Source organism: Hyperolius riggenbachi, chromosome 8 (genome assembly GCF_040937935.1).
Source record: "Hyperolius riggenbachi isolate aHypRig1 chromosome 8, aHypRig1.pri, whole genome shotgun sequence".
NCBI lineage: Eukaryota > Metazoa > Chordata > Amphibia > Anura > Hyperoliidae > Hyperolius > Hyperolius riggenbachi.
The window spans coordinates 259,264,208-259,408,386 of NC_090653.1; the positions used below are offsets into that span (position 1 = coordinate 259,264,208).

The 144,179-nt window shown below is 46.1% G+C and overlaps 3 protein-coding genes across 5 annotated transcripts in view; 1 reads left to right on the forward strand and 2 right to left on the reverse strand.

Moving 5' to 3' along the window:
- The first annotated feature begins 17,764 nt into the window (after positions 1-17,764).
- On the forward strand, positions 17,765-27,894 carry LOC137527802 (tubulin beta-4B chain-like). The gene is made up of 4 exons (XM_068248713.1): positions 17,765-17,965; positions 21,696-21,804; positions 21,885-21,995; positions 26,683-27,894. Exons 1-4 carry the CDS (start codon positions 17,909-17,911, stop codon positions 27,738-27,740), a joined length of 1,335 nt encoding a protein of 444 aa, XP_068104814.1. The 5' UTR covers positions 17,765-17,908; the 3' UTR covers positions 27,741-27,894.
- On the reverse strand, positions 26,682-83,190 carry CIMIP2A (ciliary microtubule inner protein 2A). 2 transcript variants are annotated; one of them, XM_068248714.1, is made up of 7 exons: positions 83,050-83,190; positions 77,749-77,990; positions 60,672-60,838; positions 49,916-50,024; positions 46,872-46,966; positions 35,910-36,027; positions 26,682-27,975 (listed from the first exon to the last, which is right to left on the reverse strand). In XM_068248714.1, the coding sequence occupies exons 1-7, from the start codon at positions 83,103-83,105 to the stop codon at positions 27,887-27,889; spliced, it is 876 nt and encodes a 291-aa protein (XP_068104815.1). In that variant the 5' UTR covers positions 83,106-83,190; the 3' UTR covers positions 26,682-27,886. The 2 variants fall into 2 exon arrangements, with proteins under 2 accessions (XP_068104815.1, XP_068104816.1); XM_068248715.1 differs by lacking the exons at positions 26,682-27,975; positions 35,910-36,027 and adding an exon at positions 45,836-45,963.
- Positions 83,191-95,408: 12,218 nt separating this feature from the next.
- The window catches only part of LOC137527804 (bcl-2-related ovarian killer protein-like), a 58,272-nt gene continuing 9,501 nt past the window's right edge, over positions 95,409-144,179 (reverse strand). The window contains exons 1-2 of one of the 2 annotated variants that reach the window (XM_068248717.1): positions 100,912-101,376; positions 95,409-95,699 (exon numbers count right to left, since the gene is read on the reverse strand). In XM_068248717.1, the coding sequence (XP_068104818.1) occupies positions 95,571-95,699; positions 100,912-101,370 (588 nt within the window). In that variant the 5' untranslated portion in view covers positions 101,371-101,376 and the 3' untranslated portion in view covers positions 95,409-95,570. Of the gene's footprint in view, positions 95,700-100,911; positions 101,377-136,617; positions 136,693-144,179 lie in introns of those variants that run through there. The other variant, XR_011023221.1, reaches the window with a different exon arrangement.

The following is a 144,179-nucleotide window of genomic DNA, read 5'->3' on the forward strand; positions in this document are numbered from 1 at the left end:
TCTAAGAACTGGATGCTATCCTTACTGGATTGCATAGTAAGGGAAATGCCCACATCATTGTCATTAAGGCTATTCAAATTCGTTCCCAGATGCTCCTCCCCACCCCCCCATACAAAGAACAAATCATCAATAAATCTACGCCATATTCTTACTGCCCCCCCCCCTCTCAAGTATCTCCTGTTCCCATTTTCCCATAAATAAATTTGCGAGACTAGGAGCATAGCTCGCCCCCATGGCGCATCCTTTAGTTTGATTATAATACTTTCCATCATGCCAGAAATAATTTCTTTCTAAGGCAAATTTAAGCAACCTGAGTATGTATATCCTTTGTTCATCTTGTATTTTTGCCTCTTTCTTAAAAAAGAAGTCGACTGCATCCAGCCCCAATCCATGTTTGATATTTGTATATAGGGACGAGACATCCATCGTAACCATAATTTCTTCCGCATTTAATTCCCCCCCTTCAATGATCTGAAGCATATGTTTAGTATCTTTAAGAATATTAGGTAGATTTGCTACCATAGGTTTGAGGAACTCATCCAAATACTGCCCCAACCGGTGGGTAACTGACCCTATCCCACTCACTATGGGGCGCCCTGGGGGCTCAGTTTTATTCTTATGCATTTTGGGGACTTGATATATGATGGGTATCCTAGGAACATCTGGTACAATATACTTGAACTCCTCATCAGTGATCAATCCCCTATCCATCCCCTCCCTAAGTATCTCCCTCAGTTCAGCCATATACTTACCCGTTGGGTCTCCCTTTAATGGAGTGTAGGCCTCTCTATCCCCTACCAGTCTGTCCAGTTCAGTTTTATATTGGGCCTTACTTAGAACCACTACCCCTCCCCCCTTATCTGCTGGTCTCACCACCAAATGTTTATCCTCCAACATCTCTTTAGCCAGTTCCCTAACCTGCCCATTTTTTTGCTCAGGAATTTTATTCATATCCTTAATGACCATATTCTTAAACACCTCAATAGCATTATAATTATTATCTTGTGGATTAAAAGTAGATTTAGTGCGTAAGTTTGTGTGCATGTAACCATCCTGATCCCTTCTCTTGGAATCTCGGATCAGACGTCCAGCAAAATACTTCTTTAAGTGAAGTTTCCGTGCAGATTTATTTATATCGATATAGGTGGTAAATTTGTCCATACCTTGCCTGGGTGCATGTTTCAAACCTTTATCCAATAGTGCCAGTTCCCTAACATTCAACGTAGTGCCACTAATATTAAATACTCCCTCCCCTATTACTGTCTCATCCTTTTTGTTCCCCTTCCCACCCCTTGTGCCTCGTCTTGCTCTCTTTTTCCATATTGATTCTGATAAGGTGCATATCCTGCCCCCTCCTGTCTCCATTCCCTCTCTCCATATCTCGGGGCAATCTCTAAAAAAGGCTCAAGTTGTTTCTGTTGTCTAATGGGGTCATATCGATTATAGGTTGGTACAGAGAGGAAATATATAGATGGCAGGTGAAAAAGAAAGAGGAAATTAAGGCAGCTGAAATGGCAGCAAAGATAGAAGCAAATAAGCAGCAAAATCAGAGGATACATGGGGAGGATCAGGGGGTGGTACAGAGACCGGTCCAAAAACCAATATATGTGCCTAACTCAGAGCAGGGAATAACACATGGCCACCAGGGGGGTGAGGGGAGAGGAGGATGGGTTAACGGGAATAGAGGATGGGGAACAAATAGGGGTGTAGCTAGAAGTCCATATGGGGTACCGGATAGAGGGCAGGGGAGGGGCTACAGAAATGATTCTTATGGACAGTACTCTGTACCAACCTATAATCGATATGACCCCATTAGACAACAGAAACAACTTGAGCCTTTTTTAGAGATTGCCCCGAGATATGGAGAGAGGGAATGGAGACAGGAGGGGGCAGGATATGCACCTTATCAGAATCAATATGGAAAAAGAGAGCAAGACGAGGCACAAGGGGTGGGAAGGGGAACAAAAAGGATGAGACAGTAATAGGGGAGGGAGTATTTAATATTAGTGGCACTACGTTGAATGTTAGGGAACTGGCACTATTGGCGGGTTCATAGAACAGGTATGCAGTGGCAGGTCCACTGAACAGAACAGGTATACAGTGGCAGGTTCACTGAACAGGTATGCAGTGGTGGGTTCACAGCACAGGTATGCAGTGGTGGGTTCAATGAACAGGTATACAGTGGCGGGTCCACTGAACAGAACAGGTATGCAGTGGCAGGTTCACTGAACAGGTATGCAGTGGTGGGTTCACAGCACAGGTATGCAGTGGTGGGTTCAATGAACAGGTATACAGTGGTGGGTCCACTGAACAGGTATGCAGTGGTGGGTTCACAGCACAGGTATGCAGTGGTGGGTTCACTGAACAGGTATGCAGTGGTGGGTTCACAGCACAGGTATGCAGTGGTGGGTTCACAGCACAGGTATGCAGTGGTGGGTTCACAGCACAGGTATGCAGCCAGACAGGAACAAGTTAAGCCTAACTAATCTTTCCCTGAGAGACAGTCTGCAGCAGCTCGCCCTACTCTCACTAACGCAGGCAGCACACGAGTGACCATAATGGCCGCCGCTGCCTGCCTTATATAAGGGGGGGTGGGGCTCCAGGGGCTAGTGTAGCCTAATTGGCTACACTGGGCCTGCTGACTGTGATGTAGAGGGTCAAAGTTGACCCTCCATGTGCATTATGGGGCGAACCGAACTTCCGCAAAGGTTCGCCTGCGGGACGCGAACGCGAACCACTGAAGTTCGCATGGAACCGTTCGCAGGCGAACCGTTCGGCCCAACTCTAGTCCTGAACAGTAGGTCGAAGTCTTTTAAGTGCTTTAAAGAATCTAATGACATATTCCTCTTCCGCCAATCTTCTGTCAAAAATCTGTACTTTTAACGTACTAATACTTAAAGGGACTCCGAGCAGTGCAGTAACTATGGAAAGATGCATACCATTTTGAAGCTCTCTTTCTCCTCTTTCCATTGATATATAAAACGCCACCCTACGCCTTTTAGTTTTCGCTATTTTCGCGATCGAAATCGCAGCCGCCATTTTGGATTCCTTATTCAGCATTGTATTATGCAGGATGACTCTTTCCCCAGCGTTGGCAGCTCCATTCAGTGCAATGCAATGAAATATAAGGAACCCAGGGGTATAAAATTACAAACATCATGCCGGTAGGTGTGAGGATATAATTAATTAGTTGTGGGTATGCTTAAAGGCCATACCCACAGGCACTGCTCGGAGTCCCTTTAAACCTTTCTGGAATCCACTCTGAAGAAATTCCAACACTGAATTAGATTGAAAAGTATCCCTGGAATTCTACTCACACCAGTAAGGCCTAGTCCACACTAGGTCTGGAAACGTATCCGTGGCTCCGTTTTTCAGCCCTGATGAAAAATGGAGTCCCGGATATTAATGTTAAAAATAGCAGCCGTCCTCACCCAAGAAAAAAAACGATCCGTCTGCGTTTGCAGGGACCCGTTTTCAAAACCTGAACGGAAGGTCCGGAATTGCTGCATTTTTACGGACCATGGATACACGGATGGGTAGTGAGAAGCAATGGGAAAACGCAACTCCATCTCCACATGCAAAAGAGCACCCAAAACGGATGAAAAAAAACGGATAGCCTGAACCTGAAATGATTATTGGCCCAAAAACTCCTCCCACTTCCTTCCTAATGGCCAAATTCCCATAAAAACGTTTTCTGTCCGTGTTTTGGGCTAAAAAACGGAACGGAAACAGATGCAAAACTGATGCACTTTTTTGGAAAAACGGATCAGTTTGCGGTCTGGTGGTACTTCCCCTAATCCCGGACTGCAGCTTCCGTCCTGCAACCGTGCCTAGTGTGGACCTAGCCTTACTGTAAACTCTCCATGCCTTATAGTAAATTTGACGTGTTACTTTTTTCCTGCTCTGTATAAGTGTCTCTGACAGCTTATTAGAGAAACCTTTCTTTTCAATATTCGCCATTCAGGCTCCATGCAGAAAGACGAAGCAGGCTCACATTAGGATGTACTGCTGGTCCCTGAGTCGTTAAGTAGCTAACCGTTGTAGCAGAGCAAACCACGGTCTTTTGGGCCAATATGGGACAATCAAAATTGCCTGGGCCTGATCTCGATATATTTTTTGTTCATTACTTTGGAAATCAAATGTAAGGGAGGAAAAATGTACATCTTGTGATGACTCCAGCTGATCGAGAAGGCATCTACCGCCCAGGGATTATCCTGGGGACATAGAGAGCAAAACAGAAGGCATTTTGCATTGTTTTTTCTGGCAAATGGGTGGAACAATTTAGTAGTTCTACGCAATTAAGCTTCGCAAACTATGGTTTTCGAAATCAGAAACTTCGCTACGTTTGCATTTCGTAGACTACGCGTTAAAATACGGAAGCTTCGCGTAGTGCGAAGCTTAGTGTAGGCGGACGCTTATGCCCTTATGCGGAAAAATTTCCGCAATAATCCGCTAAATATGCGCATGGGTGAACTAATATACCGTATGCGTACATTCCACCTTCCAATGCGGAATTGTATACGCATAGAAGGGCAATAATATTTCTGCGCATGCGCAATGATCCATATAGATGCAGTTACCGCACGTTGACTTCGCAGTACAGCCCGGCGGACGTCCGATGACGTCAGCGCGCCCGCGTGGGACGCAGAAGAGCATGTCCTTGGAGCGCATAAGAGCCCGACCTGGCAGCCGGCCTGGCCAGGTCGGGTCGGCCACCGAAGACGACCGGAAGCCTCTGGAGCGGCGGCGAGGGCACCTCCTGCCTGCCACGGGCTGGAGGAAGCCCCAGGTAAGTGGATATCGATTTTTATTTTTTGCAAGGTGTCCCTGAACCTTCCCTTTAAGACAGCTGTGTACCAGGATAAAGGAAACCTGAGGGTCTGATAACGTTTCATACATCTGATCAAGGAGAGATAAAGTCTTTTGCTCCGTAGTGATCCCCATAGCTTTATGCATAGCTTCTAATAACTTTCATAAAGTCCGTTGAAAAAGCAATCTTTTGACTTTTAGCACTCTTATCTGCAGATTTTCCAGTCTCTGAGGGAATCTCTTCCAGAGAGGAAATCTCTAACACTCCTTCCGACATATCCGACTCGTCATCCTTCCTCTTCCTTTTTTAAACTAGTATCTTCCATAGGGACTAGACCCGATGGACCCTGAATGTCTGAACCAGAAGGGACTGCAGAAGCTGCCACAGTTATAGAAGCAGTATCCAGACTTGCCACTGCTACCTCAGGGACTTTAATAGTTTGAACAGCAGAAGAAATCTCTGATCTAATCCATCCCTTTAATTCTTTCATCATTGTAGCGGTCTCCTCTCTGACCACTTTCTTTGTACAGTTTTGACATAATATTTTAGAAGAGGATGACATATGACTGCCAAAAACAGCACATTTTTTTCCCAGACTTATGTGTAGACTTTGAACCTGAATGTGGTACAACTTTATCAGGCTTGTCAGCTCTTTCCTGCCTTGTCCCAGATCTGGAGTCTGACTTTAGAATCCGACTTTTCCATTTTAGGCTGAAACAAAACACATCAATAACAGCCATTAGCCTGACCAAGCCTAACAACCCTCCTAAGTAGATATGAAAACAATTGCCGCAATGAAACATACCAGAGAGGGTACAGAACTTGACTCCACAGAGCCCTGGGAGGAAGATCCACTGGCAGCCTCCATAGTCATTACACAGACTGACTAGGACTCCAGCTTAAAGGATACCCGAACTGACATGTGACATGATGAGATAGACGTGTATGTACAGTGCCTAGCACACAAATAACTATGCTGTGTTCCTTTTTTTCTTTCTCCACCTGAAAGAGTTAAATATCAGGTATGCAAGTGGCTGACTCAGTTTTGACTCAGACAGGAAGTGACTATAGTGTGACCCTCACTGATAAGAAATTCCAACTATAAAACACTTTCCTAGCAGAAAATGGCTTCTGAGAGCAAGAAAGAGGTAAAAAAGGGGAATTTCTTATCAGTGAGGATCACACTTTAGTCACTTCCTTCTGAGTCAGGACTGAGTCAGCCAATTGCATACCTAATATTTAACTCTTTCAGGCAGAGAAAGAAAAAAAGGAACACAGCCTAGTTATTTGTGTGCTAGGGACTGTACATACACATGTCTATCTCATCATGTCACATGTCATTTCGGGTATCCTTTAAATAGCTGGTTTGCACATATTTAGTAAGCCCAACCCCCAGCATTATGCATAATGCTAAACTCATACCTTTATGTATGCAAAGGAAAGTGCTCCTCACCTGCAGCCACTTGCTTTGTCAGCCGATGCTGACATCCACGCTGCAAACAGCCGCTGGAATGCATGTCGGGCCAGGACGTTCTGGGGCTTCCGGTTACCTGAGGTGCCTGTCACGTGACCCGCGGGTGGGCGGAACTTCCGGATTCTGCTGCCGATCCTTCGCCGCTCACAAACACACTGGGGAGAGGCTGATGCGTGCAGCATGACCCCGCGTTGGAACAACTAGCCAACGCCAACAAAGGGGATCATACAAGCCGCAGCTCCTGTGGACTGTCATGGGTGGCCAGCCTTACCCCACATCTAGCATCCTGCTGGATAGGAAAACAACTGAGGGGGTAAGGACATGACGCTTTAAGCCTCATCTACACGCATAGATGAGGCTGCGATCCGGCGGCTCGATTAGCCGCCGGATCGCCTCTTCCGCGTACCCGGGCGTGCCCACCGCGTCCCCGCTCGCCGCGCGTGTGCCGCATTTGATTCCCCGCCGGCGCCGCTTATCTTCCGCTCGATTCCCTGCCATTGTCCCCTCGCGGGGAGCGAGCGGGGAATCGGCGGAAGCAAGATCCGTCCTGTTGGATCTTATCAATCGAGCCGCATCAGGAGCATCGCGGCCGCATCTACGTGTGTAGATGCAGCTTTATATATGTGTTCCCTGCCTAACCAATTATGCAAATCTTTTAATCTAGTTCCTGTCCAGGCATACATTTGAAATCGGCGCCGGTAGACTTGGGCACAGGACACAGCCGGTATATGGCTGATCCTGCTTCTGCACAAGTCCAGGCCGTGTAAAATACTATTCCCCCCCCAGGCCTCCATGGATGGTGGGGAAATTATATAATTCGGCTTCCAACAATTGCTTCTGACGGCGCCGATGTTACTCGTGATTCCCTTTATTGTCTATGGAGGCACCAGCCCAAATCTAGCAGTGCCGAAAAGCACTGCTCCGCCTGTCCAGTGAGTAGTGGATGGAGACAAGTCTCAGGGTTGCTGTCCTGAGACGTTCTAGGAAATACATGATAATAATATGGTAGGATTCGATTATGAACACCTCTGAGGACAGTCAGTGACATGACTATGTACTCTGTAATGTGCTGCAGGAGATGTCAGTGCTATATACAGTAAATGCATAATTACAATATGGTAGGACATTAGACCATAGGTGGCCACACACACAGTACAATAAAATGCTCCAATTTTACAGCAATTTGATAAAAAAAAACAATCGGTTGTACAGAAAAATCAAAAGCTTTTTTTCATGAGTTTGAGAAATGTGATCAAATTTTCATTTTTTATTTTATGGTGGAGAGGTGGATTTTTTCTGATCAACTTTTATGAAAATTCAACGGTGTAAGGTAGATTGTCAATTTCCTAAAGGGGAACTGAAGTAAGAGGTATACGGAGGCTGCCATATTTATTTCCTTTTAATCAATACCAGTTGGTCTATTTCTCTGCAGTAGTATCTGAATAACACCAGAAACAAGCATGCAGCTAGTCTTGTCAGATCTGACTTTAAAGTCAGAAACACCTGATCTGCTGCATGCTTGTTTCAGGGGCTATGGATAATAGTATTAGAGGCAGAGGATCAGCAGGGCTGCCAGGCAACTGGTATTGCTTAAAAGAAAATAAGCATGGCAACCTCCATATACCTCTCTCTTCAGTTGTCCTTTAATGTATAGAGCCAAACAACGGAAAATTGTATACTTACCTAACGGTAATTTTCCTTTCCCAATGCCTACATGTCAACACCTGTGGGTAGATGCCCCGCCCACTCTACCCCGGAGGACCAATCTATAAAAACTCTGAAATGAACCACCTCCCCAGTCTTGTGTGAACCTCGGACTCGCCGAAGTTGAAGGGAGGGAATCCCAGTATTGACATGTAGGCATCGGGAAAGGAAAATTACCGTTAGGTAAGTATACAATTTTCCGTTTTCCCAATGCCTCCATGTCAACACCTGTGGGATGTAACTAGCAATAAAGAAGGGAGGGACACTGTAGGCTTTTGTGCAAATAAAGAGAGTTTTTTAATCTAAGAAGGTTTTCCAGTTAATACAACTTTCCCAAAGTTAAGCGAAGAATTGGCCGCCATATCCACTCTGTAATGTTGCATAAATGTATTTATCGTCGTCCAACTTGCTGCTTGGCAGATGGTATCTGCTGAAACCCTGTTCATGGCTGCCCAGGAGGTAGAGATGCTTCTGGTCGAGTGCGCCGTAAGTTGTCCAGGAGGCTCCAGGTTGAGAGACTTGTAGCAATCCTGTATGATTCTAATAAGCCAGGAAGATATTGTTCTCGTGGTGGCGGCCTGCCCCATTCTGTATCCGAATGGAATTATCCATAGTCTCTCTGACTTGCGAATGTCCTTAGTCATATCAATGTATGCCCTAAATGTTTGGGCTACGTCCAATGGATGAATTGCATCTGATCCTGGTTCTGTTAAAGTGGGTAACGTCCAGTCCTGGTTCAAATGGTATGTAGAAGCGACCTTTGGTATGAATTGTTGTATTGTTCTTAATACTACCCTATCTGGGTAGAATGTCAGATAAGGTTCTGTTGAGCCTAGAGCCTGAAGTTCCGAGACTCTCCTGGCAGATGAGACTGCGACTAGAAATAGAGTCTTTAAAGAGGAACTGTAACATAAAAAGATCCCCTGGGGGGTACTCACCTCGGGTGGGGGAAGCCTCCGGATCCTAATGAGGCTTCCCAAGCCGTCCTCCATCCGTCAGGGGTCTCGCTGCAGCCCTCCGTGGAGTCCGGGCAGCGGTGACGTCAATATTTACCTTCCTGGCTCCTGCGCAGGCGCTCTGACGGCTGTCGGCTCCGAACTACACGGAAATACCCGATCGCCGTCGGGTCCGCTCTACTGCGCAGGCGCAAGTTTCCTGCACCTGCGCAGTAGAGCGGACCCGAATGAGATCGGGTATTTCCGTGTAGTTCGGAATGGAAAGCCGCCACAGCGCCCCCGCTGGAGCCAGCAAAGGTAAATATTGAAATGACAGTCGGCACAGTCGCCGGCTGTTCGGAGGGCTGCGGAGAGACCCCCGTGGGACAGAGGACGGCGTGGGAAGCCTCATTAGGATCCGGAGGCTTCCCCCACCCGAGGTGAGTACCCCCCAGGGGATCTTTTAAATGTTACAGAGTCTCTTTAACGTTAAGTTCCACAACGTGCAGTCCTGTAAAGGATGGTACGGTGCTCTAGATAATGCTTCCAGAACTAGAGAAAGGTCCCATTTAGGAAACAACGTCTTTTTAGGAGGTTTTAACTTTAAGACTCCCTTTATGAACTGCTTTATTACTGGGAATGAAGCCCAAGTTGTTCCTGTGAAGGCTGACAAAGCTGAAATCTGTCCTTTGATAGAGTAGTAGCTCAATCCTTTTTCTACTCCAGTTTGTAAAAAACCCCCAGTATGTGCTGCTGTTCTGGTTTTGAGAGGTCAAAATTGTGTTGTGTGGAGTACTCTATGAACCTCTGCCAAATATTGTTATATTTGGTGTTGGTGCTTTGCTTTCTTGCTTTCATAATTGTGTCGATCACAGCTTCTGAGCAACCCAATCCTCTTAGCCTTTGCCCTTCAACTTCCAGGCCATCAGCCTTAGACTGTGTGGATTGGGATGGAATATCACCCCCTGGTTCAGTAGGTCTGGTCTGTCCGGCAACGGTATTGGAGCTTGGGTCCTCATCTCCCAGAGTAATGGGAACCATGGACGTCGTGGCCAGTGGGGTATGATCGCTATTAGCGAAACCTTCTCCCTCAACAGTCTCAACAAGATGCGGTGAATCATAGGAGTTAGCGGGTATACATAGCCAAGTGTGAACTCCCAGTGGGCTGTAATTGCATCCACTGCCTCCGACTGTTGAAATCGGTACCTGGAAAAAAATCGGTTGCACTTCTTGTTGTGAGGTGTTGCCATCAGGTCTAGCACTGGTTTTCCCAACTTCCTGCAGATCATCTGGAACACTTCCTGATTCAGACTCCACTCGTTGTTGTTGATGATATGACGACTTAAATAATCTGCCTTGAGATTCAGATGACCCGGGATATAGGAGGCATTGATGTTCCATAGATTCTGTTCTGCAAACTGGAATATCTTCGAGACTTCCTGAAGCAAAGCAAGGCTCCTTGTGCCTCCCTGTCTTCTGACGTATGAGACTGCTGTCTTGTTGTCCATCATAAGTAAGACACTCTTCCCTTGAATGAGATGCTGGAAACTGAGTAATGCCATGTATGCTGCCCTGATCTCCAGGATGTTGGCGGGTGTATTGGCCTGTTCTGTGACCCAAATCCCTTGGGCTGTTAAATGTCCATAGTGGGCTCCCCACCCTGTGCAACTTGCATCCGTAGTTATGACCAGTGGATGATCTGGTTGAATCTGATGATGCCTCTGTAGATTGTCTGCATTGGTCCACCACTTCAGACTGTTCTTCATTAATACTGTCAGTTCTATCCACTGATGCATACTCACATTGTCCCATTGTCTGAGAAAGCCCCATTGGAAAGGCCTGGAGTGCCAGTGGGCCCATCTCACCATCAGAAAGGTTGAAGAAAACGTTCCCAACATGCTGAGACAATGTCTGGCTTGAAGATGAGTTACTGATTGAATCTGACGAACTCTGTAGATTAATGACTGTATCTTCTCGGTTGGGAGTCTTATTACATTGTCTGCTGTCTGGATCTGTGCTCCCAGATATATCAGGTCCTGAGTTGGAGTTAGCTTGCTCTTCTCTAGGTTTATTAACCACCCGAAGGTCTCCAGAGTAGAAATTAGAATCTGTCTGTGTTCCTCTAGAGTCTGTACACTCTCTGCTAGGAGCAGGAGGTCGTCTAGGTAATGGTATAACCTCAAGTTCTTCAGACGAAGTAACTCCACTATTGCAACTAACACCTTTGTGAAGGTTCTGGGTGCTGTTGAGATCCCGAAGGGTAGGCAAGTGAATTGAAGGTAAGTCTGGTCTATTGCAAAGCGTAGGTATCTCTGGAACCCTTTGTGTACTGGGACATGCAAATATGCGTCCTTTAGATCCAGGGAAAGCATATAGTCGAATTTCCTTATAGACTGTGTTAATGTTTGAAGGGTCTCCATCTTGAATCTTTGCGTCTTTATGGTGGTATTTAAGTTTCTTAAATCTAGGACCGGCCTCCAATCTCCTGTCTTCTTTAGAACAAAGAATAATGGGGAGTAGACCCCTCTTCCTCTGTCTCCCTGCGGTACTGGTATTATTGCTCTTTTCTGTAGAAGGGTATTCACATATTCGTATAGAATCTCCTTCTTCTCTGGGTTCTTGGGAACTCTTGCTTGTATAAAAAGATCTGGAGGTGGTCCGTTCTTGAATTTCCACCGGTGTCCTCGAGTCACAGTGTTGGCTATCCACTTGTTGTGAATGTGTTCCGTCCAAATTCGACTGAAAGCCTGGAGCCTTCCGCCAACTGGCCAAATCTGGGCGGACACTTCCACAAAAGGGTTTTTGTTGACTCGAGGAAGCATTAGAAGCCTTCTGTTTTGTAAGTCTCTGAAGATTGTTCTGAGAACTCTGCCAATTTCTTCTATAGTCACGGCCTGGTCTGTATGATTTGGCATTTTTGAACCGATTCTGTTGAAACTTCACATTCTGCTGAGGATTCGGTCTTCTGGATCTTCTTTCCTGGGGAATTAACCCCGATTTTCCGCCTGTGACTCTTTTTATAGCCGAATCCATTTCTTCACCAAAGAGATGTCTGCCATCAAAGGGTATTTTACACCAGTCTTGACGTGAGGCTAAGTCAGCTGCCCATCCTCTCAACCACAACGCTCTCTTGGCGACCACCGAAAACAATCATATTTCTTGCTGAACATCTAACAATGTCCACTGCGGCCTCCCCAATGAAGTCTGCCGTGATCTTGAAATCTTGTAGTGCTGAAAGAATAGCTTCTTTGTCTGTGCCTGCCAGTATGGCATCTTCTATGTTCAAAGTCCAGGCATGTAGAGCCTTAGCTACAGCTGTTAGAGCCACTGCCGGTCTGACTGAGCTTCCTGAAGTTGTGTAAATCTTCTTCAATTCGTTGTCCACTTTTCTCTCTAAAGGATCTTTAAAATTAGTAGAATTCTCTCTGGGAAGAGTCATATGGCGTGCCAATCTGACTACTGATGCGTCAACGGATGGGGAATTGTCTAGATCTTTCACTTCTTCCTCTCCTAGTGGATATAGTTTTGAAAATCTATTTCCTAGGGGGGGGTTTCTTTTCGACCTTCTCCCACTCCTTCTTGATTACGCCCTTAATCTCTTCCATAAATGGAAAAGGTGTCATCTTTTTCTTAAGGTGTGTATAATACTCTTTTCTTTTCTTCCCCTTATCCTCCATATGCTCTTCCTCATCTTCCCATTCTAGTGCTTCTCGCACTGCTCTCACATAAGGTTGAACCAGCGCGAAGTCAAATCCCACTGCCAATTGGTCTGGTTCAGGTTCAATTCTCTGTTGGGGCACTGTAGTGTCAGTGGATGTTCCTTCTCCAGGGGGAAGTGACTCTATATATTCTCTCATGGAGTCCTGAACCGCTTCTCTTATCATCTCAGAAACATCCATAGGTTGTTGCTGTGGCTCTGTTGGCATTTCACCGAAGCATGTCCTGCATACAAGTTTTCCCGGAATAACTTCCTTTCCACATGCCCAACACTTCTTAGGGATCTGATAAGAGGTCACATGCTCCTGTATCGGTGATCTGCTCCTCTCACGGCTCTGGCTGGTGGAGGGATGTTTCTTAGACTCCGATTTTACTTTGGATTTTTTCTTGTGTGATCTTCTGTGTCTGTAAATATAAAAACTGTAATTAATCTTCAGCTCCTTTGGTGCTAGAAAGAACCTACCTCTAATGCCCCTACCTCTCAACCTGTTGCTGGTCTATAGAAGGCGCTTGGGCATCCATAGGGCAGCCAAATAAGGCTGTAGGATGAAAAAGAAAGAAGAAAACAGTAAGAGAGTGTACCTGCCAGACAATCACTTGCACGATATCTGCAGCCCCTGATTAATGACCCCACTTACGTTGTAAGTATAAGGAACTGTTTCTGTCCAGGAGAAAAAACGTCTCCAGCCGGATGACAGGGAGCCACAGACGCGCGTGACTGACTGCAGCAGAGATCGGCACTGTTATGAACCACACGCCGTCTCTTGTAGGGAGATAGCTCCGCCCCCTCCTGGCGTCATCACTACCCAGCGTCCCCAGCGTCTGGAACGCAGCGTTCCGACAAAGCTTAAAGTGCTGAGGCGCACGCCAACAGCAAGCTGGAAGTGCACTGCATGCGGAGAACTCCGGGCCCTAGTACACGGAGGGGAGCGATAGGAAGGAAGGGATCCGGCGCACGAGACACACGCATTTAGCGTGAGGAACCTGGAGCTACAAGAGCGGTCGCCCGCAGAGCGCACCCTGATACCCCCAAGACCAGCAGAATGGGGTAAGAATATAGGTTAATTTATAACCTAAATAGCATCGCTAGGCGAGCCAACCTAGCGGGGGACTGGAAAAGCCAGCCGAGGTAGGGAAAAAAAAAATTCTGGCAGAAAGACTCAAACGGTCTTCCGAGGCGAGTACGAGGACGAAAAAAAGACTGGGGAGGTGGTTCATTTCAGAGTTTTTATAGATTGGTCCTCCGGGGTAGAGTGGGCGGGGCATCTACCCACAGGTGTTGACATGGAGGCATTGGGAATTTTTTTTTTCTGAGTTTTCAATCATTTTTTTCATAACTGGAAAAATTGAACTTGAATTGAAAAGAAATGTAAAAATTGTATGGTGTGTGGCCACCTATGGTAAGGATTAGATTGTGTGTTCATTTGAATAATTGCACAGAAACAGGAAACAAAAGGAGGAGGTCTCTGTCCCAGCAAGCTTACAATCTAGAGGCTAGTGGGGTGGAGACACTGGGTGAGTAGACAAAGGGGTTAGCATATGAGGCAGTGAGCTGAGCTTTAAAGGAGTCATCAGGGCGATTACAACGAAAATAAGTGCTACTTACTCGGGGTTTCGTCCAGCCCCAAGCTCCCAGCATGTCCCTCGCTGCAGCTCTGCCATCAGCCGTTCGTCGCTGCTGCATCCCGGTCCCTGGTGAGGTCGTCCTGTACTGCGCGAGCAGCGCTGTCAATCACTGCCACGTGGGTTTGAGCATACTGCGCAGTAGTTCTGCACCTGCACAGTATGCTCCGGTCCACGTGGCGGTGATTGACAGCTCCGCTTGCGCAGGCGCAGTACAGGACGACCTCCAGGTCGGCCTGACGTCATCACCGGGGACCGGGAAGCTTCACAGGCGAACAGCTCACCGCGGAGCTGCGGCGAGGGACATGCTGCGAGCTCGGGGGTGGACGCAGCCCCGGGTAAGTAGCCCTTGTTTTTCTCATATTCCCTGATGATTCCTTTAAATTGTAGCTATAGCAAATTACAAGCTTGTATGAATAGGTGTGTTTTGAGGGTACATTTGCACATTTCCAGGCTTGGAGCTTGAAAGACAGGCTAAGGGCCCATTTACACTAGAAGCGTTTTTCTAAACGTTTTGCGATTGATTAGTGGTTTTTAAAATCGCTCCCATACACTTTCATAAAAATCTCTGTAAAAATTGCGGCGATTTTGCATTCACGTACGCAAAAATCACATCGATTTTCCACGATTTTTATGAAAGTGAATGGGAGCGATTTAAAAAAAAACGAATCAATTGCAAAACGCGCAGAAAATTGATTCTAGTGTGAATGGGCCCTAAGAGAGATTTTCAAAGGAGAAGTGACGCTCTTGAGAATTCCTGGATGTGCGAGGAGGTGACCAAGCTGGGTGACAAGTGTCTCTTGGGAGGAGCGAAGGTTTCAGGAGGCATGAGATCAGGAGATTGATAAGGAATGTATGGAGGGGATAGCCTATGTAGAGCTTTGTGTGACAGTGTTAGGAGTTTGAACTGGATCCTTTGGGTGATTGGCAGCCAATGGAGGGATTGGTAGAGAGGGGCAGCATCAGAGCAGCAGTATGAGAGAGCCAGCAGAGTTCAGTAGGGACTGGAGAGGTGCCAGTCTGTTTTTTGGTAGGCCACAGAGTAGGGTGTTATAGCAGTCAAGACAGAAAATAATTAGAGCTTATAAATAAGCATTTTAGTAGCCTCTTGTGTAACTAAGGAAGGGACAAATTCTAGAGATATTTTTGAGATGGAAGTAGCAGGAGGTTGTTAAAGCAAACCCCCCAAAAAACATACTTACCAAAGGAGAGGGAAGGGTCCTATAGAGCAGTGTTTCTCAACATTGTATTGGTTTGTACCCCTTATAAAATCCTGTACTCACCAAGTACCCCCTAGCATAGTAACCATTATCACAAGTACCCCTTGACAAATATATATTTAATATATTTAATCGTAGTACATGATTATTGGTTCTAAACAATTTCCAAACATTTATTATTACTTTAAATTAGCTAAAAAGACTAATTTGAAGTTGGTTAAATAAGATTTATTATTTTCTACAACTCTAAATTTGTTATTCTTGGTTAAGTATATCAACCCTGAGTACCCCCTGGAACCATCAGAAGTACCCCCTGGGGTGCGCGTACCACACGTCGAGGACCTAGGCTATAGAGCATTCCTGTTCCTCTCACGATCCCCTTGTTGCAGCACTGTCACCCCATTTGTATCCCTGGCCGTGGGAGTGCTGCCGAAGATGGGCGGCTTTTTAGTGCCCATGTGCGAGAGAGCTTACTCGCACATGGGCACTATGGAGCCGCCCTTCTTCGGGAGCACTCAGGATCGCAAAGTCTCGAGTGGACGAAGAGAGCCGTCACCGATCCATCAGAGACTGGTAACGGGGTAGCCAGTGCTGGAACGAAGGGACTGTGAGAGGTGTGGGAAGGCTCTATAAGACCCAGAGCCTTAGGTAAGCATCCGTTTTATTTCAAATATGCTACAGGTTCACTTTAATGGGCTCTATTCATAAAACCTTACCGCAAGTTTTCCGCTCAAAACAGCGGACTTTCCCGACCATTTAGCAAAGTGGGCATTCATAAAAGCTGTTCCCGCATGAAAATCTACAATCCCCCAGCAGAGCAAGAAATTTCCACCTTCTCCAGTGTTTTTCTAGATTTATCTAGAAAAAAGTAACAAAATGGCCATTCATAAAGATTAGAGGAAGCGGTATGTGGACGGGAAATACCGCTTCCTCTGATTTTGCGGATTACATACAAGTGAAAGGGACAGACCTCCCAGAGAGAGCAGCGCACGGACGGACTCTGCTGGCTGAAGTGTTTCCGCATGCCTTCCGACAGCTTACCGCCAGCTTTCAGCGGGAGATCTCCGCACTTGCATCGCAGCTGGCAAGATTTTTTTGAATGACCACCCAGGGTGCTATTCATAAAACCTTACCGCAAGTTTTCCGCTCAAAACAGCGGATTTTCCCGTCCATTTAGCAAAGTGGGCATTCATAAAGGCTGTTCCCGCATGGAAATCTACAATCCCCCAGCAGAGCGAGAAATTTCCGTCTTCTCCAGTGTTTTTCTAGATTTATCTAGAAAAAAGTAACAAAATGGACGGGAAATACCGCTTCCTCTGATTTTGCGGATTACATACAAGTGAATGGGACAGACCTCCCAGAGAGAGCAGTGCACGGAGGGACTCTGCCGGCTGAAGTGTTTCCGCATGCCTTCCGACAGCTTACCGCCAGCCTTCAGCGAGAGATCTCCGCTCTTGCATCGCAGCTTTCAAGATTTTTTTGAATGACCACCCAGAAGTGTAAAATACCGCTGCGGTATTTTACCTCTACGAGTATTTACGCCACAAGTTTTTTATGAATAGAGCCCCCAGAAGTGTAAAATACCGCTGCAGTATTTTCCCTCCAGGAGTTTTTTTCGCCACAACTTTTTTATGAATAGAGCCCAATGTGTTAATATGTGATTGCAATGAGAGCTCAAAGTCCATATTTACTTCGTTTTGGATTTAGTGGTGGGTAGTAATAACAGCCAATCATGACAGGAGGCTCTGCCATGACAGATGCCCTTTTAAACCTGCTCCACATTGCCCTATTGGAAACCATGGCCACTACTTGTGTTGAGGAATGTGTTCCATTCATTGGCTGATAGGAGGCAGCTTGCCCGAACATGTCATGTAACCAGGATAAACACAGCAGCCAGATCTGAGTCACTGCTGGAAACCACACGGCTCCCCCTACAGCAAAAGGAAACTCGGGGCGCCTAGTAACCGGCCAATGCGTAGGCCGGGGGTGATGGGTAAAGAGCTACGCTCATACGCTGGATACAGGCGCAGAGACGTCTGTGAATAGCCGCTGCCCGCTGACTCAGCTCACGGCGCCCGCAGCGCATTGCGGCGGTTACTAAGACGCTGACATGACCCCGCCCCTCGCAGAGCGTTGCCAATCACGAAAAGCCATCAATCCTTTTAAACTGAACCAATCCCTGCGCGCCTGTGACAGCCAGCAGCGCGTGACAAGACAGCCAATAGCGGCGTCTGACAGACCAGAGCGGCGACCAATCACTGTCGTCCACGCCGACCCGCCCACTCCTTGCGCGCCAATAGCATCGCGGGGAGGAGGTGTCTCGCTGCCTGTCTATAAAATGCTCTGAGGGACGCGTCTAAAGCCAGTTGGTCGCGCAGCTTTCAGGAGACTCAGCACGAAGTGACAACGCACACGCACCGGAAGCATGAGGGAGATCGTACATCTGCAGGCTGGCCAATGCGGCAACCAGATAGGCGCCAAGGTGAGTTGAGCGGCGTCGGTCGCGCTTCAGCGCGGGGTTGTTGCCGCTTCCTGTCCCGCCGGCGTTGCTCGGTGACGCGGCCTCTGGCAGATTTTTCCTTCTCATTGCGGCCCTGGCTATGCGTCCTCTCGGTGTCTGACGGGGCTTAACGCGCCGGCTGCTAACGGCCTTTCCCGCCCCTGACAGACCGGCCTGTCACACGCGGGCCTCCTGCCAGGGTGGGGCCACAAGCTGCTGACGGTTGGTGCAATGGGCGTGGCCCTTCAACCTGTTGCGTCACGTGCGCCTCAGGTTCAAAATTTCGAATGTAGGACTTGGCGGGAGGGAAGGTGTCCTCTGATCATCACGTGATCACCTGCCGCGTGCTGGAAGGGGAGCGGCACTATGGAGGTGTTGCTAGGGGAGACGGTGACAACTTGTGGAGCCTGCTTGGCAACTGCTTCACATTTTGTCAGTGCTGAAAATTAAAATCTCTCAATTCTAAATGGCCGTGTTCGAAGCTGCTCCATATCGGTTACGAAGTCTTGATCTGAAGACCACATGTGATCCTTTTGATGCACTTTTTACGATTGAGCTATGCAGAAAACTGCAGTGTGGCAAAAATCAATGTAAAATGATTCTGGTTGACTATATTTTCTGTTCTGTTTTTTAAAATTTTAATTTTAGGATCGCATCTGAACAGGAAATGCCTGGGCATGTTTTACTGGAGTAATTGATTACCTTCTGATTACTTAGGACTGTAAAAAGTACATCTAAAGATCACATCTGTTATAAAAAAAAAAAAATTTGAGTATATGGAAAAGTCTGTTATGAATGAGATCTTGTATTCAGTGCACACACAATTTTTTTTTTTTTTTTAAACTTGATAGAAAGTTTGAGTCTAGGTGAGGTAGTAATGTGTTAGCCACTGCAAATGGGTTGATGCAGGCTAGTCAAATTTTTAGTATGAAAATTCGCGTAGTTTAATGAGAATCTGAACTGAACATTAATAGTCAAAATAAGCATACACAAGTCCTACTTGCCTTCCATGTAGTCTACTACTCAGTGTCTTTCTCCTGTCCTGCGTCCTGTCTGTTCACTGTGATCAAGGGAATTTTCTGTCCTCCATTTTGAAAATGGCCATTACCCATAACAGCTTTCTGGTCACACAGTTAAACTGTAACATAGCCTGCTTGAGCTATAGGGAAACATGGACATTACCTTGTACATCTAAAGAAATTCAGCTCCGCAGTATGAGACTCCTTGACTCAGACTCCACAGCCCTGTTTTTACTAACTGAAAGTAATTTATTTCCAAGTGGCTTATGCCTCAATTTGTATTTTAATGAACACTTCTATTGGTGACCTGTGTATGGCTAGCTTTGTTAATGTTTGAAATGTTGTCCTTTTTAAGATGTGTTGATGGAAGCTTATTTCACATGTGGCAAATCAATTAGCTCTGCCTCGGGGTTATTTAAGGTCCTTTCTGGAGGAAATGGGTCACTGATTTAACATGTTGTGGTTTGCTGATCCATTAATAATGGGCATTTGATATGCTGCAAATGGACGTTTCTTGAACACTTGCTGGCACAGTTTGGGAAATCATTGCCACTTGCTGTGTTCTGCTAGTCTGCCTTGTATTGCCTGATTTATTTTATTTATTTTTTTTGTACCTAAAGCAGTTTAGCTGAAACTGGTCTTTATTTCCTGAATGGTTTCACAGGCCTGTGTTTGCAGCAGTTTATAAAGCGGCGGCTCATCCAGCCAACCATTGTCTTGTACAAAACTGTAGTTTGAAATATTTCTGCATGAGGGCTGTCAGAGGAGGTAGCATTCCTGATGCAATGTACCCTGGCCTGCTTCAGGCGCTGACAATGAGGGGTGGGAACATGCCATATCCTTGGAATGTAATGCATTCACTAATGCTGTTGTGGTATTGCAACACACTATAAAGTTTCCTCTTGCTAGCATTTGGAGAATGCTGCAGGGTGTTTTGTTTTGTTTAAGCACTAACTTATTAGGCAGTCAAACTTTCTCTTTAATGCGTAATGGACTGTATGCCTACTCTGTTGTGCAGACCTGGATCTATTTTACTCCTTTTGTACCATGGGTGTGTTTCCTCTGGCTTCCAGGTGGTGCTGTTGAGTAGGAAGCAGTGGCCTGTGTCAACCTTAGTGGTGGGTTGGTTTACTGTTTAAAGCACACCCTATTTTAGTGCTTATCTTTTGGCAATCAACTGCATGCTAGCTCAGTTACTTCCTGAATTGAAGATGTCAATAGTAGTGATTGTAAACTCCATACTGCTGTCTGCCTTTAGATTCACTTATATTTATCTGTACTTGCTGACATACATGTTTGTACTGCAGTAGTGCTGTTGCCCTAGACTGCCTGAGTGGTAAGAATCAGTTTAGGTGACATGAGGCTGTCTTTAAAAAAAAAAAAAATAGAATTAAAGAGTAAGGCAGGGAACACACTTGCAGGGCAGTTTTCCCCTGCGTTTCCCAGGTTTCCGTCGGGTTTTGCGGTCGCGTCTAACACATGCGTTTTTCCGCGTGCGTTTCTGCGTTTGCATGGCATGTAGTGTCATGCAATGTGCGGAAAAAAGCAGAAAACTGTGCGGCTACAAAACGCGGAGAAGAACGCAAATGCGCACAAACGCATGCGGCGCAGCGTTTCCCGAGCTAGGCTATTTATTTCAATAGCCTCTAAAATCGTGCGCGTTTTGCCGTTCGCGGCAAAACGCGCAGAAACGCATGTAGTGTGTTCCCTGCCTAACAGTCAGGCTACAAAAGCTAATTTAAACCTCTATTCTCCTGTGTTAAACAGTTTAGAAGGAAGCCAAAAAGGCATTACTGAAGATAAAAATCTTACATTTGATGTGTGCTTATCAGCAAAGCTGTTATTCCCAAGCTCTTAAGACGCAAGCCGCATACCATACTGCAAAGCATTCTGGGGCTCTCCCCTCGGCTGCTAATGAGAGAAGTTACAGGGTCAAGTAACAATAGCATGTAATTCAGTCCAGTGCACAGCACTGATAAATCTCCTGGCAGAGTACACTGCAGGAGTCCGCTATTGTTCCTAGCCACATGGCTAATTAATATTCACTGCACACTAGTGGTGGTCAGTATGAGCTTTTCTGTGATCAGGAAGCAGGGAGGACATGACGACACATTTGGCTTCATAGGAGACAGACAAACATGGACCCTGCCATGAGCTGTCAGGAGCATCATTCTCTGCATATACTATATAAAAAGGTCTGTGAAATCCAAACGTGGACAGTGAAATGCATATGTAATGTAAGTACAGCCTGTATTTAGCTACTGATATGTGTTCAGTGTTCTCCCCAGAATTTTTTCCCAGCCGGGTGGCATGAAATAGTAGCCGGGTGGCATGAAAAAGCAGCCGGGTGGGGCGAGTTGAAAATGCAGGGCAACTGTGCTTACAGCATAGGAGGAGGTAAGGAGGTGAGCCGATGACAGCCGGGTGGTCACCAAATCTAGCCGGGTGGAGCACCCGCCTAAAAGAGCCTGGGGAGAACACTGTGTGTTTATTTTCTCTGAGACTTATACCTAACAGCTCCTCTTTAACAGACTTCCATTAATCCTCCTCAGCCCCTCTGAACCCATTGCACAAGGGCTTGTCTATTAAGCTTTTTAGGCCAAATTGTGCCCAATGTTGGCAGCTCAGTAATGTAGCTCACATTACTATAGCCCTAAGATTCTCTAAAGAAAGTGCTATATTTTTTTTTCTAGTTCTGGGAAGTGATCAGCGATGAGCATGGCATTGACCCGACTGGTACCTACCACGGTGACAGTGACCTCCAGCTGGAAAGAATAAATGTGTACTACAACGAAGCCTCAGGTGAATTATTACTTCTAAATGTGGGATCTGTAGGAAACTGATGGCTGTGCCACCACTAATATCCTGCCCTCTGCTTGCAGGTGGTAAATATGTCCCTCGTGCAGTTCTAGTGGACCTGGAGCCCGGCACAATGGACTCTGTGCGCTCAGGACCCTTTGGACAGATCTTCAGGCCTGACAACTTTGTGTTTGGTAAGTAGTTTGAAGAGAAGTGGCTATTGTGTTGGCTGGAATACATGCATCTTAAAGGGAACCAGAGACTAAGCACCCTTGTGTATTTTACCATATATATCAGTAAGAACCTTAGAAACTGCCTACCCTGCTCTGTTTCATCCTCACTGCTAAAAGTGTCTGTTATCAGCTGTGATAAGAATCCCAGACTGAGCATTCAGTCTGGCTTTGCAGGGAATAATTATAGCTGAGTCATTATAGCAGAGCCACAAGGGGGCAGGCTTGGGCTTGAAAAGACACCAGAGAAGACAGACTCGGCTATAATCTTTCCGTAGCAAAGCTAGTGCTCAGTCGGGGATTCTTATCAGAGGTGGTAACATTCAGATTAAACAGAGAACAATGAAACAAAGAGCAGATTAGGTGTTTGCAGTAATGTTCCCACTGAAAGGTACAATACAAGAGGGTGCTTAATCTCTGGTTCTCAAGGGAGCAGATACAATTATATAATTTTGAAGATTGTTATGCTAGATTACTGTACATCTTTTTTCAGTCTAAACTGGCCAAGTGGCATGTGCTATAATGGCTGACCCATCTGTCCAACTCTGATTACAGAATGGGAGGAGGTGAGCTGATGACAGCCGGGTGCTCAGCAAAACTAGCTGGGTGGAGCTGCTGGCTAAAAGCTTGAGGAGAACACTGGTGCTATGCCTGCTCTCCCTGGTGCTTCACCTATGCTGCCTCGATATTTATAACTGGAGGCACCTACCTAGCTAACCTGTACTGGAGCAACTATACTGGCTACCTATACTGGGGGTACCTATACCTGTTACCTACACAGTCCAAATGGGGCGGTGGTGCTGCTGCCCCATGTCTCCCTCCTTCTCCCCCCAGTCCCTGGGCTGTAAAAGGTTGGGGAATCCTGCCTTATGCACGGTTAGTCTTTGACATTTTCCAGAGGTTCTCAACCTGGGTGCAGCAGCTGCCCTGAATTGTGTCCCTATTCAGTTTCTCCTGCCAATCGCGTTTCTCATCTGATCTTAGAGCATCCATAGCAATGAGTGACTTCTCTCCCTCACTGCTGGCTCCCAGGGTCAGGTGAGGTGTGATCGCTTCCAGTGGGAGGGTATGGGACAAACAGGCATAAAGGAGAACAGATGACACAAAGGGTGAAGTAGGGCTTGGGACAAACTGACACAAAGGGTATGGGGGACAGAAGATAATACATGAAATGAGCATGCACTTTGGTACAGTAATTGTTTTTGTCAAGGGGTCCCTTGGGAAAAAATTCAGTTATCAAGAGTGACTTGATGCTGAACATTCTGAGAACTCATGACAGTCAAGAACAGGAAGAGGCTGAGCTCTTTACTTTGTCCCACCCATCTCAGGCTCCTGCATAATCCTGGCTCTTGGGGAAAATGTGCAAAGTGTGTATGCTGTATTGCCACAAGTTCCATGTTTGTGGGCCCCATTGGGAAAATTAAAAGTTGAAATCAAGGAACTTGTATAAACAGGTGCAGGGGGGGGGGGGGGGGGGGGCACTAGAGGTACAGGGTGCAAAGATGGCAGTGTTCTGACTTGAAAACAGATTCAGGTTAAGAATGAACCTACAGTCCCTATCTCGTTTAACTGTGGACTACCTGTAGTATATAAGTGGACCCAAAGTCTTTCACAGTATGAAGCCTTCACTGAACATGTAGCAGGTTAAACACTGCTACTTTTTAATTGTCTGTCAGCAGCTGTGACTGCCAGGATCTGACTGTCTCCTACATAAACAATACATTTTAACCCTTTCAGTGCCCCAGCAAAGTGACTCCAGATTGAATCTTCAAGTTTTTTTGTAGTTCCATAAATTGTAATTGTCCCATAAAGGTTCTCATGCCATGGCCAATTCTTTAGAGCAGAGGGGAAGTTCTGCGTTTAGAATTACTTTCCCTGGATCCAGCACAGTAGCAGCTTCTGATCAGTCTCTGGTAGACAAAGCCAAGCCTGATCAGGTCCTCTGTACTGCACAGGCAGTAAAGCAGACCTGTTTGGGCTTTCTGCCGGAGCCAGATTGGAAAGCTGCTACTGTGCTGGAGTTGGGGGAAGGCAAATGTAGGGCTGCTGTAATACTTGTTGGCTGTTATTTTGGGAGGGCCAGTGCTGGGAAGCCTCATTAGGATCTCCTGAGTACCCTCCAGGGTTTATTAGCCCCTTTAATCACAGCAGCTGATGTTTATACTCTAGGTTTGTGGCTGTAAAATGACATGAGACAGCCATAAAATAGGCATGGGGAAAAGGCAGTCTTCACATCCCTTGCTACAGTGACCCTTATGGCCCATACACACGGGCTACAATTGTTGCTGGAAACACATGGCGCGCGCATGTTGCGGCAACAGGTCCCCCATGTGTATGAGGCGCGCGCAAGCAACTGTTGCGAATCAGAGCTGTCCCCAGACGATTGACTTGTTCAATCACCGGCAACAGCTGTTGCAGCAACCGTCCCTAGTCTCAAGTCGGTGCAGTCGTGTGTATGCTAGTCTCTAGCAACTCTTGTGAGTCCGACAGTTCATTGAACCTGCGACAGAAGTTGCTGAGCAACAGCTTCCGCTATGTTGCAGACAGGTTGTTGCCGCGTGTATACAATCGTCGCTTGTATACAACTGTCGTTGCTGGAGACTTTCAACTGTTGCTTGTCTCCATGCAACTGCAGACATCTGTGCCTCGTGTATGTAGCTTTAAGGAGAAAAATCAGAGTCCCTTTTAAGGTCCATTAAGGCCCATACACACGGGCTACAACTGTTGCTGGAAACACATGGCGCGCGCATGTTGCGGCAACAGTCCATGTGTATGAGGCGCGCGCAAGCAACTGTTGCTAATCAGAGCTGTCTCCAGGCAATTGACTTGTTCAATCCCCGGCAACAGCTGTTGCAGCAACCGTCCCTAGTCTCAAATCGGTGTAGTCGTGTGTATGCTAGTCTCTAGCAACTCTTGTGAGTCCGACAGTTCATTGAAGCTGCGACAGAAGTTGCTGAGCAACAGTTTCTGCTATGTTGCAGACAGGTTGTTGCCGCGTGTATACAATCGTTGCTTGTATACAACTGTCGTTGCTGGAGACTTTCAACTGTTGCTTGTCTCCATGCAACTGCAGACATCCGTGCCTCATGTGTATGTAGCTTTAAGGCCCATACTCACGGACGGCCGTCGCCGCAACCGCGTGGCACGCGCGTGTTGCGGCGACAGTTCCCCCGTGTGTATGATGCGCGCGCCCCGAACCGTCGCCCGTCGGAGCTGTCGCCAGGCGATTGACCTGTTCAATCGCCGGCTACAGTCGTTGCCGCAACCTCGCCGGAACTGTTGCTAGCCCCGCATGTGTATGCGGGCTAGCGACAGCTACCCACACACACCACACGGAGCTTCCGGCGGGGGGGAGGAAACTCGGCGACAGCTTCCGCCGCATCGCTAATCCCTCTGCTGCCGTGTGGATGCAGAGGGATTTGGCGACAGCTACAATTGTACCCCCGTGGGTACTTAGCTTAAGATGCTTGATGTGTCCCACATTGATGGGGGGTGGGGGGGGGGTGGACAACTTAACTAAAGTTAGTTTTCAGGTAGACCACTGACAATGTTAGTGCATATATTTTTTTTTTTTTTTTTTCTGTCCAAACGGTGGCTTTTGTCTATGTTCAAATCAGATGTCAATGTTTATCAATGTGTCATAGGAAATTGACTCAGTGGTGATACCTGCCAGGAGAGGGTGGTACCTATAGATTAGATTGCTAAACTTGTTAGTCATGTCATCTCCAAATTGGGAGATGAATTCAATTGCCATGACTTGAGAAACACTCAGTGAGCAGAGGTTTTGTTAGGCGTTTTGCTGACTTTCTTCACTGGGCAGAAGGCAGCTCTACCTTTTTGTGGTCTAAAAAGGGTAGAGTACCACACGGATATTGTAATGGCCAGGGAATTTTTTTTTATCACTTTCCTTTTTTAAAACTTTCACAATACTGAGTCTCTGGCAACTCTGGAGCAGTCCTAAAGGTGGCCCCACACTTTATTTTCTGTTTGCAATTTTTGCTTGGTTGGTGGTGTCAAGCATGTTGCTATCGGTGCTTCAATTTGGCGATGACATAGGTGACATGAGGTGTTCAAAGCAAGGCTCACCTTTCCCGCCAGTGTATGTCATCCAATGGCTTTTCTCCATGCTGCAAGGCTCCTCCCTGTGCTTTCGCTTCCTGTCATGTGACAAAGCTGTAGTTGAAATGCTACAGCCCTGTAGCATGGAGAGGAGCCACCAGAGGACACTTGCAGGCAGGACAGGTGATGCAGACAGGTTAACATTAGTTGCATTTAGTCAAATTTTAGTCTTCAACTTGGAAAAATTTCTCGGCTCTAGTTACTAATTGTTGCAGAAAGGGATCAGTAGGGTCTTCCCATGCTAACCATATCACTTGAGTGCGAAGAGGGCAGCATCTGGGATTGGCATGCTGTAACTGGTGCAGATGTAACTGGTTATCAGCTTGAATTCTAGATTTTATATTTGCTTTTAGATACAGGTTTTAGAACTGTTGTGTATAAAAACTGTTTATAAATGAAAGCACTAAATTAAGCATTGCCAGATATTCAGGGTTTTTGTCTTTCTCTTCAGATCAGCTATTGGACTCGGTCTCATTCCTGCTAGGGCACATATGGTATTGTTTACTACATACTAATTGTGTTTACATTGCAGGTCAGAGCGGTGCCGGCAACAACTGGGCAAAGGGTCACTACACAGAAGGAGCAGAACTGGTTGACTCAGTGTTGGACGTAGTAAGGAAGGAAGCAGAAAGCTGTGACTGTCTCCAGGGCTTCCAGCTCACACACTCTCTGGGTGGTGGGACTGGCTCTGGTATGGGAACCCTCCTAATCAGCAAGATCAGAGAAGAGTACCCAGACAGGATCATGAACACTTTCAGCGTTGTGCCCTCCCCCAAAGTATCTGACACTGTAGTAGAGCCATACAATGCCACCCTATCTGTGCACCAGCTTGTAGAGAACACAGATGAGACCTACTGCATAGACAATGAAGCCCTGTATGACATCTGCTTCAGAACCCTGAAACTCACCACCCCCACCTATGGTGACCTGAACCATCTGGTATCAGCCACCATGAGTGGTGTCACCACCTGCCTGCGCTTCCCTGGCCAGCTGAACGCTGACCTGCGTAAACTGGCCGTCAACATGGTACCCTTCCCCCGTCTGCACTTCTTCATGCCTGGCTTTGCCCCACTCACCAGCCGAGGCAGCCAGCAGTACCGTGCCTTAACAGTCCCTGAGCTGACTCAGCAGATGTTTGATGCCAAGAACATGATGGCCGCCTGCGACCCACGCCACGGCCGTTATCTTACTGTAGCAGCTGTCTTCAGGGGCCGCATGTCCATGAAGGAGGTGGATGAGCAGATGCTGAATGTCCAGAACAAGAACAGCAGCTATTTTGTAGAATGGATCCCCAACAACGTGAAGACTGCAGTCTGTGACATTCCACCACGTGGCCTGAAGATGTCTGCTACCTTCATCGGTAACAGCACAGCCATCCAGGAGCTGTTCAAGCGCATCTCTGAGCAGTTCACAGCCATGTTCCGTAGGAAGGCCTTCTTGCATTGGTACACTGGGGAGGGCATGGATGAGATGGAGTTCACTGAGGCAGAGAGCAACATGAACGACTTGGTGTCAGAGTACCAGCAGTACCAAGATGCTACAGCAGAGGAAGAGGGAGAATTTGAGGAAGAGGAGGAGGAAGCTTCATAAACCTGACCTGTTGTAACTCTTGTAAGTTATGTGCGTTACTCTGTTCTGTTTATAAACTGTTCTAATGTTCATGTTACTTTATTTGTCATTTTCACCTGTTCCTAATTAAAAGTTGTACAGAAGGCTTGAACCATTAAAAGCATTTTTCATAAGACCTTGTCTTGCTTTAATGAGTACTGGCTACACACTTCTCTGCTGCAGGTCCCAAAGGTGGATCCAAAGCTGTTCCTGAAGCCTGGTGGGCCAAAAACAGACCAGGTTAATTAGTTATGCAATATTTTAACAAGGTTATCCAGTATTCTCCCCAGGCTCTTTTAGCCGGGTGCTCCACCCAGCTAGTTTTGAAGAGCACCCGGCTGTCATCAGCTCACCTCCTATGCTGTAAGCAGAGTTGTGCAGAGACACACTGGCCCTGCACTCTCTCATATTGCTCCACCCGGCTACTTGTTCATGCCACCCGGCTACTTGTTCATGCCACCCGGCTACTTGTTCATGCCACCCGGCTACTTGTTCATGCCACCCGGCTGGAAAAAATTTCTGGGGAGAACACTGGTTATCGATGGTTAGGCGAGGATACAGTAGTATCCCTTTACAGTAAACTCTGAAGGAACCAGGAAAAGTTTACTATATCAGAATTGGTCACACATTGTATATTTTTATACAGATGCTTTTGCTGGCACCTGAGGAAATAGGCCTTTAACACTTGCACGCCTTATGACCTGTGGCATGTCAGTTGCGGTGAGACTTTGATCAGCATTTTTAATTCACCCAATGGGAAGACGGCTGGATGTTAAAAAGCTCTCAGATGCTTTACGACGTAATGCTCTGGAACGCTTTTTCTAATGTGAACAGTAACCTAAGTCATACTATCATGTTGCCTTTCTAAACGCAATCTGGGTGCGATCTGTCAAAATGCACAAATCGGCTCCTCGTGTGAGAAAGCCCTGAGTTCACTATATCCAGAGGTTTACTATAACACGATTCTACTACACTAATTCTGGGTTTTACACAAATTGCATGCAATGTAGAATTGGGCCAATTGAATGCACTTGCTGCTGGTTTGGGGAGGCCCAGTTCAAATTTGCATACCAGACAGAATTAGTATCTCATTGGATCCCCAATTATAAATACATTAAATGTGGTCTAAAAGTTATGCAAAGGTATCTGCTCTGGCAATCGGTTTTAATTTGACTTTTACCTCCTCCACACCTTAATTGTCCTCTATGCCCTGTTTACATAGTTAGTTCTGTCAGGGTGTAGATTTCTATCATCCCTGCTGCAGTTAATGTTGCTGTACCTGCTTGCTCTGTCACACCGACCGCTTCTACATATAGGTTGAGAGCTGATTGCATTGGCTCCTGATTTTGAATGCTGCGGTGCTAAAAAGGCATGGACTGCTCCTAAAGCGGCTATAGCAGTCTGGAAGGCTAAAGCGAGCAAAATAAAAAATACTTCAAGAATTGAATGTTTAATATCAATAGTTCATAGAAGCTACCTGTATACTTAAAGGGGAACTTCAGCCTAAACATACTGTTAAGTTATATTAGTTATGTTAATTAGAATAGATAGCTAATCTTTTACCCACCCTGTTTTAAAAGAACAGGCAAATGTTTGTGATTCATGGTGGCTGCCATCTTTGTCATGGGGGCAGCCATCTTTTTGGTTGAAAGGAGGTGAAAGGAAGCATGAGACAGTTCCAACTGTCCTGTCCTGATAACCCCTCCCAGCTGCACACACTAGGCTTCAAATGTCAAATTCAAAATGTAAAAAAATTGCACCAAAACAGCAGAATGAGAATAGCAGAAATCCCATCATGCTTTGCACAGCATAAGGTGAAAACTGCCCAGGCAGTTTTTCTGTGCAGCTAAAAATGAGGCTTGTATAAGAGTTCGGATGCTGTGAAACTGTTAAAAAAACACCAGGCCTTTTCAGTGCTGCTGAGTCTATTTTTAGTCTGGAGGTTCACTTTAAGGGGTTCAAACTGAAGGCTGGACAAAGCCATTTCAGTATGACTTCTGGTTCATTCAGCTGCCCACAAATGAACATGTTGGGCTCATTTCCACTATAGCTGAATATGTTGCCCTGCATACAAGAGGGGTGGGGTAACATCTAAAGGCTTGCATAAAACTGCAGCATGCTGTCCAGTTTCACTCCAGTGTGATCTAGATCACATGCTGCCGTTATATCCAGCATGCAGCCAAATCCCTTAGGCTAGAAACACTAGGCAGAATCGCATAATGCATTTTCCACTATGTGCTATGGAAAACGCATGTGACCCTCAGTGTCTGCTCACCCAGATAAAAGTAATCTTAGGGCCTTTTTCCACTACCCTGTGATTTGATTTTGATTGCAAGGTACATTAAACGAATGGAAACGGCTGGAGCAATTTCCATTATTGCGATGCAATTTTGGTAAAAGCGCAGTAGTCCTGCCATGTTTTGGATGCCATTGAGCTCAACTATACTGAGTATAGTAGCTCAATCCCATGGTGGAAATTGAAATACAATTGCAATCACAATAGCATTTCGTAGTGGAAAAGGGCCCTACTGGTCAGGGCTACTGCTGGCTGCATTGAACTTGCTGTTTGCTTTCACATGTAATAGTGCTTTGCTAAATCCCTCTGATTGGACTTGTAGTGGGCTTAATTTCTTCCACACAGTACTTGCAGCTGGTAATCTTGATGCATGATTGAGCTCTGCAGCATTGCACTCTGCAGGCCCATCAGATAACCTATGATGGAATTTGGCCCCATAGTAGGTCCGTTCCAATCAGACATGTTACACAATAGATTCCTGCTCTGAATCTGCTGTTAACTAGACTTTAAAGGAAGCATGTGTCCAGCGGTGGAGTGATCCTTGGCCAGTGGAAGAGCAAGCATTGTTTGCAACCAGATTGGTGCCCACTAGTCTTGTATCATTTCACCGGAGGCTTGTACAGTTGACATCAATAACATACCAATTCTGGGTTCCATGCAAATCATATGCAGCTTGACAGTGGGTCAGTCAAATTCAACAAGAGCATTTTGTTCCATTCAAACTTGATTGCAGTTTGCATCTCACTTGACTAACTCTTGACAGTTTGCCATTGTGAGAGGATCAGGCCATTGAACCAGCCTCTTCCTAACTCCAAACATTGGGCAAGTTAAGTCTCTTAAAATCCTCAGACATGTCTTCCAAGATACCAGGTCTACTCTTGAGAGGTTACATGCAGGGCACATTTGCATAATGGCAGGTAAGCCCCAGCTGCAATCTAGCCAAATGGCTAAAAAGCCACATGCAGCTCTAGAGCCTCAGATTCAGACTCATGGTCTGACAGTGGTCCCCCAACCCTGTCCTCAAGGCCCACCAATGGTGCATGTTTTGTGGAAATCCAGAGGTGGTTAATAAGCTCTGCTAATTACCCCACCTGAGATTGTGTGGTTTTCTGCAAAACATGTACTTTTGGTGAGCCTTGAGGACAGGGTTGGAACTCTGGTCCGAGATGCAAATGCATGTAATACAGGCCAATACCTTACACTTTCACCGAAAGTAGGGCACCCCCTTAAAATAAGACCTATCCCATATGAGTATGCTAAAATAAGCCCTAGTGGCTGTGGATGTCCCATCCGTCTGCACCCCTTTCCCCAACCGCCACTTTAACTGCTGCTGACCCCGACTCCTTCAGAAAGAGGCATCCCTGTTCTTCACTGCCTGCCGACATACTGGTAATCCACTGCTGCTTTATTTCCTGCTGGCCCCATTCATTGCCCGCCATTATAATTCAAACCGCTGATCAGCCGTAAACTGCGGTGAAGGCAGCTAGTTACACTGTAACAGCACTTGTGTACAGGAAGTGACAACTCTTTACTTCCTATTCACAGAAGCGCTGGTACAGTGTAACTAGCTGCCTTCACTGCAGTTTACCGCTCAGCGGCTTGAATTATGATAGCGGCCAATGGATAACGGGGCCAACAGGAAATAAAGCAGCGGTGGGGGAATCGCCAGTTTACTGCTGTCCTGCAGTTTGAATTACTGGTATCTCGGGTAGTGGAGTGTGGGGGTGTGTCTTTATGGAGGAGGGAGTCATTGGGAGGTAAAGTGGCAGTGGGTGAATGGGGATCTTGCTACCCTAACAATATAAAAGATCTACCCAAAAAGACCTGGCACATCTTTTGAAGGAAAAAATAGTCTTTCGGGGAAACACAGTAGCAGCTGCATTGGATTCATCTGGTTTCATGCTGCATGCATTTGCTTAACATAAGCATATAATTTGCATCAGCTCAGAATTATTTGCATCTAAAAGTGGGTACACACATCAGATAAAAGTCTTTGGAAAATGAAAAATCACAGACCAATTTTACCCCCTTCCATGTAGTATGAGCCATACCTACAGTCTATTCTATTGTGCTGAACTCCCCATCAGATAAATCTTTGCAAGATCAGTATCTGCAAAAGATCAGTTCCTGCAAAATGCATTCATAGGCTATCTGCAGATCTCATTCACGCCTTGTTTAACGGACATTCATCTGCAGATCAATTATCTGAAGATCCATCCTGGTGGATCTGAGCTGCAGATTGTCAAAGGAGTTATCAGGCAAAAAAAATGAGTTTCACTTACCTGGGGCGTCTACCAGCCCCATGCAGCAATCTTGTGCCCTCGTAGTCACTCACTGCTGCTCCAGCCCCCCTCCATCAGCTAGTTTAGTTTTTTGCCGACATTGGGGTTGGCGGGCTACATTGCATACATTTTTACGCATTCCTGTTGGTGCAGGAACATACAATTTTATGCGTTAGTGTTTTACTGCGTAAACATTTACGCATTGAAACACTAATGCATACTTTTTTTTTTAATCTGGCGAGTTCAGGTCAATGGAATAGACTGTAGAGTATGCTCATACTACATGAAAGGGGGTAAAATTGGTCTGATATCTTTCATTTTCCAAAGACCTATCTGATGTGTGTACCCACCTTTATGGACCACTAGTGACCTTAGCCCGTTTAAAAAAAAAAACTGGCTAGGTCTGTCACTGTTCATCCGCTACGTGCATGCTGGCCCTGTCCTCCCTTGCAAGCCGTGTCATTTCCCAGCTCTCCTTAGTGTCTGTCCCTCCCTGCACATGCGCACCACAAAAAAACGCACAATGGGACGCAGAGACGCATGCCAATTATTGGGTAGGATCCCTTACAATGGGGTGGGCTATCAAGTGGTTTTAATACTATGGTTGATGGGACTCCTGATACTTTGTAAGGCCTGGTGCAGTTTTTGAAGCGTTTCGCAAACCGCTTCCACCTGTGAAAATGCTTGGCTAATGTATCTCAGTGAGCTGGTGCACACCAGTGGTTTGAGGTTTTAGCAAACCGTAAATGTGGGTCCTGCAGTGCTTTTGTGGTTTGCAGAAGCGTTTCTGCCTCAATGTAAGTACAGGGAAAGCACAAACAGCTCGAAACGCTAGATCAGTGGGTTTCCAGGTTTTTGTTACAGTAGCTGTTCAGTAACAGCTTTACTGTAACAATATATGAAATCTGCTCCAGAAAACGTTAGGCATGTTTAGGAAACCTCTTTAACCATTTCAGCCGCCAGACATGAAGCTCACGTCCAGGCGGCTGCTCTCCTGCGCTTTGGCGCGCCCCCGTTGTGTCCCCCGGTAGCCCTGGGATCAGTGAAAGGGAACATGGTTCCTGGTCACCGATCCCTTTTCCCCGCAGAAAAACCAAAGCACTCACCTGTGAGGCTTCAGTTCTTCTGCCCGGAACAATTTCCGCATCCCCATTGTACCCCGGCTTAGCGAGAAGTACAAGGACGGAAACCAAAAACGAAGGTGGCCAAATAGTAAAACTACATCTGCACATTTTTTACATTACAATTTACACACATTACAACATTAAACATGGTTTATGTCCCACACCAAAATATTACCCAAATTAAATTTTTATTGGTAAAAAAATAAAAATTACAATTGTAAAAAAAGACATAAATGGTTACCTAAGGGTCTGAACTTTTTAAATATGCATTTGAAGTGGGTATACTACAAACATTTTTAAATTATAAGCTTGTAAATAGTGATGGCCGCAAAACGGAAACAATGCACCTTTATTTCCAAATAAAATATTGGCGCCATACATTGTGATAGGGACAACATTTAAATGGTATAACCGAGACATACGGGCAAATAAAATAGGTTTTAATTATGGTAGCGTGGATTATTTTATAGCTATAATGGCTGAAAACTGAGAAATTAATTTTTCCTTTTTTTACCTTATTAATCCTGTTAAAATGCATTTACAGTAGTGGTTCTTAGTAAAATGCAGTCAAGAAAGCCTAATTAGTGGTGGGAAAAACAAGATGTAGATCAATAAATTGTGATAAGTAGTGATAAAGTTATTAGTGGATGAATGGGAGGTGAAAATTGCTCTGATGCAGAAGGTGAAAAATCCCCGCGGGCTGAAATGGTTAAAGGAACCAGAGATGGGGGACATGAAATAGATGTTATACATACATGGGGCTTCCTCCAGCCCCATAAGCTCTGATCGATCTCACGCTGCTGTCCTCTGGTGCCTGCATCTACGAGAACCGGGTCTCGTCACTGACGTCATCGGAGCCAGCTATGCAGGAGAAGTGCGCCCTCTACATTTCCAGCGGCTGCTGCAGAGATGCGCAAACAGCGCACTTCCCTAACGCTCAGACTGGCTCCGACTGACGGCAGAGCAGGGTCCTGGTTCTCCTAGCTGCGGGCAGCGGAGGATGGCGGCGTGGGATCGATCAGAGCGTATGGGGCTGGAGGAAGCCCCAGGTATGTAGAAGATCTTCCTGTTCATCTATTGTTCCCTTTAAACATGCCTAGAATCGCTCTGAAAATCTGCTTAAAAACCTCTAGCGTTTTGCGGATTTGCTAGCGGTTTTGGTGTGCACTGGGCCTCCGGGACTTTTGACCATGTTCACATATCTAGACACTATTATAGTGTCAATGTGATGCAAGTTTCTCCTGGCATTCAAATTTCATGTAATTGGCCCTGCTGATCTATTTTGCTGCAGTAGTCAGAATAACACCAGAAACGCGCATGCAGCTAATCTTGTCAGATCTGACAATAATGTCAAACACCCGATATGCTGCATGTTTGTTAAAGGATACCTGAACTGAAATGTGACATTAATGGCCTCAATTCACGGAGCATTATCAAACGTTTATCAAACACTTTATCAAACGTTTGATAATTTACCTCATGGGTAAAATCTCATTTTAAATTCACTAAGGTGTTATATAATTATCGAATGTTTTACCGATAAAACGTTCAACAAATATAACACCTTAGTGAATTCAAAATGAGATTTTACCCATGAGTTAAATTATCAAACGTTTGATAAAGTGTTTGATAAACGTTTGATAATGCTCTGTGAATTGAGGCCATAATGAGATAGACGTGTATGTACAGTGCCTAGCACACAAATAACTATGCTGTGTTCCTTTTTTTTCTTTTTCTGTCTGAAATAGTTAAATATCAGGTATGTAAGTGGCTGACTCAGACAGGAAGTGACTACAGTGTGACCCTCACTGATAAGAAATTCCTCTTTATCTTTCTTGCTCTCAGAAGCCATTTTCTGCTAGGAAAGTGTTTTATAGTTGGAATTTCTTATCAGGGAGTGTCACACTGTAGTCACTTCCTGCCTGAGTCAGCCACTTACATACCTGATATTTAACTCTTTCAGGCACAGAAGGAAAAAAGGAACACAGCATAGTTATTTGTGTGCTTAGCACTGTACATACACATGTCTATCTCATCATGTCACGTCAGTTGAGGTATCCTTTAGGGCTACAGGTATTAGAGACAGATGATTTACAGGACAGCCAGGAAACTGGTATTGCTTACAAGGAAATATGGCATCCTCCATATCCCTCTCACTTCCTCTGTCCTTTAAACTCCCCCCCCCCCCCCCCCCCTCCCAAAAAAACCCCCCAAAAATGACAGGAAGTTATTCTGATTGGTCTAATGAAAATGAATGCCAGGGGAAACAATTTGAGCATCCCTAGACATGAATAGATAGATGAGTCTCCTAGCTATGCTAATCTGCTCCGCTATGTTTTCTACCATGGAGTATGCATGGGGATAGCTACTGATATGGAAGGCAAAGGGTGGCTGACAAAATGGGTTCTTGGTCTTATGACAATTCCTTGTGGAACATGCCTATACTCACCAGGGATGAAGCCCGAGTAGTTGGGTATAAGACCAGTGGGACTGTAGATCCTAGCAGTAGGCCGGTATGTCTGCTTCAGTCTTCTTTCTGCGCTGCTCACTGGATGTCTGATAAGAATCTGAAAGAGGTTGTGCAGTCAGGCCTAAAGCTATGTATGGACTCTTAATAGGTCATCTTTGTGATATTGCACACAATGCCCATGCATGGCTATGCTCAGTGACAAGCTAATAATTCCCAGAGAACCTAGGAATGGCTATCAACCCCAAACTGAAAGTGTTTCAATGAAGCTGTAGAACAAGTCATCTGGGTAAATGGGTACCTTGCGGAACTCCTGATAAGCTGAGAAGTGGAAGAGATCAAACCAGAGGGAGGGGTGAAAGGGACAGTAAAACCCATCTAGCTTTATGTCCAGGTAATTTTCACAAAATCATTTAGATGCTAACAAGGGTACTTGCATGCAAAGAGGGGAGTCTCTGGATCCTCCAGGCTTCCCAAGTCCTCGTCCACTGCAGATGCCCGCGACGCTCTTGAAGATTGCAACCACGCTCCTCTGTGCATGAGCGCTGCCATGCTGCATCTGCGCAAGTAAGTGGACAAGTGGCTCCAGCTTACTGTGCTGTGCGCTTGTGCAAGAAGAGCGTAGCCACATAACATATCTGATAAGCTCCTTGTGTGTGTGTGTACGCAAGAGCACGTGGGAAGTCTGCAGAATCCAGAGGCTTCCCTCTTAGGGAAGTTTTTTTTTTGTTGTAAATATTGCCTCGGGTACACTTTACACAGAAGGTAGGGAGCTGTGTCCCTCCAAGGAAAACATAATCGGTACAGTAGGAAGATTTGGCACACCATATCTGCAACAATGAATATTACCCCTTAGAGTATTACATGAACATGCCCTATCAGCCTCCCCCACCAGCTCCACATTGAACCAAAATACACTTGGTAAAGAAATCCATTGCTGAAATGCCTGGTGCTGAGAATGCTGGCCATACACTTAACGATTTACACTTCATGACTGTTCCCCTTGGTGTATGGCAGGTGCTGAAATCTATTGAAAATCTGTGCCTAGTGGCCCATATGTAATTCACTTTTTCTCCTAGGTGATCATTTTTCAACTTCCCTTTAAAATAATTTTCTGGCTTGCTGGGGGGTTTAAAAGGCATTTTAGTGACATCAGCTTAGAGAAAACCAAGAAGAAAAAGTGAATGGAGTATGGGCCAATGTGTGAAAGAATTTGATCTGAGAGGGAGCTGATGGTCAAATCTGGTGTACATTAGTGTATGGACTCCACCTTTAGAGCGTACTAAAATATATACAGACCCAGCTGAAATTACGTGATTAAGTCCCCATTATCCAGAAGTCTCAACTAACCGGCATGCTTGAGGGGATTACAGGAACGTTGTATTGGGGGGTTTTGTGGGTGTTTGAAATACTCACCGAGCCTCCAGCGACATCTTATTCTTGCATCTAGCTGCTTCCGGCGTACATGCACGGCTTGCTGTTCAGGTGACCTGTTGGCTTCCATGCACGGAGCTGCTAGGAGAAACCGGAAGGCTGCAAGACGTCTCTGGAGGCTAGGTGAGTATTTAGGGGGGAGATTTGTGCTTTTTCGGCAAGTTGCTCATGCAACTGGCAAGCACATCAGGTGATCCCTGCTGGTGCCGGATACTAGGGACTTTGGTGCTGAGGTAGGTTTGGCATGCCGCAACAATCTGCACCGGAACTGCTCAACACCGAATCCTCTTGATTCAGGGTTCGGTAGCATACGGAGTTTCAGTATTTTACTAAGACTTTGCTTGCAGCCGCCATCTGTGCTGCACTCTTCTCCATAGGATGTGACCTCTTTTGGTAGGCACCCTTACGACGTTCTATGGGGCGTAAGGAGGACCAAAATTATACATGTGGCATGCAAATATCAAAGTTTGTTTTAAGTTGGGATTTATTGTTTTATAATGCTGTATACTTTGCATTATACAAATGTTCCTAGAAAATAGAGTACTCCCTATATAATTTAGTACAGGAACCGGCTACGTATGAGTTAGCTGCCTCTAGCCGTTGGATTGACAACAGATGACATGAACATTTATTTTCAGCTCTAAGCATTACTGTGCAGTTCTTTAAAAGTAAATGAAGTTGTACAGTAATGCCTGCAGACTCCTGGCCTAGTATTACCGAATAGCTGGAGAGGTTTATTGCTGCTGGGATGTATAGGTTGTAGTCTAAGTATTAATAATAGCTGTATTTATAGAGAGCACAGGAGGGCTGGCTCACAGACGCCCGCAGTGACTAAGGCGGTCCCACCTAGGAAATGATTCACAAGTAAAGGAGTAAACATTCCGACTGGATCAAATTAGGCCTCGGCTATGCTCTGTGCTGCTACTCCCCAGTCCCCCATGTAATCTTTTCTTGCCAGGTACTGTTCTGTGCCAAGATAAAAGGCTTCATCCCACCTTAAAGAGAACTCCAGTGAAAATAATGTAATAAAAAAAGTGCTTCATTTTTACAATAATTATGTGTAAATGATTTAGTCAGTGTTTGCCCATTGTAAAATCTTTTAAATCCCTGATTTACATTCTGACATTTATTACATGGTGACATTTTTACTGTTGGCAGATGATGTAGCAGCTGCATGTTTTTTTCAGGGCTGTGGAGTCGGAGTCGAGGAGTCGGAGTCGGGGCAATTTTGGGCACCCGGAGTCGGAGTTGGAGTCAGAGTCGTTGATTTCATAAACTGAGGAGTCGGATTCAGGAGTCGGGTGATTTTTGTACAAATTCCACAGCCCTGTTAAGTATTAGACTAAGGAGTCGGAGTCGGGGCCATTTTGGGTACCCGGAGTCGAGTTGGAGTCGGAGTCGTGGTTTAACCTCCTGAGCGATAATCCCGAGCTGAGCTCGGGGTATGTCGCGCAGGAGGATTTCTCCAGGCCCCGCTGGGCCGATTTGCATAATTTTTTTTTTGTTACACGCAGCTAGCACTTTGCTAGCTGCGTGTAACTTCCGATCGCCGCCGCTCGCCGCCGATCCGCCGCTACCCCGCCGTTCCGCGCAGCCCCCCCCCTCCCCAACCCCTTGCGCAGCCTGGCCAATCAGTGCAGGCAGCGCTGAGGGGTGGATCGGAACTCCCTATGACGTCATGACGTCGGTGACGTCATCCCGCCCCGTCGCCATGGCGACCAGGGAAGCCCAGCAGGAAATCCCGTTCTGAACGGGATTTCCTGCTTACTCTGATCGCCGAAGGCGATCGGAGTGGGTGGGGGGATGCCGCTGCGCTGCGGCTATCATGTAGCGAGCCCTGGGCTCGCTACATGATTTAAAAAATTAAAAAATAGTGCTGCGCCACCTCTTGGGCGATATAATTGTATCGCCCAGAGGGTTAATAAACTAAGGAGTCGGAGTTGGAGTCGGAAGATTTTTGTACCGACTCCACAGCCCTGTTTTTTTTGGCAGTTGGAAACAGCTGTAAACAGCCATTTCCCACAATGCAGCAAGGTTCACAGACAGGAAACTGCCAAGAGTAAGTACTCAGAATTTTTTGTGGGAGGGGGTTTCACCACAATATCAGCCATACAGCGCCCCCTCATGGTCTGTTTGTGAAAAGGAATAGATTTCTCATGTAAAAGGGGGTATCAGCTACTGATTGGGATAAAGTTCAATTCTTGGTCGGAGTTTCTCTTTAAAGGACCACTATTGCAAGTAATTGTAAAATTTAAAATACCGGTACATGTAAACACATACAAATAAGTATGTTTCTTCCAGAGTTAAATGAGCTATACATTACTTTTCTCCTATGTTGCTGTCACTTACAGTAATTGGAAAAAATGTGACAGAATTCACAGGTTTTTAACTATTGCATCTCTTCCAGGGGGATTCTCAGTATTTCATATATTCCTTACAAAAGCCCTCCCTGGAAAGCATCTATACAAAGATGCAGGTCACCCCCACCCCTCCACTATGCACATGATTCTGGCAGTTGGACTGAGTACTGAGCAAATGCTGTTCATGAAGTGCTTTTGAAAATAAATAAAACCCTGAGAATCCCCTACAAAGAAATGAGCTAGTCCAAAACCTGTCGCATCTGTCAGATTTCTACAACCTACTGTAAGTGACAGCAATACAGGAGAAAGGTCATTTATGGCGTATTACTCTGGAGAAAAATGTACTTTTATTTATGTTTTCATGTATTTTAAATTGTAGTGATAGTGGTCCTTTAACCTCTTGAGGACCACAGTGTTAAACCCCCTAAACACCAGGCCATTTTTCAATAAATTGGCCACTGCAGCTTTTAAGGCCTCGCTGCAGGGCCGCACAACACAGCACACAAGTGATTCTTCCCCCCACCCCCCCCCCCACCCCCCTTTTCTCCCCAACAACATAGCTCTGCTGGTGGAGTCTGAAAACTAATCCAATGTTTGTTTGTTTTTTATATATAAATATTTGTTTGCTTATTTTTATATTATTTTTCCTATTTATTTTTTTATTATTTTAGTAATCCCCCCGCAAGCCAATCACAGTGATCGTATGTCATAGTTTTCAGCCTATGACAGCGGACCACCCCCGAGCCTCTGGAGGGGACAGCCGTGTCACATGGCTGTCCCCAGTACAGCGCTGCTGTGGATCGCAGCACCGTACAAGCTAATTAGGCAGCAATTTCGCCATCTCACAGTCTCCTAGCAGAGATCACTGCTGCCAATTCCCCTATGAAGAGATGGACTAGTCCAAAACCTGTTGCTTCTGTCAGATTTCTACTACCTATTGTAAGTGACAGCAACATAGGAGAAAAGTAATTTATGACTCACGCTACTCTAGAAAAAAACTTACTTCTTATTTGTATGTTTGTACATATTTTACAATTTTGTGCCATAGTGCCCCTTTTAAAGTAAATGGGAACCGCATTTAGAAAAATGAGACAGATACTTACCCAAGGAGAGGGAAGGCTCTGGGTCCTATAGAGCCTTCCCGCTCCTCTCCTGGTCCCGTTGTTCCAGTGCTGGCTCGCCCGGTAGCAGTATTTGACTAAATTAGTTAAATACTGCTTTACCCGGCCGAAGGTTCCTCAGAAGTCTTCAGGGAGCCCGAGTGCTCCTGAAGAAGGGCGGCCCTGTACTGCGCCTGCACAAGCACGCTCTCTTGCACGCTCACGCCTGTGCAGTATGGAGCTGCACGTCTTCGGGAGGACACGGCTCCCGAAGACTTCCAAATACCCCTTTGGTGGGGGATTGAAACGGGGGGGGGGGGGGGGGGAGGGAAGCCAGCACAGGATAGAGGGCACCGAGAGAGGAGACGGAATTTTTAAATGCGGTTCCCATTCACTTTAAGATGGCCATGCACTAAAGGAATCTGAAGGGAGTGGGATCTGTTGCTGGTCCACACACTATATACCGATTTTCAATAGATTTCAGGATGAGGTTCAGGGATGCTTTAACCTCTTCGCTACAGTCAGTAAAAGCATTGAGCATTTTTTTGCCTTTGGGAGTGTTACACTTTTCCAGCTTATGGTTCGGCTGTACTATGTCCCACATTGACTAGGATTCACCAACTCTCTACAATAAGTGTCTTCTCTCCATGGGGCCCATATGCAATTCACTTTCTCACCTAACTCTTCTCCTAGGAGATAATTTTTCAACTTCTTTTAAAATAACTTTTCAGCATTTTATAATAAATAAAAAGTACCAAAAAGTAGGTAAAAAAGTACTATGAAAAATATTTTGAGTATTTTCTTGCTTGCTGGTGGCTTAAAAGGCAGTTTAACCACTTGATGACCACAGTGCTAAACCCCCCTAACGACCAGCCTTTTTGTGCAGTGCTGGGCTGTGCAGGCTTTTCAGCCTCCTGCACAGCCCAGCTATAGAGCCCAGCGATCGGACTCGCCTCCTTTTTTGTCCCTAAGGGGACAGGCTGCCAGAGGTGTCTGAAGGAAAAAAAAAGGAAAAACTGCTGCAGTGATCAGCCTCTGTGGCTCTCCCTCCCTCCCCCTCTCCCCTCCGGTGTCTGAATTGGAACAGGACAGTGATCCAAGGATGTCTCAGAGGATGAGAGGACGGCGCTCCCTAGCCAATCAGAGGCCGGGGATCACCGATCTCGTACAGCACTGCGGCCCCCGGCAGCGCTGTACGCTTGTAAACAGGGGATTTCTTTCCCCTTTCGTTTACAAACAGCCTGCTAGCCGCGATCGGCGGCTAGCAGGCTACTCACGGAAGGCAGGGAACGATCGCGCATGCGCGCGGCCGTTCCCTGTGAAGCTGCAGCCCCAGGGCTTGACGCCAATTGGCGTTAGGCGGTCCTGGGGCTGCCGCCGCGTTCATGCCCATTGGCGTGAGGCGGTCTTCAAGTAGTTAATGGCAAGGTGTGAAAATATCACCTAGGAAAAAACTCAGGAGAAATAGTGAATTGCATATGGCCCATGTCTCTCGGCAGGGCAGAACAGGAACTAACGATCCACAACAGTATTGATAATTTTATGCAGTAACAAAGTAGGAGAGTGACATCTACAGGCCAGATGTATGGACACCACACCAGTGTTCCCCTCTGTGCCACCATTGAACCTGTGACTCCAGTGTCCCTTTACTGTCCCCCTTTGCCCCCTGTACTTTCATGCCCTCTCTGTGCATCCTCTTGTGTCCCCCCCCCCCCCCCCCCCCCCCCCGGGCCTCTGCCTTCTCCTGTCACCCTTAGCTCCCTCTTTACCTTCTGTCTTCCTATCTCCCCTCTTTGCCGCCTTCTCTCCCACTACTGTCCATCTCCGCCTTCTCCTGTCCCCCATCCTGCCGCTATTAACATTCTTCCTTGTGCCACCAGAACCAACTCTCACATGTGACAATGTCCCGCGCCACTCTTGGAAGCTCTCTACGCTCCCCAGAGCGGCAGAGGTGACATCATCACACCCACGTTGTGTTCGTAACGGTGGGTCACTCAGTGCATGTTGACCATTTGAAAACTGGAGACTACCTGTAATTCTCCTGTTTTGGTGACAGCTGGCAAAGATGACATTTCCTCTTTCTTCTGAAAGTGTCCTCAAATTTCCTGTTCCATGCTTCAGACAGGATGCGGCAAAACCTCTCCAATAGGATCACAGACGGACATAAAAGCGGTCAGAAGTTTTATTCCTTTACCGCTCACCAAAACAAATACTCTTTTTTTTTCTATTGCTTTCTATTTTAAGAAAACAGAGGCGCAGACACCAGATTACTTTGGGTGAGTTAATTTCCATAACCGCAGCCCCTCCCTGCTTCACTCACTGAGATGTCATTGTTAATAGGCTGTATTTAAAGGGTTAGCGTACTGCTCAGTAAGTGTGATTAAAATGAGGCCTCAATCAACGGGGCAACAAATGCACTGGCATGGCTGATTTTAGCACCGGTTTATAATACTGACATATTATTATTACATGAAACAAAACAACAGGGTTCCTGGTGACCGACTTAAAGAAGTTGGATCATAATTATACGTGCAGAATATAATATTAAAGCACAACTAGGCAAATTCTTACAGCTCAGCTGTCAGATTGTGAAGTGGCTATAAGCAGTTTATAGATGCAACGCGGTGGGCGGAGTAACTATTTTGTGAGTCAGGTGTGCTTATCTAGATGCAGTGCAGCTTGCTTCCTGCGCTCTGTAGATTCAGCTGGTGGGCGGGGTAGTCAGCGGTCCTCGCTCCTGCCACTGCTTGCCAGGACCCTCCTTAACATCGTGGCCACGTTCCTTTTCTGGCAGCAGTGCTGCTTGGCAGAAAATCGAGTCATGTAAAAGCAACTTTACTCTGAGACCACCAAGGTTGACGACTTTAATTAGAGGGCCTTTAATGCAAATTTGATTGGAAAAGAGGGACTGCCCCTCCGAAAAAGAGACACAAGCAGACCCTATTACTGGTCATGTGTGTCGTTTGTACTATGGCATGCTCAGTACTAATGCACTTAGTTACCGTCCCATCTGTCTGCAGCGCTAACCAGGGGGGGTAGGGGGGGGGGAACGATAGGCTTAAAGTGGATCCAAGATAAATTTTTACTCATTGAGTAATTGTGTTCCTTTCATATAGTTTATAGATAATTCCTCAAGCCAAAAACTTTTTTTGATTTGTTTTAATACTCTAATTCCCTATAAACTAAACAAGCCTCGCCCACAGCTTCTCCAGAGAGCCTTGGCACTCTCAGCCTTAGTAGCAAGGGCTTATGGGAGCTCAGTCTGGGCAGGAGGAGGAGAAGGTTACTAGCTAGAGATTTCAGAGGCAGAGGAGAGGGGAGTGGAGTTTTCACAGGCTGAGGGCTGGAGATACAGAGCAGCTTGCCTGTGTGTAATGATCACAAGCAAAATATGGCTGCTCTCAGATCACAGGAAACAAATAACCATATACTGTTGAAGCTGTTTGCAGCTAGATTTGCTGTGTAAACTATCTAAACTTTAGATAAGATGTTACTTGCTGTAGTTAGTCTTTCAATTCCGCTTTAACCTACAAAAACCTGCACGTAAAGTTTTGTAAGAGACATAAGAGATGTAATTTCGAGTGCTAGCTTTTTTTTTTGGGGGGGGGGGGGGGGGAGGGGTAATAAAATGTTGGAGTAAACTGGTGGTAGTGCCTGTGCACGAGCAAATCTGAACTGGGCATGTGCGAGTTCTGAACTGTGCATGCCCAGTATAAAGAAAGAGAAGATGTGCAGAAGCATTTCCTTGGAGCATGTGCATGCCCAGTTGAGAATCGCTTGTTCACCACTCCGTCAATATCCAGGAGTCTGTGGGGGAGAAACAACATTGAACAGGGAACGGGTGTACGGTGCAATTGTGTTTGCGAAGTGCGAGGAAAGAAATTGGGTGGGAAAATATTTTTAATTGCTGGATCGTGAACAAAGAAATCACATACTGGTGCGATTGGTACATGATGTTCATGTGCTTCTATACTGTGTATAGCAGCTCAGGCACACACTAAATACAGCAAGATGATGACTCCACAATTTGATTCATGACGTTATTTTCAGTACAGCAGAGTTCCTATGGAACGAGTGTGAGCACTGATTTTTGGAGTCCGGGTGATTGGGCTTACTGAACACAGGTCACACACACAATACTTGTCAGTGTTGGTGAGACGCTTGTTGTGGGTGACCTCATAACCTCTCACTGGTTAATTACTTGTAAGTCTGAGTCATTGAGAAAGTAAAAATAAGCAGATAAGATAACAGGAAGTGCGTGTTCCGCCCTGGGCCTGTCCCAGCACGGGCCTCACAGTCCCTGGTTCTTATAGGTGCGTACAAATGCACTACAAAAGGCAACGATGGGTCCGCCGGACCCTTCCACTGGGCTGTCTTTTAGCCGACAGTAGTGCGTGTGTACTGAGCGGATCATTCAGAAACAGCCTTATCAGTCCGCCGACAGCGTGTACACACGTGCTACTGTCAGCGAAAGGACCGCCCAGCAGGAGAGTCCGGCGGACACATCATTGCCTTTTGTAGTGCGTGTGTACCTTCACCACCTTCAGGAAATTCATTTATTTCCTGAGGACGCTATTTGCAGTCTAAACGAAACGTCAAATGGAACTTCTGGCAAAACTTTATTTGTATATAGCGGGAGCAGGATCCTGTGTGTGCCTTCATAGCACAGATTTCCCATAAACCCCTGTCAGCCTCAGGCTGACGACGGGTCTGTCGCTATGGAGGGGGCGGAAGGCTGACGTCAACGACATTGTGCGACAGATCAGCTTCCGGGGGATGATGAAGCAGTGAGTACAATGGCGTTGTGCAGTGCTGGGGTGTCGGATCCTTACTGATCCTCATGTGACCGCTGTACACACGCTGGTCTTACGTCCGATTCTTGGCCACTGTGGTCGTTATCGCCCCCTAGATTGAGTTTAGACCAGTGCGAGTATGAGCAAACCTAAACTGAAAATTAAAAGTCAAAATAAACATACACACGTCATACTTACCTCCTGTGAAGTCTTTTCATCAATCTCTTTCTCCTCTCCTGCATCCTGTTTGTCCACTGTGATGGAATTCTCTGTCCTTAATTCTGAAAATGGCCATAAACCACATGGCAGCTTCCTGGTCAGCAGACTGTTAAACTGTAATATTGCCCACCTGAGCCATAGAGAAACATGAACATTACCTTGTTCTTCTGTTGTCCTTTCAGTTATAAATAATAGCAACTGATATATTTCAGCTTTGACAAAATCTTGTCAGAACTGGAAGGGATCATTGTTAGAAGAAAAGGGTAAGATTCTGAGAGGAACTGACGGCGAGGTAAGTATGTAATATTCATTTACAGGTACAGCATGCGTTTATTTTAAATAATTTTACTTGGTTCAGGTTCCCTTTAAAGAGACTCTGAAGCGAGAATAAATCTCGCTTCAGAGCTCATAGTTAGCAGGGGCATGTGTGCCCCTGCTAAAATGCTGCTATCCCGTGGCTAAACGGGGGTCCCTTCACCCCTAACACCCCCCCCTGCAAAATCAAGGACCAACTTGGTCGTAAATTTTGCTCTTCCTGGAGGCAGGGCTAACGGCTGCAGCCCTGCCTCTCAGCGCGTCTATCAGACGCGCATCGCCGCCTCTCCCCCGCCCCTCTCAGTGAAGGAAGACTGAGAGGGGCGGGGGAGTGGCGGAGGTACGCGTCTGATAGACGCGCGGGAGGCAGGGCTGTGGCGATTAGCCCTGCCCCGATGCGGAAGCGCTCCCCCGCTGCACGGAGGGGATTTGGGGGATCCCCCGTTAAGCCGCGGGATAGCGGCGTTTTAGCAGGGGCACACAGGCCCCTGCTATCTATGAGGTCTGAAGCGAGATTTATTCTTGCTTCAGACTCTCTTTAAGCAGAATGTGATGATATGAGCATATGACCTGCAGGATAAGCAATATCATTCTGTCACAGTGCATTATGGGAGGCAATGTGGTTGATTTAAAAGACAGAGAAACCCTCTCAAGCCTAAACTACAAATAAAATACAGCATTTTTTAAAAAAATTATAAAAGTGGTGAATGAAAAAAACTTTACCTGGTGGCGGTCAAACTCGTCCATACAAGCATTGACAGACACTGAAAATCTGGAGCCCATGCTGCAGTGACTCTGGGGGATAAAGCCGGCATAACCTTGCGGTATAACAAAATAATTTAATTTACTGGTGAGAGCTCTTCAGTCATAGAAACGTTGCCATTTACAAAAAACATTTTCCTGCATTCAATAGGCAAAGTAAACTTAAAGTGGACCTGAACTCTTGCACGGGACAGAAGGAAAACATACAGAAATGCTCCCAGTATGTATTTAGGAAGTTTAACCTGCCTTAGTCCTTCCTCTCACGTCTCCCTCCAGACCACCGATCCAGTGCTGGGAGCCTCTGGAACTTTGCATCCACGATCCCGCCCATGAATGAGCACGGACGAATGCCTGCGCAGTAGCATGGAGTCACTCAGCAGAAAAAGCTAAACCTGCGCCTGTGCAGTGTGGACGCACTCGTTCACGGACGGGACAAGTCCTTGTTGAAGAGGTTGGGGGGGCGCAGTGCTGGATCAATGGAGACAAGGGGGGCTGGGAAAGCCTTTTGCCGTAGTGCGATCTGGACGGCAAGCCACTCCATAGATATGCAGATTCGGCAGCAGAGCCGTTTCTTGGGCAGGGAGACCGCCCTGGGCGCAGACCGGCAAGTAGAACAAGAGAGGAGCAGGCAGAAGGACATAACCGCTAGGGAGCTGGTGACGCGCGGTTCAGCCAAATGGAAGAAGAAAGACTACCAGCGCAATCACCTTCCTTGACTCTTCCTGGGCTGCCTGCGTCCGACATCAAGTCATCAACTCGTCACCACCGCATGATGACACCTGATGTCTTGTAGCGGTACTGCAGGCTGTGAGTGCGCAGCCCCCATGGAGGAGTCAGCTTTTCAGGCTCTCTTCACCTGTGTGTTTTCCTGCTTCCTCCTGGATAAGCGGCTGGTCACTAGTAAGTAGGCAGATGTACTTGTGACCTGTTGCTGTGTGACTGCCCCTATAGAGTAAGGGTTTGCAAGTCCACGGGGGTGGGGGAGGGGGGCGCAATTTTTACACCCTCGCCCTGGGTGCTATTTAGCCTAGAAACTTCCCTGTTCAGCAGATTCAGCTCAGATTCGGGTCCGTTGGAAATAGGCAGAAAAAGCTGCAGACTGCCCTTAAATGACATATGGTGGAACAAGTAACATTTCACATGTCTTCGAGGTGCTGTGGCTCTTAGCTTACCGGACATCTATGTAACAGGTGTCTGGCTGGGGAGAGCTATGGCCCTGGCCACTGCAGCAGCCCCCTCCATTATGTAATCCAGCACAATGTCAGCCAATTCTGTGGAGGACATGTGAGAAGGGAATGGCAAAAATCTCACCCCAAACATAAGGCCACAGCTGCCTGTAAACTGTAAAACCATGGCGCCACCTAGTGGTGACCATAATAACTGCATACTATGAGGCTTATGAAAAAAGTGACAATTTGGAAACAGTTCCTGAGTTTTGAATACTGGTCAGAATGTCTATGTGGTGATCGGAAGTATTGTCTTTCCCTTAAAGTGTACGTGAGACGAAAGAAGTCTCAGGTTGCCTAGCTGTCCTGCTCATATCTCCCAACTTTTTGAGATGAGAAAGAAGGGACTATTCATAAGAAAAATTGTTTTATAATTTAAACCACACTGGTCCTTTGTATCCTGGTTCATTTTCCTTTATATTAACATTTTAAAATTAGTAATATATCAATTTAAAGGATGGTAATAAAGTTTAGAGTCGAACACATTTTTTTGTAGAAAAAAAAATATGTATTTACATAGAAAGAGGGGCAAAGTCCTGAAAGAGGGACAAATTAGGAGGAAAGAGGGACAGGGCTCCCAAAGAGGGACAGTCCCTCCAAAAGAGAGCCAGTTGGGAGCTTTTGTCCTGCTGATCCTCTGCCTCTAAAGGCAGCCATACACTGGTCGATTGCCATCAGATCGACCAACAGATAGACCTCTCTCTGATCGAATCTGATCAGAGAGGGATCTAATGGTTGCCCATACACTGCAAACAGATTTTGAATCGATTTCGGCATGCTCGCCGCCCCTGCTCCCCTGGCCAGCCGCAATACATTACCTGTCTGCCGGCGCAAACCCTGGGACATCACAATCTCATTTCTTCCAGCGTACTTCTCCATCTTCGCTTCACTTCCTGTCCCATCGTGTTACAAGCAGAAAGTTCAAACAGTAGAGCGCACTTTACTGTTTGAACTTTGCTTTCTCTCAGGACGGGACAGGAAGTGAAGAGAAGACGCCAGAAGACTCGCAGAACCCTTGTGCAGAAATCCGTATAATTCCAAAGGGTTCACATACCTTTTACTGCTGCTGTAATCTAAGACACAAGTTTCCCCTTGTGTGCGAATGGTAGTTACCTAAGGTTGTGCCAGCTATAACCATGTGAGTAGCACCATACACCTTGCAGGGCCGACCCTAGACTTTTTGCCGCCTGAGGCAAAATTTAAAAAAATCGCCACCCCCCCCCCCCCCTCCCTCGCCTGGGTCCCCCGATCTGCGCTCCCCTCCAGCTGTAAATAGTTAAGTCCCAGCGGCAGCGTATAGATTAAGAGGCAACGGGCGGGGATCACTCACCTTTTCCGCGTTCCAGCGAGTGCTCCACTGACGCCACTTCCTGCAACGCCGCCCAGTAAGTGGGCGGCGTTGCGGAAAAGGTGAGTGATCCCCGCCCGTTGCCTCTTAATCTATACGCTGCCGCTGGTACTTAACTATTTATAGCTGGAGGGGAGCACAGATCGGGGGACCCAGGCAAGGGAGGGGGGTGGGTCCGACCCCCCTCCCCACCGCTAGGCCCAATACCACCTTTCTGCCCGCTACTTCTCCAGCTCAGCGGGCGGCCCCCCACCCACAGACAGTGCTGCCCCCCCAGATGTGCCGCCTGAGGCAAATGTTTCACCCCGCCTCATGAACGGGCCGGCCCTGACACCTTGCATAACATAAGGACAGACTCTGCATTCTACGTCTTCCCAGCTCCACCCCCTTCTTTTTAGCTGTATACTATGCAGGTATGCTTGCTACCTTACCCTTTATAGCTCTGCGTTGTAATGATCCCGGTAATTCTATCTTGGGAAGCCTAGCGGCTCTGATAGGGGAAGTGTCATATTCCCTTGTGGGATGCTGCCAAGTAGCTTCCTGTAAGGACAGACACACAGGTTTTGAAGAGTTAAAGTAGTATGAAACTCAGCATTTCTTCTTTGCTCTAAAAGATTATTTACAGCATAAAACATACTGGCACTGAAAAAAAGTTGGCAGAACAGCATTCAAACAGTTAAACACGGCACTTTATTTCTTCAGTGGACAGCTTCTGGCCACATCATCCAAAGTGGTGATAACATTATCTTTTTTTTTACATTCCTTTGTCTGCTACAATTAGTATACAGCCAGCAGCACACTGACACTAAGCTTCACTCATTGTAGAAGCAGAAAGAGCTGAGAAGTGGCCACTGGATACATTATAATAGATAAATACAGCAGCTATGCGGTAAAATGCAATGGCAGCTTTCCTTTCGTTTCCATGGCAGCATTACTACGGGTTAGTCCCGCCCCCTAACCCCTACAGGACTTGTAACTATAAATTCTAAGACCTGCCCCTTAGCAAGTGCTTTTTTTTTCCGTCCTCCCTACAGGACTGTCAGGCTGTAGCAGTGCAGCTTGAATCGTTTTTTTCTTTGTTTCTTTTTTTTTTTCCCCTATTATTGTTTTTGCCCTACCTGCTGTTGTCTTGACAGCCGGCCACACTTGCCTCGGTGTGAAGCCCCGCCGTTTGGTCTTAAACAGACTTAGGGCCCGTTTCCACTAGTGCGACGCGATTTCGCCGGCATTCCGACGCTTGTAAAAACGCATGCGGGTGCGTTTCCGCATGCGTTTTACCCGCGATTTCGCGTGCGATTTCTTCGCATGGCAGGGTGCCATGCGAAATTAACCATGACACTGCCAGGACCAAATAACATTGGGAAGGGTGCGAAATCGCACGCGAAATCGCGGGTAAAAACGCATGTACCAAACGCATGCGTTTTTACTATTAAATACATTAGCGGCGATTCGCACGGATTCCCGACGCAGACGAAAACTGTGGGTCCCGCCGTGCAGATTTGGCCCGCTGCCAAATCGCTCCCGCACGCCGCACAGGTGGAAACAGCCCCATCCACTAACATTAGCTATGCGAATCCGCATGCAGTGCCCGCATGCGGATTCGCCCTAGTGGAAATGAGCCCTTAGGCCTCTGGTGCCCCATCTTTCTGCTGGTCTTTCTGGGGGCCTCTCTCTCTCTCTCTCCCGCATTAGGCGCTGTAAAGCAGCGCGATCTTTGATTGGGCAGCAGGGAGTTCCCTCTGGCGTTCCGCTCTGGAACGCAGGAAGCGCCGGAGGTGATGTCGTTGGAGGACTTCCGCTTGGAGGCGGAACAGTTGAAGAGTCGGTACTGCCGACCGCAGCCCAACGCTGGCATAACGTGGAGAGCTACAGAGGAGAAAGCAGTTCACTTAGCCTCAGGAGGAAGCAAGGTATGTCTCTGCCGAGTCGCTGGAATGGGACAGGATCAGCTAGAGTCTTTACTAATAAACTACGCACTATTGCTTGTGTTGCAGGTTCGTGCTACATTTGGGGGGCTCTGTCTCTTGGCGGTGCAGGATCAGACTGCGCAACCACAAGGTATAATCTGAAGCTGTTGTTCAAAATGGCAGAGATATCGCACCAGTGCAGGCATTATATATTTTTTCTTTTCTGCTGTTGATATACAGGCTATACTGCCGCAATGGAGGATAGGGATACTCCCCTGGCTGCCCAGCAAACAGACCAGCAAAACTCTAGGTAGGGCACGGTTTTGTTTTTTTGCTATCAGTTAGCTATACCATGAGGCTGTCTTTTGTTTTTAGACTGTAACAGAGGGTTTCTGTTCTTCTTTCTTTCAGCCTGTCACAAGGCGAAGCTAACCCCTCCACATCTAAACCTAGATCTTCCTCGAGGTCAAGCAAGTCTCAATCCCACAGGGGGTCACAGAGCCATACACACACTAGTAAAGACAAGACATGTTGGGCATGTGGCCAAAAGACTATGCCAGGGAAATTAGTCGGCACAGACTGTTTTTATTCTATACCTATGGAAGAGGAGCCTGAGCAGGACCTAACTTCCTTAGTAAGGGAAATAGCGCAGCAATCATTGGCGGAGCAAGCGACATCATCTACAGCAGCTCCGCGAAGAGACGAACCTGCTAATTTCTCGGATTTAGAACAGCAGGAGGAGGAAGATGACCTAGCAGTAGGATTTGACTTCTCCCTGGTGACATCATTTGTAAGATCTGTACGGGAGGCCATCCAGTGGGAAGATACGGAAGAACCTGTGGCTAAAAAACAAAGGTTTTTTTCCACATCTTAAGAAGAAGCCACTTACCTTCCCGGTAATGGAAGAAATCACGGAGCTTATCCAGGACGAGTGGTCCAAGCCAGAAAGGAAGGTGGTCATGAATAATCGCCTGTCAAAACTATATCCATTGGAAGGCGAAATAATATCACAGCTAGACACACCTCCCACAGTGGACGCCTCAGTGTTACACCTAGCTAAACACGTAACACTTCCCCTAGAAGATGCGGTGTCTTTCAAAGAACCGCTAGAGAGGAAGGTTGATGCAGACCTGAGAAGGGCATACTGTGCCATGGGAGCAGCCTCCAAACCTGCTATAGCTCTCACCTCAGTATCCCGAGCGCTGAAAGCATGGACGGATAACCTTGAGGGAGCAATCCAGGCTAATGTGGATCCTAAGACCCTACTGCTAGCCCTGGAGGAGTTTCGGCTAGCGTCCGACTTCATAAGCGAGGCAGCGATAGATATTATAAGGTGCGCTACAAGGGCCATTCTAAATACTGTTACGGCGAAACGGGCCCTGTGGCTTAGGCCATGGTCCGCAGATGTCAATTCTAAAACTTCATGGTGTAAAATTCCTTACGACGGTACAAACCTCTTTGGCTCAAAAATGGACACGGCCATATCCAGGGTGACAGGTGGTAGGTCTGGATTGCTCCCTCAGGACAGAAGACAAAGGAGACCAAGAATGGGGGAAAGAAGACCCTACCAAAATAAGACGAAAGATTATCGAGCAACCAGGCCCAACCAGTCCTTTCGGAGAGGATGGCAGGGAACTCAAGCGAGTCTATCGAGGTTCAACAAACAGCGAGGTTCCAACGGGGGATCACAGCCCGCTAAGACCTTCTGAGGAGACGCCCGCCCATCTGGAGGCGGTGGGGGGACGCCTCCAGAAATATGTGAAGGTTTGGGCGGAAGAAATAAGAGACCCCTGGGTCATAAATACGCTACGGTGGGGACACTCCTGGAGGTTCAGAGAACCTCCCCCGTCAGCACACTTCATACCCACAACAATCCCGAAATCACAACAGAAAGTAGAGATCCTGGACAAATACATACAGGAACTACGTCTGAAGAATGCCATTATAGAAGTGGAAACTATGGAAAGATTCACAGGTCTGTACTCCCCGTTATTTTTTGTAACAAAAAAATCGGGCCAGTTAAGGCCTGTCCTCGATCTACGTTTTTTAAACGAATTCATCATAGAAGACAAGTTCAAGATGGAATCGTTACAAACAATAACCCCTACCATCCAACTGAACGATTGGCTACTATCAGTGGACCTAGCCGATGCATACTTGCACGTGCCGATTCACAAGGCGTTTCAGAGATATCTGAGGTTCGCTGTAGGGGATGTTCATTACCAATTCCAGGTGTTGCCCTTTGGCATCTGTACTGCTCCCAGGACATTCACGAAAATCCTGGTCACAGTGGTAGCATTGTTTCGGAAACAACAATTACATCTGCATCATTATCTGGACGACATGCTACTGGTAGCAGAATCGCAGGAAGCTTTACTAAAGAACAAAAGGATACTCCTACAGACTCTCCAGAGATACGGTTGGATAGTGAACTGGGAGAAAAGCAAGCTACAGCCAACGCAAAGGTTGATATTTCTGGGGGCAGAGATAGATACAGTCAACAACGCGATCAGACTGCCGGCAGAAAAGGTGGAGACGATTATAACAAAAGTCTCGATGGTGCAAAAGAACGCATCCTTAACAGCAAGGGAATGTCTGGCTGTGATAGGTACCCTCGCAGCTGCTATTCCGATGGTGAGATGGGCAAAATGGAGAATGCGCATTTTCCAAAACGCTTTCTTAGAGCAATGGAATGGCACAGATTATCAGCAGAACATCAGAGTTCTTCCCAGGATGAAGGAAGGGTTGAACTGGTGGAGAGACAGAGGGAACCTCCTCAGACACCACAGGTTATGTTGGGAAGACCCAGTTGTCATAACAACAGACGCAAGCCAATGGGGCTGGGGTGCGCATATGGGTCAAGTTTATGCCCAGGGCAAATGGAGCCCCGAGGAGATAAAGCAACAGTCCAATATATTGGAGATGCGTGCAGCCTTCAGAGCGCTCAGACGCTTCGCCCCGAAGATCTTGAACAAGGGAGTATTACTGAAGATGGACAACTCCACGGCAGTGGCGTACCTACAAAATCAGAGGGGGACGCACAGTCGGTCCCTTCTACCAGAGGTAGAGCCAATTATGAACTGGGCACAAGCAAATCTAATATACCTTCGAGCAGTACACATTCCGGGAGCGAAGAACTCTGTCGCGGACTCACTCAGTCGAGGCTGGGTGGACAGCAAGGAATGGAGCCTGAACCTGCAGATATTCCAGATGATCTGCAAGAAGTGGGGGAGACCTCACATAGATTTGATGGCAACACCCAAGAACAACAAGTGTCCTCGTTTCTTTTCGAGGTTCAGGTACCCGCAGGCGGCGGGTTGGGACGCCCTATCAATACCATGGGAGTTCGAACTGGCATATATCTTTCCCCCAGTACCACTAATTCACAGGGTTCTCAAGAAGATACAGCAGGCGAGAGGAGTGATAATAGTTGTCCTCCCCCATTGGCCGCGCAGGCCATGGTACCCACTATTGCAGAAACTGGCAACAGCACCTCCGTTTCCCTTACCCTGCCAGAGGGATCTTCTGGAGCAGAATGGAATTCTACACCCATATCCTCAGCTACTGAATTTAGCGGCGTGGAGACTGAAAGGAACAGGCTCGCAGCGCTAGGTTGTGCACCAGATGTAGTGGAAACCTTACTGAAGGCCAGAAAAGCCTCAACAAATCTCACATACCATAGAACATGGAATCGGTTTCTATCATTTCTGGAGCAGAAAGGAATCCAACTGAGTTCCCTTCAGGTTTATGCTGTATTAGAATTCCTACAGAGAGGAGTCGATTTAGGCCTCAGCCTTAGCACCCTTAAAACACAGGTGTCAACAATTACGGCGCTAACGCACAAGAAATGAGCACTGGAGCCGCTGGTGGTCCAATTCATGCAGGCAATAACCAAACTAAGACCGCCTAGGAGAAGTTGGTACCCGCAATGGGACTTACCCCGTAGCAGGTGAACCATTCGAGCCATTAGCGGACTGCAATCTAGTCAACCTTACGTTGAAAACAGTATTTTTGACGGCAATAACATCAGCCAGAAGAATTTCAGAGCTACAGGCTTTAAGCTGCGAAGCACCCCACACTCAGTTTTTTGCAGATAGGGTAGCTCTGAGGCCAGTCGACCAATTTATTCCGAAGGTGGCAACTAGATATCACTTTAGTCAGGAGTGGAGTCTCCCTGCTTTCGAGGATACCACACTGGAAACGCCTCAGACACTTAGTGTCCCACGTATACTAAAAACGTATATAGATCGTACAAAAGACATTAGGAAAACTAGAAGATTATTTATAATCCCGATGGGATATAGGAAGGGAGAAGCAGCCACGACTAAAACAATAGCTACGTGGCTAGTAAGAACAATTAAGATGGCATACAAAATGGTGAATAAAACACCACCGGACGAAGTTTCAGCCCACTCCACACGATCCATTGCGTCATCTTGGGCAGCCTGGGCTAAGGTGTCGCCTGAGATGATCTGCAAAGCGGCAAACTGGGTATCAGTAAATACCTTTATAGAGCATTACAAGGTTGACCCAGCAGCGTTGTCTACAATGCAGTTTGGCAAAGAGGTCCTTTCTGCAGTAAAGGCTACCATGTCATAGCATGAATTATGTTATTGTTTCATTTGTGAGTGACATAACTCATTTAAATAATTTCTCTGTTTTATGCTGAGTACTAACCTGAATTAAATTTGAGTCTGAAAGCAGAATTTGTCCCTCCCTTTATTTTTATCTACTCAATCCCCGTAGTAATGCTGCCATGGAAACGAAAGGAAAACGGAAAATTGTATACTTACCTGCCGGTAATTTTCCTTTCGATGTCCATGGCAGCATACGGAGCGCCCACCCGGTTAGGAGCAGTCAGAGAAGGTAGGACTACAAAAGAAAGCACTTGCTAAGGGGCAGGTCTTAGAATTTATAGTTACAAGTCCTGTAGGGGTTAGGGGGCGGGACTAACCCGTAGTAATGCTGCCATGGACATCGAAAGGAAAGGAAAATTACCGGCAGGTAAGTATACAATTTTCCGTTTTCAGAGCAGAGAAACTGTACTTAGGGAACTTGTTAGTTATAAATGGACAAAAATACCTGTGCACAAAAGATAATATGATAACGGTATGGCTAATCAAAAGTAGGAAAATATAGCTTAGAGTGTAATCCTTCTTAAAAGGACACATCTGAGGACTTCATAAATAAATAAAAAAATCCACTTACCTGGGGGTTCCTCCAGCCCCTGTCAGCCGTCCTGTGTCCACGCTGCAGCTCCACTCTGCGCTGGTGTTATGGGGTCCCCGTTGCTACAGGGTCTCTTTAAGCCTAAACTGTCAAACTCAAATAGGAAATGGGCCGAAATTGTACACTGGGTCCTAGTCGCGGGCCAACCTCAATGTCTACTGGCCACCTTTCTCCCTTATAAAGTTCCCAGGCGTCTAATGGCCCCCCTCCAACTCCTATACAGTTCCTTGGTGTCCACTGGTCCTCTTTCCTCTATACACGTTCCTGGTGTCTAGAGGCCCCCACCGTCCTCTATACAGTTCTCTAGCGTGCTTTCTCCCTACCTCCCCCATATGGCTTCCCTGGTGTTCTAGGGCTTCATCTCCAATGTAGCTTCCCTGGTGGTAAAAAAATGTTTGGAATCATGTATGATTTCCGTTCCACTTCTCATGTGTACACCACTTTGTGTTGGTCTTTCACGTGGAATTCCAATAAAATTGATGCATGTTTGTGGCAGTAATATGACAAAATGTGGAAAACTTCAAGGGGGCCAAATACTTTAGCAAGCCACTGTATGCATCTATAACGCCCCGATATCACAAGTTGATTCACCTTTCATAGACTCATAACATTTATATTGCGCTTTTCTCCTGCCGGACTCAAAGCACTTGAGCTACAGCTACTAGGGTCATGCTCAATAGGCAGTAGGAGTTTTAGGGTGTCTAGCCCAAGGACTCCTTACTAAATAGGTGCTGGCTTCCTGAACAGGAAGAGCTGAGATTCGAACCCAGGTCATCTGTGTCAGAGGCAGTAGAACAATTTGTATCATTAAAATGTTCCTCAGAGGGGCTCACAATCTTGTGTCTCCACCACAGTTTAAAGCCAACTTGGCAAAAGATATCAAGTCTACCAGTATGTTTTTGGGTTGTGGGAGTAAACAGAGCGCCCAGAAGACTCCATAGAAACAAGAGGATAATATACAACTCCACATAGAGACAGTCCTGGCCAGGATTCAAACCTGGGACTTCAGAACTTCAAGATTAGAATAAAGGCCCTTTCACACGGGCAGCTGACAAGCGGTGAAGTCAGTGAAGTCACCACCTGTCAGCTGCTCTCTTGCTCGGGCCGAGCTCTTTTTAGTGCTAGATACAGGCGTTGTACAGGCGGCCCTCCACGGCCCGGCCACGCTCAGACTCGACATGTCACATTCCTCCGCCGCCCAGTAACCCCATTGCCTGTCAAAGCTTGACACGCGTGGTGTTACAACCGCTGCAATTCCGCTGCATTTAAATTGTACCCGAATTGCACTGGCGAGCGACAGACAGGAGATTGAACTGCTCAGCAAATGCGCAGTTTAGTCGCCCATCTGAAAGGAGCCTAACAATTTCACAGTGTCTGCAACAGTTTATATGGCTTACCCAGGGCCAGGCAGAGGCGAGAGAGGCTCCAGCCTCAGGGCGCAGTGCAGTGGCGTAGCTAATGAGCTCTGGGCCCCAATGTAAGTTGTACAATGGGGCACCCCAAGCGCTCTATACATAATTGATACGGCGCACCAAAACTTGCCAGTGGTACTACAGCGTCAGAGGTGCAAGAAGGGGATGGGGAACAGTTTGTTAATGATTACCACTATTCAAAGTATCTATAGAAGTGATTATTATGAGCACAGGGCCAATAGAGAGCTAGTACTTTAGTTGAGGGAGGGCCCTTCGGGGCCCCTCTGGCCCAAGGGCCCCGATGTGGTGGCTACCTCTGCACCCCCTATTGTCACGCCCCTGGCGAAGTGTAGGAGGGTGCACACAACTCACTCAGCTATCATTCCTCTATTATGTTTGAAGCAGAGAGAAATAAGAAAAGGAGATACATGGCAGTGACTGCAAGCCAGATAACTAGAGATTAAGGTAGGGTGACCAGGCGTCCTCTTTTTCCCGGACAGGTCCTCTTTTTCTGACCTGGCTGGGGCATCCGGCCGGTTTTTTGAAATGTCCGGGTAGCGGCTGAGCCAGCCTGGAGTCCTCCTCTCTCTGTCCCTCTCCTCTTCCATCCAATCATCTATAGCCTTTTTGGAGTGGCATCTCTCTCCAACAAATGAGGAGAGAGACAGCCGATCCAGCCCCCCCCCCCCCCAACGCGCATCATCCGAGGCAATGAAGGAGAAGTCTGGGAAGAAGCATCTATGCAGGGAACTAATGCTGAGCCTGAACACCATGTGGTGAGTAGTGATGGGTCGTTCGCGAACGAGCCGGCTCTAAGAGCCGGCTCTTTACTGCGAACGACAAGAGCCGGTTCTCAGTTTCAAAAGAGCCGATGCCTCAGCCGCCCCACACAGCTCTGGTTTGCTGTGTAATAAAGGGCGCTAAGGCATGCTGGGAGATGTAGTCCTCCTCGTGCAGCTTGTAGGAGTGTATGGGGCAGAGCAGAGCAGTAGCAGGAGGAATTGCCCGAGCGAGAGAAGCAGCCTGGAGTTGTCATGGAGATGGGGGCGGGGCTTTTACTCCGATTCTGAGTGGCGTCTAGTGATATTTAATGAAGAGCCGATTGAGAGCCGTAAGAGCCGGCTCTTTAATGGGAGCCGATTCAGAAGAGCCGATTCTCCAAGAAGAGCCGGAATTCCCATCACTAGTGGTGAGAGACTCCAGGGGCTGCTGGACACTTTCGCTGGGTCATCCTGTGTTCTCCCCCAGCCTTTCTCTGTCCAGCGTGTCACACAGCACTGCAGCAGCCAGCTGAGCCAGGTAAAGTGTGTGGCTCAGCCTCGCCCTCCCTCCGTCACTCAGAACAGCCGCTGCTCTCTGAAGTTATAGAATGTGAGTGATAAAGTGCTGGAAGGGTCAGTCAGGGATGGAATGTGTGCTGCGGCCATTTACTATATTCTCCTTCAGGGCCGGGCCGAGGCATAGGCTGGAGAGGCTCCAGCCTCAGGGCGCAGTGTAGGAGGGGCGCACAATTCATTCAGCTGTCATTCCTAATTGTGTTTGAAGCAGAAAGAAATAAGAAAAAGGGATACATGGTAGTGACTGCAAGCCAGATAACTAGATATTAAGGTGTTGGGGAGGTTGTGGGCCCTGTGGCTTCTTAGTCTAATAGCAATCAGTGTGTGACGGCTGGGGTGGCAGGGATGGGGGGGCGCACTTTGGTGTCTCAGCCTTGGGTGCTGGAGGACCTTGTCCCAGCTCTGTTCTCCTTGTCTCCACCCAGCAGCCTGGTAACCTAATCCATTAGTTTAGCAGCCAGAATGTAAACACTAGCTGCCAGTCCAGGAATGATGGAGGCAAAAGGGAGAAATAGAGCAGGAGTCACACAGTGTACTTTTTTCACAGGGAGGGGGGAGCAGGCAAGCAGTGCACACAATGCTGCTTCTGTACAGGCTGTATTATTTGCTCAAGCAGGTAGTGACAGGTTGGCACTGTAGTATACTCACGAGCGTGGTGAGCTGTGCACTAATAGCGTATCGCTGTATCCTAGATTCCTGGTTTTCAGCTTCACTTGCATGCTCAAGTAACCAGCAGAATGCATAAAGTAGATAGAAGAGATCGTAGAAGCGCAGCAGTGCGCAAAACAGCCGCCAGGCACCTGTAGCCAGCACCCACCCACCATCACTTTACCTCCTCTCATGACTGGTATGTGTAAAACCATTTTGTGATTGTTGCAAGACTGCACTTGTGCATTTAATACTTTTGTACTCATTGCATTTGTTTGGAAATGTGCTGCCAATCTCATAGCATTTGTGGCGAAATCTTCTGCGAATCTGATCGCATTTTGTGGTCGGCCGGCTGGCCCTCCACCATGTGGTCTGGAAAAAAAACGACCCGCCTCCATGCCTGCGAAGTTGGACAGCACACTGCCAAGGTCTTGTATATTTGGCCCCACCCATGACCACGCCCACATGCTGTTGTGATCGTCCTCTTTTTTGGAAATCAAAATATGGTCACCCTAGATTAAGGTATTGGGGGTTGGGGTGCCTCTTAGTCTAATAGCAATCAGTGTGTGACGGCTGGGGTGGGAGGGATGGAGGGGCGCACTTTGGTGTCTCAGCCTTGGGTGCTGGAGGACCTTGTCCCTGCTCTGGGCTTACCTTTATAGTCTTGTCTGGGTAGCTCTTTTCAAAGGGGCTAGATTTCTTCTTCAACAGGATTGCCTGGGCCTCCTGGGCTTTGTCCCTTGCTGGGGCCGGGATGTGTCCCTCAATGTGTTTCCTACTACAGGAAGCATTGTGCTGTTTCTGTAGGGTAGGTAGATGGTCTGTTGAGAATATTCATATCGTTATTTCACATTTCTGAAGTCTCACCATATTTTCCAAGAGAACATTTAGAGAGAAACTGTAAAAACATAGAGCAGAATATGGTAAATTATTCAGGATACCACCTTTTACATGAAATATCCTGGTTTCGGCAATCAGAAACACCTTCTAAATTGCTGTATATTGGGGTGTAGCCCCACCAGGGACGGATCTAGGGGGAGGCAAACGGGTCTCTTGCCTCAGGCGCAGTTTGTTGAATTCTTAAAAAGGCGGCAAAATTTGGATGGGGAATGTCAGTTTAGGAGCCAAAACCTGACCTTTAGGCGCCAAAACCTGACCTTGCCCCAGGCGCAACTTGGTCTAGATCCATCCCTGAGCCCCACCCTCTCACAGAGGCTTAGCCTAGGCTGTTAATTATGCAGAATCCCCCCCCCCCCCCTTCAGGCATTCTGTGAAACTAGGAGATCTTTTCTACTGGCTTCAGAACTCTCAGTAAATGAACAAGAGGCACTGCAGTGACATATAGTAGATAGAAGTAAATTATTCAGGATACCCACTTTTAAGGTAATTTTCCTGGTTTCAACATCAGAAACCCTTACGATATCTACATACAGTATTGCTTTACCATTGCTTTATGTTGGTATGTAGCCCCACCCCCAGTGATGCTTAGCCTAGGCTGTTTAACTACAGTATGTGGATTTCTCTTCCGACTGTTATTAAGTTGCCTCCTCCGCCATCTCCATATTCCCCAATGTTGGAAGCCATGTGGATGGGTATTGACTCAAGGGAGGGCACCTATGCACTCACTGTCTCCTCCTCCCTGGGCACCCGACCTACATAACTGGATACAAGTTTTACTCTTCTTTTTACACACTGCGTTTGCGCACAAAGCACAGACTGTTGCCAGGCATCGCACTGCAGGGCCACAGCACAATTTTGAAATAAACAAGGTGACCTGCCTGTAGTGCAATACCTGGCAGTGTACAGAGGAATGTACCAGAGAAGTAGCTATGGGTGTGCAAGGGGAGACACATGTCCTGGGCGCAGCACTGTGAGGGCGCTCAGCACAGCCGTAGCACCCCCACGTGAATGAGAGGCGGCTCGCTGGCTGCCCGAAGTGCCCCTGCTTCTCTCCCTCCCTCTGCAGAAGCGTTAACGGCAGCAGAATACGGCAATCTAAAGGGGGCACATCTAGCTACCTAAACAGGGTGAAGGAGGACACATCTGGCTATCTAAAGGGACACACATTTGGCTATTTGAGGGGGGGGGGGGCACATCTGGCTATCTGAATGGGGTAAGGGAGCACATATAGCTATCTAAATAACTTTTGTCTCCACCCATGACCATGACAACATTCCGATGTGTGGCCACGCCCATTTTGTCCAGTGGGACACTGTACACACACACACATATACACACACACAACACACACACTGTACATACACACACACACTGCACACACACACACTGCACACACACACAACACACACTGCACACACACACACTGCACACACACAACACACACTGCACACACACACAACACACACTGCACACACACACACAACACACACTGCACACACACACACTGCACACACACAACACACACTGTACACACACACAAACACCTGCACACGCACACACACACACACTGTACACACACACACCTGCACACGCACACACACACACTACACACACACACACACGCACACACACACACACACTGTACACACACACACCTGCACACGCACACACACACACACACACACACACACACACACACACACACACACACACACACACACACACACACACACACACACACACACACACACACACACACACACACTGCACACACACACACACACACACTGTACACACACCCACCTGCACACGCACACACACACACACACACCTGATGCCACACAGGGATAACGGTGGAGGAGACCTGGAGTCCCAGGAGCGGGACAGGTGAGATTTTACACTGCACATACATGATTCCAAACATTCTTTACAAATAAATAACTGCCAAGTGGGGTGTGCGTAATTATTCAGCCCCCTGAGTCAATACTTTATAGAACCACCCTTTGCTGCAGTTACAGCTGCCAGTCTTTTAGGGTATGTCTCTACCAGCTTTGCACATCTACAGACTGAAATCCTTGCCCATTCTTCTTTGCAAAACAGCTCCAGCTCAGTCAGATTAGATGGACAGCATTTTTGAACATCAGTTTCCAGATCTTGTCACAGATTCTCGATTGGATTTAGATCTGGACTTTGACTGGGCCATTCTAAAACATGGATACGTTTTGTTTTAAACCATTCCAGTGTTGCCCTGGCTTTATGTTTAGGGTCATTGTCCTGCTGGAAGGTGAACCTCCGCCCCAGTCTCAATTATTTTGCAGACTCCAAGAGGTTTTCTTCCAAGATTGTCCTGTATTTGGCTCCATCCATCTTCCCATCAACTCTGACCAGCTTCCCTGTCCCTGCTGAAGAGAAGCAACCCCAGAGCATGATGCTGCCACCACCATATATGACAGTGGGAATGGTGTGTTCTGAGTGATGTGCAGTGTTAGTTTTCTGCCACACATAGCGTTTTGCATTTTGGCCAAAAAGTTCAATTTTGGTCTCATCTGACCAGAGCACCTTCTTCCACATGGTTGCTGTGTCCCCCACATGGCTTGTGGCAAACTGCAAACGGGACTTCTTATGCTTTTCTGTTAACAGTGGCTTTTTTCTTGCCACTCTTCTATAAAGGCCAACTTTGTACAGTGCATGACTAATAGTTGTCCTATGGACAGTCTCCCACCTGAGCTGTAGATCTCTGCAGCTCGTCCAGAGTCACCATGGGCCTCTTGACTGCATTTCTGATCAGCGCTCTCCTTGTTCGGCCTGTGAGTTTAGGTGGACGGCCTTGTCTTGGTAGGTTTACAGTTGTGCCATACTCCTTCCATTTCTGAATGATCGCTTGAACAGTGCTCTGTGGGATGTTCAAGGCTTTGGAAATCTTTTTGTAGCCTAAGCCTGCTTTAAATTTCTCAATAATTTTATCCCTGACCTGTCTTGTGTGTTCTTTGGACTTCACGGTGTTGTTGCTCCCAATATTCTCTTAGACCACCTCTGAGGCCGTCACTGAGCAGCTGTATTTGTACTGACATTAGATTGCACACAGGTGCACTCTATTTAGTCATTAGCACTCATCAGGCAATGTCTATGGACAACTGACTGCACTCAGACCAAAGGGCTTGGAAGAACAAAGAGAAATCGAGAGCCCGATATGGTGTAGTATTGTTAAGTTAGTTGTGGTTAAAAGCAAAATATTTAGATATACTCACAAACATGGGTTACCCATAGGCAACCACTTCAAGTGCAGGTGGGGAGTATTAGAACCTGACCCCACTCAGGTTTTTAAGATGTCGCTCTCTGTAGATAGGAAACGGGGTAGCACCCCTCCACCGAGGGTGGACTCAAGATTTCAGCAAGGCTTGGTGTACAGAGGCGCCAGAGTAGAATAAAAACGTTTAAAAACCGTCTAAAAGAGGGGGATGTTCAGGTGGACTTACCTCCCTCAAAAATATAAAACTCAATTGAGTCACAATATATCAATACAAAAATATTTTATTGAACTCCACTTAGTGCAACGCGTTTCGCAGGTGTGGTCCTGCTTCATCAGGCAAACAGGAGTATAACTATAAAACAAACAGAAATATATACAAACATAATGACCCATAGAAATAGCTTAAAATAAAGGCGCAGTTTAAAAACATAAGAAGACATGATAAAATTGTAACATTTTTGGTCGCAGTGTAGTAAAAACTCGCTCTGTCTAAAAATTGCATCTAATTGATCATAAAATATGCAAAAGAATCCAAAGTGTACACAAAAGTTAATAAATATCCATAGTTGTCAATTGATATACTAAAGTTCATCAGCTTACAGATTAAAGGATAGTCAGTTTAGTAAGTATAACATATAGTACTATTTTATGGCCCTAGAGCTTACTTGCAAGAAGAATTACTAACAGTCTAAACTGATATAATAAAATTCAGCACCTCAGCAAGAGTGACTTACCTCAATGGGTCTAGATGCAGAAGTGAGCGCCTCTGTGTAGATGTGCGAGGGGGCTCTGCTTATATAGGGAGTGTGGTTGCACTAATTGATCCTAATGCACCAATCAAAATCTGCCATGTCAGCAAGGCGTGCCAATTTGGGTGCACCTGAAAGTGGTCATGAGGCTGGAACGCACACATAAACATCAAGGCAGCATGGTGGTATAGTGGTTAGCACTCTCGCCTTGCAAGTGCTGGGTACCTGGTTCGAATCCCAGCCAAGTCAACATCTGCAAGCTTTTTTTATATATATTATATTAAGTCTCATTAATTATAGTAGTAGATGAACTCTGCGAGTGGGCAGTATCTATGTAAGGACTAGTCACTGGTATTCGTTGTAAAAAAAAATATAAAAAAAAAAAAAAAAAAAATTACATATATATATATATATATATATATATATATATATATATATATATATATATATATATATACATATTGAATGAAAAAAGATGTCATATTGCATTGTTTGTGAAACTGCTAGTAAACCAATAGATCAGAAAAGACTATATATTGTTAACACCAATTTTTGTGGTGATCAGATAACAGTGTCACCATCTAGTGGTGAAAGTATATATGATAGCCCAGGTTATGTACAATGCTGGATAAAAATGATACTAAAAGCTCTGAATTTTATACAAGCAACATAAGAATCAAACACAAGTTAAAATGGCAATTATAAAATTATATAAAATATTATTAAACAGATTAAATGGGAGAAGATAAGATCATAAAGTAAAAGAGAGGACCATTAAAATAGTATAAAATTGTGAGTACTAAAAATCAGGTATTTTATAGAATTAGATGGGGGGTTGGATCAGAAGATTTTCTCAAGCACCTCATTTAACCCCATGGGTACTAAGGTCTTCAGAATTTGGATCCAGTACATCTCCCTATGCCGCAATATCTCAAAAGCATTGGTGGTATTAGTGGGTAGGGCTTCTATTAGGGTGATCGTGAACAAGTGGGGGTTTTTGAGGTGATGGGTACCAAAGTGGCGAGACACGCTGTGCAGTGCATAGTTGTTGATTATATTTCTCTTGTGTTGCCCAATGCGGCTCCTGGTGGTCTGGGTAGTACGTCCGATATATTGTAACTTACACGGGCATGAAATTAAATAAATTACATTCCTTGTTTCGCATGTTATAGTCTGTTTTATTGTGTACTGGGTATTGGTTGTGAATGATTGGAAAGTGTCTGTTTGTGTAATGAAAGTGCAAGCTTGGCAACGGGGCTTTTTGCAGGTATAAGATCCTGGGCGTGAGGGATTGGTAGATTGTCCTGGGGTGTTGGAAGGAGGGTTCTTTAATCTACTTGGGGCTAGTAGGTTTCGGAGATTGGGGGCTCTCCTAAAAGTTAATGTGGGATTCTTGGGGATAGTTTTCACTAGATAAGGGTCCTGTAGCAGTATTTCCCATCTAGATTTGAGTATGGTTCTGATGGTCTTATGTTGGGAGCTGAATTTTGTAATGAATCTTGGAAAGAGGGCGGAGGAGGTGGTTGTTTGAGTAGGTTGTGATGTGGGTGGTGGGTTGGGGATGGTGGCTCTGTGTTTGGCATCTCTGATTAGTTTACGTGGATATTGGCGTTCTCTGAATTTTTCTGTGAGTGTTTTTGATTGTTCATTGTAATCTTTCCTATCTGTGCAGTTGCGAAATATTCGTCTGTATTGGCTATATGGAGTGTTGGTGGTCCAGGGGCGGTGGTGATGACTGTCAAAATGAATGTAATTATTAGCGTCGACTTTCTTGAAGTGTGTTTTGGTCTTGATGATATTTGAATCGGTAAACAGGATGAGATCGAGGTATTCTATGGAAGTGTGGCTGTATTGGGAGGTGAATTGTAGTCCTGCTGGGTTTATATTCAAAAATTCTACAAACTGGGTTATGAGTGATGGATCGCCTTGCCAAATGAATATCAGGTCATCAATGTATCGACGGTAGAAGATTATATTGGAGGAGAAGGGGTTGTTATGGGTGAATTTTAAATACTCTAAATAGCCCATTGCTAGGTTGGCATAGGAGGGTGCGAAAGAACTTCCCATAGCTGTACCTGTTTGTTGATGATAAAATGTATCTGAAAAAGCAAAAGTATTGTGCTTCAATATGAACTCAGCACAACCTATCAAAAAAGCTTGTTGTGCTGTTGGCATGTTGGGGTTGCTCCTTAAAAAGAATTCTAGTGCTGTAAGTCCAAAGGGGTGCGGTATGTTGGTATATAATGAGGTTACATCGCAAGTCAACCATATGTAGTCTGATTGCCAGTTTATATCTTTCAGTAGATGGATAAGATGTTGTGAATCTTTTAAGTATGAGGGAAGGGTCTGTACGTGGGTTTGTAGGTGTTTGTCTAGGAACTGAGATAAATTACTGGTGACTGATTCTATTCCGGAGATGATCGGTCGACCTGGTGGTTTGTTGAGTGTTTTGTGGATTTTAGGTAAGTAATAGAAAAACGGTATCTTGGGGTGTTGGTTTATGATAAATGCTCTTTCGTTTTTGGTTAAAATGCCGTTGAGGTATGCTGTATTGATGAAAGTTTTTAGTTTGTTGTTATATTCCAGGGTAGGGTCATGGTCGAGGGGTGTGTAATGGTCGGTATTGTTGAGTAGTCTAAATGATTCTTCTAGGTAATCAGATTTATTGAGCAGGACCACTCCTCCGCCCTTGTCTGCTGGTTTGATGATTATGTCATGATTGTTTTGGAGGGTTTTAAGGGCTCTGTTTTCTGAGCGATTAAGGTTGGAAGTATGGATTGGTGTTTCAAGGTCCAGTTTTTGTAGATCCTCAAGTACCAGAGAATAAAATGTAGAGATGAAGTTGCCTTTGGATGCTGTGGGATAAAATCTAGACTTTCCTTTCAGTTGAGTAGTGATATATTTCTCTAGGGCTAGTTCACCTGGGACTAGGGTACAGGTAGGTATGTTCTCATTGTTGGTGATGATAAGGGCTGTATCGGGATCAAGAACAGGTTGTTTTTTTATAGCAAAATGCCGCTTTAATGTCAGTTTCCGTATATAGGCATTCAAGTCTGAAAAAAGTTCTGACATGCTTGAATTGTTGGTGGGACAGAAAGACAAACCCTTCTGGAGTAGTTCAGTTTCATGTGAGGTGAGAATGTGGGTAGACAGATTGAATATAGATTTCATATTATTGGCTGGGTTATCTGGGTTCAGAATCTGTTTCTCTTTTCTCCTTTTTCCTCTGCGTCCTCTCTTTCTGGGCTTGGGGGGGGGCGTTTCAGGGTAAACCTTGGTTTCAAGAGGACCCTGTTGCCTGTGGGGCTGGGCATGGGGAGCAGTAGGGAGTTCTGGGAGAGGGTAGAGGGAAGGTCTAAAAAAGAGGCCGTGGCTGTGATGGTTGTATCAAGATTCCCGTCCCCCCCGGAGGTGTTACTGGTCTCATGAATTGCATTGAGCTGATTGTTGGTGATGTCAGCCCTAAGATGTGTATCCACTACAGGAGTGTTGGGGCCAAGAACAACTGGTGGGGGAGGGGACATATTGTCCTGGGCTTGTGTTTGTGAATCGTAAATGCTCAGTTGGGAGGCTCTTAAATCATCTGGGGGCTCTGAATGTGGGACTTGAGGAGTGTTGCAGGTTTCTGCTCCACCGGTAGGTTTGTGACCTTGGGAGAGAGAATCTGGGGGGGCGCCATTGAGAAATTTGTACATAGGGAGTTCATTGATTTTGAAAATAGTTTTTGTGGGCTTTAGGCCCGATGTTTTTTTACTTTTGGTTTTGGTGTTCCTTGGAGGTTTGGCTTTGGCCACAAGTGGGTTGGTTGGGGGTGGAGTCTGATCTTGAATTGAGATAGTTGGAGCCGCAGAGGGCAAAATATTATTGATGGACAGTGTGGGGACGTCTACCATAGGCGCTTTTTTGAAAAGCGTTTTTTCCAACATAGTGGTGTGGGCAAAACTAAACCTAGGGGGATTGTAAGAGGGTGGGGGCGGAATTGGTGTGGTTGGTGCCTGTGTGGGTGGTGGGAATGTGGGTGGTGGTACTGGATGTGGAGGTGGGTAGGGTGGGAAAATCCGTGATTGGGGTACCGGGACTGAAAGACTCATAAGAGGTGGCGGACGTGAAGGTGCAGGGGGTGCTGGTGAAGGTGTCGGATAGGCTGGAGGGAACCTGGATTTTCTTTCCCTTTCTCTATGCTCGGCATAGGCCAGCCTATCTCGATTCAATTTCTTAAGTTTTGTGTCTATTGTTTCAATTTCAAATTTTTTTATTTTGGATACAAGGTTGGACATGAGTGCTGGGTATTGCTTGCTTTTTGAGTGAAGGGCAATAGTAAGTTTGAGGCTATTGATGGTAGGCTGTAAGCCAGCAACAATGGTCTTTCTTTTAGCAATAATTCTCTCCATCATCCCCCCTGTGCACACCTCTAAGTAAATGTACCACTCGTCACTGTACACAAGGTCTTTGGGAAAGGTGGAGAGAGTTTTGATTCTGATGCCATCCGGTGATATTTTTTCTTCAATATATGTCTGTTGCATGGCAATGTCGGCCAAGTTAAAGAATTCGTCTTTTAGAGCAGTTTCTAGTTCTTTAAATAAAGGTTTTAAGTCGATATCAGGGATTGCTGGGTTGTTGTCCGGTTCAGCAGGGGTATCGGTAGTATCAACAGATGTGTGTGTTTTGAATTGTGCCAGAAGGCAGTTTCTGTGTGTGGCTCGGTCTTCTATAAACTCCATATTGGGACTGCAATCGATCTGTCGCTCTAACGTGACCCAAGTGTGACGTAGAGGAAGGAATATGCTTGGAAGAACAAAGAGAAATCGAGAGCCCGATATGGTGTAGTATTGTTAAGTTAGTTGTGGTTAAAAGCAAAATATTTAGATATACTCACAAACATGGGTTACCCATAGGCAACCACTTCAAGTGCAGGTGGGGAGTATTAGAACCTGACCCCACTCAGGTTTTTAAGATGTCGCTCTCTGTAGATAGGAAACGGGGTAGCACCCCTCCACCGAGGGTGGACTCAAGATTTCAGCAAGGCTTGGTGTACAGAGGCGCCAGAGTAGAATAAAAACGTTTAAAAACCGTCTAAAAGAGGGGGATGTTCAGGTGGACTTACCTCCCTCAAAAATATAAAACTCAATTGAGTCACAATATATCAATACAAAAATATTTTATTGAACTCCACTTAGTGCAACGCGTTTCGCAGGTGTGGTCCTGCTTCATCAGGCAAACAGGAGTATAACTATAAAACAAACAGAAATATATACAAACATAATGACCCATAGAAATAGCTTAAAATAAAGGCGCAGTTTAAAAACATAAGAAGACATGATAAAATTGTAACATTTTTGGTCGCAGTGTAGTAAAAACTCGCTCTGTCTAAAAATTGCATCTAATTGATCATAAAATATGCAAAAGAATCCAAAGTGTACACAAAAGTTAATAAATATCCATAGTTGTCAATTGATATACTAAAGTTCATCAGCTTACAGATTAAAGGATAGTCAGTTTAGTAAGTATAACATATAGTACTATTTTATGGCCCTAGAGCTTACTTGCAAGAAGAATTACTAACAGTCTAAACTGATATAATAAAATTCAGCACCTCAGCAAGAGTGACTTACCTCAATGGGTCTAGATGCAGAAGTGAGCGCCTCTGTGTAGATGTGCGAGGGGGCTCTGCTTATATAGGGAGTGTGGTTGCACTAATTGATCCTAATGCACCAATCAAAATCTGCCATGTCAGCAAGGCGTGCCAATTTGGGTGCACCTGAAAGTGGTCATGAGGCTGGAACGCACACATAAACATCAAGGCAGCATGGTGGTATAGTGGTTAGCACTCTCGCCTTGCAAGTGCTGGGTACCTGGTTCGAATCCCAGCCAAGTCAACATCTGCAAGCTTTTTTTATATATATTATATTAAGTCTCATTAATTATAGTAGTAGATGAACTCTGCGAGTGGGCAGTATCTATGTAAGGACTAGTCACTGGTATTCGTTGTAAAAAAAAATATATAAAAAAAAAAAAAAAAAAATTACATATATATATATATATATATATATATATATATATATATATATATATATATACATATTGAATGAAAAAAGATGTCATATTGCATTGTTTGTGAAACTGCTAGTAAACCAATAGATCAGAAAAGACTATATATTGTTAACACCAATTTTTGTGGTGATCAGATAACAGTGTCACCATCTAGTGGTGAAAGTATATATGATAGCCCAGGTTATGTACAATGCTGGATAAAAATGATACTAAAAGCTCTGAATTTTATACAAGCAACATAAGAATCAAACACAAGTTAAAATGGCAATTATAAAATTATATAAAATATTATTAAACAGATTAAATGGGAGAAGATAAGATCATAAAGTAAAAGAGAGGACCATTAAAATAGTATAAAATTGTGAGTACTAAAAATCAGGTATTTTATAGAATTAGATGGGGGGTTGGATCAGAAGATTTTCTCAAGCACCTCATTTAACCCCATGGGTACTAAGGTCTTCAGAATTTGGATCCAGTACATCTCCCTATGCCGCAATATCTCAAAAGCATTGGTGGTATTAGTGGGTAGGGCTTCTATTAGGGTGATCGTGAACAAGTGGGGGTTTTTGAGGTGATGGGTACCAAAGTGGCGAGACACGCTGTGCAGTGCATAGTTGTTGATTATATTTCTCTTGTGTTGCCCAATGCGGCTCCTGGTGGTCTGGGTAGTACGTCCGATATATTGTAACTTACACGGGCATGAAATTAAATAAATTACATTCCTTGTTTCGCATGTTATAGTCTGTTTTATTGTGTACTGGGTATTGGTTGTGAATGATTGGAAAGTGTCTGTTTGTGTAATGAAAGTGCAAGCTTGGCAACGGGGCTTTTTGCAGGTATAAGATCCTGGGCGTGAGGGATTGGTAGATTGTCCTGGGGTGTTGGAAGGAGGGTTCTTTAATCTACTTGGGGCTAGTAGGTTTCGGAGATTGGGGGCTCTCCTAAAAGTTAATGTGGGATTCTTGGGGATAGTTTTCACTAGATAAGGGTCCTGTAGCAGTATTTCCCATCTAGATTTGAGTATGGTTCTGATGGTCTTATGTTGGGAGCTGAATTTTGTAATGAATCTTGGAAAGAGGGCGGAGGAGGTGGTTGTTTGAGTAGGTTGTGATGTGGGTGGTGGGTTGGGGATGGTGGCTCTGTGTTTGGCATCTCTGATTAGTTTACGTGGATATTGGCGTTCTCTGAATTTTTCTGTGAGTGTTTTTGATTGTTCATTGTAATCTTTCCTATCTGTGCAGTTGCGAAATATTCGTCTGTATTGGCTATATGGAGTGTTGGTGGTCCAGGGGCGGTGGTGATGACTGTCAAAATGAATGTAATTATTAGCGTCGACTTTCTTGAAGTGTGTTTTGGTCTTGATGATATTTGAATCGGTAAACAGGATGAGATCGAGGTATTCTATGGAAGTGTGGCTGTATTGGGAGGTGAATTGTAGTCCTGCTGGGTTTATATTCAAAAATTCTACAAACTGGGTTATGAGTGATGGATCGCCTTGCCAAATGAATATCAGGTCATCAATGTATCGACGGTAGAAGATTATATTGGAGGAGAAGGGGTTGTTATGGGTGAATTTTAAATACTCTAAATAGCCCATTGCTAGGTTGGCATAGGAGGGTGCGAAAGAACTTCCCATAGCTGTACCTGTTTGTTGATGATAAAATGTATCTGAAAAAGCAAAAGTATTGTGCTTCAATATGAACTCAGCACAACCTATCAAAAAAGCTTGTTGTGCTGTTGGCATGTTGGGGTTGCTCCTTAAAAAGAATTCTAGTGCTGTAAGTCCAAAGGGGTGCGGTATGTTGGTATATAATGAGGTTACATCGCAAGTCAACCATATGTAGTCTGATTGCCAGTTTATATCTTTCAGTAGATGGATAAGATGTTGTGAATCTTTTAAGTATGAGGGAAGGGTCTGTACGTGGGTTTGTAGGTGTTTGTCTAGGAACTGAGATAAATTACTGGTGACTGATTCTATTCCGGAGATGATCGGTCGACCTGGTGGTTTGTTGAGTGTTTTGTGGATTTTAGGTAAGTAATAGAAAAACGGTATCTTGGGGTGTTGGTTTATGATAAATGCTCTTTCGTTTTTGGTTAAAATGCCGTTGAGGTATGCTGTATTGATGAAAGTTTTTAGTTTGTTGTTATATTCCAGGGTAGGGTCATGGTCGAGGGGTGTGTAATGGTCGGTATTGTTGAGTAGTCTAAATGATTCTTCTAGGTAATCAGATTTATTGAGCAGGACCACTCCTCCGCCCTTGTCTGCTGGTTTGATGATTATGTCATGATTGTTTTGGAGGGTTTTAAGGGCTCTGTTTTCTGAGCGATTAAGGTTGGAAGTATGGATTGGTGTTTCAAGGTCCAGTTTTTGTAGATCCTCAAGTACCAGAGAATAAAATGTAGAGATGAAGTTGCCTTTGGATGCTGTGGGATAAAATCTAGACTTTCCTTTCAGTTGAGTAGTGATATATTTCTCTAGGGCTAGTTCACCTGGGACTAGGGTACAGGTAGGTATGTTCTCATTGTTGGTGATGATAAGGGCTGTATCGGGATCAAGAACAGGTTGTTTTTTTATAGCAAAATGCCGCTTTAATGTCAGTTTCCGTATATAGGCATTCAAGTCTGAAAAAAGTTCTGACATGCTTGAATTGTTGGTGGGACAGAAAGACAAACCCTTCTGGAGTAGTTCAGTTTCATGTGAGGTGAGAATGTGGGTAGACAGATTGAATATAGATTTCATATTATTGGCTGGGTTATCTGGGTTCAGAATCTGTTTCTCTTTTCTCCTTTTTCCTCTGCGTCCTCTCTTTCTGGGCTTGGGGGGGGGCGTTTCAGGGTAAACCTTGGTTTCAAGAGGACCCTGTTGCCTGTGGGGCTGGGCATGGGGAGCAGTAGGGAGTTCTGGGAGAGGGTAGAGGGAAGGTCTAAAAAAGAGGCCGTGGCTGTGATGGTTGTATCAAGATTCCCGTCCCCCCCGGAGGTGTTACTGGTCTCATGAATTGCATTGAGCTGATTGTTGGTGATGTCAGCCCTAAGATGTGTATCCACTACAGGAGTGTTGGGGCCAAGAACAACTGGTGGGGGAGGGGACATATTGTCCTGGGCTTGTGTTTGTGAATCGTAAATGCTCAGTTGGGAGGCTCTTAAATCATCTGGGGGCTCTGAATGTGGGACTTGAGGAGTGTTGCAGGTTTCTGCTCCACCGGTAGGTTTGTGACCTTGGGAGAGAGAATCTGGGGGGGCGCCATTGAGAAATTTGTACATAGGGAGTTCATTGATTTTGAAAATAGTTTTTGTGGGCTTTAGGCCCGATGTTTTTTTACTTTTGGTTTTGGTGTTCCTTGGAGGTTTGGCTTTGGCCACAAGTGGGTTGGTTGGGGGTGGAGTCTGATCTTGAATTGAGATAGTTGGAGCCGCAGAGGGCAAAATATTATTGATGGACAGTGTGGGGACATCTACCATAGGCGCTTTTTTGAAAAGCGTTTTTTCCAACATAGTGGTGTGGGCAAAACTAAACCTAGGGGGATTGTAAGAGGGTGGGGGCGGAATTGGTGTGGTTGGTGCCTGTGTGGGTGGTGGGAATGTGGGTGGTGGTACTGGATGTGGAGGTGGGTAGGGTGGGAAAATCCGTGATTGGGGTACCGGGACTGAAAGACTCATAAGAGGTGGCGGACGTGAAGGTGCAGGGGGTGCTGGTGAAGGTGTCGGATAGGCTGGAGGGAACCTGGATTTTCTTTCCCTTTCTCTATGCTCGGCATAGGCCAGCCTATCTCGATTCAATTTCTTAAGTTTTGTGTCTATTGTTTCAATTTCAAATTTTTTTATTTTGGATACAAGGTTGGACATGAGTGCTGGGTATTGCTTGCTTTTTGAGTGAAGGGCAATAGTAAGTTTGAGGCTATTGATGGTAGGCTGTAAGCCAGCAACAATGGTCTTTCTTTTAGCAATAATTCTCTCCATCATCCCCCCTGTGCACACCTCTAAGTAAATGTACCACTCGTCACTGTACACAAGGTCTTTGGGAAAGGTGGAGAGAGTTTTGATTCTGATGCCATCCGGTGATATTTTTTCTTCAATATATGTCTGTTGCATGGCAATGTCGGCCAAGTTAAAGAATTCGTCTTTTAGAGCAGTTTCTAGTTCTTTAAATAAAGGTTTTAAGTCGATATCAGGGATTGCTGGGTTGTTGTCCGGTTCAGCAGGGGTATCGGTAGTATCAACAGATGTGTGTGTTTTGAATTGTGCCAGAAGGCAGTTTCTGTGTGTGGCTCGGTCTTCTATAAACTCCATATTGGGACTGCAATCGATCTGTCGCTCTAACGTGACCCAAGTGTGACGTAGAGGAAGGAATATGCTTGGAAGAACAAAGAGAAATCGAGAGCCCGATATGGTGTAGTATTGTTAAGTTAGTTGTGGTTAAAAGCAAAATATTTAGATATACTCACAAACATGGGTTACCCATAGGCAACCACTTCAAGTGCAGGTGGGGAGTATTAGAACCTGACCCCACTCAGGTTTTTAAGATGTCGCTCTCTGTAGATAGGAAACGGGGTAGCACCCCTCCACCGAGGGTGGACTCAAGATTTCAGCAAGGCTTGGTGTACAGAGGCGCCAGAGTAGAATAAAAACGTTTAAAAACCGTCTAAAAGAGGGGGATGTTCAGGTGGACTTACCTCCCTCAAAAATATAAAACTCAATTGAGTCACAATATATCAATACAAAAATATTTTATTGAACTCCACTTAGTGCAACGCGTTTCGCAGGTGTGGTCCTGCTTCATCAGGCAAACAGGAGTATAACTATAAAACAAACAGAAATATATACAAACATAATGACCCATAGAAATAGCTTAAAATAAAGGCGCAGTTTAAAAACATAAGAAGACATGATAAAATTGTAACATTTTTGGTCGCAGTGTAGTAAAAACTCGCTCTGTCTAAAAATTGCATCTAATTGATCATAAAATATGCAAAAGAATCCAAAGTGTACACAAAAGTTAATAAATATCCATAGTTGTCAATTGATATACTAAAGTTCATCAGCTTACAGATTAAAGGATAGTCAGTTTAGTAAGTATAACATATAGTACTATTTTATGGCCCTAGAGCTTACTTGCAAGAAGAATTACTAACAGTCTAAACTGATATAATAAAATTCAGCACCTCAGCAAGAGTGACTTACCTCAATGGGTCTAGATGCAGAAGTGAGCGCCTCTGTGTAGATGTGCGAGGGGGCTCTGCTTATATAGGGAGTGTGGTTGCACTAATTGATCCTAATGCACCAATCAAAATCTGCCATGTCAGCAAGGCGTGCCAATTTGGGTGCACCTGAAAGTGGTCATGAGGCTGGAACGCACACATAAACATCAAGGCAGCATGGTGGTATAGTGGTTAGCACTCTCGCCTTGCAAGTGCTGGGTACCTGGTTCGAATCCCAGCCAAGTCAACATCTGCAAGCTTTTTTTATATATATTATATTAAGTCTCATTAATTATAGTAGTAGATGAACTCTGCGAGTGGGCAGTATCTATGTAAGGACTAGTCACTGGTATTCGTTGTAAAAAAAAATATAAAAAAAAAAAAAAAAAATTACATATATATATATATATATATATATATATATATATATATATATATATATATATATATATATACATATTGAATGAAAAAAGATGTCATATTGCATTGTTTGTGAAACTGCTAGTAAACCAATAGATCAGAAAAGACTATATATTGTTAACACCAATTTTTGTGGTGATCAGATAACAGTGTCACCATCTAGTGGTGAAAGTATATATGATAGCCCAGGTTATGTACAATGCTGGATAAAAATGATACTAAAAGCTCTGAATTTTATACAAGCAACATAAGAATCAAACACAAGTTAAAATGGCAATTATAAAATTATATAAAATATTATTAAACAGATTAAATGGGAGAAGATAAGATCATAAAGTAAAAGAGAGGACCATTAAAATAGTATAAAATTGTGAGTACTAAAAATCAGGTATTTTATAGAATTAGATGGGGGGTTGGATCAGAAGATTTTCTCAAGCACCTCATTTAACCCCATGGGTACTAAGGTCTTCAGAATTTGGATCCAGTACATCTCCCTATGCCGCAATATCTCAAAAGCATTGGTGGTATTAGTGGGTAGGGCTTCTATTAGGGTGATCGTGAACAAGTGGGGGTTTTTGAGGTGATGGGTACCAAAGTGGCGAGACACGCTGTGCAGTGCATAGTTGTTGATTATATTTCTCTTGTGTTGCCCAATGCGGCTCCTGGTGGTCTGGGTAGTACGTCCGATATATTGTAACTTACACGGGCATGAAATTAAATAAATTACATTCCTTGTTTCGCATGTTATAGTCTGTTTTATTGTGTACTGGGTATTGGTTGTGAATGATTGGAAAGTGTCTGTTTGTGTAATGAAAGTGCAAGCTTGGCAACGGGGCTTTTTGCAGGTATAAGATCCTGGGCGTCCAGGGTTCAGACCAAAGGGGGCTGAATAATTACGCAAACCCCACTTTGCAGTTTTTTAAAAAAATGTTTGGAATCATGTATGATTTTCGTTCCACTTCTCACGTGTACAACACTTTGTATTGGTTTTTCACGTGGAATTCCAATAAAATTGATACATGTTTGTGGCAGCAATATAAAACGATGTGGAAAACTTCAAGGGGGCTGAATACTTTTGCAAACCACTGTATATGGCCACCTTAGGCTGTAAAATCCTAATCTGCGGTGCTTGGACTCAGTAAATGAGGGCGTGCGTCTCTTACCTGTATACTGAGCTTCTTTGTAGGCTTTTTGGGTGTCTGTTAAGTTTGCTGGTGGGAAACTGCTGACGTCATAACGCTGCAATTTGTGTTGCTCGTCTCTTCCTCCATCCGGGGGCTGCTTGATGGGTGACAGTACGGAACGGGGGCTTTTTGCTACAGTGGGGTCTGCAAGGATATGGCTTGTGGTGCTGCCATAGCTGTTTCCAACCTGATAACGGAGCTGGGGGCAAAATCCAGCGTATCTGCAAAACAACACGGCTGCCGTTACGCTACTGTACTCGCAATCAAAAAGTGGGCGTAAAAGGACGTAAAGGAGTGGGCTGGAGCCAGTCAGTGCCTGGAGATTGAGGGGGACTAGAAAGGTGCCTCAGATGTACAGAGGAAGTGTCAGATCTGGCAAGAGATCCAGGCACAGACTTTACCCTTTATTTGGCCTACTCTCAAAGGCGTATCTAGGGAAACCAGCAAACATTGAAATCCCCCCCCCCCCCACGAGGAGGGGCGCCCCTCCGAACATTTTAACGTGTAGTCTCAGTTGAATTGGTTGTGTTGAAGTGAAGCATGGCCTATAACAATAGAGTATTGCAATAGGTCAGCCTATACATATCCCCAAATAACAGGCATCTTGTGCCCCCAAATGAGTTAACCAGGCGGCAGAATGTTTCCCAGAAAAAAACAAGAATTTGTATGGAGAACACCAGGGTACAGAGCAGTGCCCCCAGTAAGAGGAGCCCATGGCACATGCCATACCTTCATCCCTGTGCCTACTCTTTGGTTTTCCCCCAAACAGAGGCGTATCTACAGGGGTGCAGGTATGGAACTTGCCACGGGCGCCTCTTATTTTAAAGAACTGTTCCCCCTAGAGATTCCTCCTCTGACCCCCACAGCATTATGACAAGAGGGCTGTCTGTTACTGGGGTGCTTGTTTTTTAAGGTGTCCATACATCAATCAATATTGTGGCCTGATCAACCTTTCGATTCAATAATTATATTGCATCAAAAGAGAATCCAAGCCGCAACATAGCCGTCCAAATGATCAACGGGATCGATTGGAAATTCTCGGTCACAAGGGTTTGATCGGGTGTGTGTCTGAAACAGCGTTTGACATCTCGATGAAAGACAGACTCGTGGCCGATGTCCCCTCAAATGTAAAAGTTCCCCCTGTAACCGAGATCGGTTTCGGGAAGGGGGGATGAGAAGTGGAGGTTAGTGATGAGGAGTCTGTCATGGGAATCAGTAACTAAGGGGGGTGGGGGAAGCCAACTGTTAGGGCTCACTCGCACCTAGGGCGGTTTGCGTATTTTTTCAGCGCCGGCAATTTCAAAAATCGTCCTAAAACCGTTTGTGCAATGAATACCTATGGGATAGTTCATATCAGCGCGATTTGTCGCATTGTGTGGCTATTGCGTTTTTTGCGCTTTTAAGAATAAATATTTATTCTTTTCTGGGTCAAATAGTTAATTTCCTGACTTGCATGAGGAAGTAAAAAAACAAATCGCTCTGCAAAAGCGCTTTGAAAAGCGATGTACACAAAATCGTAGCGCGCAGGTAAGCACTGGAGGGGGGAAAAAATAACTCACAAAATCGCAAAACGCTGGCGTCAGCGATTACGATTTTAGATGTGAACAAAGCCTAAAAGCCAAACCTGTGACTTGAAAAAGAAATCCATGCTAATGTAGAGGGAAGGCTTTCCATGTTCTCCTCGACCCCAACGCTGCTGGCCGGGACCCTCCTGTAGTTTACGGCTGCACACCCCTATGTGTATGCGCACGGACATACTGCGTATACGCACAGTAGGCGGAACTCGCTTGTGAATGAGCAGCTTGGGCTTACTGCGTAGGTGCAGCCTTATGTTCAGAGGGATCCTGTTTGGCAGCGGTGGGCACCAAGATGGAAAGGGAAGCCAAGATGGAAAAAGCATAGCACATTTTGTTATTATACTGCCCAGTTTTATTTGGAGGACATTGCGCTACAACTTGTCACACAACCTTAAAGAGGAACTTCAGCCTAAATAAACATACAGTCATTAAGTTACATTAGTTATGTTAATTAACATAGGTAATACAATCTCTTAGGGCTCTTTCACACTAGAGGCAGTGGTAGAAAAGGCTAAAACGCTGCCTTTTGTCTGTCAGAGTTTTGGTGCGTTTTAAATCCAATACATGACTATCAATTATAATGAGAAACGCAGCGGTCGGCCCTGAAAAAGCGCCGGGGAGCTTCAAAACGCAGCGTTAAGTGTGAAAGGTAAAATTAAAGTCTATGGACTTTCATTTTACCATGGAAAACGCTAACTATGGCCGTGGTGGTAATATGTCGAAAAAGGCCTCTAGTGTGAAAGAGCACTTACCCACCCTGTTTTAAAAGAACAGGCAAATGTTTGTGATTTAATGGGGGCAGCCATCTTTTTGGTTAAAAGGAGGTGACAGGGAGCATGAGACACAGTTCAAACTGTCCGGTGTCCTGATCACCCCTCCCAGTTGCTAAGCAACGAGAACAGCATCATCAGAAATCCCATCATGCTTTGCACAGCATCAGGGGAAAATGCCCGGGCAGTTTTCCTTCATAGGGTGGAGCTTAGCTTCTGTGCAGCTTAAAATGAGGCTTTGGTAAGAAAAACAAAGTTCTGATGCTATGAAACTGTTAGGCCCCATTCACACTTAGAAACGCAAAATGCCGGAGAATTTTTCGGCGTTTTGCAGGAGTGATTTTTGTGCGATTTCACGTGGAAAAATCACTGAACACTGCGCCCACTTTGCCGCGATTGCGTTTAGCGCTTCTATAGCACAGAAATGCAATCACTGGGAAATCGCCTGAAAATGGTGCAGGCGACGCGTTTGCGTTTTTAGCCGTTTTTGTGCGATTTGCGGCGATTAGCGCAAATCGCCCAAGTAAGAACGTACCCATAGGGTTTCATTACACTAGCGCTTTTAAAAAGCGCTTGCGTTTTGCCAAAATCACGGCAAAACGCTCTAGTGTGAATGGGCCCTTGAAGAAACACCAAGCCTTTTCAGTGCTGCTGAGCAGATTTTTAGTCTGCAGGTTCACTTTACGTTGAAACTGCACCTTAAAATATTTTTGAAGGATTCCCCCCTCTTCCCACCAAGAGCTTTTTTTTTTTTTTTTTTTTTAAATATACTTTATTATACTTACCAGGTGTCCCGATGTCTGGCTTCCGTCCGTAGCCCCGCCCCTAATGGAATAGGTCATAGGTGCTATTCTAGGACAAAATTAGAGAAGTGCCAGAAAAGTTTTTAAAAACGCTAGCGCTTTGAAAAGCGCTTGGCTAATGTATTTAAATGGGAGGGAGTACACCAGAGTGCTTTTTTCCCAAACCCAATCGCGGGTCCTGCATCTTTTCTGCGCTTTTCTGAAGCGATTCAGCCTCAATGTTAAGTACAGGAAAGTGGAAAGTCGCTCTGAAAGGTGCTAGATCAGAGAGATTTTCCAAGCGTTTTTGTTACAGAAGCTGCTCAGTAACAGCTCTACTGTAACAAAATATAAAAAACGCTACACCAAAATGCTCCAAAAATCGATAGACATGCTTAGAAAATCACTAGGCAACATTCACAGTGCGGCAGGTGTGGTTTACCGCAGTGCGTTATCGTAAAATGCACGCAATAACAGTGACCGTGAAGCATACTTTTCATTGACTGCATGCTTCACTGTATGCACCACAACATGTGTATAATGTGCTGCTCTGCTTTCCTTTTCCATTGTGTTGTGCTTTTACAGGGATCACTGTAAGGGCTTGTTCACACTAAGGGCGTTTTCGCCTTATTCTAAGTGCCGTCGATTTTCAAAATCGCCCTAAAAGCGCTGATTCCATATGAGGGTGCTCACCAGGGATGTTCAAATTCGGATTCGGAAGATACCCGGATAGTTGCAATCCAGTTATCTCCCAGTAATGCTGTGCGGGCTGGGCGGGGGGGTCAAGCTTACCTCTCTGACGTCTTCTTCGCTCGTCCCTCGGCGCCTCCCATGATGCGGTCCACGTGGCGGTCACGTCACTACAAACACTTCCTCCTTCCGGGTTGAAGGAGGAAGCGTTTGTAATCACGTGATGCGCGTGGACCGCATCGTGGGAGGCGCCGAGGGACGAGCGAAGAAGACGTCAGAGAGGTAAGCTTGACCCCCCCGCCCCCCCCCGCCCAGCCCGCACAGCATTACTGGGAGATAACTGGATTGCAACTATCCGGGTATCTTCCGAATCCGAATTTGAGCATCCCTAGTGCTCACATCTGTGCGGTTCGATTCCGATCCGCTCACCAAAGCGCTGCATGTACCATTTTTGGAGCGATTTGACTCAATGGAAGGTATAGGGAAATTGCAAAGCGCTTGAAAAAGTGCTTCGTATAGCAATTTCCCCAGAGGTTTCATGAATAAATACATTGTATTTATTCATTACCGGGTGAAAGAGTTCACTTCCTGACTTATGTCAGGAAGTGAAAAAACAGAATTGCTCTGCAAAAGCGCTTAGAAAAGTGCTTTATGCAAAAATGTCCAAACGCTTGACCCCCCCCCCCCCCCCAATCAATTTTGCAGTGCTTCTATACAAAGTATTGAGTGCCCAAAATACTGCATGTCCTGCGATTGCAATTAACCTTAATCGCAATTGCATTAGTAGGTTCCCCGCCATTTAGATACATTTTTTGGAATCACCGGTGATTGTCGGCGATCCAAAAACGCTGCCAGAACCACCCTAGTGGGTCCCAGCCCTGAAACATGGCAAATAGTGCACAGGGCCGGCGCTACCATAGAGGCAGCAATTGCTCCAGGGCCTCAGAGCCTATAGGGGCCCCCAAGGTGTCTCCCCACCAACTTAACTGTGTTCTCCTGCCACATCTTTGGCAAAGTAGCATTTCACCTGTCCTAGCGGGCGTGGGTGACAGCGGAGCATGCCCGCTGGGACAGGTGAGTTGCTACTTTGTCGAAGACATTGTGGGGCCCTGAGGACCACAGTTAAGTTGGGGTGAGTGGGGAGGGGGCACAGCCAGCTTAGTGGCTCTGTGAGAAATATGGCTGCAACAAAAGGGCCCTAATGCTGCTTTATGGTTGGGGGGAAGAGGGGCGTCTGTCAGGGGGGCCCCTGGGTTCATTTTCACTGATAGTGCAGGGACAGAGGATATGATAAGAAGTAGCTCCTCCCTCTTTTTGGTTGGACATCTCTAGAATGGCCTGGAGAAGGATATGCAGAATAATGGCAGGTAAGGTTCTCTACAAGTTTAGAAAATCCTATTAATATCTGTAAAGGCTTGTTTTAAATTTAAAAAATAGATACATAGTCATGTCTCCACTCACCCTGGGATGTAATAAGGATCCGGATTGAACAGCCTTTGAGCTGGATGCTGGGACATTATTGCACCACAGCCCCCCAGCTGCTGCTGGTCGCTGTAGGACACAACATTAGGTAGAAAAACTGTTGTTTGGGATGATGTAACTGTTGCCAGGCAACCCCTTAGTAACAAACCAGCTGTGATCCTACAGGAGCAGAGATGGCCAATAAGGTGCAAATATATCCAACTTGCATGCAAATCATATGCAGCTTGGCATTGGGCTAATCCAAATGAGCAGAATTTGCATCCGACTGGCCCAGTTTCTAAATATGAACAGATTACTCTGAATCTGCATGCAAGCTGGAATAAATTAGCATTTTATTGACTATTTTTGTCCAGGGGTTATCATTCACCAGCCCTATGCGGGGCCAGGCTAACCATTAGCCACACTAGGCCTCTGCTTAGGGCTGACTTTACAATTAAGGGCTTGTTCACACTATGAAATCACAAAATGCTAGCGATTACCCGCTAGCGTTTTGCAGGAGTGATTGTTCCGCATTAAATGCGGAAAAATCACTGGACGAAGTAGTGTTTTGGGAGCGATCGCGATTAGCAATTCTATACATGCTAATGGCGATCACTCCAGAATTGCCGGCAAACCGCTGCAATTAACGAGTTTGCGATTAGCGATGATAGCAAAATGCCCACGATTGCAGCAGTGAGAGCACTGCCATAGGGTAGAATAGGAGTAGCGTTTTGTAAAAATGCTACCGGTTTGCGGTTAGCGGGAATCGCACGATTCCCGCTTAGATGTGAACGGGGCCTAAAGGCTACCTCCAGTATAAAAATAGTCTGTGATGGCAGGCTCTGTCTTAGGTCTCTTTTCCACGGACTGTGGAACTGTGTGCTCAGCAAGCAGTTGCCAGGCTGCAGTGAGCAGTTGTGTGAGAGTATGAGAGGCATTTCCACAGTCCGAGGAAAAGAGGCCTTAATCCTGCAGGATCAGGGAGGTCACAGGATTAAATACTTACCTGATCCAGCCATGTTTCTGAAGTCTGCAGAAGTTCGGAAACCACCCCTAGCTCGTGGCAGCCACCTATTAGGCCACGGATGCAGAGCTGGGGGCCGGGCCATGGCAACACAGATGGGGGTGGCTAGAGCCTTGACCAAAATCTGGAAAAAACTCACCACAGACACAATTCACAGGCGGCAGAGTAATCACCTGCCTGGAAGAATTAATTAGCGATTTCCCTAAATGCTCAGCTAATGTTAATGGATGCGCCAAATTCCACTGGAGCGGTTGCGATTACCAAAATCGCAAATGCAGGACATAATGCAGGCAGCATTTTTAGCATTAGTGTTTCTGCAATGTAAAGTATATAAACACTGGCGTAATCGCTCGTCAAAACCTACATTGATTTTGCTAGCGTTTTTAAATTACTGCACACTGTAAAAAAATTTAAATTAATTGAAAGGACCAATCATAATTAAAAAAGGTAATCGCTACACAATCGCTGGCAAAACGCTTACTCTTTTTAAAATCGCTACCAAAATCGCCAGAAAACGCTCATGAAATCGCTTACAAAATTAAAAACGCTAGCAATTGCGATTAGCGATACTGTTTTGTAGTGGGTTCCAGGCCTAAGGCCTCTTTTCCACAGACTGTTGATAGGCAGTGAAGTGCCTCTCAAACTCTCACAGCTGCTCACTGCTGCCTGGCAACTGCTCACTGCTGCCTGGCAACTGCTCACTGCTGCCTGAGGGCTGCCTGGTAACTGCTCACTGCTGTCTGGCAACTGCTCATTGCTGCCTGGTAACTGCTCATTGCTGCCTGGTAACTGCTTGCTGAGCACACAGTTCAACAGTCCATGGAAAAGAGGCCTAAAACAGAGCCTGGTAAAAAAGGCTGTGGCTAGGTTCACAGTGGGGCGTTATTGTCCTGTGTTAGGCCCCGTTCACACTTGCGGTTTTGTCAAAACCGCACCGGATGTCCGGACCGCACCGTATCCGGACCGGACCTGATCCGTACGGTTCCTATCCGGATCCGGTCCGGATCCGGTCCGTTTGCATCCGGTTTCCGTGCGGTGTGAACACGGTTGCGGTCCGGATCCGGTTTCTTAAGGAGATAACAACCTGTAAATACCTGGGGTCTGGGAGGTCAGCAGAAGGGTCTGGGGTCATTGTTGGAGACAGGTGGACGTGTGGAGACCATCCGTGGATACAGAGACTGCAGTTGGGACCATGGATCCAGGCATTTTTTACTCGTATACCTGGGAATTCTCTGTTGTTCGCCTCCTCGTTATCATATCAGACATGTTGCTGCCTAGAGCTCCAGCATGAAATCGCTGCTGCCCCACTCTGTGAACGCTGGGCCCATGTGGTCCCCATCCAAAATGCATAGGAAGTGGGGTAGAACGTCCGGTTTTTGTAGCCAGTGTGTTGTGCGCTCTCCGGTTCTCATTGCTTTGTATTGGCCGGATGGTGCAGTCCGGCTCCGCCCCGGATACGGCTGCCGGAGGAGCCGGACCAAAAAATAGCGCATGTTGGAACGGATGCCGGAGTCCGGATCCGGATCCGGTCCGGCTCCGGTCCGGCAGAACGGACGCATGTGAACGGACGCATAGGCTTTCATTGCTATTGCCGTGCGTCCGTTCCGTCCGTTCTGCAAGCGGTCCGGCTCCGGCACGGCGATTCCGGACGGCCACCGCTAATGTGAACCGGGCCTTATAAAGGCATTATAACGCAGGTTACTGCACTGTAATGTTAACCCTATGCAGCGTTCACAGTGCGATGTTAAACTCGCGTTGTAAATGTTGCGTTATGGTAATGCACTGCTGCAGTGCGTTGCCTCTAAACGCAGATGTTAACAGATACAGGAAAGCATACTTTTCATTGCCTGTATGCTCCACTGTATTTACTGTATGCCACGGTAATGCAACGTTAATGTGCGTTACCACCTTTTTTTTGCATTGCGTTGTAGTGTTGCTTTGCGACTTTAAAGGGACTCCGAGCTCCAAATAAAAACGAAATCGGTACTCACCTGGGGCTTTCTGCAGCCCATCGTAGGTCGGGAGGTCCCTCGGCGTCCATCTGGCTCTTCTCCCTGGGCCTGGCTGGCCAGAAATGGCTCCCCGGCGGCTCCCGGAGACACTGGGCCTGAGTGTCGGGCTCCTTCTTCCTGAAATGTCACGTCTGTCTTCACCACGCCGGACGCCTCGCGTGTCGTGTCATTGAGGCGGCCGGCGTGGTGAAGACAGATGTGACGTTTCAGGAAGAAGGAGCCCGACACTCAGGCCCAGTGTCTCCGGGAGCCGCTGGGGAGCCATTTCTGGCCAGCCAGGCCCAGGGAGAAGAGCCAGATGGACGCCGAGGGACCTCCCGACCTACGATGGGCTGCAGAAAGCCCCAGGTGAGTACCGATTTCGTTTTTATTTAGAGCTCAGAGTCCCAACACAACATCACAACACAACGTTCCACTGTGGACCTAGCCTGAATCTTCTTTTTTTTTTTTTTTTACTGTATGTACGCTTTGTGATGCCCTGTCAGCATATGGTGATCATATTAGATCTTTTAGGGCTATTTCACACTGAAAAACACTGAAAAACGTATTGGTGATTTTTCTGGCGATTGTGTTTGAGATTCTTAAAACAGATTTTTCTTTCCTCTAAAAGGAGAGGTGCCCATACATCAGATGATGTATGGGCAGATCGACCAAGATCTTTCTCTGATCAGAGAGAGATCTATTGCCTGCCCATACACCGCAGACCGATTTCCAATCAATTTCAGCATTAAATCTTGCGGGAATCGGCCTAGTGACGTCGCCGCGCTGCCCCCGGCGATGTCCCCCTTAGTGTAAAATGTGCTCCCCCCCCACAGGGCCTGTGCGTGAATACTTAACCTGTCGGTGTCTGCCTCTGTTTCCGTTCTCTTCCTCACATACACCCACTCCGTGTGGTTGCCGGTGTATACGTGAGTGCGTGTGTGGCAGCGCCGGGGGTTTCATCGCTCGTCTGATATCGCACACTGTTACTGCCATCTTGCAGTTGTCCGATTGATACATGCAACCAATTTTAGCCCGACATTGGTCACATCGTCAACTGAGCATGCACTGATTGCATTTCATCTGATTATAATCATCGAATTGGATAGCTAGTCTGCCGCCAAGTTGCCTGATGTATGGCCACCTGTGGTGTATTATTGGCTGTTCATCTGTTTTGATCTCCTTATGATTCCACTAGGACCCAGGCTGGCTAAAGCGATTCACTGGCAGGCCTTCAGACTAGGCAGATCCAGGACAAGGTCCTCCAGCACCCAAGGCTGAGACACCAAAGTGCGCCCCTCCATCCCTGCCACCCCAGCCGTCACACACTGATTGCTATTAGACTAAGAGGGCCACAGGGCCCACAACCTCCCCAACACCTTAATATCTAGTTATCTGGCTTGCAGTCACTGCTAATGTATCTCCTTTTCTTATTTCTTTCTGCTTCATACACAATTAGGAATGACAGCTGAATGAATTGTGCGCCCCCTCCTACACTGCGCCCTGAGGCTAGGTATTGTGTAGAACCTCACTTGGATGCTTGATTGAATTGCATAGACTGAATCACCTGTAATATTGTGGGAGCCACACATGGATGGTGTAGCAATGCAAATGTGATGTGTGAAGCATATAGTCTTTCAAATGCAGCAGGATGAAACATGCTTTGAGTGGGAAACTGCATCTCAATGCAACGCGCAGCTCAAACGGCCATGTGCACAAGTCCTAATAATGTAGACAAACATTTCTGAGTTCAGATAAAAGAGAGACAACAAGAACAACATGTTCTTTCTGTCCATCTGCTTCCCATTTTGTTATTATTATTATTAATAATAGAGTTATGTATTTATATGGAACTGACATCTGCAGCACTTTACAGAGTACATAGTCATGTCACTGACTGTCCTCAGAGGAGCTCACAATCTAATCCTACCACAGCCAGTCTAATGTCCTACCATATTATTATTATGTATTTATATAGCTCTGACATCTTCTGCAGCACTTTACAGAGTACATAGTTATGTCCCTGACTGTCCTCAGAGGAGATTACAATCTAATCCTACCATTGTCATAGTCTAATGTCCTACCATATAATATTATTATTAAGAAGGGCCTGGATAGGCGAGAGCAGGAGCTGAGGAAGGCCTCCCATGATAGGGATAGACCTTCTGTCAGGAAAGGAAGGGGTTCATTTCTGGGTGGGCTTGGCCAGGCGACCTGAGTCAGAGGGAAGGCGGGTCGGACAGCAGTGGCTGAGGACAGGAAGGGTGTCAGCGGAAGGGGAGGAGCCAGAACGAGAGGAGATCACAGGAGAAAGTTGGCTTCTCTGTGTGTTCTCCTGCTTACAGCAACGTGATGGAGGAGTTGGACAGCCTGATGGCAATGCTGAGGAGCGAGGCAACGGCAAGAGGACCTGAATGGGTGGCACAGCAGATTGCGGAGAGGACGGAGGGCGCAGCCAGCGAACAAGCCGGGCGGGTCAGTGCACGCATCTCCAGGCCGCCGGAGCGGCTGAGTCCCAGCGCTTCCCCAGCAGGTCAGAGGAGAGGAGGTAGCCCGGGACAAGCTACTACAGCCCCCCCAGCAAGGAAGAATAGCGCGGCTGGGAGCAAAGGGGCTGGGAGTAAGCGACCACAAGGAGACCAGGAGGTGGCGGGCCCAAGCGGTATGGGGCCTAGTGGCGGCAAACAGCGCAGAGGTGACCCCAAGCAGAGCGGAGCGGCAGCTTCAAACAGGCGAAGTGGTCAGAAGGATACTAAGGGGAGGCGGCAGCGTGCGGCGGATGCCCCTACACCCAGGCAGTCCAAGCGATCAAAGAAGGACTCCAATTCGGGGTCTGGGAAGAAGGTGACAGCTGCTAAGGGGAAGCAAGCTTGCAGACCAAGGTCCAGTAGCTCTGATAGCAGCATACGGAGTGCGGCTGCTGGGCATGGCAGGTCATCTTCTCCGTCACCACCTCGTCAGGAAACAGCATCGGGTAGCAGAGGACGGTCTGGGCGCAATGGATCACTGCGTGGTCAGTCGGCTCGAGACGGGGACCGCCAATCTGAGGGGTCTGGTGAGAGGCGACTGGAAAGTGAAAGGCGCAGGAGTAACAACAGGGCCGCTTCCCCTGCGGTCGCTGCTTCCGGGAGATCGGATGGAAATGGTGGTCGGTTCGAGGCGGCAAGGCCAAGAGGGTCGGCTGATCGGGACCCACGTCCGGTGCAGCCAGGTGAGAGCAACCTTGTTGGAAATGTTGGAAATGATGATAACAGGGGTGATGTGCTAGTGAGGGGGGGGGAGAGTGCTAGTGGGGCGAGTAGCAGTGGGGGATCACTGTCTGTAGCACAGTCAGCAGTTACTACAGGCTTAGGGGACAGCTCATCATCGGCATTATCCCTCATTAATACCCTGCTTGTCGGCATCAGAGATGCCTTACAGGGGCCTAGTCGGACCCAGGTGGCCTCTGAGCAGTCACCTGTGGCAGCATGGATTCCTTCGGGTGTGGGAGGGTCCACAGCACTAGTGCCAGCTGGTGGGGTTACGCAGCCTGGGGGGAATGTGGTTACCAACGCGGTGGTCACTGCCCCGGCGCAGAATGCCCCAAAGGATAAGGAAATGGATACGGTGCGGCTGGCAGACGCAGCAAAAGGGGAGGTTTATCTTTGCTTTTCTGGACCGTTGGGTTTGCATTTAAAACAGGAAGTTAGGGAAAAAATTTGGAAGGGTGAGTATATCGAGATCTTCTCGTTACTGCAATTGGGTAAGTTTAACTTGGATCGGGTCAAGCCCGACGAGAGTAAAAAAGAGGAGGAGGAACGTAGGAGGTACCGACTCATTCCCCGGACGTTCCAAAACTGGTCACAGGCTTTTTCCATATATGCCAGTGTACTGGGGGAGAAGCAACCCGAGTGTTGCTCGTCCCTTTTTTGTTACCAGGAATGTATAGCGGAGGCCCACAGGTTATACGGAGGTTCAGCATGGCTGCGCTATGATGAACATTTTAGGCAGTGTAAAGCGATTCGCCCAACGATCAGGTGGGATCAGAAAGACATAGGCATGTGGATGCAGTTGATGATCCCCGGGACTAAGAGCAATCAGCCCTTTCAGGGAGCTGCCGGCAGCTCAGGGTCAGCTGGGCAGCCGGCTAATAAGAAGCCAGGAGTGTGCTGGAAGTTTAATGAGGGGGCATGCAGATTCGGAAGTTCGTGCAGGTTCAAGCATGAATGCTCATCCTGTGGTGGAAGCCATGCCCTTACCAGGTGCTATAAGCAGAACAAAGGTCGTTCCGCAGATGCTGCAAACAAAAGGGAGGACTCCAGTGATGGTGGAAAGGATGGAGCGATATCTAAGTAGGTATCCGGATGCGGCAGATGCGGATTTTCTGCGTAAGGGCTTTGCGGAGGGTTTTCATATTCCTAGTTCAGGTGTCCCAGGTTCTCATCCGCCATATCGCAATTTAAAGTCTGTTATGTTACGCCCAGAGGTTGTTTCTGCCAAATTACTGAAGGAGGTGGAGTTGGGCCGCATGGCAGGCCCTTTTTCAGAATCCCCGATTACTGACTTGGTGGTATCTCCACTAGGTTTAGTCCCAAAAAAGGACCCAGGATCGTACAGGCTGATTCATCATCTTTCTCATCCGAGAGGTTTTTCGGTCAATGACGGTATAGATCCCGAGGCTTCATCGGTTGTTTATACGTCATTTGACTCAGCAGTCCGGCTGGTCAAAAGGACAGGAAAAGGGGCTTTGCTGGCTAAAGCTGATGTGGAAGCAGCCTTTCGGTTGCTTCCTGTGCATCCAGATAGTTTTCACTTGCTGGGCTGCTTTTGGGAGTCACACCTGTACGTAGACTGCTGCCTCCCGATGGGGTGCTCCATATCCTGTTCTTACTTCGAGCGCTTTAGTTCGTTTGTAGAATGGGTGGTCAAAGAAGTGTCAGGGTTAAAGTCAGTCATTCATTATTTGGATGACTTTCTTTTTATCGGGGGGCAGGCTCTAGCTGAATGCGCTTACCTGCTGGCCTCCATGCGCCAGGTGTGTGCGCAGTTTGGCATACCCTTAGCAGAAGAAAAGACCGAAGGCCCACAGACTACAATCAAGTTTTTGGGGATTGTCATCGACTCGGTCGCCATGGAGTGCAGGCTGCCTGGTGATAAGGTGGATGACTTGCGTCTCACTATTACCAGGACGCTCGGTTCAAAAAAGATCACCTTGCGAGAGCTTCAGTCGCTTCTCGGTAAGCTGAACTTTGCGTGCAGAATTATGCACATGGGGCGTATTTTCTGCCGACGTTTGGCAAGGGCTACAGCAGGCGTTGCGTCCCCGCACCATAGGATCCGGTTGGTGGCAGAGCACAAGGAGGACTTGCGTATGTGGTTGGTATTCCTGGCTGACTTTAATGGCCGTTCTATGTGGATGGAGGAAGCTCTCGCAAACCATGACTTGGAGTTATTTACGGACGCCGCAGGATCTCTGGGCTTCGGGGCGTTCTTCTCGGGTAAGTGGTGCGCCGAGGCCTGGCCTGAAACATGGGAACTGTTAGGCCTGACGAAAAATTTGATACTGTTAGAATTATTCCCTATCTTGGTGGCGGTTGAGCTGTGGGGACCTTTGTTGAGGAATAGGAGAATCCGATTCAATTGCGACAATATGGGTGTGGTGCAGGCAATCAATAGTTTGACGGCATCATCACCTCCGGTGGTGAGAGTACTGCGTCAGTTGGTGTTAAGATGTTTGAGATTCAACATGTTGATGTTTGCAGTCCATTTGCCTGGAGTAGAGAATGAAGTGGCTGACGCTCTTTCTCGATTCCAATGGCAGAGATTTTGGACCCTCGTCCCGGGAGCAGAACGGCAGGGGGCTTCCTGCCCTCCGGCCTTATGGAAGATACCCGTGGGACAATAGGAGTTTGGATTTCTCAATCATTGTCAGCATCAACCTGGGCAGCGTATTCAGCGGTGTGGACGCAATGGGAGGAGTCGTGGCGACAAGTTGGAGGTTGCCAAGCAGATGAGGAAAGGTTGTTTTTGTTGCTGAAATTCATGGCGGAAAAAGGGGTTGCGGGGATCACCCCGGGGGTAATAGCAAAAAATTTGGCTGCATTATCGTTTTATTTCAAAGTTCAGGGTTTAACTGATGTTACTAAAGATTTCAGAGTTCGCATGGCATTGAGAGGTTTGAGGAGACAAGTAGTAGCCCCCAAGGATACTAGGCGCCCAGTTACATTTGGCCTGTTGATTTCAATTTTGGGGAAGCTGGGAGAGATATGTAGTTCCCCATACGAGGTTTTGTTATTTAGTGCTGCTTTCGTATTGGCATTTTTCGGGGCTTTCAGGGTGAGTGAATTAGTGAGCCCCAACAAAAGAGGGGTGGGGGGCTTCTTGGAAGGGGATGTGGCATGGTCGGAGACAGGAGTGGAGGTGCAGTTGCGTAGATCAAAGACAGATCAGTTAGGCGGGGGCCGGAAGATCACGTTGTTCCCCGTGGAAGGATCAGTGGGTTGTCCAGTGGCGGTGGTGGGTCAGTTTTTGAGGGTGCGCCCCCGGACGGGTGGTTCATGGCTGTGTCACGCAGATGGGGTGCCATTGACAAAATACCAGTTTGTGGCGGTGTTTAGGAAAACATTGAGCAGCTTGGGCCTTGTTGCGGCCGAGTTTGCATCGCACTCATTTAGGATAGGAGCGGCCACGGAGGCGGCCAGATGGGGGCTTCGAGATGATCAGATTAAGAGCATAGGAAGATGGGAATCAGCTAGATTCCAGTTGTACGTCAGGCCACAGTTGGTATGATGGGTCAGCGAAGGGGAGGTAAACTAGTGTTAGGTATTATGTTAGTTGTTCAGTTTTTGTTTATTTCAGATAACCCAGCTCCTCCAATCTTGGTTTGGATTTTCGGCCACTCATATGTCGCATGGGGTGCACGCAGAGCCGCTGTGCGGCCGGACGGCCGGCAGTTGGGTATCCCGAGAGCGACTGCAACTGTCCGGTGGATCGGAATTCCAGGCATGCAATGGGCCAAGGTATTGCCAGAACTGCAGAGATTCGTGGCCCTGGACAGGGCCCCTGAGGTACTGGTTCTCCATGTCGGTGGGAATGATCTGGCCTCAAGGACCACGAGGCAGATTATACAAGATATAAAATGTGATTTCATGAGGATGCGGTTGACTTTCCCACGAACAATTATAGTGTGGTCTGAGATTATTGGCAGAAGCCATTGGAGGTGGGCTCGGTCCGTTGACAAAATTAATCGAGCTCGCAAGAAGCTGAACAGGGAGGTGTCCCGGTTTGTGGTTAGGAATGGGGGGGTGGCAGTGAGACACGAAGATTTAGAGGAGGATTTAGATTTGTTTCTGAGGCGTGATGGAGTACACCTCAACGCCATAGGTACAGATTTGTGGTCCCTGGCTTTAGAGGGTGGTATTCAGCGGGGGCTCCGTTTGTGGGCTGCACAAGGGTGAGGTTTCTCCCTTGTTTGTGGTGGCGGGGCAGGGAGCCCGGAGGACGGTGGTTAATTATTGGAGGAATTCACGCGGGTGAATTTCTCAGGGTATCCGTCATCTGAAAGAGGTTAGTAAGGGTATGCAGCTGTCCCTGAGCCGGAGTTTGCGGCTGGGGGCCGGTTATATATATAGTTGCATTACCTACGTTTGTTAGCTTCCGGGGTTCCTTGTCCTGCAAGGTTTATACTTCTTAGGTTATTAAGAATTGTTTTATATTAAAATATTGTTCAATAAATTGGGCTGCATTGGCCTATTTTCTCCACGTCAATGGTAGTCCTTTGTATTTTTGTGAGGAAGTTTGGTGAGTGGGTAAAGGTTTGGGGACAGGTAATGGGATATTCCCAGATCAAGAAGGGCCTGGATAGGCGAGAGCAGGAGCTGAGGAAGGCCTCCCATGATAGGGATAGACCTTCTGTCAGGAAAGGAAGGGGTTAATTTCTGGGTGGGCTTGGCCAGGCGACCTGAGTCAGAGGGAAGGCGGGTCGGACAGCAGTGGCTGAGGACAGGAAGGGTGTCAGCGGAAGGGGAGGAGCCAGAACGAGAGGAGATCACAGGAGAAAGTTCCCTCCCACCCTCCCTTAGTTAGAAAGTTTTAGTTGGTTGTCATTGCAGCTGGCGGGGCAGGGAGCCCGGAGGACGGTGGTTAATTATTGGAGGAATTCACGCGGGTGAATTTCTCAGGGTATCCGTCATCTGAAAGAGGTTAGTAAGGGTATGCAGCTGTCCCTGAGCCGGAGTTTGCGGCTGGGGGCCGGTTATATATATAGTTGCATTACCTACGTTTGTTAGCTTCCGGGGTTCCTTGTCCTGCAAGGTTTATACTTCTTAGGTTATTAAGAATTGTTTTATATTAAAATATTGTTCAATAAATTGGGCTGCATTGGCCTATTTTCTCCACGTCAATGGTAGTCCTTTGTATTTTTGTGAGGAAGTTTGGTGAGTGGGTAAAGGTTTGGGGACAGGTAATGGGATATTCCCAGATCATGTATGTGTACAAGGACTTGATAGTAATCAGCACAGAACTGTAAATGAACAATTCGCACATTGCTTACTGCCACTATACTTGCATAATGTCCTTGGCTTGTAATATACACACTGTCTGTCCTTGTATTGTTTTTGTTTGCGTTTGTTAAGTAACTGCCAAGACAAATTCCTTGTAGGTGGAAACTTACTTGGCGAAAATAAATTGATTCTGATTCTGATTGATTCTGATTCTGATAGCACTGACATCTTCTTCAGCACTGTACAGAGTACATAGTCATGTCACTGACTGTCCTCAGAGGAGCTCACATTCTAACCTACCAAAGTCATATATGTCCATTGTAGTCTTGGGCCAGTTTTTTAGGGTGAAGCTAATTCAACTTATTTGTATGTTTTTGTATGTGAGAGGGAACTGGAGTGCTCAGAGATGACCCACGCCGATACAGGTAGAACATACAAACTGTGTGATTCAAGCTGGGAACCCAGTGCTGCAAGGCGAGAGTGCTATCCACTACACCACTGTGTCGCCCAATAACCCTTTAGCAGCCAATTTATTCAGAGGCTTGCAAGTGCTCCAGGCCAATTTATTTTAGCACATTTTTTTTATTTTTTACTTGTTATATTTCCTTGCTTCTAATTAGTACTGCTGTAATATGTATTTATGGCCACTTGTCACTAGGGGGCAGTGTGAGACAATAACAGAGGACTTCTGCTTTCAGTCTCTATATTTTCTGCCAGCAGAGAGAGAGAGAGAGAGAGAGAGAGAGAGATCAAAGCATTCAAAGAATTTACACACATCGAATTCTGCCGACTAAAGTAGTGCGCTTATCTCAAACGAGATAACTCTATTGACGCTGGTAATGGGTTAAAGGCAAGCTGAGATCATACAGCTATGTTTAGGTTTTATTGGTACAGTTAGATATATAAAGATGTCCAGTCCACCATCGACACGGGATATGGAGTGTTGTACTGTATAGATTTTATGCGATGTACAATAGTCACATATCTATAAAGCCACACACAGGAAGTGATGCGGGGTCACACTGATTATATCCTTCTCTTCCACAGGAAGTACGATAACAGCAGAGCGGAGAGTGTAACGAGGACTATGGAGCACATCTTTAATACCTTCCCTTCCATGTTCGCCTTCTTCCCATATCTCTCTGTAAAACCAGCCTACAGACAGAAAACAGAAGTCAGTTACTCAGACAACCATCAAAAAGAGATGTAAAGGCCTGCTTTATCAACACAGGAGCAGCGGAAACTGGTGCAAAAGTGACGCAGTTCCATCCAATCTGGTTATTGCTGGCTAAAGGTGGCCCTAAATCAGGCGACTTGGCCTCGAATCGGAAGAAAATCGATGCCGTCAATTGCATTCCCGACTGACAATGCAACCAATTTCGGGTCAAAACCAATTTCGGACATGCTGCAAGATGTAAGACTGACTTGCTCGATCGTGTGCTAGGCGGTAACAGCGAGTGATATCGGGATGAGCGAAGAATGCGGCGAAACCCCCGGTGCTGTCCCCCTAATGTGTAATGTGCCCAGTGCACTATACATTACCTGTCCGTGGCCACCACTTGTCTGCCGCTGTCTCTGAGCGCACTCCTTGCTCCATACATGTGTCTCACGTGGTTGCCGGAGTAATGAGGGTGTTGGGGTGACATCACACACGCGCCTGCACGTATGCCGGCAACCACGTGGGGCGCGTGTATGGGTGATGGAGTGCGCCCGGAGCCAGCGGAGGACAAGCGGCAGCCACGGACGCAATGTATAGTGCACTGGGGGGCACATTACACATTGGGGACGGCGTCAGGTCGGCGAGGCGGCGGATGTGGCATTCTCCGCCGATTCCCGAGAGATTTCATGCTAAAATCGATCGGGAATTGGTCTGAGGTGTATGGGCAGCCGACAGATCTCTCTCTTATCAGATTCGATTAGTCGAATCTGCCCATCATCGCTGGATGTATGGCTACCTTAATAAAACCTAAAGTCTCATTGGTTGCTTTGGGTAACTACACCACATTTGTTTTCAAAATATTTTATTGTGGTACAATAAAGACATTACAGTTTGATATTTATATCGCTCAAGACCCTATTTTTTCAACTATAAATCTTAGCACTGTTATGATTCTTATACAGTAGATAGTAATATTGAGTTAATAAATGTAAGTAAACCAGTTGTTTTGTAACCATAGCATAGGCCAAGATAAAAAAAAAAGGAAAAGAAAACTTACTACCGTAAATGGTTATTATAAGATACACCAATTTATATTAACACCAAATGTGATAAGAACTCCTGGCATATAAAAAAAGTGCCCTGAGTGACGTATAGCTGTGTATTAATCCAAAGATCACATCTTGCTCTAAACTCCCTGCTAATATTCAAATTAACATATATATTCAGGGCCGGACTTGTATCGTATAGGTAACCAGATTACTCCCCCCCCTCCCTTTCATTATAGTTAACCCGTTGACTCTTCTCTCTAGTATAGGCAGCCAGATGACACCCCCCCCCCACCTCCAGTATAGGCAGCCAGAACCCCCCCCCCTTCCTCCAGCTTAAATTGCCTGATGTCCTCCCCTTCCCTCCAGTATAGGCAGCCCGATGACCCTTCCCCCCCCCTTCGCTCTAGAACAAGAAGCCAGGTGACGCTCCCCCTCTCTGTATAGATAGCCTGATGAATCCCTTTCCTCCAGAATAGGTAGCCAGGCGACCCTGCCCCCCCTCACAGTATAACCTGCTGCCCACACGCCCTTTATCCTGTGGTGCCCTGGCCTAGACCAGTGATGGCTAACCTTGGCACCCCAGCTGTGGTGGAACTACAAGTCCCAAGAGGCATGGCAATACTCTGACAGCTCTAAGCATAACTCGGGGAGGCATGATGGGATTTGTAGTTTTGTCACAGCTGGAGTGCCAAGGTTAGCCATCACTGCCCTAGACCATGGCCTATGTGGCCTTGGCTTAAATCCAGCCATGCTCATATTGACAATTGGCATATCCTAGGTAAAACTGACCCTCAAATAGCACTTCTAATGCAAAAAAGTTATCTCATGGCATGGGAACAGCTGCACGAAACACTTACAAAAAGTCCTACATAGATTTTATATCTATATCCATACAGTGGCTAGAAAGTAAAATTCTAAATCTTAAAATCATTTCTTGGAAAAAAAGTGGGTATTAATTATATGCACCCTGGGTGCCCAATAGGTTGATCGCGACCGCCTATTTGGTACATTGCGGCCTCGTGGCCACATCACATAAAATCTTTTGGCCGGCAGCTGTATAACGCTCCATCAAATTCTGCTGCCGGCCACTAGGGAAGCAGGGGAGGAGAGAGGTAGCGCGCCTCAATGTCATGGCTGGGTGCGGCACCGGGCACAACGCACCCAAGCATGGTGCCCGCTGCCCTCTGCCGGAGCATTCCCTCAGCCGCCGCTGCTTATCTGCCGTCCAGTGAGCCCCAGATACCGCAGTTGGAGCTGGAGGAAGATAAGTGGCATCTATACCCTAACTACCTACACTCCTATATTGAAGGCACATGTACCTGGCTAACCTATACTGAAGGCACATAAACCTGGCTACCTACACTGAAGGCACATATACCTGGCTACCTACACTGAAGGCACATATACCTGGCTACCTACACTTAAGGCACATCTACTTGGCTACCTACACTGAAGGTACATCTACCTGGCTACCTACACTGAAGGCACATATACCCGGCTACCTACACTGAGGGCACATATACCCGGCTACCTACACTGAGGGCACATATACCTGGCTACCTACACTGAAGGTACATATACCTGGCTACCTACACTGAAGGCACATAAACCTGGCTACCTACACTGAAGGCACATCTACATGGCTACCTACACTGAGGGCACATCTACTTGGCTACCTACACTGAAGGCACATCTACATGGCTACCTACACTGAGGGCACATATACCCGGCTACCTACACTGAGGGCACATATACCCTGCTACCTACACTGAAGGCACATATACCCGGCTACCTACACTGAGGGCACATATACCTGGCTACCTACACTGAAGGCACATAAACCTGGCTACCTACACTGAATGCACATATACCTGGCTACCTACACTGAAGGCACATCTACCTGGCTACCTACACTGAAGGCACATCTACCTGGCTACCTACACTGAAGGCACATCTACTTGGCTACCTATACTGAAGGCACATCTACCTGGCTACCTACACTGAAGGCACATCTACTTGGCTACCTACACTGAATGCACATATACCTGACTACCTGCACTGAAGGCACATATACCTGACTACCTACACTGAACGCACATATACCTGGCTACCTACACTGAAGGCACATCTACCTGGCTACCTACACTGAAGGCACATCTACCTGGCTACCTACACTGAAGGCACATCTACCTGGCTACCTACACTGAAGGCACATCTACCTGGCTACCTACACTGAAGGCACATCTACCTGGCTACCTACACTGAAGGCACATCTACCTGGCTACCTACACTGAAGGCACATATACCTGACTACCTACACTGAAGGCACAGATACCTGGCTACCTACACTGGAGGCACAGATACCTGGCTACCTACACTGAAGGCACAGATACCTGGCTACCTATACTGAAGGGACCTATACCTAGCTACCTATACTGAAGGGACCTATACCTAGCTACTACCTATACTGAAGGGACCTATACCTAGCTAGCTACTACCTATACTGAAGGGACCTATACCTAGCTACCTATACTGAAGGGACCTATACCTAGCTACTACCTATACTGAAGGGACCTATACCTAGCTACCTATACTGGATGCACTTGTACCTGGGGGCTTTTCGTGACAAACGAGCCGAAAAAGTGTGGGCACCCCTGAAATACACCATATAATGCCAAGAAGTGACATTAAACAAATTGACAACCTAAGGCAACAGTTTGACCTGCCAAACAAAGCAACTCAATGATCTGAAACCATAACCGTCTCAATCAATCTTACCCAATGTGTTAACCGCAAAGGGATGCAGCTACCCAGAGCATGCAACCTGAGCTCAGCTGTGAAACGAAGCAAGGATTCTGATTGGCTGTTATATAAATGGGACCTAAACTGATGCTGTTGCCCAGAGCAAAAAAAACACAGATCTGCATCCAACCAGCTTTTATAAAAAGCAAGGATTCTGATTGTTTGCTGTATGGAAAGTAAATGGGACATAAAGTGATACAGTTGCCCAGAGCAACAAACCAGCTCTTAGGCAAGGATTCATATTGGCTGCTCCATGCAAAGTAAACAGGACCTAAAATAATACAGTGGCCCAGAGCAACCAACTCATTTTTTGTATTTTTGATTGCAAACCAAAACTACCAAGTGGTTGGTAAAGGGCAAATGTCCTTCCTGGTTGTCTGTCCCTGTCAGGAAAGCTGTAGGAGGAGCTTGACAGATAAACAACAAGAGTGAAAAGAGAAGGATGGGCATTGGCAGGAGATTTGTTTCTGCCTCAACAGGTTCTCTTTTTTTAAAGACAAGAAAATTACTTGGATTTGGCCTTTTCCTTCATCCTCCACATCCAAAACATCTCTATGCCCTCATCATATCCCGCCTTGATTACTACAACTCTCTTTTGTCTGGCCTCCCCTTGAACCGCATTGCCCCCCTTCAATCAGTTAGGAACGCGTCTGCCAGACTCATCCATTCTTCTCACCGCTCCACATCCACATATTCCCTCTATAAATCCCTGCACTGGCTCCCTATCCGATTCAGGATACGTTTTCAAAATTCTATGCCCGGCCCATAAATCAGTGCTCAAAACCTGCCCTTCCTACATCTCAGAGCTTGTTCACAGGTGTACACCCAGGCCGCCCCCTCCAATCCTCCAATGACCTTCCCCTAACTGCCCCATGCATTTCCCACTCCTATGCGCCCCTGCGGGATTTCTCAAGTCACCTCCACCTTCTGGAACTCCCTTCCACTGCATGTCAGACTCGCCCATTCCTTTAACACATTCAAGTATGCCCTCAAAACCCACCTCTTCAAAATGGCTTACCCACACGCCCTACCACACAGTAAGTCTCTGCTGAATATTTATTCCACAGCCCTACCTAGTGTGTCCCTCTCCCCTCCCCTTAGATTGTAAGCTTTTGGCAGGGTCCTCCCTTCCCTAGTGTATTCTACATGATCGCGTGCTCCTTTCCTATGACCACTTTGCACTTGAATTACTGGACCTACCTAACCAGACCATAATCGCATGATCATTTATCTTGTAATTTATCCTATTTTGTGTAACCTTGTAACCTTGTTATGTCGGTCATTCTTTGTATTTATTGTCCAGCTCTGCAGAATATGTTGGCGCTTTATAAATAAAACAAATAATAAAAATACTTACCCACCCATCCTTCTTCTTAATGGCAGGACAGATGTTTTCCTCTACATAGCGGCCCACTCTTTCTGCCAAGGGCTCTAGAGCCTTCTCCATCCCATGCTCTTGGCAGTAGATGGCCATCTGACCAGCCAGGACATAGATGGACAGCACCATGCTCCAGGGAATATCAGGCTGATACCCCGTCTGCCTCTTCTGTCTTTCAAAGAAGTCCATCAGATTGTCATCTATGGTCTGAATGAGGAGGTCGCAGGCCGTGTCTTCTGTAACACCACTGAAAATTCTGGGCCAGCGCTTGAAGAAGATTGGGAATTTTTCCAATAACTCGTCTCCCGCGTGACGCAAAGCATGGGCGGTTGGAGTGGGCGCGGTCCCTGAGGCTCTTCCCGTTACGTAAGCAATATAATCACGGGATAGCTCATAGGCCTCTGTTACTATAATATCTGTAGGCCTAGCTTCAGCCATTCGTGTTCCTGAGACAGGAGGTATATTAATAGACCCATGAAGTTGAGTCACAGACATGGGCTTCTAAAAATATCAGTAACACAGAGAGAGCTAGGCCTCACATATAAGGTAACAAGGCTTAGCATCACTAGGCCTGGCAGGCAAGCTTGACCAGTCCAGCAACAAGAACTCTGTGTTGGCATGAGCAAAGGATTATGGGATAGCAACTAGTATGTTCAGGTAAAAAACAGCTTTGGATTAATTCACAAGATCCCTCTAAAGCAGGCTTTCTCAACCAGGGTTCCCTGAAACCCCAGGATTCCTTGAGTACTCTGTAGGTGTTCCTAGGCATTTTCCCATCATGAGAGTTGGGGGAAGTGTGATAGAAAGCACACTATAATAGGGGGTACTGTAAAATAAGCTCTAAGCTGGGGTTCACAATAATAATGAGTGCATTCCTAAAAAGCACTAGAATAAAGAGACATTATAATGAAGGGCACTGTAATAGGAGGTAGTGATAGCGTACGTTAAAAAAGGGCGTCAGGAAAAAGGGCGCAGGGTATTAGACGATAAGCACGAATAACGTTTAAAAAAAAATTGTGCTATATTTCGTTTAAAAATAATTTTTTAATAAAGTTATAAATCATTAAATAATGTGTATGAAATCGGCAATTGTAAAAACGTTAATCTTCCCTGTTTAAAAAGTGAAATGTATAATAACGTTTTATAAAAGATTAATAAGAATTTTACTAAAGCTATACCTAACCCTACTCTCACACAGAACCCTCCCTGTACCTATCCCTAACCCCTAGACCCCCCTGGTGGTGCCTAAACCTAAGACCCCCCTGGTGGTGCCTAAACCTAAGACCCCCAGGTGGTGCCTAAACCTAAGACCCCCAGGTGGTGCCTAAACCTAAGACCCCCAGGTGGTGCCTAAACCTAAGACCCCCAGGTGGTGCCTAACCCTAAGACCCCCCTGGTGGTGCCTAAACCTAAGACCCCCAGGTGGTGCCTAACCCTAAGACCCCCCTGGTGGTGCCTAAACCTAAGACCCCCCTGTGATAAGCATTAATAACGTTTTAAAAAAATATTGTGCTGTTTTTCGTTTAAAAATAATGTTTTAAAAAAATATTGTACTGTTTTTCATTTAAAAATAATGTTTAAAAAATTATAAATCATTAAATAATGTGTAATCATGAGAAGCAGTTATAAAACATTAAAAGTCTCCGGGCGCCGATTGTAAAACGTTATTTTTCTCTGACGCCCTTTTTTCCTGTTGGGTGCCCATTAAACGATATTTATTATGGTAGTGAATGGCGGCGCCCTTTTTGTCCACCTGCCTCATGCGCCCAAATTTCCTGCCTCGGTAGTGATATAAACAGTCACACCAGCTTTTAAAGACTATGGCATCTGCAAAATAAATTCAGGGGTTCTTTGAGATCCTAAATATATTTGCAGGGGTTCCTTTAGATCAAAAAAGAATTTGCAGGATTCCTCCAGGGTAAAAAAAAGTTGAGAAAGGTTGCTCTAAAGGCTTGCTGTAGTAATTGTCACTCCAGTGTCCTCTGCTTGGCTTGTTAGCGCAGACTACTTTCAGATTGTGATCTCTGACATTGAAAGACCACATACATATAGTGATTCTAGTATCAATACAAACGTTAAAAGAGACCCCTGCTGGTCAGGTACCCTCGTATACCAGAATTGCTTCAGTAAGGCCCCTTTTATACTTGCATGGAAAGTGTGGGCTGTGTTACCACAGGGTAATGCAACGGCAATGTAAAGCAATGGGGCCTAGCACACGTATTGGGTTGCGATGCTCCAGAAGTGCACGATCCACTGCAGAGCCACCGCAAAGTCAACCGCCGGACTTCCACAGTGGCAGAAGTAATGTAAGTCAATCGATACCTTACCCAATCATACCTTTCAAAAAGTTGGTGCCGACGTTGTGGCATGCCGCGTGCATGCGCAGAATGATATGACGGGGATCCCCGGGAATCCCAGTGATGTACTTCCTGTCCAGCAGGAAGTACATAGACTGGGCGAGGGGCATGCGGGGGCTATGCATGTGACCCTGTTGGGGCACTCTGCCGCAGGGTCCCATGTTTGTGATTTTGCGCATTGTGTGGTGCTATGGGGCGGGGCATCGCACTGCAAACGCACAACTCGGTAGTATAACCGGCCTTAGGCAACAATGCCCCAAGACGTTCAAAAGGGTTTATTCATAGACCACAGAGTTATAGGAAAGGTGCCCATTAACGCTGCAATTTTAAGTGAATGATTGTATTTTTGATCAGATCAATTAGAAAAGATTTGTTTTTAAGCGATCCACAGTATTAAAGAGTACCTCCAGCGTAAACTAAAGTGCAACTCATCTTCCCTTTATAGCCCCCTAATGTAGGTCCGGCAATTGAATGGACATGTAAATCAGCTATTCGCCATTAAAAGACCGTACTTCATAAAGCCCGCCCCATTGGGAACAATACGTAACTTTGTTTTTTGGCCTCTTGAGAAGTTCGGAGCTCTGTGGCCACTCCTACTGTGTTGCTGCCCCCTCCCCCCAACTTGGCAAATAGGTTCAGATAGGCAGCCCACGAGCTGGGGGAGGGGGTGACAACACAGTGAGGGTGGCCACAGAGCTCCAAACTTCAACTTAGAGGCTTTGGGTTTGCGAAGGAGGGGTAGCTGGGGAAAGGGGGGGAGGGGGGGTAGCGTGGTGTATGTGTGTGTAATGGCCCATACTCACGGGCTACAATTGTCGCCGCAACCACGTGGCACGTGCGTGTTGCGGCGACAGGTCGCCCGTGAGTATGACGTGTGTGCCCCGAACCGTCGCTGCTGTTGCCAGGCGAATGACGCGGTCAATCGCCCGGCGACAGTTGCCGCCGCAACTTCGTCGCAACTGTCGCTTGTCCGCGTGAGTATGCGGACTAGCAACAGCAACCTAAAAGCCGGTGCATTGAGTTTCCAGCAGGGGGGAGGAACGTCAGCGACAGCTTCCATCGCATACATAGTCCCTCTTCCGTGTGTGTATGCGGAGGGACCTGGCGACAAGCTGTCGCCAAACTGTCGCTCACACGCTCCCGTGTGTGAGCGACTGGCAACAAAAGTAGCCCGTGAGTATGGGCCATAAAGGTTTGGGATTTACCTGCGAACAGCTGATTGATATTGCAGCTAGCAGCAGTCATTCACATAAAGTTATTTTACATTGCTAAAAAATATTTTTTTTTATTAAAATGACAATGTAACATAAAAAAATATAGTGGTGTTTTTTTTTTTTACATTTTAATCCCTAACAAATGAATAAAACACTTGTGCTCACTATTCATGGACACCTGTAATGGCTGCCGCCAATAGCGATTGGATGCAATCACTATGGCGACAGCTCAGGGACCCAACACTGTATTGATGCATTGAAATGTTGTTGCCTAGCAATGTATCTGTGCAGTACTGGGGTCAGCAGACTGTGCGCCCTAACGATCGCATCCAATCACTACAGACGTACATGCTGGCGATAATGGTACGCTACCTGCGCAACTAGTGATGAAATATGGCATGCATGGTATCCTTTTAACTGGCACGAGCCAAATAATGTATTTTGAGGTGTTTTTAAGTAGAGTTGGGCCGAACCTCCGATTTTAGGTTCGCGAACCTGGTTCGCGAACTTCCGCGGAAGGTTCGGTTCGCGTTAAAGTTCGCGAACCGCAATAGACTTCAATGGGGATGCGAACTTTGAAAAAAAAAAATAATTATGCTGGCCACAAAAGTGATGGAAAAGATGTTTCAAGGGGTCTAACACCTGGAGGGGGCATGGGGGAGTGGGATACATGCCAAAAGTCCCCGGGAAAAATCTGGATTTGACGCAAAGCAGCGTTTTAAGGGCAGAAATCACATTGAATGCTAAATGACAGGCCTAAAGTGCTTTCAAACATCTTGCATGTGTATACATCAATCAGGTAGTGTAATTAAGGTACTGCTTCACACTGACACACCAAACTCACCGTGTAACGCACCGCAAACAGCTGTTTGTGTAGTGACGGCCGTGCTGGACTGGTGCGCACCATGGCGAGAGTGCAGGTTTTGGTGGCTTTACAGCCCATATGGTCGCCTGGCTGATGTAGCTGAATGACAGAACAGTGACTGTCCAGCTGATCAAATTTGGTCTGACCACAATGAGGCAACGACCTTATTATCGTGGGTGTGCCCCCCGAGACACTCATCTAGGCGCCGGTCATTGCTTCATTGTGATACGCAAGCCCCTTCACCACGGCAAGGTAATGATCACAAAGGGGAATGGGCGCATGTACATGCCTTTTCTTTTGTTGTTGCAGCTGCCCGCAGTGCAGCCAGAAAAATTAGGCAGTCATGTACACGCACATGCAGTGGCGGGTTCACTAAACATGTATACAGTGGCGGGTCCACTGAACAGAACAGGTATGCAGTGGCGGGTTCACTAAACAGAACAGGTATACAGTGGCGGGTTCACTAAACAGAACAGGTATACAGTGGCGGGTTCACAGAACAGGTATGCAGTGGCAGGTTCACTGAACACAACAGGTATGCAGTGGCGGGTCCACTGAACAGAACAGGTATGCAGTGGCGGGTTCACTGAACAGGTATACAGTGGCGGGTCCACTGAACAGAACAGGTATGCAGTGGCGGGTTCACTGAACAGGTATGCAGTGGTGGGTTCACAGAACAGGTATGCAGTGGTGGGTTCACAGCACAGGTATGCAGTGGTGGGTTCAATGAACAGGTATACAGTGTCGGGTCCACTGAACAGAACAGGTATGCAGTGGCAGGTTCACTGAACAGGTATGCAGTGGTGGGTTCACAGCACAGGTATGCAGTGGTGGGTTCACAGCACAGGTATGCAGTGGTGGGTTCACAGCACAGGTATGCAGTGGTGGGTTCACAGAACAGGTATTCAGCCAGACAGAAACAAGTTAAGCCTAACTAATCTTTCCCTGAGAGACAGTCTGCAGCAGCTCGCCCTACTCTCACTAACGCAGGCAGCACACGAGTGACCGTAATGGCCGCCGCTGCCTGCCTTATATAAGGGGGGGGTGGGGCTCCAGGGGCTAGTGTAGCCTAATTGGCTACACTGGGCCTGCTGACTGTGATGTAGAGGGTCAAAGTTGACCCTCCATGTGCATTATGGGGCGAACCGAACTTCCGCAAAGGTTCGCCTGCGGGAAGCGAACGCGAACCACGGAAGTTCGCATGGAACCGTTCGCAGGCGAACCGTTCGGCCCAACTCTATTTTTAAACTGTGGAACATGTCATGTAAAAATTAGGAAGGGGGAAACATGAAAAAAGTGTCATTTACGCTAAATTTTCCGTGATAAATTTCCAGTGAAATTAAATAATACTTGAAAAAAAAATATTACCCAAAGAAAGCCTAGAATGTCCTGAAAAAAATATCACTTTGATGGCATAGGTAATACAATGTTATTGATGTATCAAAAGCAACACAGCTGATATGCCAAAAATGTCAAGAGAGCCCAAGGTGGGATCATAAAAAAAAGTAGGCTACTTGATCCGATGGGCTGAGCGGATCAGGTAGCCTCAAAAACCGCCGCTCCCCGCTGCTCCTTTGGGCCGCACTGGCCCACTTTCACTTTCTTGACCTCTGGACCACGACGCTGGAATGAGAGATTCATTCTCTCACCAGCGCAGGTAGACGGGGGAGGCGTGGCTAGGGAGGGAGAGCTGCCCAATGACAGCTCTGGAAACCCTGCAGGAACACCCCTGGTGGGTGTTTTGAACAGGGTATCCCTCTCCCCCAGGGCCGGGCCGAGGCATAGGCTGGAGAGGCTCCAGCCTCAGGGCGCAGTGTAGGAGGGGGCGCACAATTCATTCAGCTGTCATTACTAATTGTGTTTGAAGCAGAAAAAATAAGAAAAGGAGATACATGGAAGTGAGTACAAGCCAGATAACTAGAGATTAAGGTGTTGGGGGGCCCTGGGGTGCCTCTTAGTCTAAGAGCAATCAGTGTGTGACGGCTGGGGTGGAGGGATGGAGGGGCGCACTTTGGTGTCTCAGCCTTGGGTGCTGGAGGACCTTGTCCCGGCTCTGCTCTCCCCTGTGTTTACCTCCTAGATGGCGACAAATAATGTTGCTAATCTCGGGGGGCTATAGCGTGACGCTGGGGGCACAGAGAGCGGCGGTGTGGGGACACAGAGGCATGTCATGAGGCAGAGAACATGCCTCTGTGTCCTATCTGCCCTCCCCCTCCTCCCCACAAGAACCACCTCAGGTTCTCTTTAAGGGATAAAAACCTAGACCCTGAAGGGGTTAAAAGGATTATGATAGTACATTTTCACCTACTTTTTGGTACTTTTTCAGTTGCAGAGTGTGCTGAAAATTTGATCAGAAGTTGATCTTACATCAGAAGATGAAAAATTATCTCCTAGGAGAAAACGCAGGAGAAAAAGTGAATTGAATTAGGGCCACGGTATGCAACTAGCACGACTGTTGCTATGGTAATGCGTGATATGAATGAGCGTTACCATTAGTAGTGTGCACGGCAATATTACCACAAGTGTTTGGATCAGGCTCAATAAGGTTAGATTAATTGCTTTTACTTAGATCACAAATAGCACTGGCATTACTCTTTAAAGGAACCAAAGTATTCCTGATTTTCAAACCACTTGTGATCATAAAAATTTGCTATGCCGATCGACCAGTTCGGTTAGGAAACGATCGATAATGCGATCGTTCATGATCCATTGGGTCCACCAGCTTCTCTGTTTTCATACAATACGATCTGAATAATCGGATCTAAAAAAAATGATTGTTCACAGAAAATGGTACCGTTAACCTCCTTGCCGGTTATCCCGAGCTGAGCTCGGGGTAACCCGCCGCAGAGGATTGCTCTGGCCCTGCTGGGCCGATTTACATATTTTTTTTAAAAAATCACGCATCAAGCACTTTGCTTGCTGCGTGTTACCTGCGATCGCCAATTCGCAGCCGATTCGCAGCTACCCGCCGCGTTAGAGGCCCCCCCACCGAAATGCGCAGCCTGGCCAATCAGTGCCAGGCAGCACTGAGGGGTGGATCGGGACTCCAAGTGACGTCATCGCAATCGTTGCCATGGCGACGGGGAAGCCCTAAAGGAAATCCCGTTCAGAACGGGATTTCCTTATGGGCGAGTGCGCCGGCGACGATCGGAGGGGTGGGAGGGACGCCGCAGGGAGGGGGGCATCATGTAGCTAGCGCTAGGCTAGCTACATGATAAAAAAAAATGCAAAGAAACCTTCCAGCGGAATTTTGGACTATAGCTGTCGTTACTGATGCTTGCAGGCCCGGATTTACCTCAGAGGAGCCAATAAGCACAGAGATGTCCTGGCACATTAGACTCCACCCTCCATGAACCTACACACCCCCACTTAACCGCACCACAAGTGTGCTGGCTGGCCCAGCTGTCACTTCTCTCTTACTTCCCTTGCCCAACATAGGTAGCTACAGTTGCCCCTTTGTATTAGGTAGCCAGAGGAACCCTCAGAATTAAGTAGCTACAGTTGCCCACAAGTATTAAGTAACTAAAGGAACCTTAATATTAAGTAGCTGAAGGTGTCCCCAAGTATTAGTAGCTAGAGGCTGACTGAAGGGAGATCTCATCAGTTGAATGCCGAGAGTGAGAGCAGGTTGAGCAATCTCTTATTTACTATCAGGACTCAGGACTCTGCGTATAGAAGGAGGGAGGCACTTGGGGAGGGGAGTGGTCCCCCTTTCCATCATCAGGTGCCTGTAGGCACGTGCCTACAGTGCCTTATGGTAAATCCACTTGTAAAAACAAAACAGAGGACACCAAGAGCCCAATAGTGCAATATTGTCTGGTAAGCTCAATATATAATGTAATGTCAAAAGTTCTTATACTCACAAAGGTGGGTTACCATCAGGCAACCACTTGACAGGCAGGTGGGGAGTATTAGTACCTGACCCCACTCAGGTATAAAAGTCGCTCTCTGTAGATAGGAAAATGGGGAAAGAACCCCTCCACCAGGGGTGGACTTAATCGTGCTGTAATATGTACGAACAGAGGCGCCAAGCAGAGTAAAACAATGTTCTAAAAAAAATGATTAAAAGAGGGAAGTCGAGGGGGACTTACCTCCCTCTGGTAGTCGACATATACTCAAATGCAGAGTAAAAAATATACAATTTATTCACAGCTCCATAAAATCGCAACGCGTTTCGCGGTCAACAGTCCCGCTTCATCAGGCAGTACAGGAGCATATAAACTGGTTCAGGTCCATAAAGCGTGTGAGCGCCTCACAGCGTCACAGAGGCGCTCACATGCTTTATGGACCTGAACCAGTTTTATATGCTCCTGTACTGCCTGATGAAGCAGGACTGTTGACCACGAAACGCGTTGCGATTTTATGGAGCTGTGAATAAATTGTATATTGTTTACTCTGCATTTGAGTATATGTCCACTACCAGAGGGAGGTAAGTACACCTCGACTTCCCTCTTTTTATCATTTTTTAGAACATTGTTTTACTCTGCTTGGCGCCTCTGTTCGTACATATTACAGCACGATTATGATAAATCCAGCCCTGGAATGCTTGTGAGATGTATGATGAGCAGGGATGAGCTAGAACAGTGCTGTCCAACTTCATGGGCATGGAGGGCCATTTTTTTTTCAGACCCCATGGTGGAGGGCCGAAGGTTCTTGCTAGAGCCGCAGCCCCCCCCCCCCCCCCCCCCCCCCCCCGGAAAAAATGCAATTAAAGGATAATTAGATTGGCAGCACTTTTCACAAAATGCAATTTAAAATAATGGTGAAGATGAGGGTTCCATTGAGCGCCGCGCCGAAAAATGGGTGTGGCCATGGACCAGAATGCGGGTGTGGCCACGGGTGGAGACAAATTTACATGAACTTAGCAATGTGGGACATTAGATTAGGACAGTGGTGGTGAACCTTTTGGAGGCCGAGTGTCCAAACTGCAACCCAAAAGTCACTTATCGCAAAGTGGCAACAGCAATTTAAACTACATACAAACGTTTTAACTCATACATGAACATTATGGAAAATCCAAGTTGAAAATAAACTGGGAAGATAATTTCATCCATCCTACTCCTGAAAAATGTGGGGATTTTTTTAGAACCTCCCAGTTTTATTTTCCGTTTTAAAAAGCTAAAAAAGTAGGTTTAATGCTATTGTCTCATGATGACGATTCAGCTTTTCCATAGTCTCACAGTTCGCAATCATGTGACCCCCAACAAGACAAATTCAGCAATCATGAGGCCCCCAACAAATCATGAGGCCCCCAACAAGACAAATTCAGCAATCATGATGCCCCCAACAAGACAAATTTAGCAATCATGAGGCCCCCAAAAAATCATGAGGCCCCCAACAAGACACATTCAGCAATCTAGAGGCCCCCAACAAGACAAATTCAGCAATCGTGATGCCCCCAACAAATCATGAGGCCCCCAACAAGACAAATTCAGCAATCATGAGGCCCCCAACACGACAAATTCAGCAGTCATGAGGCACATAAATAGACAGCGTTTCACATAAATAAGCAGAATGCCCCTTTAATATGGTAGACACCTCTCACCTGGCTTCTAAATTCTCCTCTACTGGCTGCTGTGCCTGGCAATAGTGTTTTGGGCCGGATTGGGGATGATGTGTGGGCTGAAATGCCGGGTGACAGGTGTCCCCCCAGTTGAGGTAGATAGTGACAGGAGCCCCCCCAGTTAGATAGTGACAGGTGCCCCCCCAGTTAGATAGTGACAGTTAGATAGTGACAGGAGCCCCCCAGTTAGATAGTGACAGGTGCCCCCCCAGTTAGATAGTGACAGGAGCCCCCCCAGCTAGTGACAGGTGCCCCCCCAGTTAGATAGTGACAGGAGCCCCCCCAGCTAGTGACAGGTGCCCCCACCAGTAATGAGCCCGTTACCTCTGTGTCCCCGCGGGCCTCTCCGGTGTCCCCGCTGGCCTCTCCGGTGTCCCCGCTGACGATGCTGCCGCTGCCTCACAGATGAGACCTCACAGATCGCGGCGACTGAAGCAAGCAGAGCGCGCGCATGACACCCGCGCGGCAGAACGTCACATGCGGAAGTGACTAATGATTCACTTCCGCATGTGACGTACTCCGTGCGGGTACCATGCGCCCTCTGTTTACCTCAGTCGCCGCGATCTGTGAGGTCTGATCTGTGAGGCAGCGGCAGCGGGGGGACATAGGAGAGGCCACAATAAGAGGGAGCAGGCATGGCGCCGATAGCGCAAGCCATGCCTGCATCCCAGGGACACGAGCGGGCCGCAGCAGGTGGCCTGGCGGGCCGGATGCGGCCCGCGGGCCGCCAGTTGGACAGCACTGAGCTAGAATATTCAACAAAGTTGCATCCAAATCTACGTTTCGTTAGGCTTGAGATTTTCACAAAAAGGTCATGGATTTTTGCAAAAATTAGAATTTTCTTGAAAATGTGTTTTGTCCTGCTCATTGACTTCAATACATTTTGCGTGCTATTTTCTCAACCCAGCACAATTTTTTGTTTCTTATATCCATTGACCAGTGCATTTGGCAAAAATAAGTTGTTTACTTGTTTTCTAATTTTTCTATATTTTTTTTTTCATGTGAATTATTTGTGAAAATTTTTGGCAAAAATAAAATGGACGTATTCACCCATCACCACCAAGAGGATGACTGTCCTTATTCAGGCCTGGAACCCACTACAGTGATTTTTTTGAGAGTTTAGGGAGCGATTCAAAACGCTAGCAATTTCCCTGAACGCTCAGCTAATGTTAATGGATGGGCCAATTTCCACTGGAGCGATTGTCATTACCAAAAATGCTATCGCAGGACATGCACCATTTTGTTGGCATTAGCGTTTTGCGTTAGCGTTTCTGCAATGTAAAATATATAAACGCTGGCATAATCGCTCATGGATCGCTATACAGAGCGATTTGCTAGCGTTTTTAAAATACTGCACACTGTAAAAAATCAGAATTAAAAACGTTAATCGAAAATCGCTACACAATCGCTGACAAAATCTTACACTTTTTAAAATCCCTACCAAAATTGCCTGAAAACGCTCATTAAATCACTTACAAAACGCTTATTAAAAACGCTAGTGATTGTGATAGCAATTTGCGCTTTGTAGTGGGTTCCAGGCCTAAAGGACACATGACACGATGACCTCATCCCCTGATGGTTGAATATAATTTGCCTTCAGAAGGTACTTGCGAAAATTCAGCAAGTATTAAGTGAACATCTGTGGTTACCCACAATGCACCGCTACTGAATATGCAAATTCTCTCTTTATGCTCCTGTAGCCAGGCTGCACATCCAGACCCACTGGTGTATAGCATGCCTATAGCTTTATATTTTACAGAGCCACATCAACCCAACTTGCAGACAGACTGTTTCTGACTTTCTGGGCCTTGTCAGTGCATGGCATGGATTGATGTGGCTCTATGGAACAGGGCTTGGACCAGTATTATAGAATACCCAGATAATTCATGATGACCCACAACCTCAGTGGTCACTGAAGAGTGGACCAGTGTCAGAAGAAGACATCAGCAGAGCTTTAAGTGGTAACAGTAAACTACTGGAGGTAAGTATGCATCCTTTTACAAAGTTCCATTTTTTCTGGCGTTCAATTTGAAAAAGGTTATCTTAACTTACCTCAGACCTATGTATTAAGTGATCAAGTCCACTCTCTGGCTGCCCTATTAGTCCACAAAATAATACTGTGACTTGCAGTATTGCTAGTTTGCCTGGAGGTGGCACTGCAGCCTAAAATATGTAGAACGTACTGCGTTGCCTCAAAAGTAAGACAGGTTCTTATATTAAAGTGGACCTAAACTCAGAACTTCCTCTCTGCTCTAAAAGATAAGCAACAGCATAATAACCTTTAAATAAATTCACAATTTCTCAGCGCTCCTTGCAAAAGCAGTCTGCAGCCACCCAGTGCATAAGCAGCTTGATGGGTGATCATCACCCGGATAAACATGTGAAGTGGGTCAGATCACATGAAATCAATGTTATTCAATAAAATAAACATACAAAAAGTAAGAAAACTGGCGTACGTTAAAAAGGGGCGCTGGGAAAAAAGGGCGCGGGGTTTTAAACGATAAGCATGGATAACGTTTAAAAATATACTGTACTATATTTCGTTTATAAATAATGTTTTATAAAGTTATAAATCATTAAATAATGTGCATGAAATCGGCAATTGTGAAAATGTTAATCTTCCGTTTAAAAAGTGAAATGTATAATAACGTTTAAAAAAAAATTACGTGCAGTTCGTGTCAACACCGCTCCACCCGCGAATCACTGGAGTGTGCTCGATCGGATCAGCTAGGTCCACAGAGTACAGCAAGAAGGTCCGCACCAATCCAGGATTCCAGAAACACTTTTATTTAGGACGTATCCAATGTAAAATATGCACATGCATCACAACAGTGTTTCTGGAATCCTGGATTGGTGCGGACCTTCTTGCTGTAAAAAAAAATTAGTAAGTAACCCTCCCTGTACCTTCCCCTAACTCCTAGACCCCCGTATTGGGGAAGCAGGAAATTTGGGCGCATGAGACAGGTGGACAAAAAGGGCGCCGCCATTCACTCCCATAATAAATATCGTTTAATGGGCGCCCAACAGGAAAAAAGGGCGCCGGAGAAAAATAACGTTTTAAAAGCGGCGCCCGGAGACTTTTAATGTTTTATAACTGCTTCTCATGATTACACATTATTTAATGATTTATAATTTTTTAAACATTATTTTTAAACGAAAAACAGTACAATTTTTTTTTAAAAACATTATTTTTAAACGAAAAACCGCACAATATTTTTTAAAACGTTATTAATGCTTATCACAGGAGGGTCTTAGGTTTAGGCACCACCAGGGGGATCTTAGGTTTAGGCACCACCAGGGAGGTCTTAGGTTTAGGCACCACCAGGGGGGTCTTAGGTTTAGGCACTACCAGGGGGGTCTTAGGTTTAGGCACTACCAGGGGGGTATTAGGTTTAGGCACCACCAGGGGGGTCTTAGGTTTAGGCACCACCAGGGGGGTCTTAGGTTTAGGCACCACCAGGGGGGTGTAGGGGTTAGGGATAGGTACAGGGAGGGTTCTGTGTGAGAGTAGGGTTAGGTATAGCTTTAGTAACATTCTTATTAATGTTTTTATAACTTTATAAAACATTATTTTTAAACGAAATATAGCACAATTTTTTTTTTACGTTATTCATGCTTATTGTTTAAAACCCTGCGCCCTTTTTTCCCAGCGCCCTTTTTTAACGTACGCCCGTATTGGTGCCTAAACATAAGACCCCCTGGTGGTGCCTAAACCTAAGACCCCCCCTGGTGGTGCCTAAACCTAAGACCCCCCCTGGTGGTGCCTAAACCTAAGACCCCCCTAGTGGTGCCTAAACCTAAGACCCCCCTGGTGGTGCCTAAACCTAAGACCCCCCTGGTGGTGCCTAAACCTAAGACCCCCCTTGTGGTGCCTAAACCTAAGACTCCCCTGATGGTGCCTAACCCTAAGACCCCCCTGGTGGTGCCTAAACCTAAGACCCCCCTGGTAGTGCCTAAACCTAAGACCCTCCTTAGTGATCACGGTATTGTGTGTAGAATAATGTTTTAGAAACAGTAAGGGATAAAATATATTACAATTTACGTTACGTACTGATCGCTTTATTTTGTGAATAATAATGTTTTACAAACAGTAAGGGATAACATTTAAAATAATGTTTTATTGAAATAGGAAACGTAAATCATCACAAGCAGTTATAAAACATTAAAAATCTTCGGGCGCCATTGGAAAACGTTATTATTCTCGGGCGCCCTTTTTTCCTTTTCGGCGCCCAGTAAACGATATTTATTATGGGAGTGAATGGCAGAGTTTTAGTCACCTGGGGCTTCTACCAGCCCCCTGCAGCTGTCTGGTGCCCACGCAGCCTCGCTCGGATCCTCCTGTCCCCGCCGGCAGCTACTTCCATTTTCGGCGACAGGCCCGACAGGCCTGGGAACGCGAGTGATTCTTCGCGTTCCTGGCCGCAATAGCAGTATAGAGGGCGCTTTTGCGGCCAGGAACGTGAAGAATCACTGGCGTTGCCAGGCTTGTCGGCGAAAGTGAAAGTAGCTGCCGGCGGGGACAGGTGCGTCCGAGCGAGTCTGCGTGGGCAGAGGGCGGCTGCAGGGGGGCTGGTAGAAGCCCCAGGTCAGGGCCGGTTTAAGCAACAATGGGGCCCCAGGGCAAAATAAACCTGGGGGGCCCCCCAACATATACCCCGGAACAAAAATCAGAATTAGGGGACCTTTTTTGCAGCTGGTATAGTCAGGGTGTGAAGTCCCAATCGGTCAGAGCTCCACATTCTGGCTATCCCAGCCTGCATGGGGGACAAGGGGTTAAAAAGTTTCAGGAGGGGGGACCCCACATAATTTTTTTTTTTAAATTCCCGCACTCTAAACATAAAAAAAATTGGGAAAATAGGAAAAAATGCCAGGGATCTTCATACAGCCATATTGCGGCTGTATAGCGATCCCTGGCCAAAGCGCTGCGGCTGCGTATAGACCCCCTGGAAACCCCGTCAGGAAATTTACTGCGCTTTCGTTTGATGCCTGTAAAATTACACTGCCGTTAGGTTGGCTACTAAAAGTGACATTTACCGCATTTAAAACTATACTTTTTTCCTTCGAAACTTTAAAATCGATTTTCTCAAAAACTATAAGCTCTTTTTGAAAAATTGTTTTTTCCTCTTATTCCTAATGATCTCCTTAACATCTCCTGCAAATTTAGGGTTTCTAGCATTTAAGGTGGATTTGCTATTAACCATTAAAGTCGACAGGTTTTTAAATGTGTTTTGTTATTTTCCTTTGAAACTTTAAAATCGATTTTCTCAAAAACTATAAGGCCGATTTGCAAAAAATTTTTTTCCTCTTGTAGCCACTGGGGGCCCCTACAAGCTCTGGGGCCCTGGGGCAGCTGCCTCCTTTGCCTTAATGGTAGCGCCGGCCCTGCCCCAGGTGAGTAAAACTTTTTTTTTAGACTTAAGTGACCCTTTCAATAGCCTGTACATAAGTGCTGCGTTCAGCAGTCATCGGAGAGTTATGCTAGATACTCACCTTACAATTTTGTGTGGGATAGATGGTTCTATAGATAATTTCCAACCTGTCTGATCTTATTTTCGATCGCTTTTCTGAGCGATTTCAATGTAAAGAGCAGGGGCGTTGCCTGGGGAACATCCGGGGCCCCCCAGAAAAGATCCGGGGCATGTGCCACTGATCTTTAGGGCTAGCAACGCGGCGTTGCTAGCCCTAAAGATCAGTGGCACATGCCCCGGATCTTTTCTGGGGGGCCCCGGATGTTCCCCAGGCAGAGTCAACTGCAGTGCCTCAATGGCTGGCATGCTGGGAGCTGTGGTGCATCCATCGGGGGTGTGCTGGATGCTGTGGTGCCTCTATGTGGGCATACTGGGTGCTGTGGTGCCATGCTGGGCCCTGTGGTTCTTCTATAGGGGCATGCTGTGAGTTGTGGTGTCTGAATAGTAGGAGCATGGGAGGGGCTCCACTAGAAGGTCAGGTAATGCTATGGGGGAACTGCCAAATAACCTGGAGGCAGACCAGCCCGCCCAGCAGAAAGTCAGACCAGCCAGTACAGAAGCCAGATAACTTTGCCTAGTTTGCCTAGTTATGTTTAAAGAGGAACTCCAGTGAAAATAATGTAATAAAAAAAAAGTGCTTCATTTTTACAATAATTATGTATAAATGATTTAGTCAGTGTTTGCACATTGTAAAATCTTTCCTCTACCCGATTTACATTCTGACATGTATCACATGTTGACATTTTTACTGTGGGCAGGTTATGTAGCTACTCCTAGCTGTTTTGGCTGTTAGAGACAGCTGTAAGCAGCTATTTCCTGTCTTTGAACATTGTTACATTGTGGCAGTTTGCCAGGAGCACATCGGTCCTCAGAGCTCCTTGTGGGAGGGGTTTCACCACAATATCAGTCATACAGCGCCCCCTGATGGTCTGTTTGTAAAAAGCAATATATTTCTCATGTAAAAGGGGGTATCAGCTACTAATTGGGATAAAGTTAAATTCTTGGTTGGAGTTCCTCTTTAAGTGACACTGCCTAATTATGTCATATGAATGCTGCATTTTTTTTTTTTGTATTATTGGAGGGGGGGCTTAATCCAACATTTTGCTGGGCAGGCCTACTTAGACCAGTGGCGGACATACGGCCGTGCAGACCGTGCCGCCGCACGAGGGCCCCTGAAGTTCCGTTTTCTTCAGGGGCCCATTAAGTTTTTTTTTTTTTATATATATATATTTTTTTATTTTATTTTCCCCCAGCGGGCCCCGACTCCTATCCTCCCTCACCTCGGGGGGCCCCCCCTCCCGGTATGCGCGGCGAGCGGCAAATCCGGGTCTCCAGGCAGACGCTAGAGGGCTCCGCCGGCAGCCGCTTGGTCTCCAATATGTCGACAGAGTTGGCGACATATTGGAGAGCAAGTGGCTGGGCCTCTAGCGTCTGCCTGGAGCCCTGAAGACTTCCTGCATTTGCCGCTCGCTCGCTCTCCCGCCGCGCATATCGAGAGGGGGGCTCTCCGAGGTGAGGAAGGGAGGGAGGGAGGGAGGGAGGGAGGATGGGAGTCGGGCCCCCCACCCGGATACTCAAAGGGCTACCTGCCTACCCACCCGGCTACCTAACCACCTACCCACCCGGCTACCTACCCACCCACCAGCCTTCCTACCTACCTACCCACCCGACTACCTAACCACCCACCTGGCTTCCTACCTACCTACACACCCGGCTACCTACCCACCAACCCGGCTACCTAACCACCTACCCACCCGGCTACCTACCCACCCACCAGGCTTCCTACCTACCCACCCGGCTACCTACCCACCCGCCAGGCTTCCTACCTACCTACCTACCTACCCGGCTACCTAACCACCCACCAGGCTTCCTACCTACCTACCCTCCCGGCTACCTACCTAACCACCCACCTGGCTACCTACCTACCCACCCGGCTACCTACCTACCCACCCACCCGGCTACCTACCCACCTGGCTACCTACCTACCTACCCACCCGGCTACCTAACCACCTACCCACCTGGCTACCTACCCACCCACCAGGCTTCCTACCTACCCACCTGGCTACCTACCCACCCACCAGGCTTCCTACCTACCTACCCACCCACCCGGCTACCTACCTACCCACCAGGCTTCCTACCTACCTACCCAGCTGGCTACCTACCTAACCACCCACCTGGCTACCTACCTACCCACCCGGCTACCTACCTACCCACCCACCTGACTACCTACCCACCCACCCGGCTACCTACCCACCCACCAGGCTACCTACCCACCCGGCTACCTACCTACCTACCCACCCTGCATTTGCCGCTCGCTCGCTCTCCCGCCGCGCATATCGAGAGGGGGGCCCTCCGAGGTGAGGAAGGGAGGGAGGGAGGATGGGAGTCGGGCCCCCCACCCGGATACTCAAAGGGCTACCTGCCTACCCACCCAGCTACCTAACCACCTACCCACCCGACTACCTAACCACCCACCTGGCTTCCTACCTACCTACCCACCCGGCTACCTACCCACCCACCCGGCTACCTAACCACCTACCCACCCGGCTACCTACCCACCCACCAGGCTTCCTACCTACCCACCCGGCTACCTACCCACCAGCCAGGCTTCCTACCTACCTACCTACCTACCTACCCGGCTACCTAACCACCCACCAGGCTTCCTACCTACCTACCCACCCGGCTACCTACCTAACCACCCACCTGGCTACCTACCTACCCACCCGGCTACCTACCTAACCACCCACCTGGCTACCTACCTACCCACCCGGCTACCTACCTACCTACCCACCCGGCTACCTACCCACCTACCCACCTGGCTACCTACCCACCCACCAGGCTTCCTACCTACCCACCCGGCTACCTACCCACCCACCAGGCTTCCTACCTACCTACCCACCCACCTGGCTACCTACCTACCCACCAGGCTTCCTACCTACCCACCCACCTGGCTACCTACCTACCCACCCAGCTACCTACCTACCCACCCACCCGGCTACCTACCCACCCACCCGGCTACCTACCCACCCACCAGGCTACCTACCCACCCGGCTACCTACCTACCTACCCACCCGGCTACCTAACCACCCACCAGGCTACCTACCCACCAGGCTTCCTACCTACCTACCCACCCGGCTACCTACCTAACCACCCACCTGGCTACCTACCTACCAGTGGCGTAGCTAAGGAGCTGCAGACCCCGATGCAAGTTTTACATTGGGGCCCCCCAAGCACTCTATACATAACAATTGATACGGCACACCAAAACCTGCCAATGGCAACTACAGTGGCAGAGGTGCAAGAAGGGGATGGGGAGAAGGTGGTTTATGATTACCACTATTCAAAGTATCTATAGAAGTAATTATTATGATCACAGGACCAAAAGAGAGCTAATACTGTAATTGAGGGAGGGCCCTTCGGGGCCCCTTTGGCCCAAGGGCCCCGATGCAGTCGCTACCTCTGCACCCCCTATTGCTACGCCCCTGCTACCTACCCACCCGGCTACCTACCTAACCACCCACCAGGCTACCTACCCACCAGGCTACCTACCCACCCGGCTACCTACCTACCCACCAGGCTTCCTACCTACCCACCCGGCTACCTACCCACCCACCAGGCTTCCTACCTACCTACCCACCCGGCTACCTACCTAACCACCCACCTGGCTACCTACCTACCCACCCAGCTACCTACCTAACCACCCACCCGGCTACCTACCAGGCTAGTTACCAACCCACCCACCAGGCTACCTACCCACCCACCCACCAGGCTACCTACCTACCCACCCACTCACCAGGCTACCTACCTACCCACCCACCAGGCTACCTACCTACCGGGCTAGTTACCAACCCACCCACCAGGCTACCTACCCACCCACCCACTCACCCACCAGGCTACCTATCCACCCAACCACCCATGGGAGCTGCGCGCCGGATGGAGGCTGGGACAGGAGGTCTGCTGCTGCAGGTGAGTAAATGTTTTTGTTTTTTTATTTATATTAGCAGGTGTATGTTCTGGGCAGGTCTGCCACATGATTGCATGTATTTTCTGCGCAAATCTGCCGACATGATTGCATGTATTTTCTGGGCATATCTGCCGACTTGATTGCACGTATTTTCTGGGCATATCTGCCGACTTGATTGCACGTATTTTCTGGGCATATCTGCCGACTTGATTGCACGTATTTTCTGGGCATATCTGCCGACTTGATTGCACGTATTTTCTGGGCATATCTGCCGACATGATTGCACGTATTTTCTGGGCATATCTGCCGACATGATTGCACGTATTTTCTGGGCATATCTGCCGACATGATTGCACGTATTTTCTGGGCATATCTGCCGACATGATTGCACATATTTTCTGGGCATATCTGCCGACTTGATTGCACATATTTTCTGGGCATATCTGCCGACTTGATTGCACATATTTTCTGGGCATATCTGCCGACTTGATTGAACGTATTTTCTGGGCATATCTGCCGACTTGATTGCACGTATTTTCTGGGCATATCTGCCGAAATGATTGCACGTATTTTCTGGGCATATCTGCCGAAATGATTGCACGTATTTTCTGGGCATATCTGCCGACATGATGTGTATTTTCGTGAGAAAACCTGCACAATTATGTGAATTTTCTGGGGAAAGGGTCACCAAAACTTGGGCCCACTGTCTTTGCGTTGCACTTTTCAAGGGAACCTGAGGTGAGAATAATCTTGAGGCTGCCATATTTCTCTCCTTTTAAGCAATACCAGTTGCCTGGCTGCCGTGCTGGTCCTCTGCCTCTTATTCTTTTAACCATAGACCCTGAACAAGCATGCAGCAGGTCAGGGGTTTCTGACAATATTGTCAGAACTGAGAAGATTAGCTGCATGCTTGTTGCTGGTGTAATTCAGTTTATTACTGCAGCCAAATAGATCAGCAGGGCCAGCAGGCAACTAGTATTGTTTAAAAGGAAATAAACCCTCACCCCAGGTTCGCTTTAAGTTAGTTAGCTCCGCCCTCATCCAGTCATTGCCACGCCCATTTTTTTGCTGTGGCGCTACGCGCCGCAGGTTCTAACCACACCTATTTTTTGCCGCGGCGCAGGTCATAGGGGGCCCACAATTACAATTTTGCACAGGGGCCCACTGCTGGCTGTGTCCGCCACTGACTTAGACCGCTGTTAAGTTCATGTAAGTTTGCCTCCACCCATGACCACACCCACATTCTGGTGCATGGCCACACCCATTTTCCACCGGGAGTGCCCAAAAGGGCCCCTGATCTCTCAGGATCCTAGCAACACCCCTGGTAAAGAGATAAGAAAAGATAACAGAATCGAATCGGAAATCGATCGGAAAATCGAATCGGGTGTACCCAGCATTAGGCCTTGTTCACATATAAAATCGCAATCGCTGACGCCAGCGTTTTGTTATTTTGTGCGTGATTATTTTTAGCGCTTTCCGGTGCTTCCCTGTGTGTTGCGATTTTTTGTAAAGCGCTTTTCTAAGCGCTTTTGCAGACCGATTTGTTTTTTCACTTCCTGATGCAAGTCAGAGACCTGGGAGTGACTAAGTCACTGATGCAAGTCAAGTGACCCGGAAAAGAATAAATACAATGTATTTATTCTTAAAAGCGCTCGGATTTGCAGTGTGCAGGGAGCCTGAAGGCGATTTTGAAAATTGCCGGTGCTTAAAAAAAGCCAAAAGCGTCCTTAGTGTGAATGAGCCTGCGTTGTCTTTTATAGATTATTTAGCAATAAATGGATTTATACTTTTGCAATTACGGGTTTTTGAACTTTTTTCACCAATGTCTCCACTCTCTACCAGGTTTCGGCTTGTGCCGTCATCAGGGAATCGCCTGATGATGGCGGTGGGTGGGTCTTATTTTCAGGGAAACAGGGTAGACAGCTAATACTATTGATATGCAGTAACAGATGTATGCCTCATGGGGGTGAAGCAGCTCTTTGCATTCTACAGCAAAGTCCCCATTATCCAGAAGTTGGAACCCAGGCAAGCGGAAATCTCAACTAACCAGCATGCCTGAGGGATAACGAAGGCAGTGGCGTAGCTAAGGAGCTGTGGGCCCTGGTGCGAGATTCACATGGGGCCCCCCAAGAACTCTATACATAACAATTGATACGGCACACCAAAACCTGCCAATAGCAACTACAGGTGCAGGAAGGGAATGGGGGAACAGCTTGTTAATGATTACCACTATTCAAAGTATCTATAGAAGTAATTTTTTATGAGCACAGGACCAATAGAGAGCTAATACTGTGATTTAGGGAGGGCCCCTCGGGACCCCTCTGGCCCCGATGCGGTCACAACCTCTGCACCCCCTATTGCTACGCCCCTGTTTTTAGGGTGTTTGCAGCCATTGAAATACTCACCGAGCCTCCAGCGACATCTTACAGCCTTCCTCTTGCTCCTAGCGGCTTCCGGCGTCCGTGCACGGCTCCTAACGTGTCATGTGACCAGGTGAAACGCTGGCTTCCAAGCACGGGGGAAGCCGAAAAGCCACTAGGAGGAGAAGGAAGGCTGCAAGACGTCACTGGAGGCTCGGTGAGTATTTGGGCGTTAGGTTTGTGCTTTTTAGGCCGGTTGCTCAAAGCCGGACAATGCCCCTGATCAGGTAATCCCCGCTGGTGACGGATACTGAAAACTCTGCTCTACTACCTTATTTTACATTGACTTTGTGTATATGTGTGCATACGCGTCTTGTTGTCCTTCTAACTGCCCCCCGTCCATCCGGTAATCTTTTGTGGACAGATAGTGTATAAGGATCCCTCCTGTAGCAGCATGTCCTGTCGGTTGCAGTGGAGCTGTAACCGAGCAGTTTTGATTTCTCTCCTTGCATTTGGTTGCTTAGTTTTGATTGCATTTGCAATAAGTCTCATCACCATCTGCAATCACTGTGCAGTTCAGAGCAGCACAAGATGTTATCATGAATCCACCCATGGCTTACTGCAGTTGAACTGCAGCCAGACAGCTATGGATTTCTTACATGCATGTGGTTGCATAATTTGGCATGCATTTTGTAATGAGAGTCCTTTCCATTCACAGGCAGCTTGCAGCCTTCAATCAGTCTAACACAGGATTGCGTGATTACTATTCAGCTGTGTGGGAATTTGCATGTCTGCTCTCATTGGCTGATGTCCATAGAAAAGCCTGCTCCTTTTTCCACACCTTGCCCATCATAGCGTTCAGCTTTGCCTTAGTTAATTGCTGGGTTCCTTGTGTGAAGTTTGAATATTGTATTGCATTACCTTGCTTTGCCTGCTTGGATGTTCACTGCACCCGTGGGGGTACAGTGAAGTATTTTCCTATCCTGATAGTTTGGAGACTACCTTTACCACATTGGTGACTGGTAGGATTCTTGCTACTCCTGTTCCTGTGAATGTAACTATAGGCTGCGGTCGCTATTAGTTACACTCCTACTTGTTTGTCTTGTCCGTGTCAGTGTGGATGTTTGCTATCACTAGGGCAGCGATTAGCTTGACAGACATTCCGTCTGTCTGTTGTCTGTCCTTGTTACTCAGTGTGGTGGACATCAAATGCTCAGTGCTGCGGTCGCACTGAGCAACCATTGTGTCTTGTTTATTGTGGCGGTTATCGGAAGCTGGCAAGCATTCCATCTGTCAGTCTGTTGTCTGTCTTTGTTACTCAGTGTGGTATGTGGTGGACTTTAGATGCTCAGTGCTGCGGTCACACTGATAACCATTGTGTCTTGTTTATTGTGGCAGTTATCGGAAGCTCAGAGCTGCGGTCGCTCTGAACAATCTTACTCCCTTGTTCATAGCTCCTGGTGTGATCTGTGTAATCTCCTCCACTAGAGCATTCCGCTCTATTACCTAATATCACCCAGCTGCATAGTCTTGTTTGCTCTGGCGGTACTCTGGTTTTCTCGGCCGCAGCCGCTATACCTTGCACATTAAGACCTAGGGGGGCAACCAAAGGCAGGAGAGATATTCAGTGTCCTTTTCAAGCGTGGGCTTGTCTATAGGTGAAGACCGTGGGCTATGGCACTAGATTGGGGTATAGTGGCTGAAAGAAAACAGGAGATCTGACAGGCATTACAAGTGTCACTTTACTGCTGTAGTAAACAGGCCTCCCTCTAGCAATATAAGAGCAAACGCACCAAACTTGGTGAATATGGGTCCCATCTTTAAAGGGGTGCAGCAAAATGACACATCTTTTTGATCATAGTAGTCGCAAACATTACATTTTTTTTTATTTGTGATGTTCAATATTTCCTTAATTTTAAAAATGGTGCTCTGAAAAAAAACACTACTACTAAATAAAGGAAAAAAGAAAAAATAATTCAAATTTTCTATAAAATGTCAGTCCTGTAAAACAAATGACTACAGTGATGCAGTAACAACAGCTTTCCTCAGGGTGGCAGACCAGTCCCGTATATGCAGATAGGAGCTTTCTGGCTAAACTGCACTGGAATTTTTAATCTCATCCTCTTGTTGGGAATACACTTATTTCTTAGATAATATATTTCAATCTGTTGGATGCCTCATATGTCAGTGGCATAAGGTTAAAATTGCCTCGGTGCCTTACCTCCCATGCTGGCCAGACACCCAGAAATGGATTAAGATGAAATGAGGTCCTAGGCAATAGCACTATTTGCCAACCGCTGATTATCCCCTGGCTTTTTTAGCTAGGGCGCTAGAATCCACCAGAGCCCTAGACTCTCTACAGGCCCTAGGCAGCTGCCTAGGAATGTTTTGCAATTTTGTATGCGATTGCAGCCGTAATGTGTCGTGTTTTTTTTGCTTTGTTTTGTTTTTTAAATAATCCCCCTTTTTCATTGGAGAAAAATATAGTATCATGTATTTTGTAAAAAAAAAAATGCATGCAAAACACATTTATTTTTTCACCCCATAGGAAAACATTGTGTGCAAATCACATCCGATCCACATACAGCATGCGGCGGGAAGATGCAAATTGCAGAGAGCTGCAGTCTTACATTCTTTTTTTCTTTTCTTTCTTTTTCAAATTTTTATTTAAAGAAAGTATGTTTTTTTTTTTTTTTTTTTTTTAAATAACTGATCTTTTTTGAAACATCTGGAAATCTATCCAACCTTCCCTTATTTAGTAAACTGTGCAAACCTTCCCTTATTTAGTAAACTATGCAAACCTCACCTCAAACTATATAGCTTGCAAGCAGCAGGAAATATTACAGAAAAAAATTGCACCAAAACAAAATAAGAAAAATAAACTGTATGTCAAAAAATAAACAAATGAAGCTATAAGGCCTGGTGCACACCAAAAACCGCTAGCAGATCCGCAAAATGCTAGCAGATTTTGAAACGCTTTTTCTTCTTTTTCTGTAGCGTTTCAGCTAGCGTTTTGCGGTTTTGTCTAGCGGTTCTGGTGTAGTAGATTTCATATATTGTTACAGTAAAGCTGTTACTGAACAGCTTCTGTAACAAAAACGCCTGCAAAACCGCTCTGAACTTCCGTTTTTCAGAGCGGTTTGCATTTTTCCTATAGTTAACATTGGAGGCAGAAACGCCACCGCAATCCAAAAAATGCCTCACCCTGGGAGTATGCGTTTCTGCAAAACGCCTCCCGCTCTGGTGTGAACCACCCCATTGAGATACATTGACCAAGCGTACCCGCAGCCTCAAGCGGCTGCAGAAACGCTGAAAAAGCCGCTTGGTGCACACCAGCCCTTAAGCCCCATCTACACCATGGGACATTGAAGCGATCCGGCGGCTCGATTAGCCGCCGGATCACCTCTTCCGCGTGCCCGCCGCATCCCCGCTTGCCGCGCATGCGCCGCATTCGATTCCCCGCTCGTGCCCGCTCGTCCCCGCCGGCGCCGCTTATCTCCCGCACGATTCCCTGCCATTGTCCCCTCACGGGGATCGAGCAGGGAATCGGCGGTGCGGAGATCCGTCCTGTCGGATCTTATCAATCGAGCCGCATCAGCGGCTCGATTGATAAGGAGCATCGCGGCCGCATCTACTCGTGTAGATGCGGCTTAAGGCAGGGAAAAGAAAGCAAATTTTCATACAATTATGTTAAAATGGTACAAAAGAAGATGCAGAAGCATATAAAAAAACAGGAAAACATTAGAAAGCAGTAGGGAATACAGAATATAGACTGTAGAAGAACTAATGAAACCAAACAAGGAAATATAATATTCAAAATATAAACAAACACAAACGATGATAGATACTATGCATACATTTCAAAAGCAAAATAAAACATTTTAAAGCGGAATATAACCCTGCATTTCAACTTTTCTCTAAAACATTATTTACAGCATATTAAAGCAATTAATAGGAAAAAGAATCAAAGCAAAGCATTACAAAGTATTATGCATTACAAAAAAACAATAAATATGAAAACACAAACTGAATAACAAACAAACAAACAAAGAACCCAGTAGAAAACTGTTTAGAGAAGGAAAAGCAGAGTAGAATAAATATAAATCAACTATAGAATAAAGGGGGAAAAAGCAAGTAGCAATAGCTGTGAATTGACGCAATGAAGCATCATCTTCTTAAAACAGCAACCAATCACAAATGATTACGTCCTCTAAGTCCAAAATAAACTCCCATAATGCATCACTTCAGTTCAGGATGGTGGTCGGAGTCATATGAATTATGGGCAAGTATAGTACATAATCTCAGTAGCGTAGCTAAGGAGCATCGGGCCCGAGTGAAAGTTTTACTTTTTAATTTTCACAATTATGGCCTTATGTAATTACAATGTGGACATTCAATTGATTTCGTGTAATCCATTCATAATTTTATGGATTTTTGCGTAATTTTGTGCCAGATTGAGCAAAGCCCTCCAATACATGCCATTGCTACACATGTTAATGGAACTGCTAGGAAAAAGTAAAAAAAACCCTTTTTTTTTCAAAAACACCTTGGGCTTGATTCACAAAGCGGTGCTAACTGTTAGCACGCCTGTGAAAACCCCCTTAGCACGTCTAAACAAGCTTTTCGCGCATAAAACTTTACGCGCGCAAAACTTTATGCGCGTAAAACTTTACGCGCGTACTGCACAGAGCGCAGGGCGCTCCGCGCGAAGTGCCCATTAAAGCCTATGGGACTTAGCGCGCGTAAAACTTTGCGCGCGCAAAGTTAGCGCGCGATCTGATTGAGAAATCCGGTGCTTACCTACTTAGCACCCTGGTTAGCGCGTCTAAAGACTTTAGACGTGCTAAGTAGGTTAGCACCACTTTGTGAATCAAGCCCCTTGTCATTTCTGAGAAAACTGATTTTAAATATGCAAAGGCAAAATGTTTTTTTAAACTCAGAAAAATGACAGTTTAAAAATAGCAAAGCATGAATGGCGGGGGGGATGGAGAGATCGGGGGGGTAGGGGATGGCATTGCTATTAACCGCTTAAAGGGAACCTGAAGCGAGTAAAATTATTTAAAATAAACACATGACGTAGCTGCTAATGAATATTACATACTAACCTCACCACCAGTTTCTCTCAGAAGCTCACCATTTTCTTCTTACAGTGATGCCTTCCATGTCTGACAAGATTTTGTCAGAACTAAAATGTACCAGTTGCTGTCAGTTATATATCAGCAACTGTCAGTTTTACAACTGAATGTGCAAGGTAATGTCTATGTTTCCCTATGGCTCAAGTGGGTTATATTACAGTTTAACAGTGTGCTGACCAGGAAGCTGTTATGGAGTAATGGAATGGAAATTAATTAAGGTTTTTCCTGAATTTTGGGCATTCAATTGCAAATTACGATGTGAAGTTACGATTATGGGAAATTCATGCTGACCACTAATTATGACTGATTCAGTGAACCTGGAGCGCAAATCTGGTGCTAGATAATAAAAGATTGCAAGTGGCAGACCTCAGTCCCCTCCGCAATCCAAATATACTGTACATAGTGGTGTATTTCAGCCTCCCTCCCCCACTTTCCCCTGCAATCCCAATGTACAAGGCAGCATAGTACTGTCTCCCCCTACAATCCCAATGTATGAGGTCAGGTGGTAGACTACAGTTCATCCTGGCAATCAGAGCCGGGACGAGGTCCTCCAGCACCCAAGGCTGAGACACCAAAGTGCTTCCCCCCCATCCCTCCCACCCCTCCTAGACTAAGAGGCACCCCAGGCCCCCCAACCCCCCCAACCCCCCCAACACCTTAAGGGGAACCTAAACTGAGAAGGATATGGATTTTCCTTTTAAAATAATACCAGTTGCCTGAATCGCCTGCTGATCCTGTGTCTCTAATACTTTAGCCACAGCCCCTGAACAAGCATGCAGATCAGGTGCTCTGACTGAAGTCAGACTGGATTAGCTGCATGCTTGTTTCAGGTGTGTAATTCAGCCACTGCTGCAGCTAAAGAGATCAGCAGGACTGCCAGGCAACTGGTATTGTTTAACAGGAAACATCCATATCACTCTAAAGGGAAGGTCCAAGCAAAAAAAAAAATGAGATTCACTTACCTGGGGCTTCTACCAGCCCCATGTAGCCATCCTGTGCCCTCATAGTCACTCACTGCTGCTCCAGTCCCCCGCTGGCAGCTTTCTGACCTCGGAGGTCAGGGCCACATTGCATACATTTTTACGCATTCCAGCTAGTGCAGGAACAAAACTTTACGCGTTTCACCACTAACGCGTAAAAATGTATGTGTTAATGTTCCTGCACTAGCGGGAATGTGTAAAAATGTACGCAGTTCGGCCCTGACCTCCGAGGTCAGAAAGCTGCCAGGGGGGGACTGGAGCAGCAGTGAGTGACTACGAGGGCACAGGATGGCTGCATGGGGCTGGTAGAAGCCCCAGGTAAGTGAATCTCAATTTTTTTTTTTGCTTGGACCTTCCCTTTAAGGTTCCCTTTAATTTCTAGTTATCTGACTTGCAGTCACTGCTGTGTATTCCCTTTTCTTATTTCTCTCTGCTTCAAACACAATAGGGGAATGATAGCTGAGTGAGTTGTGTGCCCCCTCCTACACTGCGCCCTGAGGCTGGAGCCTCTCTCGTATCTGCCTCGGTCTGGCAATCTCAATGTGCAAGGTGGTAGACCTCAGCACCCCCAGCCTTTAGGGCCCTTTCACACTGGGGTTTGCAAAACGCAAGCAAAATCGCTAGCACTTTGCGACAGGGATTTTATTTGCGTTTTTAGCGTAATTTTTACTGGAAAAATTTCATGATTCATATTTTTTTTAACATTTCAATTACGATTGCTTTAAAATCATGAAAAAGCACTGAATTTTCGTTTTCCACAAATCATGAATTGCCGGCAATCCCTGCAGTGTGGTCACTGCTATATACTTTTAATTACACTAGCACTTTTCCACGTGCCCTTTTCAGCGCTAGCGATCACAGTCGGCACTAAACATCCGCAAGTCGCCCCAGTGTGAATGGGCCCTTACCTGTCAATGCTTCTTAAACCGAAGCCGAGCCAAAGCTCTGGTTCTAAAACATATACTTACCCAAGGAGAGGAAAGTCATTGGTTGCCCTTGGCGTCCTCTGCTGGTGCCTGGGTCCCTCCAGATTTTCTGAGCTGTGGTTTTCTTCTGGTACAAACGTGGCCATGCTGCAGCCATGCGAGCATAACTGCACCTGCTCAGAGCCCCGCTTGTACGAGGAGTGCAGCTCCAAACAGCTGGAGGGTCCCGGGCACCAGCAGAGGAAGAGAGGACGCGGTGGAAACCCTCATATCCCACTCATAGCAAGCCCAGTGTACAGTGACTCTTCTACTAGGACGCTGTTATGCATTTACCTATCCTTCTCTACTGTCTTTAGACCAAGAGGATCCTTTCACACTATACATGCTAAGCACAGTGGGCACCGTAGAATTATTAGACCCATTATTTTAAATGAGTGCTTTCACACTTGATCTTTGCAGCTGTACACTTTTGTTCCAGACAGCGTACACTTCTGTCAATCATAACTAAGAATGGCTGACAATCGACTTCAGTAAGACTGGGCGTTGTTTTACAACCTACACTTATAGTGTAAAAGTAAGAGAGTTTAACTCAGCAGTTATTGGTCAGCCAGCACCTAAGTTAGGGAAGTGTTCATATATGTTCCCAACTCTAGATGACTGTGGAAACTGTGAAACTGACTTGAATCAATCAGAAGACAGGCTGGAAGTTTGGCACCCAGACAGCTGCCCCCACCCCTCCCTCGTTGTTAGAACAGCTGACTGAGATGTAAAGTAAATAAAAAAATATACATACCAGGGGGTTCCTCCAGCCCCATTCAGTCTCATTGGCCCCTCTCCGTCCTTCTGCGGAGAATCCAGAAGGTGAGAGAGGATGGCAAGGAACCTATGAGCCTGAAGGGGGCTGGTGGAAGCCCCAAGTTATGTCATTGTTATCTCAGGTACACAGTGGCGTAGCTAAGGAGCTGTGGGCCCCGATGCAAGTTTTACAATGGGGCCCCCCAAGCACTCTATACATAGCAATTGATACGGTGCACCAAAACCTGCCAATGGCAACTACAGAGTCAGAGGTGCAAGGAAGGGATGGGAAACAGTTTGTTAATGATTACCACTATTCAAAGTATCTATAGAAGTGATTATTATGAGCACAGGACCAATAGAGAGCTAATACTGTAGTTGAGGGAGGGCCCTTCGGGGCCCCTCTGGCCCAAGGGCCCCGATGCGGTCGCTACCGCTGCACCCCCTATTGCTACGCCCCTGCAGGTACACTCAAAAGGATAGCCGAGTTGACATGTGACATGATGAGATAGACATGGGTATGTACAGTGCCTAGCACACAAATAGCTAGGCTGTGTTCCTGTTTTTATTTCTCTGCCTGAAAGAGTTAAATATCAGGTATGTAAGTGGCAGTTCCTGTCTGAGTCAGGACTGGGTCAGACTACAGTGTGACCCTCACTGATTAGGAGTTACAGCCATAAAACATTTTCCTAGCAGAAAATGGCTTCTGAGAGCAGGAAAGAGATAAAAAGGTGAATAGTTCATAGATTTTAGCTCTGGGATACGTCAATGAATGTGTCTTTGAGCAGAAACAATGACACTATAAAAAATGAAAAAGTATATTTAAATATAAAATAAAACTGTGGGATGTTTAAAAAATTCATTTCTAGGAAAAAGAGGATAGATGCAATATTTTATCTCATCAGTTTTTTTTCATCTCGGGTGTCCTTTAAGGCTGGATTCACACTGTGCTGCATTGAGTTGCGTCACGTTGCATCCCATTGAAAAAAGCAGGCTGCAACGCAACTCAACACAATGCATCTAAGTGGCTAAGGGTGAATCCAGCCTCTCTAGGTGGCAGCACTTGTTACCTCCACCAGCCAACCTAAAAGCCTTAGTCTCATTGGTCCTCTGCAGCTCCAGATCTTAGGCTACACAGTTAGGGGAAAGGTTCCTCACAATCCCCCTTATTCCAGAATGCTATTTCAAACCAGGTTCCTACCTTTAAATCCAAGTTCCATATACCTTTTTCTAATTGATGCTTGTCACATCCCTTGACTAACCTTATGCGGTACCTACAACCAAAACCCCCTTCTGTACACCTATGGGAGTCATCAACTTTGTGGTCATGTGACCTATCCTTCGGAGTGGACAACCATGATCCTCAGACCCACTTTGGCTTCATTCACAACATCCGAACTCCAATGCTCTCACAGCCCACCCACATTTTAGCCAAAGCTGGAAGTTGGCCAAAATGGGAACTGGCCAGCCATTTTTCTCAAAATGGCCAATTTATTTGTAACATCGCCGGTCAAAGTCCAACATTGGCTAGCCAATGCGAAAATTGGATTTCCTGCCATTTCACTATTTGCCTGGTGTCATGTCACTTTCTTGGACATGACAGAATCTGGAGAAGTGAGAAGGTTATGGTTAGGCAAAGGAGAGATGAGCTTAGTGTTAGGCACAGGAGAGGGGAGGTTAGTGTTAGGCAGAGGAGAGTGGAAATCAGGGTTAGGCACTAGAGAGGTGAATGTTAGTGTTAGGCATAGGCCTGCAGGTTGCATATTAGGAAGAAAATGTTTTTTTCATCACCTCACCAGTCAAGGCGTGGTATATTTTCTTACATCTGACCTTTGCCCCATCTCTTGGCCATTTCCCACTTTGACCAGCCAGTTTGGGAACCAGCCACATTTCTGGCTTTGGCCATAACATATATAAAAAATAGATCTTCCAACCTGATCATGTCTAAAGGTTTGGTGTCAGACAGCAGGACAACTATTAAAGAATCAAAATTTCAGGATATAATGAAAAAAAAAAAAATCAGAAATTTTTTGTCTAGCGTGTTTCAGCCCGGTCATTGGAAAGCAACTTTCTGTGATCGGTGGCACTCTTTAAATCTGCTGTTTAGATGCACCAACTTGCTTAAGTCCTTTTCACATTCTGTCACGGCTTTGATAATAATTCCAAATAATTCCAAATTGATGAGGCCAAACACGTTCCTCAATTCAACCAATTTCCATTTTAACTCCACCCAAGCACAGAAGATAATCCAGCGAGAATGAAACCTGTAGATATCCATGTATGGCCTTTGCACAGCTCAGAAGTTTTTCTGCAGTGGACTTGTATTATTTCAGGTATAAGCTTGCATTCTGATTGCATAGGGTGACACAGTAGTCACTTTCCCAGTGTTACCATCCTCAGATTGGGCAAAATCTTTTTTTCCTCAATATTGGTGGAATACAGCCATTACGGTCAGTGTGAGGTGAGGCAAAGGGATCCTCAAAGACTTTCACTTACATCCTTTGAAGCAAATGGACGATGACTTTTGCCTTCATAATTCCTCCCAAAATTGCCGACCCGGTGCATTCCTCATTCAGGTCCAGTAGCAGAGCAGTGTTAAAACTCCCGTTGTGTCCCTTGCACCAAATGTGTATCCAGGCCACCAACAGACCAGAGAGTATCAGGTGATAGAATACAAAGTATCAGCAGATAAACCAGAGAGTATCGGGAGATAGACCAGAGAATACTGAGAAAGACCTGAGAGTACCAGGAGATAGACCAGAGAGTACCAGGAGATTAGATCAGAGAGTATGAGAAGATAGACCATGGAGTGTCATGAGATAAAGGAGAGGGTACCAGGAGATAAACAAGAGAGCATCGGGGATAGATCAGAAAGTATCAGGAGATAGACCAGAGAGTATCAGAAGATACACAAGAGAGTAACAGGAGATAAACAAAAGAGTATCAGAGCATATCAAGCGATAGACCGTGGAGTTCCAGGAGATAAACCAGAGAGTATCAGAAGATTGACCAGAGAGTACCAGGAGTTAGACCATAGAGTATGAGGAGATAGACCATGGAATGTCGGGAGAGATACCAGAATGTATCAAAAGATAGAGCAGAGAGATCAGGAGATAGACCATGGAGTGTCCGCAGAAAGACCACAGAGTATCAGGAGACAGACCAGGTAGCATCAGGATATTGACCAAAGAGGATAAAGACCATAGTAGCAAAATAATAGAATTTCTAGGAGATAGACTAGAAAAAGTGAGGAGGTAGGCCACACAGTGTCATCAGCATCTGCAGGAGTGGCCGCTGGTAAAGCTCCAGACAGCTCTGTTCAGCAGGAGAAGATGTCTTCTAACTCATCTTATCTTCATGGGCTCTCTGGTTTTATACAGGATGGGGCCAAATAACCTCATTCACCTCTGTGCTTTCTGCCAATTTCCTTTGCACTTGTTAACCTCAGAGCAGATACTTGTGATCAGGGAGTTGAGCAATAATACAGGCAAACTATAGAAGAGGTGATAAACTCATTAAACTCATGTACATCTACACATTGATGTCTCTCTCAGTCTGGTTGCCCTTGAATGACTATATTGGCTTTCTTTTCTTATCATAGTTAATGTGTTTGCTGCCGTGGCTGGTTAAAATATTTTAAGAATGTTGGTTTCTGTATCTTTAACAGCTGTTTATTCCAGTTTACTGTAACCATGTACACATACAGGTGAAACTTGAAAAATTAGACTATCGTGCAAAAGTCCATTTACTTCTGTAATTCAACTTAAAACGTGAAACTAATCTATGAAACAGACTTATTACATGTAAAGTGAGACATTTGAAGCCTTTATTTGTTATAATTTTGATGATTGTGGCTTACAGTTTATGAAAAAATCCCCAAAATCAAAATCTCAGACCAGAATATATCAAAATGTTAGATATTCTCGGCTCAAAGTGTTGCACTCTACCCAGCGAATTAATCCAAAACACCTGCAAAGGGTTCCTATTTCACTGAAATAGATGGACTTTTGCATGATATTCAAATTTTTCACGTTTCACCTGTATTAGATATGACTTGTTCAAAACGATAATCAAAGTAATCCCCTGATGTCACTGATGAGGTGGATCTTTATTGCCAATATGTTAGATCACTAACAAGAGACCTCCTCCAGCTCATTTTCCCCTTTCCCTCTCTATAGAAAAGAACAGATCGCTCAGTCAGTACCTCAGATGCATGTATGTGGAGTGACTGTTCCAAAATTGTCACCCTATATAATTAGGGAAGATCCTTTCATTTGAAACAAATAAAATAAATAAATGGTGTACATAGTTTTGTACATAGTTTTATGCCCTTATAAATGGACTGATAGGAATGATGAGTGTTAACCATTTACCGCCATCCTAACGTATTAAAACGTCATGCTTACCGCTATTAACAGCAACATGACGTTTTAATACGTCGCGCATTCCCGCCGCTGCTACCGCCGTGTGTCTGCCGCTACCGCCGCCATTACCGTCGGGATCCCGTGCTGGGCGATTGGGGAAGAGGACTGAACAGTCCTCTACCCAATCGCAGTGCCTGGAGTGAATGGACGTGACCGCGAACAGCGGCTACGTCCATTCACATAAACAGGAAATGTAACAGTTTAATAAAGTGTGTAAAAAAAAAAAAAAAAAAAGTGAACACGTCCTATGAGTGTTCACTAGCGCCATCTTGTGGCCAAAAAGTATATTACATCTACAAAATACATACATTTTCAAGTATATACACATCATTAATAAAATTACACTTCCAACCCTCCCCCCCAAAAAAAACACTTGTAAAAAAAAAAATCAGCTTAAAAAAAAAAAAAATAGTTGCCTTAGGGACTCAGCTTTTTTTATTCTATATTTTATGGGGGAAAATTAATTTTAATTTATTACATAGGGGCTTGTAATTATGGCCAGAACAAACAGAAAAATAACCACTTATATTTCAAAACAATATATAGTCGCCATACATTGTGGTAGGGACATAATCTAAACGGTTTAATTATCGGGACCACTGGGCAAATAAAACGTGTTTGTTTTATCCACAGGAGAATGTTTAATTTTAAAACTATAAAGGCTGAACACTGAGAAATAATGATTTTTTTTATTTTTTTTCTGTTTTTCTCATTAAAATGCATTTAGAATAAAAAAATTCTTAGCAAAATGTACTATCCACAGAAAGCCTAATTGGTGGCGAAAAAAACGAGGTATAGATCATTTTCTTGTGATAAGTAGTAATAAAGTTATTAGGGAATAAAAGGGAGGAGCGCTGACAACTGAAAATTGCTCTGGTCCGTTAGGATAAAAACCCTTGGGGGTGAACTGGTTAAAGGATACCCGAGGTGACATTTGACATGATGAGATAGACATGGGTATGTACAGTGCCAAGCACACAAATAACTATGCTGTGTTCCTTTTTTTCTTTCTCTGCCTGAAAGAGTTAAACATCAGGTATGTAAGTGGCAGTTCCTATCTGAGTCAGGACTGGGTCAGATTACAGTGTGACCCTCACTGATAAAAAAAATTACAACTATAAAACACTTTCCTAGCAGAAAATGGCTTCTGAGAGCAGGAAAGAGATAAAAAGGTTGAACAGTTCATAGATTTTAGCTCTGGCATACTTCAATGAATGTGTCATTGAGCAAAGACTATAAAGCAGTAAACACTTAAAAAGTAGATGTAAATATAAAATAAAACCGTGGAATATCTTAAAAAGTCATTTTTAGAAGGAGGATAGATACCATTGTTTATTTCATTAGTTTATTTTCACCTCGGGTGTCCTTTAATATGATAACTTCCCACCAGGGTTTGTTTGAATTTGAGGTCTGTTTTACACCTGGTCTGTGTATTTATGGTGCCCCGCCCCATCACAGGGTCATATGCATAGTGCTGCCCTCGCTACCCCTCACCCAGTGATGTACTCCCTGCTGGAAAGGAAGTACGTCTCTGGGATTCCCAGGTTTCCCCATTGTATTCCCGTCATTACATGCATCCAAGGCACACCGCCGCCTCCAACATGTTTCCTACGTCACTTATTGACTTACATTACCTGCGTCACCGCTGCCTCACCGTGGAAGTCCGACGGTAACACGGATGGAGTTCCGATTGAAATTCCCGCATTGCACTGTGTTGGGATACAATTAATAGAAGAATGAAAGACTAGATGAACAGAAGAACAAATAAAAGGGTGGACGTACTGTATAGAGATGAAATGCTGGCCGAAATGATAAGTAAGTATACAAGAAGGAAACATCTCCAGATAGAAGTACACAGAAAAAAAAATAAGGACACACCAACTTTATGATTATGATTAAGCTGATTCATCACTGGCTGACCTGACCTTAAAGTTGTTCATATCACTGTACCATTGATGTACTTTACTCATGTGTTAAAGAGAACCAGAGACGAAGCTCCCTTTACCATATATATCAGCGGGAACATTAGAGAAAACGCCTACCCTGCTCTCTGTTTCATCCTTCACTGCTCAGCCTGCTTGTTATCAGCCCTGATAAAATCCCCGACTGAGCATTCAGTCTGGCTTTGCTCAGGAATCATTATAGCTGAGTCTGTCTCCTCTGATGTCTTTTCAAGCCCAAGTCTTCCCCCTTCTGGCTCTGCTTTCCTGTTCTGTATATTTGCAGCATCACAGCGAGCTGTGATGAGATGGGAGGAGCTGGTAATGTAAGGGTATATTGAAAAACGTTTTTTTTTTCATCTATATTTGTTAGTCATAAGAGATTTTTAGAAATGGTGATTTCATTTTGCACACAGCCCACTAAATAATATGCTTTTCTGATGAACTGTGTTTTGCACGGTATTTTAGTAAAAACAACACAAAAACCGGCACACCAGAGCAGCGAAAATACCAGGTATAGTATTAATTTTGTAAAATCTATTGGAGGATATGTTTATTTTGTGCCAAAGCGTTCATCTCTGGTTTCCTTTAAATATACTTAATATTAAGACAATGGCTTCTTCTTAACTGATCAGAATCAGAATCATTTATTTCGTAAATGATTTGTTATTTAAGTATAAATGGGGGTTTGTACCCGGGATTGGTTTTGGCTCATACAGGTTCTGGAAGTATGGGGGGGATAATGCCAGAAAGTCAAGAGCCGAGACTGCCATACAAAGGCGCCACCAGTCACACTTGGATACAGATGTTGAGAAGTCAAAGATGTGAAGAATAGTGATGGACGAACAATGCGAGATGTTTGCAAACTGTTCATCCTTCAATAGTGAAGATTGAAATGTAGAGGAGAAGAAAGCAGGACAAAGATGGGAAGAAGAATGTATACAAAAGTAGAAAGAAGGATATAGAAGAGTACAGATGAAGAAAATAAGGAAAAGCAGTTATTTCTTTATTTTATTTTTAACAAATATATTTACTTTAGATTAATTTGTTATAAACGTGTTATAAATAGAACGTGGGTCAAAAATGAACTCGATGACAAATTTTTATGGGAGTGTACAGGCATAAGTGCCACCAAAACCTACCACGACATGTGTGGGGCAGTTACCCCTATTTCTCCAAGCACAAGATAGGGGTAAGCCCCTTTTCCTTACAAAAGGCTGGGAGGGCAGGGCCGTAACTAGAAATCACTGGGCCTCCCACAAAACTTTGGATGGGGCCCCCTCCCGCCAACCCCTGCCCCCCCCCCCTCGCTTTCTGCACAGGTAAACTGAGAACCAATGTTATTCAGTTCGCTAGTGCACACTTGAGTGTGTTTTCCCCATGCAGATAAAAAAAGACAGCATTGAAGCACTGCATTCATTTTCTCTATCAATTACATTAGCTTCTGGGATAAAACATGCATGTTTTCACCCCTACAGACACACATGGTTTGCAGAAAATGCATATAGAAAACCGACAGACGAGTGTGCTCCCAGCCTCAGCTTATTACACTTACTCTGTCCATCTCTGATGGAGCAGAACTGGCTCTGCAGACTTCTCCAGCATCACTACAGTACACAGCACTTGGGGTGGGATAAAGAGGTTAGGGGCTTGGAGTTGTACACAAAATCCTACTAAACACTGATAAGGGACCGTCTACAAATCTTTGTTTTTCTCTCTCCTTGCCCTTAGTTGTCACAGTCTCTCAGGACAGGGCCCCCTGTGGCTTCTGGGCCCCCCTGCGGCTGCATTCCTTGCAGGGTCTATTATTATGCCCCTGGTGGGTGGGCTTTGTGGCACACCTGTTGCAGAGCGGCCTCAGTGTTGTTGGACGATGTGGGGCTGGTATTCCTCGGAGGGTGAGAGAACTGTACAGCTATTTTTCACTTGTTGACATTTGGTGAACCTCTATAAGGATTATTTCACGGTGCCGTCCTCTGAACTCTCAGTAGCGATCTTGTAAACAGTAATTGACTGGTCGTATAAAGTACAGGTGAGAAAGATAAAGATGAGATAAGAGTTGGTTGAAAGCAGTTCTGATGGATTAGCAGATTCTGAGCTCCGGGTGAGAGTGCCTGTCTCCGAGGCCTGGCGGGGAACTTGGGTCAACCGGTTCAGTAGGAACTCAGCAACATTGCTCTTATCTCTGTCCTTGGCTGAGATTACGTTCATTTTCTCCAGACTCGATAAGATTAAAAATTAGAGGATGTAACCAACTTCACTGCACGGAACCTTTAGCCGCCTTAACTACACGCCTGACTGTAAAATAATAACTTTATTTTTTAAGCGTGCAAGAACAAAACTTTTATACATCACTTGAAAAAAATATGTTTATATCCTTGTCGGGACATGATCTTTCGCGTGACAGTTTGGCACCAAGTACTATATAGAGGTGTCAGTAGCCTCAAGGCTACTGATGCATCTCTTACTATTGTGTCAATAAAGAAAGAGTCTATAATTCCCAGGGCTTCCTCCAGCCCCATAAGCAGGGCTGAGACCCTCGCAGTTCTTCCTGAGTACCTCCGATCAACTGCAATCAGCCCCGATAAATTTGCTCAGTCATGTCAGTCAGACTCTTCTGCACATGCACAGCCCCTCCGCATATGTTCAGAAGAGCCCAACCGGCGGGCTGATTGCGGCCAAGTGGAGGCACTCGGGAGGACAGTGAGGGACTCAGCGGTGCTTAGGGGCTGGAGGAAGCCCCAGGTAAGTATGAAATCTTCCTTTATTGACATCTTAGGTTTACTTTAAACGCTTTTTTTTAAAAAAAGAACTGTAAACAGATCATGGTCCTAATTAAAATAACTTTTCTACTGTATTTTCTTGCAATAGATGAACTTACAAATCCTTTTTATTCCTCTGCAATCAAGATAAGTTACTTAAAGAGAACCAGAGACGAAGCACCCTCATGTATTTTACCATATATATATCAATGGGAAGGAACCTGAACACCTACTCTGCTCTTTGTTTCATTTTTCACTGCTCAGTGTTCTTGTTATCAGCTCTGATAACATCTCCGACTGAGCATTCAGTCTAGCTTTGCCCCGTAATGATTATAGCTGAGTCAGTCTTCTGTGATATCTTTTCAAGCCCAAGCCTGCCCCCTTGTGGCTCTGCTTTCCTGCTACGAGGATACATAGCAAGCAAAAAAATTAGAGCTGTTAACAAGAAGACTGAGCAGTGAAAAATGAAACAAAGAGCAGAGTAGGTGTTTACTGTCATGTTCCTATTGATATACGTGGTAAAATAGATGTGAGTGTTTGGTCTCTAGTACTCTTTAAGGGGCGTATGCAATTAACTTTTTCTCCTGAGTATTTTCCTAAGAGATCATTTTTCATCTTCAAATTAGAATAACTTTTCAGCACTTTGAAATGGAAAATGTACCAAAAAGTAGACGAAAAAGTACTGTCAAAGTTATTTTGAGCATTTTTTTTGCTTTCTGGTGGTTTAGAAGGAATTTAATTGACATGTCTGAAAATCTCACCTAAGAAAAAAGTGAATTGCAAATGGGCCTTATGCAATTCATGTTTTCTCCTGAGTTTTGTCTTAGGTCATATTTTTACAACTTGTCATAAAATGCCTTTTAGGGCACCAGCAAGCAAGAAAATACTCAAAATAAATTTGATGGTACTTTTCCACCAATTTTTGAGTACTTTTTCAATTGTAAAATGCCAAAAATTTAGTTTAAAGAGGGGATGATAGGAGATAACTCAGGTGAAAAAGTGAATTGCATATGGGCCCTGGTCTTGATATTATGTTTGACTTTGTAGCAGCTAGTGATAATCATAATCAGCTAATTATTATTATATTATTGATTTATATAGCGCCAACATCTTCCGTGGCGCTGTACAATAGCATACAAGGTATAACAATACAGAGTATACAATACAACACATGATACAAGACAAGAGGACATAACAGCTAATACAGTGAACAAATTAACTACATGTTTTTACAAAAGGTGGGAGGTATGTACACCCAGAGCCGGGACAAGGTCCTCCAGCACCCAAGGCTGAGACACCAAAGTGCGTCCCCCATCCCTCCCACCCAGCTGTCACACACTGATTGCTATTAGACTAAGAGGCACCCCAGGACCCCCAACACCTTAATCTCTAGTTATCTGGCTTGCAGACACTGCCATGTATCCCCTTTTCTTATTTATCTCTGCTTCAAACACAATAGGGGAATGATAGCTGAGTGAGTTGTGCGCCCCCTCCTACACTGCGCCCTGAGGCTGGAGCCTCTCTCGCCTCTGCCCTGCGCCCCCTCATACACTGCGCCCTGAGGCTGGAGCCTCTCTCGCCTCTGCCTCGGCCCCGACCTGTGTACACCAGAGCAGGGACGAGGTCCTCCAGCACCCAAGGCTGAGACACCAAGGTGCGCCCCTCCATCCCTCCCACCCCAGCTGTCACACACTGCTTGCTATTAGACTAAGAGGGCCACAGGGCCCCCAACCTCCCCAAAACCTTAATATCTAGTTATCTGGCTTGCAGTCACTGCCATGTATCCCCTTTTCTTATTTCTTTCTGCTTCATACACAATTAGGAATGACAGCTGAATGAATTGTGCGCCCCCTCCTACACTGCGCCCTGAGGCTGGAGCCTCTCCAGCCTATGCCTCGGCCCATTACACAGCATTGTGAGACAAAGGGGAAGAGAGCCCTGGCCAAAAGGCCTTATGCTGGGCATACACGGCATTTCCAGTCCTTATCAATCGAGCCGCTGATGGCTGCCAGATAGATTCCCTGCTCGATCCCCACCGGGGGACAATAGCAGGGAATCGAGTGGGTGATAAGGAGCGCCGGCGGGGATGAGCGGGGATGCGCAGGCATCAATCCAGCGGCTCGATCAGGCGCATAATTGGCTAGGTGTATGTCTAGCATTACAGTCTAAACATTTAAGGTATAGGACAGTAGATAAAGGGAAGATGTGTGTGGAGTGGTAGAAATGGTGGTTAGTGAGCAGTGTCCTAGGTAGGACAGTATGCTTGCCTGAGGAGGTGAGTATTCAGATTGCGCCTAAAATGAGCAAGTGTGGGTGAGTGGCAGATGTGTTGAGGGAGAGTGTTCCAGAGGAGGGGAGAGGATCGAGAGAAGTCTTGCAAGCGGGTGTGGGAAGAGGTGATCAGGGAAGAAGACAGAAGGATATTGTTAGCAGAGCAGAGATTGCATGTAGGATGTTATCTGGAAATAAATTATGATTATGCAAAATTTCACGTAAATGTTCGCAATTACGTGTATATGTAATTACAATTTGTAAATTCAATTGATTTCATATAATCATTCGTAATTTCGCATACATTTTCGTGTAAATTTTCACATAATTTCATACCAAATTATAACAGTGAATAACAAAGCTCCCATACACGCTATTGACACTAAAATTGCGACATATGTTAAGGAGAATTGTGGGTGCAAGTAAAAAAAAAAATCAAAAAGCCCTTGTAGTTTTTGAGAAAAAGATTTTAAAAATTAAAAGAAAGATGAGAAGAAGAATTTAAATACCATATTACCTTTGAATTTTTTAAATCAATTTTCTCAAAAACTACAAGGTCTTTTTGAAAATGTTTCTTTTTTATGCCTTGTTCCTAGTATTCCCCTTAAAGAGAAAACCGTGACCAAGAATTGAACTTTATCCCAATCAGTAGCTGATACCACCATTCACATGAGAAATCTATTCCTTTTCACAAACAGACCATCAGGGGGCGCTGTATGACTGATATTGTGGTGAAACCCCTCCCACAAGAAGCTCTGAATGACTTTTTCTCCCAAGTTATCTCTTAGGAGATAATTTTCATCTTCTCTTGAAACTAAATTCTCAACATTTTAGAATTGAAAAAGTACCCAAAATTTGTTGATAAAAAAATATTTTGGTTGCTTTTTGCTTGCTGGTGACTGAAAACGCATTTTATGACAAGAAAAAGAGATTTGCATATGGGCCATGATTTCTAACCAATTCCACACTGAAGTTTAAGGGAAAATATTAGGCCCTTATGCAATAAACTTTTCTCCTTAGTTTCCTACAAGTTGGTATTTTTACACCTTGTCAATAAAATTAATGTTAAGCCACCAGGAAGCAAGAAAATACACTGAATAATTTTGACAGTACAATTTGACCTACCTTTTGGTATTTTTTCAATTGTAAAGTGCTGAAATTATAATTATTTTAAACAGAAGATTAAAAAAAAATTCACCTAGGAGAAAACATATATATATATATATATATATATATATATATATATATATATATATATATATATATATATCTCACTCTCCTTTTCCTGTCTTCATCTCACACAGCAACCACCTGCACCCAAAACTCACCCCCTAACCTTATTCACACCCCCCCCCCCCCCCTTTTGCACGCTACCACTTTTTGTTTTAGCTTTAAAAAAAAATGACCTGAGTTTTTAGTAGGAACAAACATATTATAATGATTTAATGGCATGGGGAAAACGGTAGGTGCAATTTTATATCATGTGCAGCATTAGGTTATACGCGGTAGAATGCTAGTATATAATTTTTTTTGTTACAGTCCTGTCAAAAATAGTAGACTATGGCTATTATAACTGAGTTAGGTCTCTGTAATTTACACACTGCAAAAGAAAGGTTTTCTGTTATTATTTCTATAGATTTTTTTTTTAAAATCATTGGTTCTTTTTATGGCTTATTTTAGGCTCAGGGACACATTTTATTAAGGTAAAACTAGATATACAAAGTAAGTATAAGGTGCCCATGCACAGGGCCGGATTTCTGGGAAGGCCATAGAGGCCATGGCCTAGGGCGATAAAATCAGATAAGATCAGGGCGGCAGGACTTGGAGAGAGAAGAGGTTATATGTCAAAGTAAATCATCTCTTCTGGTCCCGCAGCGCAGCCAGCCAGCGCCCTACTCTGCACTAATAGCTGAATTCCAGAGTTCCCCAATCCTTGCATCTCTCTCTCTCACACTTCTTGATGTGTTATAACAATCAGGATCAATCATAACTGCCACCTGATGATCCATTCCTGGTGATGGACATACAAGTGGATGTGAGAAATAAAAGGGATTTACATTACAAAGCAGATACAACTAAGTTCCCCTGAGATTTAATGCAGGCATTCACAAACATCAGTGAGATCTGCTAGTTTCTTTACTTTCTCTTTTACAGCTGTGACACTGACCCCAGCAGCAGTTAATTACACTCTTATCTTCTAACCCTAATTTATGACTGTTTCTC

Bases quoted from the DNA above. Each gene is read 5' to 3' on its own strand.
- LOC137527802 (XM_068248713.1), top strand. From the start codon at position 17,909: ATGAGGGAGATCGTACATCTGCAGGCTGGCCAATGCGGCAACCAGATA. The intron at 17,966-21,695 runs GTGAGTTGAGCG...TTTTTTTTCTAG, and splicing joins GCAACCAGATAGGCGCCAAG to TTCTGGGAAGTGATCAGCGA. The intron at 21,996-26,682 runs GTAAGTAGTTTG...TTTACATTGCAG, and splicing joins GCCTGACAACTTTGTGTTTG to GTCAGAGCGGTGCCGGCAAC.
- CIMIP2A (XM_068248714.1), bottom strand. From the start codon at position 83,105: ATGTCCCAGCATCCAGCTCAAAGGCTGTTCAATCCGGATCCTTATTAC. The intron at 77,991-83,049 runs GTGAGTGGAGAC...GTTGTTTTGCAG, and splicing joins GATCCTTATTACATCCCAGG to ATACGCTGGATTTTGCCCCC. The intron at 46,967-49,915 runs GTAAGGTAGCAA...TTATACCGCAAG, and splicing joins ACAACGCAGAGCTATAAAGG to GTTATGCCGGCTTTATCCCC.